The sequence below is a fragment of the Enhydra lutris genome, unplaced genomic scaffold (assembly GCF_002288905.1).
Source record: "Enhydra lutris kenyoni isolate GAN:26980312 unplaced genomic scaffold, ASM228890v2 scaffoldscaffold3, whole genome shotgun sequence".
Taxonomy (NCBI): Eukaryota; Metazoa; Chordata; class Mammalia; order Carnivora; family Mustelidae; genus Enhydra; species Enhydra lutris.
Genome location: NW_019154087.1, coordinates 24,504,875 through 24,649,053, shown reverse-complemented (window position 1 = coordinate 24,649,053; position 144,179 = coordinate 24,504,875). Strand labels below are relative to the sequence as shown.

Below are 144,179 nucleotides of genomic sequence, written 5' to 3'. Positions count from 1 at the left end.
CAGCCCTGGTGCTTCCCCATGTGGCCCTGTGTGGCATGGCATGCCCTCTCCTTTGGGAATTGTTGGGAAAAAAACTATCTTTTCAATGGCAAACATCTCCTGATCCGTTAGCCTCACCATACCTAAATAGTAGTAAAACCTACATTTTAAAACCCCTGGATCTGTGTGCACCCATGTGGGGAAGAGGAAAAAAAATGGTTGTGCATCTCTAATAGTGTAAACAATCTTTGAAAAATTTTTCAAAATTAATAGCATATTGAGAGTATGTTTTTTACTTTTTACAGAGACATTTAAAACTGGCATAGCTTTTAGTTTAAGATAACGTTATATACTCCTCAGATAAAATACCTACTTTTGTTTATAGTTGCTTCTGTATTTCTATAATATCATAGAAATAGAGTATTTCTGCTCCTAATCTTTGTTATCTGGATTCCTAATCTTTGGTGTTTAAAATAACTTTTTTTCTTTTCTATTTCAGTGAACAATTCAAGAAAACTTTATCATATAAGGTAAACTTAAAAAATTCTAGACATATTTCTGATATACTTTTTATTCCTTCTTTGTATTTTTCCCCTCCCAAATTTCTAATGGGATATATAATCTACAGTTATCTTGGAATTACTCATCAACATGTAATATTGGGAGTGGGTTTTTTTATGTTTTGTTTTGTTTTGTAAATCGAGATTCAAGTCCAAGTAGGTGGCAAGATTTGTGAAGGGTCTGAGAGTTTAGCCTGTAAGCTCACATGCTAGCCTCCCACCATTTCATGGATGCCGGCAGATGGGAGACTTCTGAGTCAGACACCTGGCAGGAGCACCCCGGCTATCTTCATTTTTGTCCTGACTTCCTGAGACCCAGTTCCCACAGGGCAGCACAAAAAGGGCCACACGACAGCTACATGCACAGTGAATTGCATTACAGGAGAGGGAAACTGAGCTTAGGAAACCCAGATGTCTTAAGATTTAATCTTTAAGCAAGCATTCCTGCCCTTTGCTCCAGAGCGAGACAGTATGTATTTTCCAAAGTTCCTCACTATATAAACATCTTTGAGAAGATACTCTAGAACACAGGCCCACTTGTCTGTAAAAGGTCAGACAGTAAACATTTTAGGTTTTGTCAGGCACTTAAAAACCTCCCCACTATTCTACTTTGTCCTTGCCATTCTTGTTGCTTTTGGTGGTGGTGGTGTACAATCCTTTAAAAATGTAAAGACTGTTTTTAACTTCAGAGTCATAGAGAAAGAGGTCGTAGACTGGATTTGGCTTATAGGCTGGAGTTTGCCAAACCCTGGTCTGGTACAAAAGCAGCCTCTACTCATAAGGCATGAAGAAACACAAGAACTGTTTCTCAGCAGTAGTCAGAACATTACATAGTTTTGAGGCATCAATCTGAGCAAACTAGTTTCCAGCTTTCCGAATATCACCAACTAATTCGTCAATAACATGACATAATGCAGTCTAGAAAATGGTAATGATATTTGCCAGAAATATATGAATAATTCCATTAAAACTTGACAAATCAGATTCTTAGTTCACTTCTTGCACAGACACACTAAAAATATATAGTCTCATTTTACATGCCAGCCCCACCTTTCAAGATTTTTCCTTTCTCCATCCAACAGTTAAGTAGTGGGGGACAGTGACCTAAAAATGTTCATTTCTACCACCTTAGCACATATATCTTCTTCACCTCTACTTTATAACCCTTAAACAGGTACCTCCAACTCTGTCTCCCACCCTCCCTTCCCCTCTCCTTACTCCTCCCCCTGCTCTGAACATACACAGAAACCGACAGAGGAAGAGTGCTGATGCTCATCCAGAACCAGACCTTCCTGGTCTTTGCCTACTGGATTTTAAAGTTTGTATGTCTTAGGGAACTCTAAGGATTTTTGGAAAACATCAGGAGCCAGGGAACTTTATCTTCTAAGATTCAAAACACCTTACCTTTCTTTTATAAGACCCTGCCAATAAAGTAGACAATGAGTTGGAAAATAAACAAAAACTGGGCCCCTGTTTTTAATGCCTCTTTGAGTGATGCTAGCTAAAAACAAACTGAGAGGATGCATGGTAAAAACCTAGGTCACTGAAGAGGTCAGGTGCCACAGTCTCACGGGCTAGAAAAGAAATATAACATTTCTAAAGAGTATAACATTTCTAAAGAGTAGCAACAGGGCACCCAGGCTCTTCCAGAGAGCAGAAAACTCACTGGTACCTAGTTCACCTTTGTCTACACCTTCTCCCACACCCCCAAAAGCTGCTTGGCCATCAACCCTTTTGAGGGTCATAGGTATTAAGGCACCAGAGAGAGGTCTGAACTTCCTGGATACTGTGGCAAGATATTTCTTAACTGAACCATGATAGGTGGGCTGCCAGGCAGAACTAAACGGAGGCAGTGCCCAAATATCTTGAGAGTTACGTTGGAAGTGTTTTTCTCCACAGTTCAGTTTAGCCAGAAAACCTTGAACTGACTTGTTGCTCTGCGCCTTCCCTTTCCAGAATTTAACTTCTAGTGGGGAGAACACATCTGCAAATAATTCCAGTAAAATATGGTGAAGACACCAAAGGTGATTGCCTCAACGTTAAGAGATCTTGACTTTCACACACGATGAAGACAAAGGGCATGCTTTTTCTGGCCTTTTCTTCAAATTCTATAATTCTAAATCCTTCCTTTGCCCTTTTGTTGATGCCAGTTCATGGCTGCTTAATACAAGTTACTCATTTGAACCATTTTATTTATTTTTTTTTTTAAAGATTTTATTTATTTATTTGTCAGAGAGAGAGAGGGAGAGAGAGCGAGCACAGGCAGACAGAATGGCAGGCAGAGGCAGAGGGAGAAGCAGGCTCCCTGACGAGCAAGGAGCCCGATGTGGGACTCGATCCCAGGACGCTGGGATCATGACCTGAGCCGAAGGCAGCTGCTTAACCAACTGAGCCACCCAGGCGTCCCCATTTGAACCATTTTATTAGTGTCCTATCCATTGGCCACTAAATTTTATAGTGAGCATTACAATATTGTTGTTTTAATGCATAAAAGTTGAGACAGAAGTAACCCTTCAAAAAAGAACCAAGATCACACATATTTTAAAAAATGGAAGCCTCAAAGTGAATGTACAAAAGACTAAAGGGGACAAATGGGCAATCAGAGTTCAAGCCTTTGGCTAAGCTGCCAGGTGAGATCATTTACACACAGGGACCCTGCATCTGTTCCGAGTGAACAGCTGTCATGGGAGTTCTGCAGTATCCCCACTCTGCCCGAGCACTCACCTTTGGCTGCTCACAGATTTCAGAGCCCTGTGTGGACTCATCAGCTCTCTGCCCCTATGAAGGCTTGTTCTTTTTGCATGAAAGCAGTCTTTCCTAAAATGGTCAAGCTGAACAATAATTTTCCTCCCACTCGCTCAGGTTATTCTTATGGTTGCCCTTAAAGTAGAAGTAGATGCTCCTCCAGCTCTTTCGAGTGAGAGGAGAGTGAGTGAGCCAGCTTCCTCTCCGCTAGAGGGACAAGGGAAGAGGCCAGAAAAGTGTCCGAGCAGCCAGCACTCTGCTGGGTATCCCAGAGAACCACAACTACAGAACCCACATGTAGTGATAATCTTCCCCAGTACTTCCTTTTCCCCTGGCAGGAGGAAGAAAAGCCACTTCGACTGTCTTCTTGGAACCACGTTCCTGAGATTCAAATTTTATTAAAGGAAAAATAGAAGTGACTTTTTGGTCTTTTCATTTAACACGTGACAATCACACACTGTAACCTTATTTTTGCTCAAAGAAACTGGCTGGCCAGAGGCTTTTCCTGGCATCCATTCTTAAGAACTGGGTCAGGAGAACATTCACCTTGAAAGGGGGAAAAGTTACTGAGTACCACTTCCTGAAAATGCGGTTCTTTCAGACCTATTACTTGTGCAGTACTTTATTCAGTTAAACTGTAGAACTCCAGAAAAGTGAGGTAGTTTTAATAATTTTTACAGTTTTGAAACAGAAGATTAAAATAGACCCACGTTCTATTGCTTTTTCTTTTAGGAACACATGATTCTGTGCAGATTTGCGGATCAGACAGCTGTGCAGCTTCCGCCCCAACGAAGACTCATAGGTATGTGTTTTCACGGAGCAGCTGGTGAGTAGATTACATACACTATGCCTAGGAGTGAATGGACTGGCTGCATATGGGGAAAACTGGTCCATTTATCAACAAGACACTCGAGTCTGTTTTTCCCAGAAAAGGCAATCCATGTTGAAAAGGGCTTTGTAGGTATAAGAGTATTTTATCCCATTTTTGTTAACGTTAATACTTTTACATTCATCTTCAGTATTTGTACGTTGAGCAGAATTATGTGAAATCTCTTTCTCACTGTTATGAACAAACCGAGGGATCTGTCAAAAGCCACAGAAGAAAATATAAAGATGGAAAAATCAACTTTGCATGCCAACATTAATTTGTTAAAATATGTATAAGCATTTTTTTCTTGGAAAAAAGCATACTTGTATATAATTAATCATAGACCAATTTATTCAACATCTGTAATAGTAAATATTACCTTAATTGGAAGACCTGCAGTAGCATTTTAAGTCTAAGTAATGCATTTATCCAAGACTTTGCTTCAGAAAAAGAAATAACATTTCGAAGGACAATAGCAGCTAAAAGTTAGTGCACATTTAAGTGCTGAGCTAAATGCCCTTACCATTATCTCAGTAAATTCTGATGAAAATATTATTTAGGAGTGGGACAAAAGCTTCTCCAGGATCTTTTACCTGGTAGATGATGGAGCCATGCTATGAACCCATATGAAGGCTAGGTTCCAAAATTAGGGCTTGTGAAGATTGAGTGGAGTCAAAAATAATCTTAAAAATTATTTAGAAAAGCCCCACATTGGAGGCCACCAGAGTATATCGGAAAACAGATTGCCGTTTCTTTGGGTGAGCACCAGATGTGTTAATTAGCTTGAATCCAGGGACTGTGTTGTATGAGAAGTAGTTATCTTCAAACCCTAAAGTCAAAGCCAGCATAGCAAGATACACACAGAGTCACATCTGAGACCTGAGGCTAAACAAAGAAGTGATTTCCTCCTCTTTCTCACACTCCAGAGTATAACATATGAAGCTCTTCCTCTCTCTCTCTTAAATGCAACCTTTCTCTCTTTCCCGCTCTTTTTCTCTTCCTCCTCCCTTCCCCATTCCCAACACTCTGAGCTAGTTGTCTGCACATTTGAATGTTCAGGGAGTGCTAGAAGGGAAGTTGCTGGAGTTGAAGAGGAGAGGGAACATTTGGCATGATCACTGCCATGAGGGGAGGGAAGGTCATGTTCCAAGTCATAGACCCCATCAAACGTCAATGTCTGTACTTTGCATGGGTCATACTTTTTTCCTGTGAACATTTTAGGAAGCTTCCGAGGGCCCAGAAGGTAGTAGACTTACTAACAACTGAGTTTCAGCTGTAAAGATACTTCTTCAACATGTGAAAACATGAGATTCTTTTACGTAATAGAAAAGGAGAAATTAATTGGACTGGGATCGAAGCCAAGGGTAAATGAGCTTCAATGTAAACCCAGGGTGGGTACTGAAGGAATGCAGGGCGTCTATTTTGACAGAGAATGTTTCATTTTAAACTGAGGAGGGGGTTGGGGTGGGGGGAGCCTTTACAGTTGTCTTAAAAGATGAACAGTACTTTAAGGGAGAAAAAGAAGGTCAGCTGCACAACTGTAGGTGAACGGGGAGGGGCTGGTTGGGTGGGGGGCGGTGATCTCACCTAAGTGGAATTCGAGACATCTCTTTTTATATCTTTTCTAACACAGTTCATTCTTTTGGGCATAGAGACTTTTAAGGAAAAAGTATAAAGTAAACATTTTAAATCTGAATGTCTCATTGCCAATTCTTACCTACCGATTTCACCTTTCACAGTCTTTCTGTGAGTGTTCTTCTGCCTTCCACAGAACTCTGTTTCAGTTATCTGCCTTCACTTCTATGGCTGTTCAATTTTAGCAGCTTCTGTGGGCATTCAAATAAATTACTGAAAAATACTGTTTAGTCATTATTCTAATTAGGGAAGATGGAATGAAGTTCTGCATAGTCAGTAGCCTTTTGGAGAATGAAGTTTGTATACTGAATTTAAAGAAACTGAACGTATAAAAATGAACCATAGCTTTGAATATACTCAACCCCAAATCATTTTTATTTCTAGAGCTACCTTTAACATAGAAATCTGTATTTGCCAAAGGAACACAAATTAGCTGCTTTGCTTGCCAGTCAGGTCTTCTCTTTTGTTTTCCAAAGATTACAAGGAAAATTGAGTATCACTATTTTATAGGCATGCAGGAGTTCTGAAAATTGATTATATTACACTCAGTGTACACATCCACCTGAAATAACCAAAGCACAATTAAGAATTCTCTCAAATATCTTCCATTTCTCATTTTTCCTTGTCCCAAAAATTCCGGGTTCAAATGTAGCACGTCTTTCAGATGTCTCTTTGTTAGCATGATACTTTAAATATTATGAAAGATAGATGTTATTTTTTTCACAATATGACAGGTAATACATTTATTAGAGAATGCAGGCACAAGGTCTTTAAATGTATTTTTAACCAACTGGGAAATAGGATCTGTAGTCTGTATTTGAGATCTACTTGTAAATACATTTTTTTAAAGTTAACATTCTTAAATTGTCAGCAGAAGCAAATCTGTGAAATGTTGTATGTGATTGTCTTTTGTCCATGCTGATCAAGAAATAGGTAGACAGACGAAACAGGACTTGGGGGCAAACAACATGCTCCATATACTTGTAGATTTTGTCACCGTGTAGAGTCCCTTAGACAACTGGAAATTGCACTGTTCCTTGCAGGGTGTCTCACGGTACGGTTTTACTGTATTTCAGGAAAACAGTGCATGTGCCTAGTGGATCTGGATCGAGCAAGGGCTGCAGAAGAACGTGGTTACTGCGTTCAAGTAATATCCATGGAGCCGGAGAGCTGCTCTCCCAAAAATAATATGATCGTGGGAGTCCCCATTTAGAAGGAGATATTCACTTTTGATGGTTTTGCCATCCATCTTCATGATGAAAGCCCAGTGGCATTTAGGAAGTTCTTGGCATAACCAGACAACAGCATTAGCCATCTTGAACTTATTGTGCTCAGGAAGGAAAGCAGCAGGAAAATCGCGGGAACAAAGGCTGCCTGCAAAGCATCACAAATACTCTTATAATGTATGATTAAAGGACCGCTGGTTTTCATAGTGAGAATTCCCCGAAGTCTCAGCTGCCAACAGAATAATTCTCACCAGTGGAGCGTCCATCACTGGAATAACAATTTCCTTCTCAGTTCACAGCTTTTCTGCTCTTGCCAATTTGATGTTCAATTCCAAACAGTGAATTGAAGCCTTAGTAATCATTGCAGCCTATATGATCATTTAGATATTCATATGGAGACCAAAACTAGACTCAGTGGGGTTGGTTGGTGGGTTGGTTATATTTTTAACAATTGTGCTTTTTCTATAATTTTTTAAAAATATCTAGTCAGGCAACCCCTATATGGTTAAATTTTTAAGCAGGGATGAGTTGGACTTGTATTTCATTTCATATACTTCTTTTAATTATGTTTCCCATAAATTACCAAATGAGATCATCACTGGTTCAGACATTTTATATGAAGACATAAAATAATTGTAGAAAATTCCCCATTGTGGGGATATGTAATTTGGACATAAATTCCAACTAATCAGTATATACATTGATTAATTAATTCCAGTTTATAAATAATTATTGAGGATCCATTATTTTCAAGACCCTGGCCTAGAATCTTCTAAGGATACAAAGATGAGTTGCAAGAGACATGATGCCTTGCCTATGGAATAAATCATGTAAAAGAAAAATTGATGAATTAGTTTTTTGTCATAATATAATGTATGGTCACTGGATTTATTTTCCAGATACCAATCATATTTTTTAGTTACATTACTTTGGTAAAAATTATTGAATGTAGATTGGAGTTAGGAGAAGTACAGAGTTTGGAATATTTGAATATTTCTCCCTTCTCACACTTCTCCTCAGCCCAGCAGCCAGACTTTTTAAACACAGATGACATGCCTTTCCCACGTGCTGCTAATTATTTAACTTCTATGTGCCCTAGGTTATATCATTTAAGATGAGACTTATTTCATTGATTTTGATGTTTTCAACCCATATATGACGCATGTCATGAGGAAAAAGGACTTTAATATAAACAACTCTTCCATCATCATGACTTAAAATGCAGGAATAATTTATTCAGGGGAGGGGGGCTTGAATTCTTGTTTTCTGAAGAAAATTTAAGAAAAGAATTAATCATCAGCCCTGAGTTTTTTAGTCATTTTTACCTATAGATATACCATGCTCTTTTATCCTGGGCTTTCTTTTTTAAATAGAGGTATAATCTACAGATAATAAATTTTAAGTGTTTTTAAGTGTTAAGTTTGAAAAGTTTTGAATATATATATATATCCATACAACTGCCACCAGAAATAAGATATAGAATATTTCTACCAGCACAGAAAGTTCTCTTATGTCCCTTTCTGTTCAACTTCACCTACCCCAAAGGCAGAAGTCTCTGATTTCTACCACCCTCCATTTTTTCTGCCTATTTTTGTCCTTCATATAAATGAAGTCATTTAGTATATAGTCTTTTGTCTCTTGCTTCTTTTGCCCGAGATAGTATTTTTTGAGAAATATCCACATTGTTATACGTATCAATAGTTTATTCTTATTCTTAAGTAACATTCTACTATATAAATTTATCAAAATATATTTATTCACTCTCCAATTGGTATTTATTTGGATTATTTCAACTTTAAGGATATTACAAATAAGGCCTATAAATATTCTTGTACAAGTCTTTCTTGGACATATATTTTCATTTCTCTTAGATAAATACCTAGCAGTAGAATTGCTGGGTCATCGAATAAATGAATGTCAATTGCCAAACAGTTTTTCCAAAGTGGTTGTACCATTTTATAGCCCACCAGCAATGTATAAAAGTTCTAGTTCTCCATGCTACCCTCACAACATTTGATATTGTCAGTCTTTTTTATTTTAACCATTCTGGTAGACGTGAAATGGTACCTCACTGGGATTTTCATTTTCATTTCTCAGATGACTGGTGATACTCAGCATCATTTGTAAAGTCAATGTTCAAGTCTTTTACTCATTTTTAAAATTAGGTTGTTTGTAGTTTTTTTTATTGTTGGTTTATGAGAGTTCTTTATATATTTTGGTTAAGAGTTCTTTGTCAGATATATGTATTGAGAATATTTTTCCTAGTCTGTGGCTTACCTACTCATTTTCATAATGAATGCTTTAATTTTCAGGAAGCCTAATTTATCTGTTTTTGCTGGCTAATATTTTCTGTGTCCTCTATAATAAATCTTTCCCCTCCCTGACGTTGTGAAGATTTTTCTTATGTTTTCCTATAGAAACTTTATGGTTTTAGCTTTTTATATTTTAGGTCTGTGATCCATCTCAAATCAATATTCACATAAGATAGGTAGCTTTTGAAAAATATATGTTTGTTTTGGCATCATTTATTTAAAAACCTTTTCTCTTCCCATTGAATTGACTTGGCACCTCAGTTGAAAACTAACTGATATATGTGTATGAGTCTATGAGGTCTCTAGTCTGTTCCATTAATTTGTTTGATTACTGTAGCTTTATAGTAAGTCTTAAAATTAGGTGATCTTTCAATTTTATTTCTCACTTTCCAGATTGTTTTAACGGTTCTAAATCCATTGTATTTCCATATAAATTTTTTAATTAGCTTATCAATTTTTAAAAAAATAGCCTGCTGGGATATTTGGTATTGTCTGGAATCTTTAGATCAACTTAGGGAAATGAACATATTAGCAATATTGAGTCTTATAATCAATAAATATAATATATCTTTCTACATATTTAGGTCTTCTTTAATTACTCTCAGTAGTATTTTCTGATTTCCAATATAGATATTTTGTTTTATCTATTATTTGATAGGTTTGCTGCTGTTACCTTGAGTTTTTTACATGTTGTTCCCACTACCCAGAATAGCCTCCTTTTACTCTCCCATTCACTTAAAGTTAAGGTCATTCATCCTTCTGCTCTTAGACCTGACTGCCTGAGGAAAGCCTTTCCTAACTTCCCTGGAGTTAGGTACATGTTATAGAGTGTGCACCATCAGAGGAGTATTCTCCATCCACCCCTGGACTCAAAGCACCCCACCACAATAGCCCCTATGATAAGTATCCAGAATACAAAAGGAAGTGACTCCACTGTTTTCCCCATGGAATCCTCCAGCTGTGATGGCTGTGGCTAGTCATAGATAATGGGTGTTAATCATTGCCCCCAGGATACTAGATTTTTCTTTGTAAATCCTTTCCAAGGCTCCTTCTCAGCTAGGGCAAATAAAAGAGGTTGGATGCTGGCAGCAGGAAGGTTGTTACAATGACAACAATCCCAGCAAGTGCCCAGGTTTCACCTCCTCTACTTGTCCATCAAAAGCAAAGCTGCTCCTCAGGGATCTCTCTCCCCCACAGTTGTAAGATTAGAAGCCAGAGATCATCTTTCATTAATTTGCAAGCCTGGCTCAGAGATAGGTATAATTATTAATGACTAAACAATTTTATCTTATTTAGGGAGACATTTCAGTCATATTAGAAATCAAAATATTTTCAGAGCACACACGTGATGTACTATGTGAATAACAGTAATTAAACATTTACTCATTCTCAAGATGTTGGCTACAGGTGTTATCCACTCCATGGTTCAAGAAAATTGCCATTAATAGAACTTCCACATATACCTGTTTTTCTATATGCTTTCATAATAAAATCAGAGGTACATTCCTGGGGAAGTGATATAAGTAAATCAATAAGAGAGCAATACTTTTTTAAGTTACAATTTTTAAAAAACAGGTTCTCAATGCAAAGTAGTTGGGCATTTCAATAGATGTTTTTTTTACACGCCAAAAATACATGTCTGTTGAAGAAAAACTAGAAGATGTGGCTAAATAAAAAGGAAAAAAAATTTAAATAACTATTAATACTTTGTTTTATATCTTCCTAGACTTTGTTCTATGCACACACAGGCACACACAGAGAGAGATTTATTTAACAAACACTAATACTGTATTTAATATTTGCTAGGCACTCTTCTAAGTCCTTTGTAAATAAGAACTCATTTTCAGTCCTCATAATGACCCTAAGAGCTAGATCCCATTAGCCATCTCATTTTATAGAAACTAGGGCCAATGTTTCATAGTAAGAGCAGACCCAGATCTGAACTCAGCTGGTAGTTGGCAGAGCTTATATTCTATTTCAGGCTCCCTAGTAATCCTATCGGGATTGGCTGAGATTTGCTATAGTAACAAAATCTCTCTGCCTTTTGAAGTTCTACACAAGAAAGATGTATTTTTCACTCATACTACATACCCATCCAAGTCAGCTATGACTCTACACCACATTATCTTCACACCTGACCAAGAAGCTTCTTCTAGGAACACAGCTGGTCTCATAGAAAAGGAAAGATGCATGGTAAACCCTCAGCCAGCTCCTGAAGATTCTGCTCAGATGTGATATACTTCACGTCCCTCATTTTGTTGACTAAAGCAAACCACGTAGCCTGTCCTGAGTTTAACAGAGTGGGGATGTACAACCTTGGTGGAGGGAGGCTGCAGATAATTGCAAACAGCGATGTCCTGTTCCACCAACAATGTAGTTGAAAGAGGAAGAGAAGAGGAGGAGGGGAAAAGAAGGGAGAAGAGCACAGAAAGAAAAGGTCATTGCATCTTCCAGTATTAAAATGGAGATTCTGAATGCAATCGACTTGGAGTAGGGAATTATACTGTATCAATCAAAGAGGGAAAGCATGTGCCATAAGCATTTCCTGTCATTGCTCTCTGGACCTTTCACACTTACTATTGGAAAGGAATTTTCCAGAAAAAAAAAACTGAAAGGAGTTGTTTTTTATTATTATATAAGACTGGGGAAACTTCTATTAACTGGAGTTTCAGACCTGTAAATTCTGCCTCATATATTAAAGTGCTTGATCTCTAAATGCCAAATATTCCTTTAGGAAGGTATGAGTTTTTACTCCTAGGAATATATAATTATTCATTTTCTTATACCCTTAACCAACACAGGCATTATCAATTGTTTTAAATCTTGGACAATTTGATGGGCAAAATTGCTATTTTGTTTTTGTATTTTGTTTTGATATTCATTCTTGAAATTATTCATGTGATTACCTACTTTTCACATGGTTATTGACCATTTATATTTTGTGAATTGCCTACTCATCCATTTATTAATTTAAATCAACACATGTATTGAGCTCTTGCTTTGAGGTCAAGTATTATTTCCAAATTTCTTACTCATTTTTCAGTACTTTCATCTTTACTATAAAGATTAGGAAAGGTTTATTACATTACAATTTTTTAACTTGGCTTTTATGGAGGAAAGTGTTTTTGTTTTGCTATTATAAAGTTAAAAATACACAACTGGTCACATATGTCACTCTTTTCCTTGTGATTGCTTACAAAGATTTTTCCCACCCAATGATAAAAAAAAAAAAAAATCCACCTATATTTTTAACATTCTAATTCTTTAGTAGTTTTTATACTGAAATCTGTAACCCAGCAAGTGTTTCTTTTTGTGGGTGGTTTGAGGTAGAAATCTAGTATGTATTTTCACATTAGTTACTTTCACATACCATTATACAAATCCAACTTTTCCATTGATTTGCGATGCCTTTAGTAAACTAAGTATATTTGGGACTTATTTCACTTGTATTACTTTCTATTGAATTCTTGTACCAGAATCATACTCACTAAATTATTACAGCTTTATAATACATTTTAACATGTAACAGGGTAAATTTTGTTTTGGGTGGCCATGGAAAGGGTTTGCGATCTGAGACAGAGAAGGTTGTGAACTTCTAAAATTATGCCCTGTAGTTCAAAACAGACAAATATTTTCTTAAAGAGGGGTGTTATGCCCCAATAATGGGTCCGTGATTAAAGGAGTGAGACTGATACAAAGCGAAGGTCAAGCAAAGCTTTATTTCACGCCAAGCATCAAGAATCAGACTGACCATCAAACAGACCGGTCAGGGCTGCCCCTTACAGAGAGGACGACCCCTCCCTGCTTTCCAGACTAACTTTTATAGAGCAAAGGACATGTGGTTGGGCCTGGCCATGCACAGGTGGCCAATGAGATTGTAACACACACAGGAAACTTCACAGTGATGCTAGGTGACCAATTGAATTACAATTTACCCTAGTAGACATTTGAACCAGCCTATTACACCTTCATTAGGATTGGCGCCAAAAAGGCTCCCAAAAGGCAGGGGCCCATACTCCTTGGTAGCTAGGGAGATAGTATGCAACCCCCCACTGATCGGATGTCTCCACCTGGCCTGACCCACCCTTGTATCTGGGCTTTGTTACCTGGAGATGGTTTCTGGGACTTGTTTTTAAGTAAGTCCCCTGGGGGAAGGGGAACAGGGACAGTTTAAGGGTTAAACAACAAAGTTATTGTTTAACCTCAATGGAAGCCTCTGGCTAAAATAAAAATATAAAATAGGTCTTTACAAGGGGAACCATAGATTTCATTAGATTCTCAAATGACTACAAATAACATCAGATATCACTGATCTAAAGGACATGAAAATGTAACAGAATTCAATGTTCTGCCAAACATTAGAATCTTTTTTTTCCACAATAATTACAATAAAAGAATCACTATTTGCTTTTTCATAGTTCTCTAAAGAAGCCAGGTTTTGGTCATTTGTGTTTGTTTGCTTTTAGGTCTAGTTTATATGACCCAAGTAAGAACAGTTTATAGTCAAGAAAATGCAAAATTCAGCAACAAACAGAGGAGACTATTTACTGGATGTCTGATCCAAAGGGTCCTGAGAATTTATACAACGTGAGTCGGATATTGTGTCAGCTGATGGCACTTCCTAGAAGAAGGCTTTCTGCCCAACTAATCTGAATTGGCCTCTTCCAGTTCGTTCCTCTGTCTCCCCATGATACATTTGTGGGTGTTAATTATGTGTTCCTTAGTAGAATCTAAGCCCCAAGCAGGCTTTTGTCTCCAGTTATCCTTTCAGTACTAATCCAGCATCAGGCACATAGTAAGAACTCAGTAAATATTTATAGAATGAATATATTTTAACCCCTTCCACATGGGGTAAAAATACATATGAGGTTTCCCTTTCCCCTCTGAAGACACATGTCTGGGCATCAGGCATGTGGGACTTCTGTATTGTTTTGCTTTGTATTGTCTTTGTGTTGTTTATTATTTTAAGCTATGTTTGGCAAACCCAGTGCTATGGAAGACCAAGAAGTGACAGTTACTGCCTATGTCATCTGAATAGTTTTTTTTTTTTTAAAGATTTATTTATTTACTTATTTATTTACAGACAGAGAGCACAAGTAGGCAGAGAGGCAGGCTGGGTGGGGGGGGGGGGGAGCAGGCTCCCCACTGAGCAGAGAGCCCGCCATAGGGCTCGATCCCAGGACCCGGAGATCATGACCCAAGACGAAGGCAGAGACTTTAACCCACTGAGCCACCCAGGCGCCCCCATCTGAATAGTTTTTATGAAGAAGATCCTGGTAAGTTATTTCCTGTCCATGGCGCAAATGGCAAAAGGGAATATCCTGAAGGAGATAAAGTGCTCAACAAATGTTAGTTTGATATTGTCCATGACAGACCTGTCCCAGCATAGAGCATGACTCAAACGAGGTGCGTAGTAAGTTTCTGTAAGTGATACTGAGTGACTGTAAAGAACTAAAACAGTGGAATGTACGGTCTATAGGGAGATGTCATTTCTCTGTCACTAGGGCTGTTTCAATGAGAAAAGAGAAGCTTGCTCCTCACACATCTGACAACTGGGCTCAGTCACAAATCATTTCTCACCATCTGCTTATATTTCAGTGAAAATGGGAGTGTATGCAAAGCCTTAGAGTCCCACAGATGATTTTTCCTCTATGATGCTTACTGCTTTGTATAGAATAGCTCACTCAATTATTTGAGAATAATAGATACAGCCCGGTATAATTTTGGAATGCAGCACATATCTTGTTGAGAACAACAACCATATCCCATAAGAAGTTCTCAGTAATTAGGAAAAGGAAGCCAGATCTTCTTGGCTAGGAAAGGAAATCCAGCATAGGGATAAAAATGTACCATGGATAGTTAAAACTATGGTTTATGTACTTAATCAACTAGGAGCTGAATAAGGTGAATTTTATACATAATCGAATTTATTCCACTGCATATTTTAAAGTCGTCTTGTTTATTTCTTTGATTTAATCCTATCTACTATTCATACTCAATCGTTCATAAATCATCTAGAGTTTACTTCAAATTTAATAAGAGTAAAAATACATAGTACATTCCTGGCTACAAGGCAACTGTTCTTCCCTTGTTACATTTTGAGTGTAGAACAGCCTCAATGCAGAGGGATGACAATGAGACTCTGAGTAGATGTCTAACTGACTACTGGAAGGTGTGTTTGCTGCTGAATTAAGAGCAGTTACTTTGGGAAAGCATCTGTGTGTATTTGGAGAAGTGAAAGGAGGTTGTGGGGAGAGAGGAAACAATGCATGTAAATTAAGATAGCTCGATGTCCCCCCAGTCTCACCGTAAGAGAGTATCTGCACCTTATTTCTAGAATCGTACTAGAAATAATTGATGTAGCCAAATTATGAATTTCAAAATCTTTAATAAATTAAACTCCCAAATTTCCTGACAGATTAAAGTCAATCTGATTTTGTTTTTTAAAGATGTCCAGAACAAGAGATCTTACCTTCTCTTTCAGTAAATCTTTAGTATATTTTCCCTATCTCATCTCAAGGAAACTCCATTTTAGCCAAACTCTTCATGCTACATTTAAAATGCATCTTGGGTGCTTATGTAAGTGGAAAAGAATAACAACAATAAACTAACTTTCCTTGTTTTAAATTTGAATATACTTCAAAAGTATGACTTTTAACCGACATTTTCTTTATTATTGTTTGTATAACATTACCAGAATTAGCATCAGACTGAGCAGTCCTAATTTTAACTTTTGAGTCTTATTTCTTAACCCTTTCAATATTTCTAAGGCTCCCTTCCAAACCTAGTCCAATTTCCACCTCCTCCACTGGTATAAATCTTGGATGCATTATAGAAAGAAGTAGGTGATCGGAAGAGTAATGCATGCCAATTACTACTCCCTCAATTACCTAAAGCTTTCTAAGTCTTGATGTCTGACGGAGGAAGGCCTTGCTTTGTTCTTCTTCCTTAAAATAGTCCTGGCTGTCCTGCCCTTTTACACTAGTATCTAAAATTTAAGATCTGCTTGTCGAGGTCGATGAAAAAGCCTTTTTGGAACTGCACTGAATTTCGAGATTGCTTAGGGAATAATTAACATCTTAACAACATCTAGTTTCTTATTCCTGAACATAGTGTTGCACATGAACAAGGTAGTTACCTTCAATTCATATACAGCTTTATCTATCATATACAGATTGCTGATTTTAGCAAATGCTTTTTCTCTTAACTACTGAGGTAACCATCTGGTTTTTTTTCCTCATATGTTAATGGGGCTAATCCATTAATATATTTTCTAATGTTAAAGGGAAAAATTTTAATTGCTCAAGATAAGTATCTTTCCAGTCACTAAGGTTTTATTTTTAATTTTATCATCTTTTTTCGTAAGTGCTATTGTCATTTTCTGATGTTATCCTGGTCTGGTTTGGGTAGGAAGATCAAGACTTCTCTAACACCACTGACTGATTATGAAAAATATTTTTTATGTTCTCTAGAACTATTTTTATAAAATTGGGATTGTCCTTCTTGAATGCTTGGCTCATTGACTTATAACCATATAGTCTATTTGGGGACAGAACAAAAGGAGGAGGTGCTCATTACATTTCTTTGATAATTAGTGATATATTCATATTTTCCATTTCTTCTTGAACTGCTTTTCCAAGATGTATTTTTTGAAGACATTGTCTGGGTTGGTTCCTTCATTTCTTTAGCTAGGCTGGTGATGAAAACTTAAAAAAAAAAAAAATCTAGGCTCCTAACTGACTTTGAAAAACACCTTGTATTATTTTTTGACCCTCTAGCAATTTGTATTCTCACCTAACAGTTATGCTGTCCAGACCATGTTTTCTAAATTTATTGCCTCATGCAACTGAATCACGTAACCTTCCTTGAGCCAAGATAAATTAGAATTCTCTCTCTCTCTCTCTCTCTCTCTTTTTTTATCTACCTGGGACTTTTATCCTAATAGATCAGGTTAGTCTGACAGTATTTATTCTTCATGATGACTTGCTGGCAGCTATCAGCAAGGTGACGGCAAGTTTTTTCTTTCAGTAATTTTTAAATGTGTGCTTACTGTGTAGAATTTATACTCACATTGTTAAAGTTTGGGGAGGTCTTTACTGTGAATATCAAGAGTGCTTTTCAAGAACAAATTTTAGAAACACAGTAATAAAAAAATAGACCATAGGATGGAATCTTGAACAGGTTCTTTAAAGAGGCCTGTTGTCAGGATGCCTGGGTCGGTCAGTCATTAAGTGTCTGCCTTTGGCTGGGGTCATGATCCCAGGATCCTGGGATCAAACCCCACATTAGGCTCCCTGCCCGGTGGGAAGCCTGCTTCTCCCTCTCCCATTCCCCCTGTTTGTGTTCCCTCTCTCATTGTGTCTCTCTCTGTCAAAAAAAATAAATAAAATCTTAAAAAAAAAAAAAAAAAAAAGGCCTGTTGTCCTTAAGAAGACATGTGACATGTAGGTAGAGAGAAATGCAGATAAAATCCTGAGTGTGTTCCTATCTCCCCAATCATAAATGAAAGCATACTATAAATTTATGTCACTGGTAAGAAGCACTAATGGATGGCTCTGATGTTGTTCTAAAACAACTGAAAGAAGACACCAGTTGCCATCAGAAGCAAATGAAAAGATTATTATCAAAAATGACAAGAGAGAAGGATCATCTCCGGTTTTTAATCCTATCCTAGGCATTGCAGAGGAAGGGAGATAGAACAGCTGCTGCTCTTTTACAGTGGGTTTGTATGGCTTTTTTAGCGTGTGGGAGTGTGTTCAAAAGTTTCCCAATTCACAACTACTGTAATCCACCCAATTTTTTTTGAAAGAATTAATTCATGGATTGCCATTCACGGCCCTGTATCCAAGGGCCAAAACCAGGCCTTTGCCTGTTGTTATGAATAAAGTTTTATTGGAACACAGACTTGTTTATGTATTTTCTCAAAGACTTTATTTATTCATTTATGAGAGAGACACAAAGAATGGGATGAGGGGCAAAGGGAGAGAGAGAATCTCAAGCAGACTCCCTGCTGAGCACGGAGGCTAACACGGAGCTTGATCTCACGACCCTGAGATTATGACTCGAACTGAAACCAAGAGTAGGACACAACCAGCTGAGCCTCCCAGGCGGCCCATTTTTGTATTTTCTATAGCTGTTTTTGTACTACAAATCCTGAGTTGAATAGTTTCAAATGAGACTGGCCCCCAAAGTCAAAAACATGTACTCTTTAACTCTTTAAAGGAAAAACTTGCCGATCACTGAATTAAATCTTTAGATTTCGAGAAAGTCAGAGAATAGCTTAATCTAGGGAAAGTGATCTTAAACTGGAGTTTATAAAGAGGCATCAGGGGTCCATCATTCCAAGAAACAATTTGTGTTATTTATTGTATGTGTGCATTCTACTGGCTAGAGGGTCCCAAGTCTTTCATCAGATTCTCCAAGGGGTCTTGTGACCCAAAATGTATTAAGAATGAATATTTTAGGTGAATATTGTTTATTTGTTCTTTGGAAGCCTTGTGGAATGGGCTAGAAGAGAAAGCAGTTCATAAAACTGGCCCAACATAGGGAGATACCACTTTGCCCCTGTTAGGATGGCCAGCATCAAAAAAGTAAAGGAGAAGGATGGTGAGGATGTGGAGAAATTGGAACACCTGTATCCTACTGGTGGGAATATGAAACGATTCAACCCCTATGGAAAACAGGATGGAGGTTCCTCAAAAAATTAAAATAGAGCCCTCATATGATCCAACAATCTCACTTCTGGGTATATACCTGAAGGAAACTAAATCAGAGTCTCAGAGAAATGTTTGAGCATCCACATTCATTGTAGCAATAATCTCAGCAGCCCAGATGTGTAAACAACCTAGATGTTCATCAGCGGATGAATGGATAAAGAAAATGTGCTATATATGTATACTGTGGAGTATTATTTCTCCTTAAAATGAAGGAAAACTTGTGCTATGTGATGACATGGAGGGACCTGAGCATGCTGGAATTAAGTGGAAACAAGCCAGTCACAAGAGGACAAACACTGAATGAACCCACACAGATGAGTTATCCAAAATAGTCACACCCACAGAAAAAGAACGGAATGGTGGTGGTTAGGGGCTGCGGGGGCGGAGAGGGAAATGCGGCGTCAATGTTCAACAGGTACAGAGTTTCAGTTATGCCAGATGAATGAGTTCTAGAGATCTGCTCTACAATATATGTCTATAGCTAACAATACTGTGTCACGCACTAAAAATTCATTAAAGGATAGATTTTATAACAAGCATTCTTATCACAAGAAAAAACCTGACCGGTTTTTTTTTGTTTTTTTGTTTTTTTGAAAGGATGGGAAAGTAAATAATGTTAGCTCAGGGAATTTTGTGTGTGCATGTGAAAAAAATTTTATAACTCTCTAGAGTTACCTCTAAGTCATTTATTTTTATTGACTGCATGCCACCTATCGTTCATCATGTCTTATTTTCACAACCTTTCCGGAGAGGTATTCATCTCTTGTTTTACAGATGCATGAACTCGAGCTCTTTGAGAATACATAATTTATTTTAAACAGCAGCTAGTAATGGTAAAGATGTGAAATGGAGTATGATTCTCAGCACTGTTCATCACACACCCTGTCCACCAAAGATTCATATATTATCAGAATTGTCTATGACATGTAATTAAGGAATTTGATGCCAGTTTTAAATGGAGAAAAATCTTCAATTGTTGCTCCCCTGGGAGCCCCAGGGCTTGAGGTCCATTCCCACTGGACACGTTACACAGCTCTTCCCCCTGAACTCAGATCAAAGAACTCACTGACTTTCCACAGTCTGGGAAAATTTTTCTCTTGCCTGTGGTCTTCCTCGGAGTCATCCTTTTCTCTCCTCTCTTTGTCCTTGATACATAGTTTTGCCTTAGCAATGAATACAGACTTGCGAAAATGATAGTTTTTTTCAAGTTGCTTCTGGTTTAGACACTGAACAGACCCTTGTATAAAGAACAAAAAATACAATCTTGCTCATTCTGTGTGTGGGGGGTGGGGTGAAGAGAATCAAACCACAAATGAATTTTTAAACACATTTTCTTATGATAGTCTTATTGGCAGTGAGAAGCCATTCAGTTCTTTGTGGAGGGAAGTGATGGGTGGACGCACTGCTTTAAGAAATAGGAAACTTACACATTTGCTGTAAACTTAGAATCAAGGTTTGGCCTTCTCACAACATAATATAAACTACCTCACAAGAAGCAGGTCCTGGTGCTTCCAGAGATCTCGCTACTATTAGCTGGAATAGATGGGCTAAAACAGATAAACAATGACTGGTAAAACGGATTAGGTAATGAATATCCAGATTTAGAGTCGTTGGGGATTTTATTGGGCACCAGGGATTATAAAGGCAAAGGAGGAACCTAACAGGGAAAGCATATTTTTCACTCCGTTTCAATCAACAGTTTCTTCTAAATCTTCAAAGTACCCAAATTTTATATCTATGGTGAAAGCTGAAATGATGAAATCAAGTTTACTTAGGTAACTTGAAAATAATTGCAAATACATAAATAGCCACCATTTATCTTACATTGTAACTTGCAAATAGAATGGAATTGAATGGGCTTTCCTACTGCCCATCCCCTGCCTTACACCTTTGGTGACTTTTTGCACATGAAAAGAATAAATGAAAATTGGAAAACACTTTTGCACTATAAATCCCTACTGCATTAAATCACCCTTTGAAAACTAATAACTAGTCTTTGTGATACTAGTGTTCCAATGCTACCTTTTTCAAGTTATTTCCTGGGAAAGGCATTCTGCTTCCTGGATGTACAAATCATTCATATGATGTTCAATCTATCATTCTGGATTAAATTGCCTTTGGTCTTTTTCTATCACTGTGCTTGGAGAACGTAAGGTCCTGGCAACGACATTTGTGCTTCCTGAAGTGGGTTACATCCCTTCTGCGTAACCTTTTGTGAAATCACATGAACGGCAGCTGGCCTAACACTGGTTGTCCTCCTTTAGGCAATGACATTTGAGCTGCTGCTGTTTCATCGCACAATCTCAAAGCCAATTACTCATCCAGGTTTTCAGCAGCATTAACGATATGACTCTTTTCTTGCTGAATTTATAAAATGTGTCTTGGCATTTTCAATTACCCAAGTATTCAAGAAGACAAGCTTTTGTGGGAGTGTTGACTCAGGCCTACACCCACACTGATGATGGAGGTCCTGTAAGGATGCAGCCAACTCCCCATAATAAGGGAATGTTCAGCACATACCCTGAAATGGTTTTTAATCCTATTATTTTAATCACCAAAGTAAAATTCTGGATTATTCTTACTAAATCAGAGGAGCAATTTACAGCTAATCTAAAATATATGTGTGTGTGTGTGTGTGTGTGTGTGTGTACACACGTATATACATACATATATACAATTTATATGTGTATGTATATATAAAATTTATATTTATATTTGTATTTTATTTCATATTTATTTATATATAAATATATATAATCTAATACCTATATTTATATATATCATATTAGACAATTATATCTCATGAGATTATATTATATACATTATTATATATGAGATAACTATGAGATAATTATATCTCTATATGAGATAATTAATTATATATCTATTATATGAGATATAATTATTTCATATAATAGATATATTATCTATATATAGCCAGAAGAGAGCTTACTGGCCAGGTGGATGTGATATATATATATATATATATATATATATATATATATATTTATATATATTTAACAAATATATATAAATATATATATGCTTTGGTATTAGATTTGGCTCCTTGCTTACAATTTACTACTACTAATATAACAACTGATTAGAGGAGGTAACACAAAAGCATGTTAATTCTTGCAGCTAGAACTCATTTAAGACCTAGAAAATAAAAACTCGTTTGCAACCCAAAACAGGGTTTAGATTTGAAAAAAGTCATGGATCCACAATGAGATTAGTCGGTGTATAAAAGATAGGACCCCTGGGTGGTTCAGTCCGTGAAGCATCTATGTCCTAATCTCAGCTCAGGTGATTTCAGGGTTGTGAGTTGAAGCCCTGTGTTGGGATCCAGGCTGCGGGGGAGCCTACAAAAAAACAAAACAAAACAAAACTACAACAATATAGTTTTAAACGCCTACTATAAATAGTGTTTTTGGAGAGTCTGCCAGTTTAGAGAGTCTGTGGGGTTTTCCTTAAACTGTTCACACATCCATCCCCAGTCACCTTTCCACCCGGCCAGTGCCTGCAGGAAACGGACACTGGGGAAGCATGCGCAGAAAAGCGGAAGGTGGAAGGTAATGGTATTACTCTCTACCCTCTGCTTCAGAGAAAGGGTCTCTGGTACTCCCTGCGCCTTAAGGTCTATATAGCTCCTTCCCAGGGACCTTTGCCCTTCCTCATGGTTTCAGTCTGGGCTTCGGTTTCCCGCTCTTGTCCCTTTCACTCGAAACTGTTTATCTGCTTCTCACTTTTTCCTGTTCTCTTAGAATCTTGTGCTCCTTCTTTTTTTCCCTTCACCCAGCCTACACCTGTCGTGGTTCCTGCAGTCAAATCTCTTCATTTGAATCACCTGTGGGACCTCTCCGTGACACCGAGACTAGAAATGAATAGAGGCGGACTGCTTTGATTGGTATCTTTTTATTTTTCATTGGAAAGTTACACATTGGGATGTAGGTGTTGACAGGGGAGAAACTTGTGATAAAGGGTCTGATTTATAAATTTTAACAATTATGGGTTAGCTATTCATAGCCCTTCGGTTAACCTTTATCCTCATGGTCTGTATTTATAATTTGGTGGCATGGAAGCAGGGACTCTTTCATTTATTTTGTTTTGGTAAATTCTCTGTCTGGTACTATTTAAAGGAAAATGGAGTTGTATAATCTTAGCAAGCATAGAATGTCTGCTTGTAAATCTCAGCATTCATAGGTCATAAAGTCAAACACTTCAAGTTTCAAACTGTTACACACTGAAGTTGGTGAGGTTTAAAAATTCTTCAAAGAGCATATCAAAGTAAATAAAAGAATTCAAAATAAATAACTCGCATATTTGCATAAGCAATCTGAACTTGGACTCTCAACTTTTCAACTCAAATACTATTTTCTTTTCACTTGTCCAGATGTCTATAGTTAATGTATCAAGCACCAATGTTAATTTATTATATCCACACCTAATATCAGCATACTGGTAACTACATCTTCTTGTTAACATTTACATTTCAATCTATGTTCATATACATATGTGTGTGTGTGTGTGTGTGTGTGTGTGTGTTTTAGAGAAGGTATTTAAATTTTTAAAGTTTTAAATGGAAATATTTCTCAGAGTTTAAAGTTGAGTGCATCCCAAATAAAATGGTCCCTCAGAAATGTCTCTTCTTTGCATCTGGTCTCAAATATTGCTTCTCTAAACAGTCTAGTTATCAGAATTGCCTGGAGAGCATTTTTTTTTTTAGATTTTATTTATTTATTAATTTGACAGAGACACAGTGAGAGAGGGAACACAAGCAAGGGGAGTGGGAGAGGGAGAAACAGGCTTCCTGCATGGCAGGGAGCCCGATGTGGGGCTTGATCCCAGGACCCTGGGATCATGACCTGAGCCGAAGGCAGAGGGTTAACCCACTGAGCCACCCAGGCACCCCCTGGAGAGCCTTTTTTTTTTTAAGATCTTATTTATTTGACAGAGAGAGCAGAAATAGGCAGAGCAGCAGGCAGAGAGAGGGGGAAGCAGGCTCCCTGCTGAGCAGAGAGCCTGATGTGGGGCTCAATCCCAGAACCCTGGGATCATGACCTGAGCCGAAGGCAGAGGCTTTAACCCACTGAGCCACCCGGGTACCCCCGGAGAGCATTTTTTTTTTAAGATTTTATTTATTTATTTGACATAGAGAGAGAGATCACAAGTAGGCAGAGGCAGGCAGAGAGAGAGGGGGAAGCAGGCTCCCCACCGAGCAGAGAGCCCGATGCAGGGCTTGATCCCAGGACCCTGAGATCATGACCTGCGCCAAAGGCAGAGGGTTAACCCACTGAGCCACCCAGGCACCCCCTGGAGAGCCTTTTTAAAACACAGATTAGTGGGTTGAATCTCAGTTTCTGTAGCAACTAGGGCATAATGGTAATATGTCTGTTGTATTTGTCATTGTGTACCTTAGAATGTAACACAAAACTTCCATAATCATGTGTGGAATGAATGAACCAGAATGTCTGAAGATAGGGTTTAGGAATCTGTACTTTGAGAACTGCCCCAGGTGATTCTGATGATCAATTGCTTCCAAAAACACTGATTTTTACCTTAGAATTCCAGACCTGAAGGAGGTCTTAGCCATCATCTGATTTAACTCACTTGTTCTGGAAATGGAAGAACATGAAGTCTGAGAGATCATATAACTTGTCATATGGAATCATAATATTTTCATACTTATCCACACATTTTAGGAAAAATGATGAAACAAGAGAAAGTGGGACTTACCGATAGTTTTTACCTTAAATACAAGTCATTTTGCAAGTTGGTCTTAAGGATTACAAGAGGTCAGCTTCTATGGGCTGAAGGGCATCCTGAAGCTGGACTTACTATGGCGCATGCTTACCTTAGATCCTTGGTCAGGACGCTCTGTCAGGGATAACTCGGGAGATTTCCCTGCTCTGTTCCCCTTCTCTCCACAGGCTTCCAACCAGTTATGTCAAATACTTATGCTATCTATGTTGGCTTCCTCCATAAGAATTTCTCAAATAACTCTCATCTTCATGCATCATGAATTAGGCAAATAGTAGTGAAGTCACTCTTCCTTCCAGAAAATCTGTCAATAATGTAAAATTCACTTGCTAACATGATATTTTGTGCAAATACAGAAAAAATGTTTAATACCCAACCTTTTTACTTTTGCCTGCATATTAACATGATTAGAAAATATTTGTGGTTAGATAGTCATCGGAAAGTCAACATTTAGTCACCTAGCTGTTATTCACAAAATTATTTCACTATGTTTAAATGGAATTCATGGCTAACCACAGTAATTCTTATCTCTCTTTAAAGGAGCTATGCGCTAATATCTTAGGAGTATTCAATATCCCAAAATAAAAATGCTGGCCAAAAAAAATAAGGAAAGTAAATTTTAGTATCTGCTAGAAAATGACCCTCATTCTTTTTTTAAAAGGGTGTATATTGTCTCAAAGACTATAAGTAATAATGATAAAGTAATAATGGTCATCAGCCCTGATAAAGGCACTTACTGTGTACTAGTTAGGTGTTAAGCACCACGCATAGAGTACTTCATTAATCTAAAAAAAAAGTGTAAGATACTTAGGGAAGTATAATGTTTGAATATTTGTATATATATGCATATATACATATACATGAGCATAGATATATGGCATATCTACCTTTTTTTAAAGAAAGAACTTGAAGTTCTCTCAGTTTATTTATATATATATTTTAAGATTTTTTTTTATTGGGCAGAGAGAGAGACAGCAAGAGAGGGAACACAAGCAGGGGGAGTGGGAGAGGGAGAAGCAGGCTTTCCACTGAACAGGGAGCCTGATGCAGGGCTTGATCCCAGGACCCTGGGATCATGACCTGAGCCAAACACAGATGCTCAATGACTAGGCCACCCAGGCGCCCTAGCACATCTACTTAAAAAAAAATTTACTTACAGGCACCTGGGTGGCTCAGTCAGTTAAGCTTCTGCTTTCCACACAGGTCATGATCCCAGGACCTTGGGACTGAGCCTCACATAGGGCTCCTGTTCAGTGGGGGAGAAGCTCCCCTCTCCCTTCTGCTTTTGCTCTCTCTTGCCCTCTCTCTCTCTCTCAAATAAATAAAAAAAAAAAATTTACTTAAACATATATACTTACATATATGCTTATATACTTATAACTTTACTTAAATATAAATAGTTATACTTAAACATATATACTTAAACATATAGAGAAGCAATATTTCTGGGGAGATATTAAGATAGTTAAGCATTTTCATTTTTGTGGTCACAAGTGGGAGCCTACCCAGTACCCAGTCCTCATTTCTTCTCTTTCTTACCAACAGAAAGCCTTGTGCCTAGTCCCAGGGGGTGAGTCCTGACTGACCTAAACCAGCCACGGCAATCTCATTTTCTTTTGCTTCTGGTGGCGTGGGGATAAGCAAGTGACTCAGGTCTTCCCTGGAAAAGGAGAGAGAAGTGCAAGTCTACTTAGGACTTTTGGAAGAATTTTCCTCCTTAGAAAACAAAGATGTGCATGAGGAGAAAGGTCTTTCTGCTTGTACCCCTTTCCTTCCTGCTTAGGAGGCTTTCTTTTGACAAGGTGCAGCCTCGAGCTGTGGCAATGAGGTCTGATACTGTGAATGAAGGGTTGCTCCTTGATTGTGTCAGGTATTACAGAGCCCACCCTGAGACACCTACCTCTGAACTTCCTGTACCTTAGCCAGGGTTAGCAGGGGATTTTGTGACTCACAGTCCAAGCATCTGTGGTGTATTTACTGATAGAGCTGCTCCTGGGAAGTGGGATAAGGAAAGCAGAGGCTTACTGTTTATTGCATACCTTATGTTGCTTTAATTTGTTTTACCATGTGTGGACAATACTTTCATTTTAATTTCTGTCAAGATGTATTTATTAATTTGAGAGAGAGAGAGAGAGAGCAGGTGGAAGAGTGGAGGGAGAGGGAAAATGAGAATCTCATGCAGACTCCCTGCTGAGCACTAAGCCCAACATGGGTCTGGATCCCAGGACACTGGGATTGTGACCTGAGCTGAAATCAAGAGTTGACCACTTAACTGACTGAGCCACCCAGGCAATACTTTGAAAACTATAAAGCAACCAAGTAAATATTTTTCATTTGCATTTCTGAATGACTGGTACATTAATCTAGGGAAAACTGAGAGTCATAATGTTCCACACAGCGCCTTTACTCCTTAGCCCACAGTTTATGCTCGGGCACTCTCTGCACCAACATTAAGCATGTATATCCTCACTTGGAATATTTGAGCTAATCTGAATTTTACCATCAAATTTTTCCTCTCCCCAAATGCTTTGTAAGCCTTTGTATATCTCGCAAATGCAGTGTAAGAGGAATCTCACTAGCGTAAGTTTGTGTGCCTCTTGTGATTTACCTCAGGCCCCAGTGGTATCTTTCTGAGGTAAGAGTGTGAATGAAGAGTGACATCCGCTAGCTGGGGCCCAAACAAGCCAGCTGATATTTATGCCAGGTGGAGAGATACGTTGACCCAGTTGAGGAAGAAGGGCTGAAGCGTCAGGGAAGATCAGCCAACACGCTCACCAGAGTTTCTCCAAGAAAGGACCTTTGTTTTTGTCCAACCTAATCGATGTTCCCATCAATTTAACCACTATTGGTCTATGAGAAAGGTTATACTCCCCCTCTGGAATGTGCTTGTGCAGGATTTCTGGGACTGACTTTTCCAGGGACTCCATTACTTCCTTTCCATGTCTTCTCAAGGCTCTCACACCTCAGGCTTCTCATGTCAGCAAAGTGAGCTTACAGGAATGGGACAGAAGTTGAAACTCGAACACGATTGCTTGGAGCAATGACAAACTACTGTATCACAAAAAGCTGGCATCCCTGACCTCATCAGCAATGCTCAGGTGGATACAGGGTGAAGAATCGGGATCAAGAGAAGTAGAGCGAAGGCTTAATACTGCCACTACTATGAACTTTCCCACGTAACGGTCCTTCAATTCAGGATCAAATTTACCTCATGTATTTATAATGCCAAGACCTATTGAATTTTCTTTGAAGTTCTTGAAAATCTCAATTCTTTGTCACTTCCTTATACTCTCATAACTACAATATCCTCCTTTCTGGATCTTTACTTCTCCAGGGCATGCCTATAGAGCTGTTAGATTAATCTTTCTCGAAGACCCTTGTCATATTACCCTATTTCAGATTTACTGAGAAATAGAAACAAACATTTGGACAAATGGAGAGATCCAAAAATCAATCATTTGGTGACAAACGATGGGATCTCCATTTTTGCCATGAGATATTCCTTCTCTCACCTTTTTGTCCCAATTGTACATATTGACTTCTGGGTTATAGATAGAATAACCATGACTCTATTTACAACATTTGCTTCATTAATTCACTTAGATACCCACAGGACTGAAAATCACAAATATAAAATTACAGATAAACTTAAAATACTTTTTCAACATGGAAGGCAAAAAATGATTTGAACTTCACGTGACTTCTACATCAGCGTCGGTGTTGTCTCTACCTTTTGTCGTCTAATAAAGGCAAATATGCTCATGCTCTCCCTCTGGGGGATTCACTTTAGAGGAGGAGGAGAACCGAAGATCTGAGAGCTAAGCCTGACAGGAGATCTGGAAGAAGAACCCGAGTCGCTAGAGTGAGACCCTCTGTAGGCAGTATTCTGAGTAAAGCCTTTCCTGGAACCAGCCCCTGGGGCTGATAAATTGTCACGTCTGTTTCATTTTGTTTGAGAGGTAATAACGATGTCCTCATTCTAACTAGTTCCATCCATGACCCTTTAACTTCCAGAAGATGCTGGAACCTGCCTATTTCTCTTAGCCCTTAGTCTTTATCCACTCGGCTAACGGGAAATAACTATGAGGTCTTTTCCTGGTAGGATAATCTTCAGAATCCCAAAATGTAAAACAATGTTCCTTTAACTGTAACTTTAACACCATCAACCTTAGAACACTCAGCAGTAGAATAGCTTTTCTGATGCTATTTTCATGTAATCGCGCTACAGTGTCTGTGGGTCTACTTTAGCTGTAATTCAAACCTAATGAGAGTTTCCTGCACTAGGCTCTATAGCCAATATATTATCAGCTACTTTCTTCTCTTTTATGGGGGAAGGCAGGGTTGTCATAAGGTCACAGAGTGTAATTCTGTAGTGATGAGGTGAGATAATCACTTTCTTACCATCCCAGCATGCCGCCACATGCACAAACTCTCAAAATGAAATTTTTAAACCTAATTGCGCTATAACTAATTTAAACATACATTACTTCCACCCTAACAGTACGTGCTGTGAATCCACAGTCTTGTGAAACCATAGGGTCCAAGAATGCAACAGACAGAACACGGTTTGGGAATCAGACATCCCTGAATTAGAAACCAGACTCTGCCACTTACTAGCTGTGTGACCTTCGGTGAGGTACTTAACCTCTCTAGCTCTCAGATTTCTTATCTGAAAACCAGGAATAATCCTGACCTACCAGAGCTGTTGTTTTTCCTGGAAAAGCAACTGAAAAATTCTGCTTAGCTGTCCATCTTCCTTTACCTCTCTGCAAATAAAGGCCAAGGATTAAGTGTCCGCCAAGTGTTAATGTCTAATCAATTACACATGCATTTACTTTCTCCTCTGGGAAAATACTAGAAACTGTAGTTGGATTTAAAATAAAGAGTTCTTGAAGTGTTAAAACCATAGAAAAGATTGGACTTTTTTTTTTTTTAGCTTTAGGCTGAAAATGATAACCATCAGTTATACACAAAAGTTTAATACTAGAAGACTCGAACTTAAAACAATGCAGTGACCAAGTAACACATAAACTGGATTTCAAAAGAAAAATAATCAATAATGCATGCTTCAAACAGAATACAAAGTCAAAATGATAGAAAAAAATTAAGTTTTCATTTTTAATATCTGAAAAATTGAGAAAAAAATCCAAATTTTGAAACCCTCCAAAAATGTTTGCAACTATAGTGTCAGACAAATGATTATTTTGCTTGAATAAAATAAACCACCATTTATTTTTAAAACAGAGGTAAACATTTTAATTTTTTTTTTTAAAGATTTTATTTATTTATTTGACAGACAGAGATCACAAGCAGGCAGAGAGGCAGGCAGAGAGAGAGGAGGAAGCAGGCTCCCCGCTGAGCAGAGAGCCCGAAGCGGGGCTCGATCCCAGGACCCTGAGATCATGACCCGAGCTGAAGGCAGCGGCTTAACCCACTGAGCCACCCAGGCGCCCCAACATTTTAATTTTTAAAAGGTTGCATATTCTACATTTTCATTGAAAAATTAACTGTTAAGAATAATTCAGTATTTTAGGGGCATCTGGATGGCTCAGTCGTTAAATGTCTGCCTTTGGCTCAGGTCATGATTCCAGGGTCGTGGGATCAGGCCCACATCGGGCTTCCTGCTCGGCAGGAAGCCTGCTTCTTTCTCTCCCACTCCCCTTGCTTGTGTTCCCTCTCTCGCCGTGTCTATCTTGGTCAAATAAATAAATAAAATCTTAAAAAAAAAAAAAAGGAATAATTCAGTATTTTATAAATATAAGAATGTTGTGCCATTAAACTATTCCACTGCCAGAGATAAATTCTCATCCTGAAAAGATGAAAAGTTGAAAGTCAAACCAGGCAATTACATCCCTTAAGGTTCCTGATGTCTGGCCCCCAAGGCTGGGTAGGGCTAGACTTTGACTCTGAGCTTTGATCCTGTTTGAGGAGATGGTGGCAACAGAAGCCATCTCTCCAGGAATGTCTTGATCTGGGCCCTGCTCTGATTTAGAAGCTAACTGTAACTGGTTAGGTGAAGGCGTCAGACGACAGCTGGAAGTAGTACTCTCTACTGACTTTCCTGAAATTTTTCCCATTGTACCAGTCAAGCACAAGAAAGAGGAAGTTTGCTTCCAGATTGTGTATTGATAATTATTGTCTGCACCTGAATTGAATATGTCTGCCTAATGTATCTACAGTATGTTGATCTTTGATATACAGCTTCATTGGTGTTTGCCCTAAAAACTGCTTAATGTTCAAATATATCACTAAATTTTTTATTTCAATTTTAGAACATTTCATGGATGGAGAGGGCACTTAAACCTCATTCAGTGGAGTATAATTGACATATATACTAAATGTCCATTCTTCCCTCCTAATGACGTTGTCCCAAAGCCTTGTCCCCATATTTGGACTTACTCTTTTTTTTTTTTTTTTTTTTTTTTTTAGGTTTTATTTATTTATTTGACAGCCAGAGATCACAAGTAGGCAGAGAGGCAGGCAGAGACAGAGGGGGAAGCAGGCTCCCTGCTGAGCAGAAAGCCCAACTCGGGGCTCGATCCCAGGACCCTGAGATCATGACCTGAGCCGAAGGCAGAGGCTTTAACCCACTGAGCCACCCAGGCGCCCCTGGACTTATTCTTGGTGATTATCTCAGACACTGTGAAGATTCCAGGACACTGAAGCACTGGATCTAATCACAGAGATTGGAGACCCCTTTTGAGATTTCATCAGCCCACTCTCTTCTTTAAGAAAAACCCTTTCCCTCGTCCCGCTGGAGCACCAGTTGGAAGCCTGTCTTCCCATGTTTATACCAAAGAAACCCAACCCTCCTAGAAAAAAGGTGACACCTGACTCATGAACCGGACCAGTCTGATGAATTTTCTCTTGACAATTTGAACTGAGACACAGGCCGAGAGTCAGTGCTGCTGCCCCTCGGAACAATTTGTTACTTAAACTGTAACCCCTGGAGGATTTCACTAGTTGCCAAGCACATTTAGATATGGCCTTAAGAAATACATATACTGGCAACAGGTCTTTGGGGAGAAGGACGATATACGACCGTGAAGCTGGGCAGCTGGGGATGCCCGGCTCGCTCAGGGCGGGAGGCCGTCCCTTCACAGAAGCCGGGCAGCCCGGAACGCCCGGCCCGCCCAGGGCGGAACCCCGCCTGCTTCAGGGAAGCTGAGCACCCGGGAAAGCCGGGTCAGCTCAGGGTGGAACGAAAACCGCCTGCTTCCCTTTTCGGTTATCGCTCCTTTCTCTTCCCAGAAGTGCCCGTTGTTAGTTAGATGAGTCCTTTGAATATGCTTGGTTAACTATAAACTTTACTCTCCTCCTGGCTTGCCTGCGAGACGTGACTGACGTTTGACCTTCATGGGTCCTTCTGTTGGCTATTGTTTCTATCCCATAAAAGTGAGACTGTGGAGTTGCTCGTGGCCGCAGTCCTTTTCGACTGTTGTCGTCTGCTCCCAATCTCTTGCAGCTGACCTGTTTGTGCCTGATTCTTCTCCCGTCGCCGACTGGAAGCGTCAGTCAGGTGGTGATGGTCACAGGAGCTGCAGGGTCCTGTCAAATGAGAGACGAAGGCCACGACTGAGGGCCAAGCCAGGCATGTGAGGAGATCGCCCAGAGCCAGTCTGCGGGGCAGGGCTGGACAGTCCAGGGAAACGGGAAAGCCTGGGGGCGAGAGAGGAAAAGCTGCATGGCTCCTGAAGACGTTCCAGTGTCCAAGTCTAACTCCCACCGGGGCTCGGCTGTCCTTCCTCCTCTGAATTCCATGAGGAGCTGCCGGATAATAAAGCCTCTTTCCTTGAAGTCGCTAGACTGCGTTTCTGTTCCCTGCAACCAAATGAGCCCTAAGGCAGAATGAGGAATTTCGTGTAGGAATTCTCCACGTCTCACTCCATTCACAGCAAGGGAGTATTTGACAATGACCTCTTCCTTGAAATACTTCTTCCCAAGATCCGTGGATTCATTCCTCTGAAATAACCGACATTCACACTCAATGTTAATTCCACTACTGAATCAGAAAAAAACGGCCTCAAAGCAAGTCAGACCGTCCTATTTCATCATTCAATTCCTTTGTAAAGAGTGAGTTGTAAAATTTATGACGCACTTTCCTTTTGCTCCTATTCTTTTCAACGTGAAGGTGCTTCATCTTCCTGGATAAAAAAGGGTAGCCATTGAACAGCTCTGCCTTCTTCCTGACATCTGTTAACATTCACTGTCTTCCCCAAACAGTCGGTCTAGTCTCTCCTCCGTGATTTTCAGTTTTTAAACATTGCTAAACAAGCTCTGGGTGACTTTAGCATTTGTGTTGAGCCTCAAATTATTGGGGACCCAGCAAAAAAATTTCTGATAGGAAGTCAGTTCATTTACTCTTTAACTAAGGGATAGGGTCAAAGTAAAATGAAGTTGGGAAGATTGAAAAAAAAAATAGAATAAAAAATATGTAATAAAAATAATTGTGGTAAGGAGATGAGTTAAGAGTTCACTCTGGGGGGGGGGGCACCTGGGTGGCTCAGATAAGCCTCTGACTCTGGATTTTGACTGAGGTCAGGGCCTTAAGATCTAGCCCTGCCTTGGGCTCTGTGCTCAGGTGGAGTCTGCTTGAGATTCTCTCTCTCACTCTCCCTCTGCCCTCCCCCAGCTCATGCACACACTCTCTCAAATAAATACATAAAATATTACAAGAAAAAAAGGAATTCGCCCTGTGGGGAAAATGCACATGACTGCACAGGTTCTGAAGACTGTCCTTCAGCCAAGCAGGTAGCTCAAAATTTCCTATGGATCATTTGCCTTTTCTTGGCATCTTTTACAAATATAGTCTTTCAAGAACAAAATGTGTGCTGTTTTGACAGTCATAATTAGGATGCTTCCAGTCTTGTCCTGGTGGGTGCAGATCTCTCTCTCTCCCTCTGCTGCTCTTGTCAATGAATGGTAGTATAGCAAGAGTGATAAGCGTGATGATTACAAAATCACCCTGAAGCCAGACTGTCTAGTTTTAGATTCCAGCTGTGCTGCTTAATCGCTGTGTGACCTTGTAAGTTACTTAACTTCTCTGGCCTTGGTGTTTTAATATGTAAAACGCGATAATACTAGTACCTACCTAGTATTAGGAGAAGGATGTGAGAAGTAAATGAGTCCTGGTATAATGTATGTGCTCAATAAAGGCCATTGTTATTGTTAGCTTTGTTGTTATTAGTGTTTTTGAGCAAGGCATTGACTCTGAGGCCTTTAAGGCAAGGCAGTGGGAGGGATAACAGGAACTTGAGCCATGACTCTCCCATGGCGGAGTTTACTATTTCCACGGGGTGACATAAGCCAGGGGGTTGGGAGGAAGGACCATAAAGTTAGGTTTTACTTCTTACTAACCTCATGACCTTAGCAAAATTACTTAACTTCTGTAGGCCATGGTTTGCTTATCTAAAATTGGGTCTAATAATAGGGCTTACCACATCATAAATGCTCCAAGTTTCTTATATATATAATACAGAGCAGGCTTTAAGTACCAATGACTATGTACCGTCATCAAGTAAATGCTATAAGGATTTTGAAAATGATGACTGCTGCCTCCATTTCCCCAAAGTAACTGACAATAGACAGAAACACAGAGTACAGCAAACTCAAGTGCACTTGCCTATGTCTCACACAGGCTCTCACACAAAGCTGTTCTCTGAAAGCACACCTAGGAAAGGAAATAGTCAATGAATTTTTTGTCTTTTTTTTTTTTTCTTTTGCCTGCCTTAAGATTTCTGTCTTTGGTTTTTCCAGTATTGTCTGGGTATGGTTTTCTGTATTTATGTCCTGCTTGGGGTTCATGATGCTGTTTAAATCTGTGGCTTGACACTTTTCAAGAATTTTGGAAAATTCTCAGCCATTATCTGTTCATATGTTTATTCTGTCCTGTTCTCTCTGTCCTAATCTTTCTTCTTCTAGAATTACAATTACATATATATTTGATGTTTTCCCCTATCCCATATACCTCTTACTCTTTTGTATGTTTTTCACCCTTGATCTGTGAGTCAATCTAAATATTTTCTTCTGACTTACCGGATTCTTTTCCAGTTGAGCCAAATCTGTTATTAACCCATTCATTCAATTCTTAACATCAGTTATTGTGTTTTCAGAATTCCAGAAATTCCTAAAATTTCTTTTTTATTTCTTTTTATTTTTTAATTTTTTTGTTTTTTTCTTAAGGATTTTATTTATTTGAGAGAGAGCACAGCCAGGGGGAGGGGCAAATGGAAAGAGAGAAGCAGACTCCCCGCTAAAGAGAGCACCCAATGTGGGACTCAATCCCAGGACCTGGGGATCATGACCTGAGCTGAAGGCAGATACTTAACTGACTGAGCCACCCAGGCACCCCTATTTTTGTAATTATATTTTCATTTCCTCTTCTTTGCCAAAATTCTCAATCTCTTTTTTAAAATTTCTTATATGTATTCATCATAATTTTTAAAAATTTTATTGAATAATAACAAAATCTCTATATTTCCCTATGAATCTGTTTCTATCGTCCTCTGTTTTTCTTTCTGTCTCATCTTATGTGCTTGATACTTTTTAATTGATTGCCAGACATTGATATAGAACATTCAGCGATAATTTGTGGCCATAGGTGATGTTATCTTCCTCCGGAGAGGGTTTGTTTGGCCTCTGGCAAGCAGCCAGGTTGGGACACTAGCTGACTTAGATCATCTAATCAATGCGACTCTGCTCTTTGACAGCACTACTGTGTGTCCCCTGTCCTCGTATTCCTGGGGTACACCCCTTCAGGATTCCAGCTGAACACCCAGGTAGTTAAACAGGTCCGAGCCCTCTTGGAAAGCTCTGAATTCTAATTTTTCTTCCCCTCCGCTGACCAGGCATCCATTGAAATTCTGCTCAGTATCTCACCTTCAGCTCCCACTTTTAGAACTGGCTGTCACCTGAGGAAGAAGAGCAGTGCAAGTTCAGGCTCATGTCGTTGGGCTTCCCTGTGTTCGCATATCCAGACCCCACAAACTCAGTTCCTAACAACCTAGATAGCTTTTCTAGTTCTCAAAGAGAAGGTTGGTTCAAAACATCCTAGTCCACTATCGCTAGGAACAGAACTTTTTTTTTTTTAATTTTATTTACTGATATGACAGAAAGAGATCACAAGGAGGTAGAGGCAGGCAGAGAGAGGGAGGAGGAAACAGGCTCCCTGCCAAGCAGAGAGCCCGATGTGGGGCTTGCTCCTGGGACCCTGAGATCATGACCTGAGCTGAAGGCAGAGGCTTAACCCACTGAGCCACCCAGGAGCCCTGGAACAGAACTCTTGCCTATGTTTTTATTATATATCAGATGACTTCACTCTTCAGATTTTAAGCAGCAGGTAGATTTCTTAGAAAACAAGTGCTAGAGTTCCAAACAACCTGCCCAAACAGAGCTTAATGGAGAAGATGGGTTTTAAAGACATGGGTAGGTCAATGGGAAAAACTGGAAACATCCTTAAGGAGATCCAGATCTTCACCACAGGTGGTAAATTCAACGATGATTATATATGTTATTTTATGTTATAAATCACATCACCAATACCTTGAGGAATGCTCTCTGGGATCTCCTTCAGTTTCCAGGATGTTCCTCAAGTTCTTGGGACCCCTTATTCCTGACCTTCTAGTTTTTAATGTCCTTTCTTCTAGCCCATAATCCCAGGGTTACTCTTGATGAGTTAAAAAAAAATTATTCACTACCATAAATATGGCAACTACCTGGTGACAATAACCAATCTTATCTGTTGCTGATGTTGTTTTTAGGAAAACAAAACCAAAATAATGACCACAAGGATGAAGCTGGCAAGGTTGGATAGGACTTAGGTGTAATACAGCGCAATACACATAAGAGTTGTGCAATAGATAACCTGTTAAATTATTTATTGGACAAAATAAAGCTCTCTTCTTGTCTATAAAGAAATTTGAGCTGATTGCACCAAGGGTTGACATGAGGTGAGAGGACATCTCCTGCCTGGCAGGGAGGGTTTGGCACAACTCCGAGAAACTGAACCTGGATATAAAGTCTGGTCAGGGCTTTCTGTTCCTTCTTCTGAGTTGGTATGTGTCACTTTCATCTTTATTCCATTAAAAATAACAAATTCTTTATGTCTCTAGTCCAGGTGAATCCCTCCCTCTCTGGAGGCTTAAATTGGCTATTCTGTTGGCAGAATTCATACCTGTTGTTGAAAGACAGGAGCCTCTGCTTCCCACCTCGATCACAGTAAGAAACAGGAAATCCCTGTGGGGGGAAAAAAACAAAAACTAACTCATAAAAATGCAGAAATGGTCCAGCATTCCTTTCTATGTAGATACTGTGGAAGGAGACAGAGGTGCAGACACTAATGATATACTATACAGTGGTTAATGGAACCTAATAAAAATATAATAATACAAAAAGAGGTACAGACACTCCACAGCTTTATATTCTGATACACCAGAGCATGGAGTGTGAGCGGAGCATCGATGTCGGGGTTACGCATCTTATGTTAGACTTACTCTTTCTAACAACTATCATTACTTGAATGTTTTATCTGTAGCAAGAACTGTAATGATGGCATTGTATTTTCACAGTAACTGCAAGACACATGTTGGCTGATTTATATTCTTTATGAGAAGGACAGTCCAGTATGGCCACAAGAGGATACAGAAGAGAGGGTCAGGCAAAAACAGAAGTTTACTCAAGAGTTTAAAGATTTTCTAGAGAACAGAACTCTAGTGTCCTAGAGACAGGAGGATGCAATATGGGGCCACATGGAAAACACCGGGGAGGTCAGGAGGCAGAGGATAGGAGTAGGAAGGAACACCCGTCACTGGGATTTCTGTGGAAAAGGCAAGGAAGGACAAGGTAATGAATTTAGGATTAACTAGTTTGAATAATTTTGGTGGGTTTTGGTCTATAGGGCTGGTCCCTGGTCCCCTGGCACCTGGTCCTGAGATAAGGCAGAGTAATACTAGTTCTGGGATGCATAGGCCAGTAGCAGAGGGGTGCTTCTAGATGGGTTAGTTTGCATATCAAAGTCATGCTGGGGTGGGGGGCGGGGAGAGGAAGGGGAAAAGGGGAGGAACTGGGGGGGGCCTTTGGCCATCTGTGAGAATTAGCCAGGGGAAGAGTAGTTTCTTTTCAGCCCGAATGGTTTCCCATGATGTCAAATATAATAATATAATATACAGAAAATTATGTATACCCAATACATTAGTATTCCTACATAATAGAAAGAAACTGAGGTTCAGGAGTTTCAGTCAGAGCTCAACTAGTAGTTGTCAGAGTGGAATTAAATCTGAAGACTGACCCTAAGTGTTATCTTGCATTAATTTTTCCTTAATTAAAGTTTTTCCAACTCATAACATTATTTAGGATAGAATTCTAGGGACATGCATTAAGAAAAATGAGACAATACCACTAAAATGCTTTGATTTCTTTGGTGGATAATTTTGCAGATTAATTGAAGTTAACATGCACATTTAACGGAGTTGGAGACACTCTAATTAAAAACATTCATCTACCAGTATCCTCCAACTATTTGATTTGAGTGAATTTTACATTTCAGCTTATTTGGGCTGGAGAGTAAGGCCTTGCTCACTCAGTAAACCATATAGCTTGAGATGTATATGGTATGTTTCCTTTTTTCTACCTGGAACAGAAAAAGTAAAAAATTACACATAAGGGGCTTTCCAACCAAGAGTTGTGAGGTCTTGGAACTGCATTTTGCATCTCCATTTAGGAAAAAAAAAATCTCTTCTATGGGAGACAGATTTTATTATTTAAACAGAGGGGGAATATAAAGAAAGTGAACGACCCCTTTGTAGGGAAGATAGTACAATTAGAAATTTTAAACGTTTTCTAGAGAGCAGAACTCAGTGTCAGAAGCAGAAAAAAAAAAAAAACTTTTATGGGAAATACTAGAACAACAAACAAATAACTAAGCAACAGCTTTTAGATCAAGCCTAAATGTTAATAGTTGGGAGACTATATTTTTATCTTTTTATTTATTAAAATTTTAATCCTGCTTCTTTCCAAAATGGACTTAGAGAAAAGTCTCAAGAAATCACAGCATAAAATAAGGATAATAAAAGAAAATTCTGTTTCTTCCTTCTTATAACACTTCTGATACCAAATGTGTGGGTTTTCCATATCAAGTAATTCTCTAATTCTCTGTAGACACCTGCTGGGTATCCTACAATTTAATTATGACAGCAGCTACCCGGAATGAGAGTAGACCGCACAGGCTAAGTGCTCAGTCACAAGACCACTCCCCCTCCAGACACCAGTCAGGTTGCAGGTTGTCACTGGTACCTGTGACTGACCAGCCATAAATCAGGGGTTCCCATAACTCTCTTCTCGGGTTCAATGCTTCGCTAGAATGGCTCACAGGACTCAGGGAAACATTCTTACCAGTTTATTATGAGGGATACAACTCAGGAAAGACCAGATGGCTGCGTTGCAATCGGAAACATGTGGGAAGGGGCGCCCTCTCCAGGCTGCCACCCACCTGGCACGAGGATCGGCTCACCAACCGGGACTCATCGGGATCCAGTCCTTTAGGGTTTTCATGGAGGCAGCCTCACGTGGACATGATTAATCAGATGGATCACTGGTGCGTGTACTCAATCTCCTATCCTCGACCCTTCCTCAGATGTCTAGGATTGGGCCTGAAAGTTTCTGGGCAACAGCAGAATCAGCTTTTTTTTTTTTTTTTTTTAAAGATGTTATTTATTTATTTGACAGACAGAGATCACAAGCTGGCAGAGAGGCAGGCAGAGAGAGAGGGGGAAGTAGGCTCCCTGCTGAGCAGAGAGCCCGATGCGGGGCTCAATCCCAGGACCCTGAGATCATGACCTGAGCTGAAGGCAGAGGCTTAGCCCACTGAGCCGCCCAGGCACCCCAAGAGTCAGCTTTTTTTTTTTTTTAATTTTTTTTTTCTTAAAGATTTTATTTATTTATTTGACAGACAAAGATCACAAGCAGGCAAAGAGAGAGAGAAAGGAGGAGGAGGCAGGCTTCCCACTGAGCAGAGAGCCCGACATGGGGCTCGATTCTGGGACCCCGGGATCATGACCCGAGCCGAAGGCAGAGGCTTTAACCCACCGAGCCACCCAGGCGCCCCCAAGAGTCAGCTTTTAACTTTAACTCAGCTATGGTCGAAAGGGGGCTTATTAGGAATAACAAAAGAAGATCCTCTCACCCTTGTCATTCAGGAAAGCCCAGGGGTTTTTAGGAGCTCTGTGCCAGAAACCGGGATGAAGACCACATACTTAGTTCTTCTGTCTTGACGGCTCAGATGATAAAACAGAAAGGGAAAATGACAGTCAGTGAAAGCAGAAGACCATATGGGCTAACCCAACTTAAGAGTTAAAATGACTCTTGTAGTAGAATTTTAACTCTGGGCTTCCTGGGAGGTGATAATATATATCTATGTCCCAAGACTTCTCCCTTTCAGACACCAGCTACAAGTTTGTATGTGTATATATATATTTGATTATATATACACAGTATATATTTTAGAGTAGACCCCCACAGATATGTGTGTGTGTATACACACACACTAAATATATATATTTAATTAGTTTTTGTATGTGTTCTTCCAAGTTTATGTGAGAATTTTAATTGTTGCCTACAATTTTAAGTAAAAACATGAAACACAACTATCATATAAACTATAAATTACTGGGGAAAATTTATGGCAAAATGTATATACTTTCTTCTTTAAAAATGTTAATAGACTTTATTTTTTAGAGTAGTTTTAGGTTTACAGCAAAACTGAGTGGAAGTTACAAAGATTTCTCATATACTACCTGCCGTCACACACAAAGAGGTTCTCCCAATTACCAACATCCCCCACCAGAGTGGTTCATTTGTTACAACTAATGCACATATGTTGACATACTGTAATCACCCAGGGACTATAGTCTAACACCAGGGTTCACTCTTAGCCTTGTATATTCTATAGGTTTTTACAACATATAATGACATGCACCTACCTTTATAGTATCCTACAGAATAGTTCCCTTACCCTAAAAATCTGTGCTCTGCCCATTCGTGTATATCTTCTCACTAATCCCTGGCAATGACTGATTTTTTTTTTTTTTTTACAGTCTCCATAGTTTTCTGGCAACCATTTTTTAAAAGGGAAACCTGATATAGTAAGTTTTCATCTGAAGATAAAAGACATAACATTTTCTTAGAAGAGACAACATTTTTTCTTGGCTCTAAATTCTGTAAGAAACTAGTTACCTTATGGGATCGAGATATCCACAACAGTCTTCCAGAAAGTATAGGTGCAGATCTTATTTAATTATATTTTGAAATAAACACCTAAAAGCTGAAAGTCCAACCAACTCAGTAAGAGCAAAGTCTTCCAGTTTCTAAGTTAAGTTCCAAGAGTCTAACTTGATCCAAGGTTGCTATTTGGGAAATGCACAGTTGTGTATAGCACGTCCCCTATCTAGACTGCCTTCCAGAAATATCATTTATTTTAACAAGGACTTTTATAAGCACGAAAATTTTACCTACAGAACTAGCCTCCTGTATTGTTCCAGAACAAACAGATCCATGTTTAGAAACCAGAAGATTGATCATTTACTAATGAAAGATGAAAAACTTAACTAGTACTTCCCCCATGTGGCAGTGGGATGCAAGAGGATTTGGCAACTTTGAATTTGCTCAAATACTTTGATAAAAGCTCAGTTGGGATGAGGTAGTCACAATACAGCATGTCAGAGTTGGTTTAGGCATGGAAAATGTTAATGTGAATGTCTCCAGTTGCCTGCCTTGGACATAGAAAAGTCTTAGAGCGAAGCTTTTCACTGCCAGCCGTAAGACATTTCTTAGAGGTAATCAACCCCTGTCGAGCTTGTACTATGTACACCATGTGCTGGATGGAGTACTTTATACAATTTACCTAGTTAAATCGGGTGAATTATACGTTCAGGATCCCAAATACAGTGACTTGTTGTATGATGAGAATCATTGATTAAATGAATTTCAGAGAAGGATTTTCAAAGACAACGATTTTTTTTTTTTTGTATTTTTATAATTAACGTTAAGCTTTCTTTGTGGCAGCAATTAAATACCCAGTTCACCAGCTTCTTGAGGCCAGGACAAAGACAAGGGTAGGTATTCAATTTAAAATTTTCATTTTCCTCCTTGGCATACTGGAAAAACACATTTTCCAATTTTTCTTGCAGCTACGTTGGAGCCGTGTGATGAGGTAATGGCCAACGGAATGCCGCGTGTCCCCAGATATGTTTGCTTGCACTCTTTCCCCATTATCTGTGTGGCTAGGTGAGGAGAACTCTAGGAAGACCACAGGAAGAAAGGAGCTCTGATCCCTGAATAGCCACTTGTAAAGGAATGCTTAGGAGACTGTCCAACCTGCATTAAATAGTACAGTGATGAGAGGAACAATTACTGTATCAAGCCGAAGATACTGGAGGTGTTATGCTAGAGAAGTGTTACCATTCCTGGTTAACGGATCCTAAAAATTCATTGTCAACATAAAAGAACCTTTCTATTTTTTAAATATATTCATTTATCTTAGAGGGAGAGAGCGAGCAGAGATGGGGAGGGGTAGAGGATGAGAGAATCTTAAGCAGACAGCGCTGATCGCAGAGCCCCACATGGGACTCGATCTCATGACCCTGAGCTCATGACCTTACATGACACTAACCCATTGCACCACCCAGGTGCCCCAACCTATCCATTTTTCTATATGAAAATATAAATCCTGGGGTACCTGGGTGGCTCAGTGGGTTAAGCCTCTGCCTTTGGCCCAGGTCCTGAGATTGAGCCTCGCATCGGGCTCTCTGCTCAGCCGGGAACCTGTTTCCCCCTCTCTCTCTGCCTGCCTCTCTGCCTACTTGTGATCTCTCTCTCTTTGTCAAATAAATAAATAAAATCTTTTTAAAAAACCCGTGAATCCAAATTGTTTTACCACTTGCATCAGATCACTAAGATATAATTCCAAAAGGGCTGAAAAGTAGAAGACTAAAGCATGACTCTAACTATTAGAACCGCTTTCTAGGGGCTCCTGGGTGGCTCAGTGGGTTGATCCTCTGCCTTTGGCTTGGGTGGTGATCTCAGTGTCCTGGAATCAAGCCCCACATTGCGTTTGCTGCTCAGCAGGGAGCCTGCTTCCCTCTCTCTCTGCCTGCTGCTCTGCCTACTTGTGATCTCTCTGTCAAATAAATAAATAAAATCTTTAAAAAACAACAACAATACTGCTTTCTAATTTTGTCAGCCATTTGTGTCCATTTCAGTTCTTCCAGTGATATTAAAATAGAATGAAAGGCCTATCAAGTAAAATCTTCTATTGTCTTTGGCAGAATTATTTGAAGGTAGATGAGAAACACTGACAGTAATAGTTGTGCCTGATGCTTGTTGGTTGCTCATGTGTGTTATGTTAGATGAAACACCAGTGCCTTCAGTTTGTAAAAAGAAGGCTGGCATAAAATTTTGGGGTTTAATCTTTTAAGTTGATATTTTTTAAATTACATATCAGCTTTTCACATAGGTGTGTATTTATATTTTTAAATCACCATCTTACCAAATAGTCTTATTTTTTTCCAATAAAATTTCTTAAGACTATTTGGCTATTCAAATTGCCTAATCATATCATCTGAATGAGAACTTCATTTCTTCCTTTCAATAATTCACCTTTTTCCTTGTCTGACTGCATCAAATCCTATTTCTGGGACATTATGAAAGTGGTGATATGGGCATTTGCATCTCATTCCTGACATGAATAAGAATTTTCCAAGTATGGGGCACCTGGGTGGCTCAGTGGGTTAAAGCCTCTGCCTTCGGCTCAGGTCATGATCCCAGGGTCCTGGAATCGAGCCCCACGTCGGGCTCTCTGCTCAGCGGGGAGCCTGCTTCCCCTTCTCTCTCTGCCTGCCTCTCTGCCTACTTGTGATCTCTGTCTGTCAAATAAATAAAATCTTTAAAAAAAGAATTTTCCAAATATTCACATTTTACATTATTTAGTTATTATTAGTAGTTTATTTATTTTTTAAAATCAGGAATCAATAGCGCTGATCATGGAGTCTGCAGCCACCTCAGGTCTTCTTAGGTTTAAGAAAAGATTCTGAACATTTAGGATCCCAAGACTGTAATGGTCCCATTGGGGCATTTACATATTCAGGGTAAGGGACAGGGACCAGGATTTGCCTGCACAGCGGCATCCAGGGCTTCTCTTCAGTGTAGCTCCTCACACAGTGGAACAGCCCAGGGGCATGATGACAAACACTTTATCCAGATGGGAAACTGCTGGGGCTCCACAGACTCATGCCCCTCTGGAGCCAGTCTCTCCTCCGCATAGTGTCCAAGTGCTCTGCAAGGGACATATCCAGTTAGGACACATCCACACACATGAACTCAGGTTCATCCAGTGCTGTGGTTTGCTACCGGGTATATTTTGTTCTGTCTACATGCAGTTGATCAATCAGGGGTCCATTTTTACCAGCAACAGAGCAACATCCTTCACAAACCACCTTATCAGGTTGCCAGGGGAACGGAGCTAGAAAGTTAACATAAGGTCAAATTCTCATACAGAAGGGGCTAGGATTTTGTTAACCCTTTACCCACATAGACATTTTCTGTGAACTTGATTATAATGGATTTTTTTGTATATTAACAGACTATACTTGTAATCCTTTATTTAGGGCCTTTTGCATTTATATCAGAGATGAGCTGTATATTTGTGTGAGAAAGCTATTTTTTCCCCAGAATTAAATATCAATGACTCCTTAGGAATAATTATAAGCACTCCTCTTTAGATATTTAAAAGAGTTTAAGGAGTATTGGAATTATTTACTCTTTAAAGGGTGATGTGCTCTGTGGTATAACTAGAACTGCCCTGTGTGGGCTGGAAAGGCCCTATTTCATAAAATCATTACCGATGATCACGTGAAGGACACAACATTAGGGAATATCTTTGTAAAAAATGAAAATGTTAGTGTATTTCACTGCTCCTTGTTGCTCTGACAAGGCACTTTAAGAAAGAGATGAGCTCGGCCAAAAACTGGTTACTCTGCGAGCAGGAATGCAAAGAAATGAGAATGTCCAGAAATTAAGGGCCTCCTAGGATTGAAAAAGACAACAGCTTTGATGCCCCAAACATTAATATCAAATAGGGATGTAAGCTTTATGGCAAGGATCACAGTCAGGGTGTTGCCCTTCCAAACAACCCTCTTATTTCAGCTCGCTTCAAGGTGGCCTCCATTAAGATGAGAGAGTAAGGTACGGACACAGGGAAGCAAAGAAACAAAGCGGGTTTCAGAACTAGGAGTCGAAAAGATTTTGGTTATGGGTATTGGTACAAGGAACTGACTGGAAACGATTAGATCAGATGCCTATTGGGGTTTTAAAGAAATCTGGTAGCCAAGGAAACCAGGAGTCTGGTCTGCAAATATCTCTGTTAGCCCCTCAAAGCAACACTCAGACCCTTAAGTTTGTACCAGTAGACAAAGAACTGTGAATGATGGATAGCCTAGAAAGAAGACACATGTTCCAACAGTCCCTCCTGGTGTGGCCATGGAAGACGAATGAACACAGTTGGAGAAACAGAGGTGACCCAACTGTCTGACGAAGGCATTTCTTCTGCTGTTGGAGCAGAGAATCACCATAATTCTTGCTCAGCTTGGGGTCAAAACTGCAGTGAACAGGCAGTTGCGTGCTCCTCATTCTTCCCTTTTCTTAATAGGAGTACTTAAAGCAGGTATTCTGTCCTTATGCCACCACTGTATGTGGGATAGGGGGAGAAAGAGCTTGCTGAGAGCCACTATGACAACTTGATAGAAGACACACATTTTCTCTGCCTCCTGCCCGGACACCATCTCACAACACACCATCACCTTATTCAGTCTCTCTTTAAATGTCACCTCTCCAGAGGGGACCAAATCACTCTACCTAAAATCCCACCCCATCTCCTATCAGCTTATCCTTCTTCTACCCTCTCTTCATACCTTTATCCTCTCTTCACAGCACTTATTCCTCGACACCCCCACCCCACTCCAGTGTAAACGCTCTCAGGGCACAACCTTGTCTTTTTCCCAGCGGAAGTCCCAGTACCAAGAAATGGCCAATACATTGTATGCTCTCAATAAATATTTGTTGAAAAAAAAATAAAGACAAAACAGTGGAGAGCCTCTAAATGTCCAAGTGTCTGAAGTTGTGCTTGGGTGATCCTATTTTGTTATTTATCTGTATCACATTGTGATTAGTGATAGTTATCTGTGAGTGAGAACACTGCAATTAGTACTTGCAAGGTGGCATTATCCAGTGGGAAACCTAACCCAAAAGTTGTCCTATTGGAAAAGTACAGATATGGTGAAAGGCAAACTGTTTTGAGCTGGTTGTGTTCAAGACTGAAGCAGTAAAATGTCACTCCCATGGGAACTCCACCTTGTTTCAGGAATGGGGGTCAGAGCTACAGCATACTAACCAGGTAGACCTTGGAAATCCTTTAGCATCTCCTCATTCCATGATTCAACAGAGACTGGTCTAATCAGCTTCTGCTGACTCAGGGGAGAAGTTAAAGTTCACCAAGAAGAATTAATTCAATCCAATCCAACATTTAATATTTACTGAATTTAAACCTTGTGCCAGGACTTGAGCCTTCCTATTGGTCACTGTCTCAGAGAACTCAGAGTGGTAGAGGAGCAATGCATGAAACACACACTGCTTTCAAAGTGACAGTATGGGATACATAGTGTTGTAATTATACCACAAGAGTCTCAGCCTAGCAAAAGACTCAGAAAAGGCTTCCTGGATAAATGTCAGCTAAACTTGGATCCAAAGGGCAAGTGGATCGTCTAAATGAAGAAGGCAGATGAATGGAGTGTTTTCTAAGCCAAAGAAAAAGATATGGGAAAAAATGTTAAAAGGCCTGATGAGGCAGGCACTTTTGTTTCAGATATCGTCCTGTTTTCACCTATCACCCATCCTCCTTTCCTTCTATCTCCAGCTTGTAGCCTATAGGTTGGCCCCTTCTTGATACTCATCCATTGCTCTGCTAGAGCTTCTTTGCAAATCCAATCCAGGAATCAATAAACAAAGAAAATGGCTAAGGAGTAGCCGCTGGAGCCTGGAACCAAGCCTACATTACACTTACAAAAATTTGATTTTCTGCAGAAAAAATATTTTGACTCCTACATTTTTGGACTTCATTAGAAAGATCTGAAATAGATGACACCAAGCTGTTTGCCTAAAATAATGTCCCAAGCCTGAATTGGCATGGATATTTCCTGAGATTAAAATAGAAACTTGTTTTGCTAACAGAAAACAACTTGGAAATCAAAGAGTCGTTTAAGTTGAAACCATTATTTTTCCTTTTCTTGCATAAAATTCCTGTTTTTATACACACCAAGAAATCTGGATAGTGAGATCACCCTGCCACAGAACTTTCCATTAAAAATTTGAAGTTGGAGAACTCCCAAAAAGTAAATAAAGATAGAAAAAAAGTTTGTAATGTAACAAACTCATTCAACAAATATTTATGAGCACCTACTACGTGCTAGGCACTGTTCTAGGCACTAACTGCCCCTTGAAGAGTTTGCATTCTAGCAGAAAGAAGACATACAAACAGGAAATATATAGGATGCTGGAAGACCAGGGGTATGAAGCAAAGACAAAGAAGACCAAATCATGGGGCATCCTGAGGGGACAACTTTAAATTTGGGTGGTCATGGTTGGATTCCTCAAAGAGGTGACATCTGAGCAAAACCTTAAGAAGTGAGAATGTGAACCAACATCTGGGCCCAGGCAGAAGTATCAGCCAGTCAATGGTGCAAAGGCAGGGGCATGCATGCCTGGAGGCTGTGAGAAAGGCAAGGAGGTCATGGGCTAGGGGAAGCGTGAGAACAGGAGACAAGGTCTGAGAGATATGAGTGATGGCACAGCTCTGCACCAGGAAGTCACTGGGACAGGGTATGAGAAGAGGGGTGACTCAATGGATAATATTTTAACATGCATTTTAGGATGATCGTTGCGTGTTTTCATTTGAACAGTCTTAGTACAGTGTTATTATTATTAATTTATTTTTTACTCTGCAATAACAGAATGATTGTTTAAAATGGTTTCTAAATGTTCTCCCCAAGATCAGACACCACAGACTGCTAAGTAGTTACAGCCCGCCCTCTCTGGCCTGCACGTGCCCCTGGAGGGGCAGCCGTTGCTATCCTTCTAAATGCTCGAAGTTGAGCTGGCAGAGATAGAAACAGTCTGCACGTTCCTTGTACAAAACTCGACTGGAGAGCCAAACATTTCTTTCGGTTGGTTACAAAATAAAAAACAAGCCTTTGCCAACTCTGCGGGAGAAGCAAACTCCCGGAGTTTGCCTCCGCTAATTTGTCCAAGTCGTCAGTCGTGCTGTGGTTTCACTCCGTGTAGACACTGCTCAGCTCCTGCCCCAGAAACGTCTCCCGTCTCCGGCTTCTCCGCCCTCCGGTGGAAGCCACGGCTCGCCCCTGCGGTCACCACCTGTTCGGGCGGAACCCGCGGAGCGCGCACCTACTCCCCGGGCCCCATCCCTACTCGGCTCACCCTTTCCTGCTGAGCGCCCTGCGTTCCCTCGCCCAGGCCGGGCTTGCAACTTTCCTCGCAGCCTGGCGCTCGCCCCACTTGGCTGGCCCTCAAGAGACGCCGCTTTCCTCGGCGATCCGGCTCCCGAGATCCCCGCCGAGGGGCCAAGCGGCCTCACCCGCGGCCCTGCGCTGCGAGGGCGGCAAAGCAGGCGCACGCGCGCCCCCCGCCCCCCTCCCCGCGGGCGGTGCAGCTCCCCCTGCAGCACCTCCCCTCGAGGGGAGGGAGCCAGAGGGGGCTCCCGGCGTCGCGCCGCAGACCTGCCCCGGCTGCGCGCCGCGCCGCTCTCTTCCGACAGCAGCTGCAGTCGCGGCGGCGCCCGCACTCCTCCCGGAGCCAAGGAGACGAGCGCCTCTCTCCTCCGCGCCCAGCACCCCCAACCTGTTCCCCGCGCTCAGTGGCGCTGCCGCCCGCGATTCGCCGCCTGACATGGATTTCCTTCTGGCGCTGGTGCTCGGCTCCTCGCTCTACCTGCAGGCGGCCGCCGAGTTCGACGTGAGGTGAGTTGGGCCACGGGGCGCCCTCTTCTAGCGCTAATTTCGCGCTCGCGGTGCTGGGATCCCGCCTCTCCGCCGGGTTGCGCGGCCAGAAGTTCGGCGTCGGCGGGAGGAGAGTCGTCGAACCGCTCTCGCAACCTGTGGCCGTCCGAGGCTGGGGAGGGCGCCCCCTGAGAGTCTGGGAGCCCAGCCGCGGCTCCGGCTCGGGGACTGGGGCCAGCGGAGGAGTAGGAAGGCTCCTGGAGCCCCGCACCTCGGCTGGGAGGGCGCGGGCTAGCCTCGTAAGCCCAGGTGATGCCCCGGACCCCGCCGGCCAGGAAGCTCTCGGGTGTGAGTTAGACGGCTCTTTGAGCGGCGCAACTTCAGGTGGCGGGGCCAAAGCCGGGCTGGACGCTGTCGGGGCCGCTCACACAAAGGGCGGGGGCGTAGGAGCGATGGGGCTTCCCGGGAGGACCCGTTTGCCTCCACACTTGGTTTTCTTGAGGGAGGAGGACTTAAAATAAGGACTGGGGCGGGGTGAGGAGCGCTCCGTGTGTGTTTGTGTACGGCTACGCACGCACACACAGCTCCGGGACCTGGGGCGAGCCTGGCTGCAGCGTGCTCTGACAGGTTCCAACAACCCGGGCTCCGTCGCCGCTGTCACTCAGCCGCTCCTCTGGCGGCGGCGCGCGGCGCTCTGTGGCCCGCCGCGGGATCTGCTCGGGCGAGAGAGAGAGAGAGAGAGAGAGAGAGGGAGAGAGAGAGAGAGAGAGAGAGTGTGTGCGTGTGTGTGTGTGTGTGTGTGTGTGTGTGTCAGGAGGGCGTGCTCGCTTACCCCACCTCCGTGCAATGAGAGACCAGACCCGCCCCGAGCGCCGATCTCTGCTGCTCGCGCAGGAACCAGGCTGGAGCAGCCGGCGGAGATTTTAACCTGGGTCTCGCCGCCATCCAGCCTTCCTCTTTCAGAGAACCCCCCACCCCGGCTCTGACCCCGTCACGTATCCCTCTGCGCCTCCCTAAAGACAGCCGCACCTGTTTCACTTGTAATCTTGGAACGAATCAGTTCCGCGATTGATTAGCTTTCTTGTACCTGGAGGGGAACGGGAACCGGGGGAGCCAGCGGAGCGTTGAGGAGGAAAAGCGCAATCGCTTGTTTACCACCTGGTCGGAGGAAATCGAGAGTTCGGGGTTATTTTGTACTTTGGGCTTGAGGGCATAGGAGGAGAGAAAAGAACCGGGAATTGGAAAGATTAGGAGTGTTTTGAGAAAATGTGGGGAGCGGCCAGAGGCTGGTTTATTTTATTAAAGCAATTCTTTGCTCACATTCGGGTATGTTGTGCATTTCTGGCACACACATTTGCAATAGGAAATATGTCACATGGTTATGCACAAGATGTTAAGGTAGCTTTAATTTTAAAACAGCCAATTAAAACATTGACCCTCTGGGGGCAGAAATCAGGTGTGAATATAAACAAAGAAAAGATTCACCAAATAAGGTGTGAAAGTGGAATCTGGTGGATAAATTGGTATACTGAAATTGAATACTTTTAGCCCTTATTTACATGAGTGAGGAAGATAACATGAATTGTTGATGCAGAAAAGTTTCAAACCCCAAGGACATTTGAGATGTTAGCTACCCTTTAAACTCTTCTTGGTTTTATTTATACTGTTTTATTTTTTCTGGGAACATTTTCTGCCAAAGAGTCTTGCAAAGAGGTCTGATTCATTTGATTTTGAGGACGCTCCCATCTTTCTGCCCTTTTCTAAGGCAGAAATAAAAGGCAGAATTTTTTTTCTTTTGGCTTTGACATGTCCTATTATTTAATACTTTTCAGTTTATGATAAATCAGTCAGAACTGGTTTTCCCCCAAGTAACAGGTGTGGGTCTTTGAGGAATCTGTTTTATTTCAAGCTTCAGAAACCACCCTGTGAGTGTCAGCCTCGAGAATTCTTGGTTTTAGCTGGTGCTTTTTCCATTTAAGAAAGGGTCTTCCCCTCCCTTTCCCCCTACTCCTGTGTGTAGTGTGTAGAGTGTGTGTGTTTAACTTTCTGAAATTTGGAATTAGATCACAGCAGAACTATTTTCCTGAATATGTTTTATCCTTAAATTTCTGCAGGCATGAAGGAGTTCATCAAAAATTGTTGGGTGTGACTTAAATTTAAAAAAATAATAACAGGAAACTATTTTTAATTTCAAAAGTGTCTTTATTTATTTTGAATCTTTTTGTTTGGTAGGTGGCCCAGGCAAATAGTGTCTTCGATTGGCCTGTGTCGTTATGGTGGGAGAATTGACTGCTGCTGGGGCTGGGCCCGCCGGTCCTGGGGACAGTGTCAGCGTGAGTATCATCCCCCAGGGACTTTCCACCTGAGAGGTGCAGCTTTCCACCATCATACATGGCTTCACTCTGCACATCATTGGGCTCATTACTGAGCAAGACTTGGTGGTGTGGTTCCAACATTCCTTGCCCCTTCTCAACCTGAGGCAACAGTCCTAAGGTGCCTGCTTTGTTATTCAGAGAACCACCTATGATGCTTATTGTAGCATTTGTCCCCAGTACTTCCAGCTCCTCTTTTCTCATCAGACCTTTTCTGTGCTCCAGACTCTGAGATGGGGGTGAGATAATTAGTCTAGACTGTATTTACACTAAACAGACTCTGAACCTTATAGCACTAATAAAATCCTTACCATACCTGTTGTGGAAAGTGGCCTATTTGTAAACCTTTTTATTTTTTTTTTTTGAAGTGAGATTGTATTGACTGTGTTCTAAATGGACCACCCACCATAATAAGTAACACCTGTGAAAAAGCATTATTTTTAAGTTCTAGAAGTAATCATGTAATAAGAGCCAAATCAGAACACTGATATTTACCTTTTCCGTGGATATATTAATGGTAGAAATCAGAGCCACAACATGGAAGTTTTAGAAATTTGTTCTTTGCAACTTTATCTGGGTCTCAAAATTGTATTCCACTTCCCCTATGAGAAAATCTGCAATTATCAAGTGAATTTCTGGGGCATTGTGCTAGGTTGGTGTGTTTGGTGAGATGATGGGAACGAAGTTGGATTCCTTATATCCCAGTGTTTTATTGTTCATGAGAAAGGAGCTTAGGGTAATAGAAAGGTGGGTTGAAGGAGGCTGGAGCTGGACAGGGCAGAGCTTGCCTTAGAGGTATGTTAAAGGTGGGAGCAACTGGGTAGATTTAAGTTTAGGAAAGCTAAGAATACCCACAGCTGTTTTCATCTTTGAGAATTGTGCGTATCTGCCCTTAACCTTGAGGAGGAGGGAGAGTAATGGTCATGGGTTGACATCCCTGGTTGGATACGGAACGGGAAAGCGGATTAACGTTTGTCTGTTAACCTGCAAGCCACTGGGCCAGACTTTTGCACGGTTGGGCCATTGACCCTTTTTATAAGGGGAGATGATGGTAACTCTAGTTTCCAGTAAACAAAAGATTAGGCAAAGCTGCTGTGCCCTACTGGTTAATTGTTTTTAAGGGAAGATGGTCCAAAAGAAGAACGGTACCTGGTGGAGTTGTCTTCTGCCCATTATACCAGGGTGTCCGAAGTATTCGCCCAGCTGGAGACCACCAGGGTAGGGAGGGGTATTTGAAGAGCAATCAGGCTTTGATAATCAAAGGGTGAAGAGAGGACCCTTCTCTTGGCCCAACACGCACACGCTGTTCCCAAATTTAAACAAATGAGTAGTTTCTTTGCAGGAATGGAGATAATTTCCTCTTTTGCTGCCTTAATTGTCAGGGCACTCCCAAAATGAAGGTTGGAGTGCTTTGGGGTGTGCACAGTACCCCAGGCCTACCTAGGACAAAGCTGTTTTGGCAGAAGGCCCTGAGCACAGTGGAGCACACCTTCTCCGGAGGCAGAGTGCCAGAGCATTCAGCAGGGGCAGGGGTGCAGGGGTGTAGGAGTACGTACGCACTCTGCCAGATGCACTCTAAGAATGCCAAGGAGAAAATTCCTCTGTCTCTGAGAGGTTCATCAACTGTGGAATTCCCCAGAAAGAACCTCTCTGAGCTGTTCTGTCTTTTTACATGTAATTAAATTTTCTCTGGTATACAGCAGCTGGGTGATTCTGAATTTGAGCGCAAAGACCTTTCCAAGTTACAGTGGCTTACTGAATTGAAATATCCAAGTAAGTTCCTAGCAAACTAGCTTTCCCAGCAGAGATGAGACACTGTTTTATTATTTTCTATACCTTTGTTTTGCTTCTAACAGAACGCAAAGTGGTGAAGTGTAATAATTGATAGTATTCATCTTTTCTTTGTATTCCTTGAGAATCTGAGGAAGCTGTAACAATGACAAGTTAGTTATTGAATGGTGATGTTATAAAAACGTCTAAGATGATCTTGCACAAATCACAGTTTATCTCAACTTAGATTTGGTGAAAAGTTTGAGAGGCAACGTAATGGAGGGGAATGTGGACTTGAGCTAGACTGCCTGGGTTTAAATTTCAGTTCCACCCCCTTATTAGCTGTGTGACCTTGAGCAAGTCATTCAACTTCTCTGTGCTTTATTTTCCTCATCTCTGAAATGGATATAAAATAGTATAATACCTCACAGGACCATAAATGAGGTGTAAATGAGTTATTCATAAAGCACTTAATGCTGTTCCTGGCACAGAGTAAATGCTATGTATATGTTTGATGAAAGTAAAGAAATATGAAGAAATACTGCTTTTGAAAGTGCTCTGGAATGGGACATACCCATGCTATCAGGTTCTTTGTTTTCTAGGCATGATAAATGTATTTTTGCATTTTACTGCCAAAATAAAAACAATGATTCCAAGGCTCTCCGTGTACAATAAAATAAAATGCTTTTAAATTAAAAAAAGCCAGGTGGATCATTACCATTAATATTATAAATGGCAGAGTTGTAAAAACAAGTTCAAAGATGGATGTTTACTTGTGTTTTTTTGTTTTTGTTTTTTCCAGAATCTCAGATGGTCCAAATGTCTCCTGGCAGCTTAGAGCTCCCCTGTCTTTGTTTTGCTATAAACAGGTAGAGGAATGTAGGGGCCAGAGGTCAGCTCAAAGTAGGAAGAACACCAAACAGAGGCTTGCTGGGGACAAACAGAAAGCTCCTGATTAGTTTTTAAAGGAAGCTTTTATGCAATTGAAACTTTTGTCCCTCCATTTATTCAAGGAAAAAATGCCTCGCTGTTCATTAACTCTTATACCTGGTAATGGACTATCTACAAAGATTCCAAAGAGCTTCTGGGAAATTTAATGTGAAAATTGTTTTTGTCTTTCTGACCCTCAGATCATTTCAGAGTTCTTACCCATGAGGAGCATTCTCCTTTCCTCAGCAAAGGTTTGGTTCTTGTTTTTCCCAACGATTCACTTAGGAATTTTCCTTCAGACTAGCTCAGCAAAGCAAAAGTAAGCTATCTCCACCTAGACACAGAAGCTCCCACTTTATCCCTTAGAAGATGTGCAAGTGGGGGAGGCCATACCCTCATTATATATATATTTTTATTATATCTCATGTCCTAGTGCCATGACCCTTTGGTGTTTAATCCATTTGGTCGAGCATATATAAGATGTTTTGACTCTCTTGCTATGAGACAAGCAGATGTATTGGCATAGAACATGCTTGCTACTCCCCTTTCCATGGCCTTGTTTGGGGTCAGTTGACTTTGCATACAGCTTGTATTGCTCAGCCCCCACTCCTGGTCACGGTGTCCAGCCACGAGCCGCATTCAGCTGGACTTCTCATCCTTCCCTCAGACACTGAGGAAGGAAGGATGCTACCCAGACATGCATAGGAGCTATCTTCTGCTTCCTGCCCGTGCCACCTGACATTCTATCCCAACGTTCCTCCCCGGTTGCGGAAAGCAGGACCTAGTCCAGAAACAGTCAGGTTGTGTTTTCATAGTTCTTTTAGAGGTCATACCCTTACCTTCTTTCTATCCTTTGATTCTTTGTTTTATATTCTTTTTTTTTTTAAGTTTTTATTTAGATTCTGGTTAGTTAACATACAGTGTAATGTTAGTTTCAGGTGTACAGTATAATGATTCAGCACTTACATACATCACCTGGTACTTTTCACAAGTGTCCTCCTTAATCCCCATTCCCTATTTCACCCATCCCCCCACCCACCTCCATTCTGACCCATAAATAGGTCCCTATGCATTGAGAATTCAGAACTTGATTTTCCAGTTGTCTTGAGCTTTATCTTTATCAACTATTGATGTGGCTTTTTGTGGTAAAGTGAGATTTTCTTAAGCACAAACATTGATAGTTACAGATTTACAACACACCACATCTTAATTACTCAGATTGTCACAAAATACTCGTTTCTTGTTCTGTAATTATTCTATTCCTTCACTTTCCCATCATATTAATGGTACATTTCACTTTAATGATTTTAACAATTTCTCCTACCAAGTGGAGATCTCTGTAAAAGATGATTTCTCAAGGTTTGTGTATTTTATTTTAAAAAACAACTGTGTATGCTGTGGAACTCTTAACTAAAAGCATTAGGTAGTTTGGGACACATGAGTGTCATTAATGTTTATACCTGGTTAGCTATTTAAAGAGCTTCCCTAATATAGAAGGAGTATAGAGGATCTAAATATTGTATTTCTATATGGTGGTTTTTCTATTTACTTGACTTACAGATTTGGCTGTGTATGTGGCTATGACAGTAGTGTTTCTGTGGAAGGCACTTTTTAGAGGTGTGAAGAAAAATTCAAAATACAACAAGTTCCAGGTTTTAACAAAGCTATTTTCTGAGTTCTTTGACTATCACTGAGCAATTTATGGTTTCTGAAGGATATATGTGAATTAGGGTGATTTTGTATCATTTTTCCTTAAAACCAGGCAAAATGCAGATGTTCTGGTATATTTTTCTGAAAAATTTGGAAAGATGTAAAACCTGTATCTGGAGTTTGTCTTTGCTTTATTAGTTCTAAACCTCATTTCTTCTTATCCCATCTCTGAGGTTAGTAAAGGCTTCAACTGTACAACTGTCAGGGAAAGTGAAATTTTTGAATTCTTATCAAAGTTAAATAAATGTATAGGTTAGTGCGACAGGGGACAGAGAAGCAGTAATTTATTCTGAAACTATTTTGAAGTTGTTAAATAATTTTGCCGGATAATATATAATACTGGCTCAGGAATGAGGACCTTTGAAAGACAGAGCAAATTATTAAATTTCTGTATTTCAAATGAAAAGATTATTAGTTTAAGCAGAGATTTTGATTTTGTAAATGAAACATTTAAATTTCATGTTTTATTCATTACTTGTATCTGGGTTCAAAAAATTGTGAAAATGGAATGTGATTTATTAATTTTTGCTCCCTATACTGGTTTCCTGTCCCTGGTCACAAAATTGTATAAATTATACCTTTCTTCAATTATTTAAATTTTGAACACTTTTCTTTAAAATAATCTAGAGTAAATGAGAAATACTGGAATTGGCTTTGAAGACCATACATAGGGTTTCCCTCACAGATTATTCCTAGTAAATGCCTTTCCATTTTGAGGCAGCAACTATGATAACCTCCGTTGAATGTGGTTTTGCATTTTATAATTAACCTTCCTTAGACCCATACAGTCATACCTAGTCCAGGAATAACTGGGGGTCTCAGGTAGGCTCTACTGCCCAGAGCCCTGTTGCAGAAGGCCATCAGGTCCTGGGGCCACCTTAATGGGGCTGAGCACACTTCACTGCCTTAATGTCATTTTAGCTTCCTTCTCTATTTTGAGGGGTGGTAATGCAGATTCTGGTTTTTTGTTTTTTTTTTTTTTTTTCCCTTTGTTTTTTCCCCAGGTAGGAATAAAAGCAAGGCAGTGGGCACTCCTATAACTACTTTTAGCACTAAACCTGCTCCAAATCCTGAGGAAGTGAAGTTTTTGATTAAGATTATTCAACTACCTCTTTCTGTGAAAAGCTTATTTAAGAACACCATGTACTTTCGGTAACTTCAAGTGGTCTTGGAATGTAGATTCCAAACTAAAATCGGTGTCAAAGAAGTTTGACCTTTTCAAACAAGTAGTTTTGAGTATGCATAGTGTTGAAAGTTAAATTTCACAGAAATTACTTTGTTCCTTCATCTTTTCTCCTATTGGAATTGATCTTTATATAATGCTCTTAAGATATACTCCTTTTCTACCATCGTCTCTTAATGTTAATCTGGGAGGGTCTTAGCCCTTATGGATTAGAAACGTTGGTACTTCCTAAACTGGGAGGTTAGGTCACAGAAAGGGAAACAACTCGAGTTGCTGCAAGGTCTGCTGCTAGATCTGACTTCAGATCCCGGCCTCAGAGATGTCTGTCATAGAAAGTGAAGGAATACACGAGTACTCATTGCTATCAAGCAGGCACTTCTGGCCCCAGAAGCAACATTGTATTTCTACTTGAAAACTTTCCCATAAGCTTCAAAACACATGGGTGTGTTTTTCCTCCTTTAGTCTCTGTTATAGCGAGCGTAATAGACAGCATTTTTGAAGAGTGCTTTTTATCTGTAGAGTTCAGGTTATATGCATTTTGAGTCCATTTTACTCAACTGCATGCTTTTAAAGCAATCGTCCAGTGATGCTGAATGATTGCATGCGGCATCTCTTAGTGAGTAATGGAAGATACTCATCATGTGGGAGATGAAAGGGAAGGAGAGGAGGGTTCTTATGGCCTCATCCTTGGTGCTCCCCCTCCTTCCTCACCACCACACACATAGTTTCAGCCCTTTCCCACCAACTTGATGCAGGTTTAAAAATTTTTCCCATCAATCTTTTAAAAATACTTACTTTGTAAGAAAAAATGCATTTATTTCCTCAAGTATCCCTCTTCAGCGCAATGAACATTATCAGCTTTTTTTGTACCTTTCAGAAAGGTTTTATATATTTATGGGCAAATTTCTCTCTCTTCTCTACCCATTTCTTTTACAAAAATGAAAGTATACATTGTTCTGCAATTGCTCCTTTTCCTTAACAGTGTGTCTTGGAAAGCTTTATTTATCATCAGTACATGAGGAGCCTGCTTTTTTAATGGATGTATAGTATTCCACTGCATGGCTATATCATAATTTATTAATCAGTTTCTTATTGATGGACATTTGTGTTGATCCTAATCTTTTACTAATATAAACAATTCTAAAATAAGTAACCTTGAAATATACAATGGAGAAATATTGTTTTGGATGTGTGCTAGTATTTCTACAAGGTAACTTTTTATGTGTGATCAAATGGCATATACGTTTGTGGTTTTGACCAACTGGCCAAGTGGTTTCTTACTTGGTAGTAAATAGTTATGGAGAAGACTGGGTTAGAGTGCTGACTTAAAGCTCTGGCAGTTCCATATCCAGAATCTGATCTGTTGCTTAATTCTAGGACACTCTGATCCCTCCTGTTTCTCCCAAAAGCCCCTCTGGTAGGTCAGTGAAGGACCTTTGTCCCCCTTTTTCTTCTGTTTCCTCTTGGAACAGAGGCAACTGGCTCATACTGGGAAGATGGAATGTGGTTTGTCCATTTGCCAGGATTTCTACCTGGCATCCTGACAATTGGCTGTGTATTTTTTTATGGATGTGAGGTCCTTTTTACTTGTAAGAAGGATTTACAGATTCTTTAAAGAATTGCTTAATTCATTGACCTTTTATTTATAGGTCAGTCATAATTTTTATCACTTTGTATAGAGGATTTTTTTTTTTATTATTAGGGAGGATTATGTAGAATTTTGGTATCTGAATAAAGTTTTTTGGGAGACCTGTTATGATAAAAAGATTTTCAGGAAACATTAAAATATTGTTGTGTCAAAATACTTTAATAAAATGACTTTAAGACCATCAAGGCATAACTTTTCCATTAGTGATTCTAATCTTTATTTTAATTATGTTTTAAAATCATTTTGCTTAACAAAATAAATGCATGCCTAAGTGCAAAATTAAAAGACTCAAAGAGAAAGAGAGAAGGTAGTGAAGGTAACTCTTTTTAACTTCCGTGTTTCCCTGACACCTAATTCCAGTCCCAGGCACTGTTTCTTCCTGCTTTTTGCGGAGATTTGTAAGCATTTGCAACTTATTCTTGTTTATAAATTGATAGCATAAAGTAAGAACTATTTTGTGTTTTCTTTTTTCATGTATCACATTTTAGGGATCAGTCCTTATCAGTTCATGTAAACCTGACTCATTCTTTTATTTTTTTTTTTTTAAGATTTTATTTATTTATTTGACAGAGAGAGATCACAAGCAGGCAGAATGTCAGGCAGAGAGAGAGGGAGGGAAGCAGGCTCCTTGCTGAGCAGAGAGCCTGATGCGGGACTCAATCCCAACACCCTGAGACCAGGGACTGAGCCAAAGGCCGAGGCTTAACCCACTGAGCCACCCAGGTGCCCCTGACTCATTCTTTTAAATGGCTGTATAATACCTCACCAGATGTAAATACTTAATTAATTTTAAAATTCTTATTTGTGCATATTTAGGTGATTTTCAGTATTTTGGTTTTATGAAATGTGCTGTAGTCAATACCTTTGCATATTCATCATCACTGTTATATACATTTGGATGTGGGAGAGTTAGAGGGACATTCTATTTTTATGGAAGTACAGTAATTGAAGAACTCATTTTATTTTTATAAACCATCTTCTATAAAATATGTCACTTAAAGGGGATTAAATCATGGATAATATTATGCAGTGGAAACCTTCTGATCAGCCACATTTTATTTTTGATTCCCTGAGAAGATAGTTTAAAAGAGAAATAGAATTTGTTCCTTTGTTTCTTTTTGTTTATATTTTACTTTGTTTGGGGGAGGATATGAAGTGGCTGTCAGGAATGCATGCAATAAAATAGGAAAACAGAATTAACGAGGGCTGGGGGAGGGAAAAAAAGGAGAGAATAAAAGGTAAGCTGGCAGGAGGAGAGTTATTGACATGTAGATATGTCAGGCATGGGATCCTAACTATGTCTTATAATGTGGCTGTTAGCTTCTGGTAGCCAACAGAAAAAGAAAAGTGTTACTGCTCATATAATTCATGATGTTTGTTAGGGGAAAATCAGACCAGTTATTTGGGGGAAATTATGGCTTTTCCCACATGTAGTTCTGAAAGAAGACTTTCATGTGGTCCTTAATGGAGTGGGAGTGAATGGTGGAGAGGAAGGGCCCACAGCAACATTTGTCATGAAGCCAGTGGTGGTTGTACAAAGCTGTTTCCTAGAAGATGCTCTGATCTAAGATGAGGCCCCCCTACTCTAACAGTGCAGTTCATGGGAAGTTTAAGAAGCATTATCTACACACTTAGCTTTCTGATATCTCTGCTCAATCCATCTCAGAATAGCTGTGATTTATGAACTCTTTAGGGCTTAATGGACAATTCCAGGTTAGAAAAGGCAGTTTTAAGTTAGGATCCCTAACAACATCCTGAAGTTTGCTGTATTATTAAAGTCTAGCCCATACCTCTCTCTCTCTCCCCCTCTCTTTATATTTCTTTCCTTCCTTTCATGTATTTTAAACATCAGTCAACACTTGGTACAGTGTGTATCCAGAGTCGCTGTGATTGGAGTGTAGATAGATGTCTCCTGTGATCCAGTATAAGGAGGTTCTGTCAATAAATCAGTGGGAGAATTTTTTTATATCGATCTTGTATGAGTTACTTTTGTATTCATTGGATATCAGTATAAAAGTTCATCACCATTTTGCTATGGTCTTATTCATCTCTAAGCAAATTGTGGCTTGGAATAAGAGATGAGGCATAAACATTGCCTCTAGGCATCATTTATCCTACTTGAGCTGTTCCATGAAATAGGGCCAGTGAACTCAGAAACAACAAACTCCTTGACCATTGCTCATTTCCCCCCAAAGCTCTGGATTGTTACAGATATGCAGAGGAGCCCAAATGACCCTTAGTTGTTATTCCAGTTTCCCTGGATCTCATGAAGGGCTGCTTTAAATAAGCCTCTTAGGCCTGAATAGACTCAAAGCAGAATCCATGGTAGGTATTCTTCATGTTCCTAACCTGCCTCAAATTTAGCTCCTTTTCGCTGGGGTGTGAGGAAGCACTGATTCTCCTGCAGTCATGAAGCTCCAGGGTCAATGGAACCTGAAACACTGATAGACACATGTCCTCAGAGAGCCTGTCTCTTAAAGAAAGATAGCTCAGTGTGTGTCTTGAGAGGGCAGTAATCCAGGAAGTACCCCATTTCCTTGGGAGAAGCAGACAAAGAAAGCAGAGGCTTTAAATGCCTATTCACAGAGATCTGTACCAACCAGGAATCGAACCAGTCTGAGAACTGTTACCCTGTGTCAGTCAACCTGGAAGGGAACTAAGGAGCTGACATTTTAGAGCCCAAACCTTCTATTCTGTCATGGGAACAAATACATAATCCGTTATCAAAGATAATAGAATGCAGCCAAAATAATCTGGCTTGAAAAAGTTTCGAAATGATGTCAGTCATTACAACCATAGAAAAACGTTAGTGGCATAACCTATTGTGATTCACAGTGCATCCTTGGGAATCTACCAGGGCAAATTAGTTGCAGAATGTACACCCACTTACTAAAAATTGTTGTGTTACAAAGTATAGAGTTTAGTTAAATAATATCAAATTAAATAAATTTTATGTTTTAATGCTGTAAAAGTTTTCAGCTTTCTCATTTCATCATTTAATTAATAGTAGTGCATAATTAAAGAGATAATTGTGGTCATAATAGAATTTTTTTTTTTAAAGATTTTTATTTATTTGACAGATCACAAGTAGGCAGAGAGGCAGGCAGAGAGAGAGAGGAGGAGGAGGCAGGCTCCCTGCTGAGCAGAGAGCCCAATGTGAGGCTCGATCCCAGGACCCTGGGATCATGACCTGAGCCGAAGGCAGAGGCTTTAGCCACTGAGCCACCCAGGCGCCCCATAATAGAATTTCTAATAAAATTACTAATAAAGCCAGTATAAAAGAGTACATTAAAGCCTTAATCAGATAAAATGTTATTATGTGTGGTAAAATAGTGCCAGATATCTATGTGTTCATTCCATATTCTTTCATAGATTTTCTCAACAATTTTACTTCTAACTTAGTCTAATAATAAATAATATGAAGTGAACTTGTTATTGTCATTATGGAAGGAAAAAGATATGAATAGGCAAAGCAATTTCTTTGCTTTAGAATATAGTAGACTTTGAAGAAAAAAACCCTTTTTTATTTATATATTCATTATAAATTTAAAAACTTATAATTTATTAGAGACCCTCATTTTCCACCATACACTGACTAAAGGCTGGAGAGACATCCTTACTTATGTACTAGATGTACGGGGAGAGGCAGTTTGAGACTGAGGATTTGCCATCAGTTATTGGCACGTGGATAACCTAGAGTCAATTAAATTTTAAAATGGAACACTTCATTTGGTCAGTATCTTTTTAACCATTCTGTAGATTAGTGATATAAATTCTCCAGAGCTGACACCTTTTCCTATTGTAACATCATCCTATCACAAGCTTAGGGTTGCCTTTTATAGATAGTACTGATTTATGGTGAGATTTTAGGAAATACGTCATCATGGATTAAATTTACACTGGTATACACAAAGGAAGAAACAATTGGAAATTTCTGGATTTATGCTTACCTTGTCAAAAATAATGTTGTTTTTCAAAAATATTTGCCTTATTTTCATACATTAGGGTTCTCAAACTCAGTTTCTAGGAGAGATCCCTAAATGGTCAAAGGTATGTGTTGCGACATTTACAGAAACTAGTTCCACAGATAGACTATCCAAATATAAGCTTCCTGCCACCCAAAATATTTTTCTAAAGCCTTTGGTACTATTTTATTTCAATGTTAAGATTTGTAGGTGCTTAATAATTACCTGCCAAATATTTGCATGCCAACAAATAGCAAATAGAAGAAACACAAATTGCAGCTCACACTTAGCTGTATATATATATTTTTTAACATGCATGGGTATTTCTAGCTGATTTTATATCCTACACATTTACTATGGTAATAGTTTCTATTGGATAAATTGTCCCATATTCATATGATTGCATAAATACTTCATGGTGTTTCACATAGATAATGGTGGTTCAAAGTCCTTTGTCCATTGGATTTTTATTTTTATTTATTTATTTCTGGATTGAGTTTTAAAATCATCAGTGAATTAAAAGGTTCATCATATCTTGGTTACTATGGCCAAGAATTAAGACATTCCCATATATAAACATTCCCAACTAATGCAGAATTATTTTTTGGGGAAACTATTTGGGGAATTGGGGGAAAACTATAAAGAAATTATTTGTAGATATGTTCGGTTCTCTAATCTTCTGTTGGATTCTGATGAATTCTATAGCTCTAATACTTAAAAAGTAGTGGTCTGAAAGTTGGGATTATCCAAAATACTTAAAATGCTATTCATGGGATCTCTTGTCCTGGATCTTGGTGTCTTAAATATCTGGCATTGGATAGTTGTCTATGGATAGAGTTTCCTGGGCTAATATAAATTTTTTGACAATGAGAAATACAGCGTGAAATTTAAGGTTGGGTGTAGAGAAATTTTTAGAGCTACTACTTTTCCTAGCTGCAGATTATGGTTGGGAGGTAGGAGGACAGGGTCAGGCAGGACCTTTCCCTTTCATGCATGTACCTGGCATTTGTGACATGTGAAAATGTGCGTATGTCATGCTGTGCTCTTTGCTTAAGAGGCATGTGTGACTCCTATCTTGGGCATGTGGTAATTTTATCTGTCCTATTAGTCTGGGGTATTTCATTATTTCCTTTTCAAAGGTTATGCTTGGCCTAACATTTGGGCATTTTATAATTAAATTTACAGTAAACTGTATTCTAGCAGATAGGCATACGTTTGGATAATAGATGGGGCCAGTTCCTTAGGGCTTTCTTAGCCCTCATTTTTTTTAAACGTCCAATTTCAATTCTGAAAACCTGTGTTTTTTTTTTTTTTTAAAGATTTTATTTATTTATTTGACAGAGAGATCACAAGCAGGCAGAGAGGCAGGCAGAGAGAGAGGAGGAAGCAGGCTCCCTGCTGAGCAGAGAGCCCCATGCGGGGCTCAATCCCAGGACTCTGAGATCATGACCTGAGCCGAAGGCAGTGGTTTAACCCACTGAGCCACCCAGGCGCCCCTGAAAACCTGTGTTTTGCAGGCTAGGAAAACTAATCTCCAAATGGTTTAGTTTCACCAGATTTAGTTAGATAGATTTAATTTAACTAATAGATGTAGTTTCTCATAATTTCATAAAAGCATCAGAGTGCTTGTTATTTTATTTTTTTTTCTTTATTTGACATACAGAGATCACAAGTAGAGAGAGAGAGGCAGGCAGAGAGAGAGAGAGAAGAGGAAGCAGGCTCCCCGCTGAGCAGAGAGCCCGATGCAGGGCTCGATCCCAGGACCCTGAGACCATGACCTGAGCCGAAGGCAGAGGCTTTAACCCACTGAGGCACCCAGGCACCCCAGAGAGCTTGTTATTTTTAACCATGCCTGTTACCAGTGAGAACCCTCAGCAAAGTGCATGGTATCAGCATTCAGATGAACTGAAGCAGTGGTTCGGGGCAAGTCGCAGGAGAGAGGTCTAGACTCCTAAACTATGAGTGGCTTTGCTGTCAAAGTCGCATGTGTTTACTACTGTGGCTGTTTACAGTGGCTGTGAGAAACAGTATCAGGAGATGATGGGACAGATTTTTCTATATTATTTGCTACTAATGAATCCTATTTTAGCACTTCTTGCAATGGAGTTTATACCATAAAAAATACATGTAGGGTATTTATTTGGGGCAGCTTTCACAAAAATTATGGTGACCGCTGCCTGTGAAAATTTCCTTATGCATCAATAGAAAATAGACCTCAGAAACTTCTTGGAAATAATCAACTCTGGGTTTAACATTGCTTTGATTTAAAATGCAGTTTTGTATAGTTTTAAAATGCAAATTTAAAAATAGGCGACATGGGCTAAAATTTCATGCTAGAAATCTTATTTAATGGACACACATATTGATACCATAAAATTTACTAAATCTGTGTGTGTCAAGGCTGATTTATATTAAGTATGAGACATGCGACCCAACTTTAAGATATTATAAGACAAAAATAAACTATACAGAACTGTTTGGCTGCTTAGTATTAATGTAACTAGTTAGAAAATAATGATGTTTGCTATTCTTTATTGTTTACCTTTATTTAAAACCATTTAATGTATTTTTCTTGATAAATTAGATTATTCAAAATTGGCAACTAAAGAGTATTAAAGAAACGGTATCCTTTTATATTTTCCCTTTTAATACCTAACCATAACCAGTTTTCCTTAATATGTGATCCAGAATGTAATTTGCAATTTATGCTTTGATTTACTTTCCGCTTTTTGCTAAGATTGTACTTGATATATTTCATTATTCTATTTTAAGAAATGTGTTAACATCAAGATATGGTGAGTTCTTTTAAAATTAACAACATAAACAACAATAGATACAAAACACTACTTAGTTATGAACCTAATCAATGTGGGAAAAAAACCTCTAACAAGCAGATATATATATATATATATATATGTACATATAACAATATGTGGGCCTTGAAAAATACAGAACAATCATTCTGGATCAATAGTTAAATTATTACTTTAATTGAATCAATTTGGTCTTGGACTATTTCTCTTCTGCTATTATCCCAAAAAAGGCTTCATTCACCTAATTTTGATTTACGCAAATAAAAGCACAAATCAAAAATAAAAGTGAATATTTTATGCTTTAAAGAGGGAAGGTGTTAATTCACAGAGAAGTAATAAATCATCTCTTCCCTTACCTCTAGGACCTCTAAGCTGGTCAAACCCTAGCCACGATTAGTATTGTTTCAAGATTCTTCCATTTACTTTCGTTAAACTGGGTTATTTATGTATCTTCAAGTGAAATGGCTGAGCTTTCACGGTAATTCTTGTTGCTGTTGACAACCAAAGCAGCCATGCAAGAAGAAAATGCCGTGGAAGGAAAGAAAAAACAAATCTTAACATTTCCTCCCCAAAGTTGGAGAGAAAAGGGAACACAAAGTATGTAAGAAACAGGTAAGTAAAGATCTATCAATTAAAAAACTACCAGCCTTGGTTACTAATTGATCCGAAGTTTTAATTTTTTTCAGATATTTTGTCCAACACTCATTTAAATAAAAGGATACTGTCTCTTGGAACCAAAATTAATATTCTGAAAATGAAAAATTGGATTGGAAGGTACAGTGCCGCAAGAGGTCTGAAATACTCTGATTTAGAATTTGGACTATGAAAGAATAGCACAACTTCAATTTTTGGTTAATATTTTTGTTACAGAATGTTTTTGAATGACAAAATGGTGACTAAAATATTACTATTTTAAACATGTCCTAGATTTTTTTTTATTTCAGAAAAGCACTGAGCGTTGAATATGTGTAAGTCTCCGGGAATGTAACAAGTTGCTAAATACCCAAGTCCAGCCTCCTTACAGAGAAAAGATCTGGAATTTCTTTTTTTGGACATTTGTTTTGCAGCTTTCTACGTCTTAAGACAGAGACTAGCCAGGATAAGGTGCCAGCTCAAAGGTTAGATGAACATATTTCTTGAAATAATTTTGGCTAATCTATGTCTTGAAAGGCATAACCTCTAGATAATAACTTTACAGAGCTATCAATAAAACTTAATATTAGTTGTGTTTTTGAGTTGCCAATTTTGGGGAAAACTATGTTTTTTGGAGATGTGTTTATTCTGTTCATAATTATACAACTTCATTTCATTTCAGTTATTACATTAAACTTTTCCCTTTCAGTTTATAATTCCTTTCTCCTGTCTTATGAATTTAATAAATTGACCTCCATTCTAACCTAAAGGACAGTTTATATTTTTAATACTTAAGGAAGGAAATTTAAAAAAAGTCCACCAAATGAAATTACTAACACCAACCAGCCTATCATTAACCTGAGGGAATTGTATCTCATATTCACTAATTCTTCTTGGAAAAATTCAGGTAAGAAATATTTTTATTGTATGAAGTATATAAGATGTTATAGTCAGACCTATGAGTATTTATGTTATATTGTCTTGGTACATAGAAGGTTCCTTTTAAAAAATATTTTTGGAAGTGAATAATGTCACTTAATGAGTCACCCTTATGGCACTTTAGTGGAAAATTTTGGTGAAATACGTGAAATTCTTTTTGATGGTTTGGGGGCCAAGAAGACAATGTACTTTAAACTGATAGGTGAAAGATAATATCAAATGTTTTTAAGAGAGGATTTCAATAAAAACATTTGGGGAAAAAAATTGATAGTGCTAGAAATAAAAGTTAAGGAATTTCTTTGTTTAGGGACACCTAAAAAATTCACAGTGTATGTATCTCATAAACTGTTAAGAGTCATAGGATTAACTAGCAGAGATAGGGCTGAGGTTAAGGAGGCAATGCCAAAGAAAGTACAATGGACTCGAACAGGAGAGGTTTGCATGAGTACTCTTACGCATGGATTAAAAAAAGAATACAGTATAGTACTATAAATGTATTTCTCTTCCTTATAATTTTCCTAATAACATTTTCTCTAACTTGTTTTATTGTAAGAAAACCGTATATAGTGTATAACATATAATATATAATACATATAGCATATGCACATATACATATAATACACAGTATATAACACATATAGCATAAAACTGTTTATGTTATCAGTAAGGCTTTCAATCAACAATAGGCTATTCGTAGTTAAGTTTTGGGGGAATCAAGAGTTACACACAGATTTTTGACTGTAGGTGGGTTGGCACCCCTAATCCCCATGTTGTTCAAGAGTCAGCTGTAGAATGTGGGCTTTGTCACCAACAGATCCAGGTTCAGAACCTCTTCCTGGGACTTACCAACTGGCCATGAGTGCCTCACGCAGAACAGTTCTTGATAAACGTTTGCTATTATTAGCATGTGGTCAATATATAGAATATATAGAGAGAACAATATATAAAAATATATAGAATACTTTGAATACCACCCTAGTGTTTAATTAGATTCCATCCTAATACTCACGGTATAGCATGTTTTTAAATACATTTGTTTATATACCCATCTTTTTTTCTTTCTTTCTTCTTTTTTTTTTTAAATATTTTATTTATTTATTTGACAGAGGGGTCACAAGTAGGCAGAGAGGCAGGCAGAGAGAGGGGGAAGCAGGCTCTCCACTGAGCAGAGAGCCCGATGCAGGGCTCGATCCCAGGACCCCGAGATCATGACCTGAGCTGAAGGCAGAGGTTTAACCCACTGAGCCACCCAGGCGCCCCCCCCATCTTTTTTTCTAAAAAAAATATTTATTTTTTTTAGATTTTAGTGGAAGAGTGTGGGGTGGGGGTGTGCAGAGGGAGAAGAAGAGAGAATCTCAAGCATGCTCTGCTCTGAGCATGAAGCCCAACTTTGGGCTCGATCCCACAACCCTGAGATCATGACCTGAGCCAAAGTCAAGAGTTGGACACCTACACGACTGCACCACCCAGGAGCCCCTATATGCCCATCTTTTGAAAGTAATCAGTTGGAAGTAGGAGATTTCCCACATATCATTTCTAAAATTAAACTTTCATTGAATAGCTGTCTGTGTTTCTGAACCATTCCTTTCTCACTTCTCTAATAATATCCATTTGCAAACCTCAGAGTAGAGTCTGGTTTTGATTAGCTAACCAAAGGAAAAGGAACTGGAAGGAAGTAGAACATTTAGAGTTTCTGTGGTTTATTCCACAAACATTTCAGAGCTTACTAGAAGCAAAGAGCTAAGTTAGGTGCTGGGAGAGGTGCTGGGAGAGGTACAAAGAGATCCATAGACTCTTGTCCGTGAGGAGCTAATTTGGTAAGATGATTGTCTCTTATTCCTTCCAGGATTCTAAAGTAGGAAAAGGTGGCAAAGAGTTGAGGTTGCTCAGAGGAAAAGACCCTTCTTGCTGGAGAGGATCAAAGATTTTATGGACTTGGTGGTGTTCAGTTGAGTCCTTCATTGAACAGTCATATATATATATGTGTATATATATATATATATATATATATATATATATATATACACACTGAGTGCTATTACCTTCATGGTATCTCTGAACTACAGATAACCACTTGCAGATATCCACTAACCACTTGCAGATATCATCTTTATAAGATGAAGCTCTAGGTATCCATGTTGTTCACTGTCAGTGTTGAAGGCCCACATATTAGGACAATACTGGGTGAGAGGTGTGTTTTGATCTAGGATACTGTAAAAACATATCTTAGGGGGCAGGATCCCAGCCCAGGTGTGATGGAGTAGTGGCCCAACTAAATCCTGAGGGATAATTAAGTCAGGTGAAGGGCACCCTGGCCAGACAGAAAAGTGCATTGAAATGTTAGAAGCCAGAGTGAGGGGGTACATTCTAGGAAGTGTAAGCACCCTACTCTGGCATGGGGTATGTGTTTGAAGGGCATCAGATAAGAGATGCAGTGGGAGAAGTAGCAATGGGCTGACTCATGGAAGACCTTTGATGTCATCTTAACTAGATCAGCCTTTGTCCCAAAGTTGCAGAGGAACATTGTAATGATGTTAAACAAGGAAATTACATAATCAAATTTATATTTCAGAGGTTGTAAGTTGGGCTAATAGGTCATATCTAGTATACAGGTGAATTTAGTCTCATTCACAGAGTATTTTAACATTTCTTGAAATAGTTGCCAATATTTCACAGGAAACATGGATATCAGGGTTTGCTGAAAAATCAGTAATCCTGCATTACTGCAAGGAATCAGTGGACTGGAGGGGCTTAGCAGCTGTCTCATTTGGAAAAAGCATGTAGGTCATTGCCATGGGGCTCACTTCTTCAGGGCAAATGCCTGGGACCTGTAGGTACTGAAGGTTGTGGGGCTAATTTCTGAAAGTTTTCCTGATTGGCAATTTAGAGAATAGCTTTTTGAGGCTTGAGACTTGAGGCTATTACAATAAACCTGACAAGTTAGGTTTTATCGTAAGTAGTAGAGGTAAGAACGGAGAAAAGGATAGGGATTCAAAGATACTTTTAAAAAGAGAGGTAGGGCACCTGGGTGGCTCAGTCCTTAAGCTTCTGTCTTCAGCTCAGGTCATGATCCCAGGGTTTTGGGATAGAACCCCACATCAGGCTTCCTGCTCAGTGGGAAGCTTGCTTCTCCCTCTCCCACTCCCCCTGCTTGTGTTCTGTCTCTTGCTGTGTCTCTCTCTCTGTCAAATAAATAAATAATATATATATAAAAAAAAAATTAAAAAGGAGGGAGAGAGAAGCAGGCAGCATCAGGACAGTGGTGGGGAGCTTGGGCTTTGCAGACAGCCACTGCTGGTGTGGCAGCCGCTGCCACTCAGAACTGTGTTTTTGAGAAACTGACTTCACCTTTCTGAACAAGAGCTTCTTTTTGGGAAAATACAGCTGAGAGCCCTCCCTATGAGGTTTTTATGAGGATCAGATGAGAGAGCACTTGGCTCAGTAACTGGCTCCATGTTAATTCACATTCAGTAAAATGGTGGCTTTTGGTGATGATGGTGGTTGTGGGAAATGATGAAGGTAGAATCGAGGTTGATGTCCAGGTTCCTTCTGTGTTACTCAGTGACCTAGAGAACATTGAAGAAACTGCAGATGATGACTTCCACATTGGATGTGGTATGTTCTGAGGGCTTGTGAGACTTTGCAGTGGAGGGTGTGGTCGTGGTTGGATTCTGGGTCTGGAGCTTGGGGGTGAAATCTGAGCGGGGCTGAGGCTGTGATTTGATGATCTCTCCAGCACTGTCCTCCTACACAAGGGTTCCCTCCCCAGCTTCTTCAATCATCATTGATAAGCATCGCTGCTGTGTTCATAGAGGATCAACTTTAGATGTGTATGTAGACTGGGGGAGAGGTAAAAATACTGTGTTACATATCGGCTGAAGTGGTACCTACTCATTTTAAGTTTTTGAAAAAAAAAAAAAAAAAATCCTTTCCAGTTTACCATTTTGCCTGGGAGAAAATCACCCTGTATGAATGATACGCCCTGTTTCCCTCCTTTTGGTTGGATCACTATGACTCCTAATTCTAAGCAAATATTCAACTAAAAGTGAATCATTGTCAGGAATAAGTGACTACACTTATTTTGGAAGTTTGTGTTCTTTCTTAACTGAATATACTGAACACCAGCCCTGCCTCAAGTCCTGGCTTAGATGCTACCTTCTCTTCTCTGCCTTCCTTACTTCAGCAGGGAGAGGTTTCCTTTCCTTGCTCTACACTGAGTTATAACATTTGCATAGAGCCTGTCTCGTGCCTGCCTATGCTGTGGTGACTTGTGGATCTATGTCTTTGGTTTTCTCCCAGACTGGTCGTTCCATGAAGCTGTTCACTGTGTCTTCTGCATCTTTCTACCCAGGGCAGTAGCTTCCTCTGCACCCTGTCCAGTTCAGCTCAGCTCAGCACACTTTTGAAGATGTAAGGATTAGACACTTCTGTATACAAGGGACAAAAAAGATAAATAGGATGTAATCTTAATAACCAGATTGTGGTTTTCAGAAAGGACAATTTACTGGGAAAATGAATATATTTAATTTGCCTATCTTATGACCTATGTTATAGATCATAGATCTTAACTCTTGATTCAGGTTCCCAAAAGAAGCCAATTTACATGCTTGAAAATGCATGAAATATAATCTGTGGAATCTGCTACCAACAGTCCATTGATTATTCACAATGATGGATAGACTCCTGATTCTTTGAGGCCAAGGACCTCCAGGCTGACACTGCCTTCACTATGAAGGACTATTTTCTGCTATCTAGACCCTGTCACAGTGGACTTCCCTTGTATTTCTAGACCTTCTGCTGCTTCATGTGTCTCTGGATTTGCCTATGTCGCTGGTTCTTGAATGGAAGGCACTTCACCCATCCATGTGGTGAATTCCTCCTCATCCATTAAGATTCAGTTCACATTTCCTCCTGTAAGCCTTTCCTGACATTTTTTCCCTATCCTTACATCTTTGCAGAGAAATTCCTTCTTCTATATTCTCTTAATACTTTGTACGCCTGTCATGTCTATCTTTGCCAAGAGACTGTATGCTGTTTCAGAGCAGGTACAGTGTTTTAAAGAGCTCAAAGTTGGGGCGCCTGGGTGGCTCAGTCGATTGAGCATCTGACTCCTGATTTCAGTTCAAGTCATGATCTGGGTGTCCTGAGATCGAGCCCTGCACTGGGCTCTGAGCTCAGCGGGAAGTCTGCTTGAGATTCTCTCCTTCTCCCTCTGCTACCCCCGGTTCTCTAAAATAAATAAATCTTAAAAGATAAATAAAGAGCTCAAAGTGTAATGGAACTAGATAAAGAAAATAACTATGTAATAATGATCATATAGCATGATGTGTATATATTTATATACATATATATGTATATAAACATATATAAATAATTTATGATAGAAGTATGCTTATAAAAGCACTGAGAGGCTTATAGAAAGCACTAAGAAGGGCTTCAAACTCAGAATGAGGGTCTAAAGCAAATCTCCGAGATGGTAACATTTAATCTGAGTACTACTGAAGCCTGAATGAGTATTAGTCCAGCCGACAATGGAAGGAAGGACATTTCCATGGAAAAGCATGGAAGTATCGGAATACGTTGTTTTCTGGGAACTGCAATTTGTTGGTATATATGTGGGTGTGATTGCAGAGGAGGTTGGTGGGATAAGCAGGCGTCAAGTCAGAGCTGTGGTTTCGGTGTTTGAGTCACTAGGATGAGCTAAGTAAACATGCCCATGCGAGGAGTCAGTGACTGAGTGAAAGTAAGGAGGAGAGTGCAAAGTCAAATCACGGGTTTGTGAGGTCCCTCTAATTGTAGGTCAGGACTGGTTGAAGTCCACAGTACTGAAGGCCGGGAGGCCACCGTGCCATCACTTAACTTAGCCAATCCTTGATTGATGGTCATTTAGGTGGTTACTCAATTTTTGCTTACGCTTCTTCATTAATAAATTTAGAACAATTAATGAACTAATGTTTTCTTAAAAAACAAAATGAAAACCCAGGAGGCCAAACTGACAAATGCCTCATATCCTATAAATCTCTGCATAGTCACAAAAGTGATTCCATTTTTTTAATAGTAAATACATGGCTCAACTCATTATATATCAGTGGCTCTTTTTTAAACATAGGGATTTTGATTGCTGGTGAGAATAGTTACATTAAATTTTGCTGGCCTTTTGTGATGATTGCTCAGTAAGCCTCAACATTACTGCATCATCTCCTCCGCTGAAATAAATAAAATAATTTTTAACAAAAACAAATATTCTTCATTATATTCTAATGAACTCTTACATTACAATGTCAGATGTCTTGTAGATTTCTTTTTGCTCCTTTCTGAAACCTTTTCTGAGTCTCTTAAACTATGTAATTGATCATTTCCTCTTCTGTATCCTTTACATGCGTCTGTTAGGAAGACATCTTTGCTTACTTCTGTTTCCTTACTAGACTTACCCTCTTGAGGATGAGGACTTGGCATCTTACTAATTTGTATTCCCTCAGTTCTTAAAACAGTGTCTTAGACACTGCTACTTTTTCCTCTTTGCCGTCCTTATAATACTCATTATAGCTAGCATTGTATTGAGCCCTTACTGTGAGGTGGGTACTGTCCTAAGTACGTTATTTGGACTTTTCTCTGTTGACTCTCCCAACAACTCTATGGCTAAGTTCTATATGCACCCTGTGGGTTTACTATTTCTTTAGTAAAAAATGGGAATTCTGGCTACTTTCTCTGGTTTAACCTATGGTATGCATTTTAGAGCAGAGAGAAGCTGGGTAATCTGCATAGGTCATATGTTTCCTAAGTAGTAGAGCTGCGACCCCATGGGTCTCAGCACCTGTATTCTTAAACCCCTCTCAAGAGTGCATTGATAAGTGAACAGTGGCTCTCAAGTTAAGTAATAATATTTGTCAAGGTGTGCATATTATTCTACTGGTGTTTTTATAACTTTTTCCCATTTTTGTATTTGAAAATTTTCAAATCCACAGAAAAGTCGAAACTATAGGAACAATAAACACCCATGTACTCTCCATGTACGACTATTAATATATTGTACATTTTTTTCTCTCTCTTTCACTGAACCACTTGAAAGTAACTTAGAGACATAATGGCACATAATGCTAAGTATTTCAGCATGCATCTCCTGAGAGCAAGGACATTTACCTACAAACCACAATATAATTATCATACATAAAAATTTGAACATAGATACAATGATATCATGTAATAAACAATCTATATTTACATTTCCCAACTATCTCAATAATAATTTTTATGGATTTTTTTCTTTTGTATCCAGAGCCAATCAAAGATCACTTAGTACATCTAGTTGTCATTCCTTCTTGGTCTCCTTTGATTTGGAACAATTCTGCCACCTCCCTTTACTTTCTCTCTCTCTTTCTTTTTTTTTTTTTTTTTTTTTTTTTTTTTTTGCGCTTCTCGACAATGACATTTTTTGAAGAGTCTACGTCAGTTGCTTGGTAGAATGTTTCACAGTTGATTCAGGCTAAATTTTTTTTGAAGAATATTACAAAGGTGATCATGTATTATGATACTCCCTTTCCACATGATGTAGTTCTGTTTTTGGTGATGCTAAATTTGATCACTTGATTAAGGTTCTGTCCCTTAGATTTTTCCACTGAAAGTCACCTTCTTTTTATAATGAGGAAGCTGTCAGATGATACATTGAAGCTGTTTGAATATCCTGTTTCCCAACAAACTTCTAACCAGTGAAAGTTTTAACATCTGTGGATAATTTTTGCTCAAACTAATTAATTCAATGGTGGTTGTAAAGTCACCTTTTTCAAGTTCTGTCATTCCTTCTACATGTTAGGTGGCATTCTTTTGTAAAGAGGAACTCTGTCCTGTTTTAGAATCACTTTGGACGTATGGATTCTTTTGTTATTTTATCATTACCAAATACTGTCCTTATTTTCCCTGGTGCTCAAATTATCCCAAATTTGGCCAGTGGGAACATCCCAACCAAGCTCCTATATCCTTTTCATACGTTTCCATCACTCTTTGAATTCATCCCTGCTTTTTATCACAGTAAAATATTCTAGCCTCCCTGACTCAGCCCTGATTCCTTTTATTGTAGTAGGTATTTAGAGAAAAAAAAATCTGGGGCTAGGTATGCTTATTTTTGCTCTTAACCTACTTAAAAAACAAAACAAAACCTACTTCACACTTCTAAATAAATAGTAACCATTTCTTACATGTTCATAAAGTCTCATTTGGCATTAATCTAAATTCTACCTTTGTATCACATTAGAAGCAGAAACATTAAAATTGCAAGTAAACTCAAAATGATAGCACTTTTTAGAAGATTTTCTAAGTGGAAAGAGATAGTGCTTAATTATGTTAAACAGAAGTTGGTATGAAATACAAAGGTGCAGATGCAGGCACTTATATTCTTTGGTCAACTTCAAGAATTAATAGTAAAGTAGTGAGGGGTGTCTGGGTGGCTCAGTTGGTTAAGTGTCTGCCTTCGGCTCAGGTCATGATCCCAGGGTCCTAGGATGGAGCCCCACATCTGTTTCCCTGCCCTGGCCTTCTCTCTCCCTCTCATCCTGTCTTGCTTAGGGTTTTTCCTCTCCTGTCACCTCCAGAGCCAATCAAAATGCTAAGCTTTCTGGCCTTGTTCCTAACACAAGAAGAACTAGGAGACTGACCATGAGATGGGGATATGAATTTTTTTTCTGAAATTGAGCAAGTCAGTTAACTTTCTGTGCTTTCATTTCTCTGCCGGTTAACTGAGTATAAGGTCTGTCTCTCTCTTGCCTTTTATGGATATTGTGGGAATGAAACCAGTCACAGAAAATGTGTTCTGTATCACTGAGAGCATTTAATACATAGTATTTTGTCATGATAACAATCAGAGGCACTTTTATTTCAGTTTTTACCACAGCAGGAATTCAGATTTGAAAATAGGATAATGGACACCAGAGTACAGAATATTGCGAGGGCTGCAGAGTTGTTTTCCTCTGGAGATCTTAAAATCCACAGGATTTTTTCCTCTGGATTTGGTTGTACCGATGCCATGGAGTAGGTGAAGGCCCTTTCCATTGGAGCACCATGGAATTCTCTATCCTGTCCTTCGGCCCCATGAGTACAGCGCTGAGCTGTTTCCTGTTTCTTTCAACAACTGTGTCTCTTCCAAGACCAGATGCCCCGTGAAAAAGCTATTCCTCCTCATATGTTCCTATTTCCTCACAATGAGTTCTTCCATAGCTGGGTTTTCTGAAGCTTGTGAGATGTGATGAGAGCTCTCTGAACTCTCCCAGTTTTGTATCTGTTCGTTTTCCTGCCTGTCCTTGCCTACTTCTGTATCCCCTTTGTTTCTAAATCACTCACCCTGGAGGACAAGGATCCTTGTTCTGCTGTATCTGACAAGCAGCTTGATGTAGATGGCAAAAATCACAAGTGATGCTTGAGACTCTAAAGACAATCTTATTTACATTAGAAAACCCTTCTGAAGTTCCTAACGACACCTGTGGTTGAATTGACTTTTCTCTTGTCACTCTCCAGAGCCACCGCCTGCTTGGGCATCTCAACATGTCCTGATTTCTTCAAATGTTGGTACTTGACACCCACCATAATTGGTTTACGTGAGAAACATTATATAGAACTGAGGTGGGAGTTCTACTGTCCCCTGACTTATTTGAAAACTCATTTCATGGGTCTCTCAGAACCCCCGTTACATCAGGATGAATTTTCGAGGGTAAGATTGTGGATTGCAGTCCCACAGAAGAGATGTGGAAGAGCTATGTCTGCTTTGCCAGTTGAGATGTGTTTCTTTTTCTAGTTCAAAAAGTGACAGAGAGATTATTTTAAGGATGCTTTGGAGATGATGCTGTAAGAATGTTAGAGAGTAAATTTTGAGTGTGGTTTACCCATTTGGGCCCATGGGACCCATCCTGCCCCTCTCCCCTTTCTTCTTTCATCTCCTTTCTCTGAGTTCTTGGTAAGTTTGGGCCAATGCATTCTAGCTGCACAGCTAATGTTTCATATCCTCAGTGACTCTCTCATCCCCACTCCCCGACACTCGCCTAATGTAATACATATATGTAACAAATGTTCAACGTATGTTTCTTGAATCCATCGCAGACCCAATGCCAGCAAGATAATAGGAAGAAGTTTTTTTATGCAACATTTTTCTGAATGTTTTCTTTTTGTAAGAAAAAAAAAATTGGTGATACCAACATTTTGAATATCCTATCCCATTAGTAGCTGTTGGCTAATATATAGGTCCTTGGTCACTTCAGTGAACAGTCTTTTGGGTAGAAGTGCAGATAGCAGTTTGTTTGAGAATTACACCCTAAGCATGTAAGAAACATTAACTGTCTTGGCCTCTTGGAATGTGTGCATTTGATGTGCCCAAGATTAGGGCGCTGAAAACAAACAACAAGAAAGGGAGGGTGCAATAAAAACTTTGTTCCTCTACAGCACCTGGAAGGATGATAAATGGATGGTCATCAAGCTAGTCAAGGGGTCAGAAGGCAAAACAGCCTACACCTGGAGTTTGTTTCATAACCTGTCCTCTTCTCAATAAACTTTTCATGTTCTTTTTTTTTTTTTTTTTAAGATTTTATTTATTTATTTGACAGACAGAGATCACAAGTAGGCAGAGAGGCAGGCAGAGAGAGGAGGAAGCAGGCTCCCTACCAAGCAGAGAGCCTGATGCGGGACTTGATCCCAGGGCTCTGGGATCATGACCTGAGCCGAAGGCAGAGGCTTCAACCCACTGAGCCACCCAGGCGCCCCAACTTTTCATGTTCTTAAGTGGTACTTCCTAAACTACTTTTTCATGTTTTTAGAGATATTTTCAAATTCCAGCTATGTGGGGGGATTATTAATTCAACTCACACTTACTGATTTTGAGATTTTATTTTTGTTAAATTATGACACTCTGGGTGCTTCAGTGATAATTGATTCATTCAGGTTGTGTTCATATATAAATGTTAAAAATTATGGCAAATCTTTTTTTAAGATTTAAAAAACTTTAACTTGCATTTCTTGGTTATGGGGCCTGGAAATTACATAAAGACTGGTTTGTTTCTGGGACTTATTTTAAAAACTGCATCTCAACCATCTACTCGTGTACAGTTGGCTGAAGAATAATTTTGGAAGGCCCTTCTAGATAGATTGTCTTCTCACAGATCTGAACAAAATTGCTTTCTTTTTAATTTCATGGCAGATCTAAAATGAGATTTTAAGAGTTTTCCAAGGGAAATTTGCATTTCTCTTAACATTTGCACCTTCTACTCTGCTCATCCCTTCTTTCTGCAAGCTTTTTAATACTTCTGAGCAGCACTGTCTAAGGGTTAGTAGTGATACAGGGTCCAGGTGGGCTGACAAACAAGCAGGAAACAGGCTTGGAGTAAGATTGGCAAATAAGCCCCATAGAGTGCCAGGTGAGGGAAAGGTCAGCGAGGGGTAAGTGAGGAAATGTAGAAAACACCAGAAATAACTTGCCCCTCAGTTTTACAGGAGTATTTGAGTTTTGAAGGAAACGAAGCTTGAGAATTGTGATAGAGGAAACTAGAAGCACATCCCAGAATGAAGACAGCCTTGGCTGATACGGGAAGTAAAGTCCGGGACCTTAGAACTCAGGGTCATTGTCAACTCCACTCCCTTTGGGCTTCAAGATGTGTCGACTCTCACTCAGTGCTTCCTGAAGCCCATCTTTTCTGTAGCAAACAGATCATGCCTTTCTCATGTCACCTAGACTTTTTCTAGTCTATCCCTCATACCACCACCAGGTTAATATCCCTAGACTTTTATTTTTGTTGGGTCATTCTCCTGATGATGATAATAAACTTCCAGAAACTTCCCATTTCCTATAAAGTATATATTCCTCAGCCTGAAATTTAGGGAACATCATCATTTGATACCACTCACCTATGATTGTCTACGTCTCATTTTTCCACTGACATTAAGCTATCTATTTCACTTGATTCTGCCTCGGTGCCCTGTGAGTAAATGATAGTGTTTTGCTATATAACTCTCCTTACCTTGGAGAATCTTCCCCTTCTCTGTCTTCCCATGTGTGAAGAACCAACTCAAGTCTTTCCTGAGGCTTTCTCTACAAATTTCTGTGAATATGCTTATGGGATGATGGCTTCACAAATTTCATATGTGCCACGTATTTTGCTCGTTAACATATGTTGTGTTAAATGAAAAATGATTGTTTTGTCTCTTCATCTACGTCGTAAGCTCTTTGAGACTAGTGACAATGCTATACAATGAATTTTCTTCTATTTTCACATCTGGCATAGCACCATGCACCCATTCAGTGTACAGCAAGCTTTCTCAATCTGGCACCATCACACTTTGGCTGGGTAATCTGTTTTGTAGGACGTTTAGAGCATCCCTGTATTCTGCCTGCCAGATGCCAGTAGTACCCTCTCCCCTGTGTGACAACCAAAAATGTCTTTGTTTATATCAAATGTTCCATAGGGAACAAAGATGGCCTCAGTGGAGAACCACTGGTATAGAGTAAACAAAAAATTCTGACCAGTGTCTTGGCAGGAATGGAAGACTGAAAGCTTTGAGTGATGTTTTATAGCATTTTGCCATCCTGAGGAAAGACAAACTTGGTTGGTAGAAGATAATAAACGTAAAATAGAACTTCCTGTTTGCTGTGATAGGTCATGGCAAGGGTTACGGCAATTATACCACGCCAGGGTTAAGAAAGATCAGAATGACAGAAGTATTCTTAAGTGGAAGTTCCAAAAATACTGAGTTTTGGGTTTTATTTCATTTAGAACCATTTCATACTAGAAGTAGCATTTCTAGTAAAATAAGTATTATTTAGTGGGAAATTTATCTGAAGTTCATATATGCCCACATCTTTGGACTGAGAACTACTTTTGAAGCATATTTGGGGGACACATTTGAAATCTGTGATACAGATTATTATAAAGTTGTAACTATTGACAGACATCAGTTGTGTTTATTCATAGTTTACCTATTTTTTTTTTTCACTATTTTAACACTGCACTTAGGCTTAGCCAATTTTCCAGACCCAAGTGATTGACACACATGAACACACACACACACACACACCTCACATGTATGTGAGACTATTAAGTCTAAAGAGTCCTTACCACTCCAAGACATAGTGATTTTCATATTTCTGCTACTCTGATGTAAGTTCCTAGTCTTCTCTTTGATTATCAAACTACTACATGACATAGATGCTGTCTGGTTGATGTCCTGCTGACCTAGAAATAACGCATGATGTCCTCTTTTCACAGCTGTCTGCCAGCCACAGTGCAAACATGGTGAATGTATTGGACCCGACAAGTGCAAATGTCATCCCGGATATGCTGGAAAGACCTGCAATCAAGGTGGGAAACCAGTTTGACACAGATTAACAATCAGAAGCCCCCTCTGTTTCTGCCTCATGTAAAAGTTTTAGGTTCTCAGGCCAAACCATTTTTCCATGGCTGTTGTTTCTAAAACATGTGAACTGCCATTTTCTGAAAGATAAAAATATAATGGTAAACCTTAAAATATATTTCATCAGATTTCATCCTCTTATTCCTATTCACAGATTCTAATTAAAATGTATTTTAAATAAGAGAATCACAGCATCAGTCATGTAGAAACCTAATATTCTGCTAGTCCTCGTTCTCCCAGGAGCTTAGTGGAAAAGCCCTGGAAAATTGTGGGCCTCCTTGGACCCACCCCAGTGAGATGGAACCCCTTCAGTGCTCAAGTCAGGTCGGAAGTCTGACTCAAAATTTTGAGGTCCCTTCATTTATCCCATTCATCAATTCATTTATCCCATTCATTAATTTAATCTTTGAGATTAAATTCCCTTCAGCTATTACCAGTTTACAAAGTTACTCTGAGAAATAAAGATTTTAACAGACTTATTTTTGTTTAAAGTTGCTTATAAAAGCAGATATTCACTTAGCACAGTGCCCCAGGTATTTTATATATATTGTTTATTTTCATTATTACAGTGTCAGGAGGTAGAATGTTATTCATGATAATTAAGTGATAAATAATTTTTACTTCTCATTGGAAAAGATATCAGGGATATTAAGTGTCTGGTCAAAGTTCATAGAATTAGTTGGTAAAAGACCTAGTATGTCTACTTAGAACTGTTGTCCATATAATTCATATTTTCTCTGTCAGTTTTGTTTCAGATGAGAAAATATTATTGCAAATGTGATCTTCTGACTTGGGCTAACCAATCTGACAAAGCTTGTCTTTTTAGTTAATTTCTACCCCAAATGTTCTACTATTAGGAGTAAAAAACCCCATAAATAAAAGCTGGGGTTAGATTTCACCAGAAAGATACAAGGATTAAAGAGTCCATTTTTCATTTATTTCTTAAATTGAAGTGACCCTTTCTGTCCTTTCCAGTGTTGAATGAAACAGTTACATGGTTTGTAAACTGTAAACAGTTACATGGTTTTTGAATGCAGTGTCCCATAGGTAATTATTTGACCTCATCAGATATGAAGGTGATATTGTTGAAACACTCCTGTTCTTCAATATCTGATACTCCTTGATATGTCTCGTGTAAACTCAGGATTTATGGGCATAATTTCAAGAATCAGAACACTGGTGTTTGAAAAAGTATAAGGAATTGTTCCTGAACTATAAGGTGACATCTATACTAATGAAATGTGACATGTCCAATGGTAGGAGAAACTGTCATTCTCAAGTGTGTTCTGTATTATCTGTTATTTGATTAACTGATTTTTTTTCCAATGCTTTTTTTATAATATTTTTAAACTTGGAAGTTACCAAACATACTGGGAAAGTCTTTTTGAAGTAAGTAGAGTTTTTGTTATCTCAGTTTACTCCTTTTAAAAATCTTTTTGACTTTCCTTCCCCTGTCTCAGTTTACAAGTAGTGACATGTCCGGTTCTGATTATTGAGTTATCGGTGTGCATCTGAGACTTCTAGCATGCTTCCCTTTTTAAAGTGGAGAAAATAAAGCATCAGAGGTTTCATTAATACGTCAGTACCATAAAACTTTGTTGTCCCGATGCCAGGAGTTTATACAAAGAGGGTTATTATAAGAGCCACTGTTGAGATTGCAGAGAAACCCATTTAAATTTATTTGCAGGAGCTACATTAACTTTAATATGCTTCAAGGACACTGAAACTATTATTGTAACAAGGATCTATCTCTGGGTATCTCCTGTTTTCAGAAAACCAGTTTATCATGTACTTTTTACTGTAATACATACCTGTTTCTCTGAAGAAAAATGGAGATGTACTGAGTTTATGTCTTGCCTCCTAAAACTATATTCCTTAGGGGAAAGAGGATTTCATTAGTAGCAAAATGGGATTTTACACCTGCAAAAACTAGTGCTGACACTGAAAATGTAATTTCAAGCCCAATCTTGAATATAAGACTACAGCTTACAGTAGAACTATGTGTTTTGATCATCTCTTTTTCTGTCTTCCATAACAAAAAAGCAATGTGGTTGAGTTCCCGATGGCATGTGGTTTATGCTCTTTTAGACCCTTTATGGTCTCTGATTTCTGGGTCCCTGAAAACTGTTACTAAAATGACTTGCACATGGTAAGGGCACATAAACTATTTGCTCAGTGAATGATAGTTTCATGTAATGGTTCTTGGTCCTGAACACTTGTAAAGGGTTCCCCAGAGCTGTCCGGCTCAGCACCTTAGGCAGCCTCTGAATCTGTGGCCTGAGAACACTGGTCAGGGTGAGAGGCGGCTGCGAAGGCCTGAGTGAAGGCGACAACTGTTGAGAGACACCAAGAAATGTGACTAGAGCAAGTAGTCTATATCAGTTACACGCAAATCAATGGAGACTGTTTTTTATCTGGACCATACATCTTAAGAATCTGGCAAATATGTCTCAGAAATATGAGAACTCAAACAGGTTTCTTTTTTCTTGAGAGAAACGTTAAGAAGAGGTATAGTTAAACTATACCTATACAGTTCTATACAGAACTATACAGTTCTTTCGCAGAACTGGCAATTAGCTTCTGAGTAAAAGTAGGTTTCTATATGCTGGCTAATTGAACAGAATGATAAATGAAAATAAAAGAGCAAAAAAAAAAAGTAGGTTTCTGAGTAAGGCAAATATTTGCTAAAAAAATTGTTGCAAGTGGTGTGAAATAATGAGTGGTGAGAAATAATCTCCTGGAAACGATTGGTGGAGTAAATAGCTTGTGTAAATGGCCTCATTTAACCAGTGCCCTCTCAGAGCTGCCTGGGGAGCAGCCCAGAGAGCAGGGCGAGCCCACGTGCTGAATTTAACAGCCTTGTCTCAAGATTAGGGTGAGTCTGCTGTTGTGGGCTTTCTTTTCCCTTGGAGTCATTTCTGGATTTGCCGTAGCTAGATCGCATATAAAATCATAGGCTTGGGCTGATCATTAGCCTGTCCTCTACAGCATATGGCACCTTTCACAATAATGAAACTCTAACTCAGACTCTGGCAAGATTTACTTTTTTTTCCCCACCTCATTTCTCTGGGAATTTTTTTCCTTCAGAGTCTCTCCTCTTTGAGTCTCTGTACCCACACAAATTCTCTTTCCCTTCAGCCAAAAAGGGATACTGTTATAGATAATAACATTTTTATAACTTTCCCATTAGGGAATGATTTTTATCATATAAAATGTCCTATCATTGCATATTTTCAGAAATGAAAGACTTAGGTTTTTGAATGCACGATGTGCTTTATAATGATTTCGGAAGAAACAATTTATAAATATCAGATCCTAATGTTTTGACAAAGTTTATATTTCATATGTTGAATTCCTCACCCCAAGAAAAGAACCAGTAACTTGTAGCCCAGAACTATACAGTAAACTTTAGTGGCTTATGTAAATCTGAAAGTTGATTGCCTTTATTACTCCTAATATTAAGATAATTTCTGACAGCCTTACTTTTTGAAAGATGGATAGTTTCAACCCAGAAACCAATGTTCATTTAATTTGAAAGTTTAACTGACTGTTAATACTATGAAAGTCTTAAAACAGAAGGTGATTGCCTTTTTGAGTCTACTTGTGAGTCTTACCCATCTTATATTATTTTGGTAAGTTAATAATGGCAATAGTTAACCTTTGTAGGAAGTTTGTTGTATATTCCTACTAAATGGGACCTAAACATAACATAAGTTCTTACATTTGAATGAAAACATTGATGAAGTACCATGCTATTTATTTAAAAAAGCTCTTTACACAAATCATAAATTTGCACATAATTTGGGGGTATTTTAAATTATTGGACAACATAATAGAGGAAAAAGTCTTAAGTTGGACTTTTATGACCTTAGTGTCACTAAACAGAGCAGGTTGATTGTAATTAATATTTGTGTAATCTGCTTTCTGTTTTCTCTCTTTGTTGATGACTAAAATAATGCTTTAAAAAATGACCATCTCTTCTTTGGTGGTTTCTATAAAGAGTGGTGTGAGAATGATGTATGTGGATGTGCATGTGTGCAAAACGTACGTGTGATTTTTGGGAGGCAAGATGGGAGGGATAAATTTTAAGGAAAACAAAAATTCAAATTTTAAAAAGAGAAACTGGACAAACTAGAAACCTGTTTTACAAAGCATGTACAACGTTCTTTGCGAACTCCACCAACTTGATGTAATTGTTTAATATATACTTATAAAGATTTTTAGGGCTAAAAATGACATCAGTTCAAAGTTGACTCTTATTACCTTCTTCCTGGTGTGAAGATGAACACTTCTACCCAACTCCTCTTGACCAAGGCAGTGAACAGCCTCTTTTCCAACCCCTGGATCATCAAGCCACAAGTTTGCCTTCAAGGGGTGAGCGTGCCTTCTCTCAGGTGGGCTGCACTCCCACCCGCACAGCTTTCTGCAGTTTTGTCACTTCTTGCAAATGTTCTCAAGACCCGCCCGGGAGTACCCAGTCTTCAGCATCCTGAGCATGTAAAGCCAGCGGCAGGAGTACCCCCTGCTGAGCCTCCCCTGTCCTTTCACTGCCTCAAATATTGCTTCTCTTTTCCTTTTCTGGGTTTCAGAATGTTTTCTAAAAGCCAGATGGCAAAATAACTTTGATTTTCATAGGTGAAGTCAGGAATTCCAAAGCAAAGGAGATGGGGGATTTGATGGCTCTTGCTACCTGGATTTCAGAAGTGATGAAGTCCTCTTCCCCACTGCCACATTTGGAGAGTTTTAGGTTACCTGGAAATCAAACCATACATTAACTTCCTTCTTTTGGTGTGCATTTTGTAACATTAGAAAGCCTAAGTTCTGGTTAAGTATAGCCTTTAAGTAGCTCTGTGATTATGAGCAAATCATTTAATGGGTCTGAGTCTTAGCAAACCAGTTAGTTACAGGGGGAGAATAATTCCTGCCCTGTTCACCTGCAGGGCTGGTGTGGGAACAAGAACACCAAAAAATATCTGTGTTTTCATTGCGATGGAAAGTCTCGTACAAAAGTTAGATGGCAGCATGATTTTACAGTTTTTGTTCTAAAAAGACTGTATCCTTCATCCACTCATAGGTTTGGTAATTTAGAAGGACTGAATTGAGACCATTTAAATTATTAATTATTGTCTCTCCACTGATAGGAAACTTAATGCAACTTGCGTATCTTCTGCATAAAGAATTAGGGCAATAGGATGAATTTCAACAGTGATAGTTTAAAGAATAAAGGTTATGGCAGTCGACATACTGACATCTGTTTGCCTATGACCTCCACTTTAGTCATATAAAGTGTAAAAGGTTAAATTTGAGACATTGCCCAGTTTAAGGATCAAAAGAGAAAAAAGTCCAAATGCGTTAAATGAATGAAAGATTATTTTCCTTAAAAATCCATTGGATTAACTTATTGAAGGAGTCTATTCTAGATTTTTCAAGCTACTTTTCAGTGTCTGCATGCTAATAAAATTTCTGATCCTTTTTTTCCTAAAATATAATTATAATGCTGTGCAGCTTGCATTTTTGTTCTGAACTAGCTCTCTTCTTACTCCCCTCACCCCACCCTCCATCCCACCTCCCCAAGCTCCTGAATCCATCAGCCTGCTTAAATATACTCCTCACTATAATAAATGTTCTTAAAGAATGTATACTTGGTAATTAAAGCATTTGAAATGTAAGTGGTTTAATTGTAAAGTGATGTCTTTTGATGTGATAAGATGGACACATGACGAAATTCATCATTTTTTATTCTAGATTTTCCTTTTAATTTATGTTAAAGAGCAAGATTAAAGTGAATTTAAGTAAATGCCTAAAGTTTTCTTTCCTGGGTTCTTTTTGTCAGCTTTTAAGATTGGTTTGAGAAAGTGTGGTCAAGTAGCTTGTTCTTTATATTGTTCTGCATGTTATTCTAGGAGAATGTACTACAAATTGGAAGTGTTTTTGAATTTCTGACTTGATAGTAACACAAGCATTACTAGGTCAGTTAGTCTACGAGATTTTGGAAGCAGTACATATTAAGTCAATTTTATAAAGCATTAGGTCAATAAGAAAATGAAGTTATGACAATAATAGACTAGAAGCCCTGAAGAAAATTGAGAAAAAGAAGTTCATCACCAGGACACCAGATGCTTTTAATCTTTTGAAGCTCCCTGCTTTAGCAGAAGTCTGATATTTGGTAAATATTGATAACGTGGATTATTGTGGAATCCTATTTCATAATTTCTGCAGTGGTTTTTGTAAGTGTCAGTGTGGAATTTTTAGGACACGCATGCCTGTAGCAGATGGGCAGTGATGACCGTCGCTGGAGACAGCTGTCCGGGAGTGTCAGCCACCCCGTCACCAGCTGTTAAGAGTACGGCTCTGTCTCATGGCTTTCAATGTCTTTGGATATTTATGTGTCAAATTAGTAACAGTAAAATAGGCAACAAGTGTCTCTACATTTACCCATCGAAGGTTTCCTGTTATTTCCTCTTCCATATTATTTCATAGAGTGATTCCCGGATGGGGGGTTGTTTTTGTTTGTTTGTTTTTGAATTACGACATTGTTTTTCACTTCCTTTCAGTTTCATGATTCTTAGCCCCAAAGTGCTTTTTCTCATGGGAAGGGAAGGATAAATCTGGACTGAAGACCACCGGCAGCCCCAGTCTGGATCATGAAAACTCTTCTCCTGACAACCTTGAGGAGTTCTTTATTGGTCAAGACTAGAGCTGCCTCAGCTTGACTTCAGCTCTAATTCATGGACAGGATGAATAAAGAAATTTCAGTTAGCATAAGTATCCCTTACATATGAGCTGCTTAGAGCTACAAACCTCTGACCAGTTTCTGTGGCTCTTTATAAAGAAGCCTAACGGTTCTTAATTGACACATTTTCTGTCCATTAGTATCCTTCCCTTGAGATAGAGAATTCAGTCTCACTCTATGGCTTTGTTGTATGTTCTGTTTTATGCAAAAAATATTTAAAACAAAGCCTTTCTCTAATAATGTACTCAGATTTAAATACCATTTAATATCAGTCAGGGACTTACCAAAGCCAGGTGTGAATCTGCAGGGGTCTATGCATGTATTAGGAATGATAATTAACTTCTCTTACAACATGAGAAAAGATTCTCTGACTCTAATTTTTAGTAAATATTGAAATACAAGGTAGAAGAATAGGAGACGTAGAGTGAATTTCTCTTCCTTGATTTAAAATTTTTACTTCATTTAACAGAGGGAGAAGTCAAATTTGTGTTGATAACATAATCTGCAAAGTATTTTCTTGGAGAAAATTTTTTAAAAATATATTTTAAAATGTGATTCTGTTTTGAATACCCATGACTGGGCACTAGACAATAAAGTAGAAACTGAAGAAAGCAAATGAGGTGAAGGTTTCTGGTTTACTTAGTTAACCTTCCTAGGCTTCACCCAACTGGGGACCTGCTCACTGTTCTGTTAAGGTTAGAAAAAAGGCCAAGTTGGAAAGTCAGTAAAATATGAAAACATTTATAAACATAGTTATTATTAGGTAGTTTTAAAACAGTATAGTCTGTTGGTTTAATTAAGTGAAATATATAGATTTCCAATAAGTGGGCAGGTCAGATTTAAATTTGATTAGATGAAAACATCTTTGCCACTAGATATATCTATATATCTGATTTGGTGACATGGATTAATAATTTAATCAGGTGCTTACGCTGGCAGTTCCAGATGAAATAAACATGTGGTCATATTTCTTTTTAATGAAATCTGTATTTTGGGCCTTACTATTTTAGTGTTTTCCATTATGAGTTTTATGTTCACTTGAAGCAGTATTCAACTTGGGTTAGGAAATTTTTATGTGGAGTTGATTAATTTATGTTGATATTTAAACCAACAAACTTAAAATACATAATAATAGTCTGTCATGTATCATCCCTTAGTATTTCCATATGCCTTTCTTAACTGCCAAATGAATGAAAGTATGTTGGAGGGTAGGTTTTAGGGTTTTGTTTTTTTTTTTTTTTTTTGTAACTTGAATACATCAGGAAAGCAGGAAACTGAAATTTTTCTTTTAATCTAAGATCAGTATAGAATCTGTAAGATTGAACAAGAGAAACCACAGTAGTGATCACTGTAATTCATGTAGCTCTTACCTCTGAAAATAAAGCTCTCCTTTGGAAAGGTCAGAGCAGTCGAATGTTTTAAAATACTTCCTGTAAACTAAGATAGGCTCACAGAGAATCTTCCTAAAACAGAGACAGAAGGAAATTGAAAGAGGAAGATCGCATAGTCAGGAGTGAAGCCAGTAGTCATCTCCAACATTTGGAGGATATTGGAGTCAGTCAGGTAAATAACTGAGGACCTCCACCCGTGAGGAGGAGGGTAGGGATGGTAAGGGAGAGTGTGTCTGTGAGGAGACTTTCCAACTTTCCTTTGCAGATAGAGACCACAGGTACTATGTAATCTGAGCTCCAGAAATTCACACAGCCCTCTCATTGTTAGGAGGCATTTGGTCATTTTTGATAGAAGAAGGCTCTTGGTCACCCCTCATGTAACCAGCATGGAGTTGAGATGGTATAAACAGGCTCTGTCTCTTCTGTTACCGACTGGTTGCCGCAGCTCCTCCTGCTCTTCTCGTTCATTCTTCAATATAGAGAAGTATTTTAAATGGTCTTACATCAGTGTTGAAGATTTCTCATTTTGCTGCATCAACCCCTGCTCTTTGCAGATCTAAATGAGTGTGGCCTGAAGCCGCGGCCGTGCAAGCACAGGTGCATGAACACTTACGGCAGCTACAAGTGCTACTGTCTCAACGGATACATGCTCATGCCGGATGGGTCCTGCTCAAGTATGTCAAGAATCTTGACTGTTTGATAAGCGCTCACGTCGCGCTCTGATATGGTGTGTGAAAATAGCCTTCCAGCCCTCCGAACCAGGACGTGAGCCCGTATTTATGTGTGCCTCAGGAATGGAAAATCAAAATACAGGCTGCCCGTTGGACATGTCTAGCATTATTTTACCACGGGCGCCGGTGTTAAATGGATTTGGAAGTGGTATTTAAGCATCGTAAAACTAAGTGTATTTTCTAGTGTTTTTCCCCAACACATTTTTGTCTATCTTCTATCTGGGCAAAGTACTGTGCCAGCTAGAAGGAGGAGGTTAGTGCCTATGTGAGGACTGTTGCTGTTCATGAGCATGGACACTACACTGGTAGCCAGTGGGGAATCCATCCAGTCTGCTGACTGAGCGTAAACCATTCATAAGCGCCTTCTCACTTCGCTTTTACAGCTCTTTCTAATGGACTAAGATAGTACTTTTCTAAAAAAACAATTTACATCAAATGAAAAATGATTCCAATAACATTAGATTTCATGTGTCTTTGTGAGAAAGAAATGTATTGTTTTCCTGTTATTGTTTGGATGTGTTTATTAGATAGCCAATGCCCTGAAATTTTCTGTAGGCTGAACATTGAATTGAGTTTGTGTTTCTATGATCTCTGACAATCGAGGACTTGATTTTTTTTTTCACTGAGTTATCTGTTAATTGAGTTATTAATTAGTTAATTTTCAGTTATCTCTCTCTAACTGGGTTATATTTTATTGGTAAGTTCAGTTAATCTTACTTAGCATTGCATATTTAACATGGAACCTTTAGAATTAGGTGAATGCATGTTTAAGACCATTTAGTAGTGATGTTAGAATCCTCTAATGTTGTATGATCTGGTAGGGAGTCAACTATTGGCCCTAGAAAAATGTAGTGGGAGATTGAGAAAATTAATTGGATGTTTAGGTGAAGACCAGCATTTAGCATGAGTAATCTGGAAAATTACCTCAATCCTTCACTTTCCTTAGCTCCTAGAAAAATTTCTAGATAATCTATAAGAGATAAAGTTTTATATTTGTCTTTTCATCTTTTAAATGCATTAAAGATCTTCCCCAGATGAAGAATAGCGACTGTTGGATAATTGAGGCCTTTTTGTCTTCATTGTTTGAAAAAAAAAAAAAAAAAAAGACCCGTTATTTCGGTTATAGAATTTGTCCACTGCCTCTCTGTGTCAGCCAGTTACGCTCTTTCCAGGTGCCCTGACGTGCTCCATGGCAAACTGTCAATATGGCTGTGATGTTGTCAAAGGACAGATACGGTGCCAGTGCCCCTCTCCCGGCCTACAGCTGGCTCCTGATGGGAGGACCTGTGTGGGTGAGTTGTAAACTCAAGCATCTCTGTCAGCAGCCCCTGCAGGATAAGAAGAGAAAGTGAAAGGTGATGGGAGTAAGGAAGAGATGCAGTTACCTACCTCAGGCAGTTGGCTGTCCTTAGGAGACAGCACATGTCTCAGGAGAGGACCTCTCTCTGAATGGATAATGAGAACCTTGTTTCCCTAAAAATGAGGGACAGGAAGAAGCTTCAGTCAGAGGAAACCTCGTGTGCAAAGGCTCTGAAGTTTAAAAGAGCACAGTATTGAGGGAAAGTGGAAGAGCTCTGTAGTTCTAGAATGTTAGGAAGCAGTGAGTGATGAAGCTGAATAGGTTGGCCTAGATGGTACGTACTGCACAAAAGAGTTAGGTTTGTTTTCCTCTAGTTTAGGGAGACGGTATAGGATTGTGATTAAATCCGGGCTTTGATTTCAAACCTAGTGGGGCCAAGTCCTTGATAGGTAACCTTAAGCAAAAGATTTCTTTCTTTGAGCTTGAGTCTCTTCATCTTTAGTGGAAGTAATGCGGGGTGCCTCGGTGGCTTAGTCGGTTAAATGTCTGCCTTTGGCTCAGGTCATGATCCTAGGATCCTGGGATGGAGCCCCGCACCAGATTCCCTGCTCAGCGGAGAGCCTGCTTCTCCCTCTCCCTCTGCTGCTCCCCCTGCTTGTGCTCTGTCTCTCTCCCTGGCAAATAAATAAATAAAATCTTTTAAAAAATGGAAGTAATGCCACATACAACCATTGTATGCATTATGTCTGCAAAGAGCTGAGCAGAGTACCTAGCATGTAGTACATACTCAATGAATAGAGGCAGTCAGTGATTCAAGAGAGACTTATTTAGTACTTTCTGTATTTCAGGCACTGTGACAACTGCTAGGATATATAGTAGTGGATGAGGCAGACAGGATTTTGATTCTCACAAAGCTGTTGCTCTAATAGGGAAGAGGGAAAAGAAATATCCAATAAAATTACAAACAATACTCAATGTTAATATGAGGTACCAAGAGGGAAACACAAAGGGTGTTTTTTAGAAAGTAATGGTCAAGGAAAGTCCTGCAGTAAACCTGGACCACTGGCTGTGTGAAGAATCACCAAGCAGGTGGAAACAGTGTGGGAACCTCAGTAAGAGAGACCAGGGGCTGGTCTGTGTGAGGGTAGGAAGAAAAGCAGGCCCATGTGGCTTCGTGCATACTGAGTAGGAGGGGCGGGGCCTTGACATATAACTGGTAGGTTAAGTAAGGATGACATAGTGCAGGGTGTTCATGGACATCCTGAGGAATGGGGATTTAATTTAAAAAGCAAGTAGAACAGTTGAGGAGTTTTAATATTCCAATCTTAGGTTGCAATAAATCATTTTGACAGTTGATTGGAAATCCTCTGGAGGTGGTGAGATTGGTGGGGAAGAGACCAGTTCAGAGGCCCTAGTCACAGTCTAATGTGGAAGATGGCAGGTAGGGTTAGTGGCAGTGGGTGAAGAGAAGATGAGACCTGATTAACTGGGCCCGATGATTTGGGGTTATGGGAATTGTTAAGGATGTTCAGGCTATTGTTAAGGATGCCTCATGTTTCCAGTCAGAGCAACCAGTGCATACAGGTGTGGTCTGGGCAGAGAGGTGGTGTGGGAACACGATAGCTCTGGTTAGGAGGATGCTTTGAAATTTGGAGATGGGGAATTTACGTAGCCCCTCGGGGCTACCAGCCGGATAACATTTAGGATGAGCCACTCTGTGCCAGGCAGCTGTTTCTCAACGTTTGTTTTAAAATCCTTTCCACCTGAACATGCTGCTGTTCTTTCTAAGACGCAGCTGACTTCTGCTTCTAGATGTTGATGAATGTGTTACCGGAAGAGCCTCCTGCCCTCGTTTTAGGCAGTGTGTCAACACTTTTGGGAGCTACGTCTGCAAGTGTCATAAAGGCTTCGACCTCATGTACATTGGAGGCAAATACCAATGTCACGGTAACGAACCTTAGGCATCACTTTGTTTTGTTTCTTCCTGGGGTGCGGGAAGCTCTGTTACTGGGGTGGTGACTGGGACGTCGGTGGTGGGGAGGCTGCTGGCCATGCATTGAACAGAAACCCATGCAACCATTTTTGGTAGTTCTGGATGCACGTGTACTTTGTTTCTTCCGTTCATCTGCTGGTTTTACGTGGACCTTCCAAAAAAAATTTTTTTTTAAATTCTGTATATCTTTGATGTCATCATACTGCTCTCACACATAAACTTCTTTTCCTGTTTCCTGATGCAGATATAGATGAATGCTCCCTTGGTCAGTATCAGTGCAGCCGCTTTGCTCGATGTTACAACGTACACGGGTCCTACAAGTGTAAATGTAAAGATGGATACGAGGGTGATGGACTGAATTGTGTGTGTGAGTAATGGTTTTCTCCTGGCTCTGATTTCTAGCAGGAAATACAGGATTACAGGAAGGCCATTACAGGGAAAGATGAAGAATGAGATTAATTATCCAAAAAGTACTTTTTATAGCTAATAATGTTAGTCTTTATTTTCTGCAAACAGGCAAATCACTTGCTCAGGTATTTTAAAAAAGTTAAAGACTCAGTAATACATTGAATCTTAAAAGCGTTCAGTTCCTTTGCTGAAACCTCTCAATATGGCTGGCAAGAAATGGAGCTCTTCCTGAGAATTTGATTTTGTTATGATCAGAAGTAAATGTTTGTCATTAGCATTACATTAAGACAGAGGGGAAAATTTGGATATATACCAGTTTTTTGTTCCTCTGTTTTGTGTGTCCTAGTTTTATTAAAAAATCATTCTGATATTTATTTTCTCTAAATTTAGGACAGTTTTGCTTTTTAAATCCTTACCAGCCCTGTTTGGAATATGGCTCTGTTAGTAGATAAACATGAAAAAAATAACCTCCAAGATGAAAGTTGTACAGATTAAAGGCCATAATTTAGCATGCATTTCATATGACAATAGATAATTTTTAAAGTTTTGGAGTAAAATATTTACTGAAAATCATGAGCCTTAGAATCCTAGGATTTAAAGGATTTTTGAAGGGTCATGTAGTCATACTCCAGGCCTGGAGTATATCATTCCAGGAAATTAAATGTTAATTCCTTTTGGTGAAGATAACCACAGAAAAAGGCTCCACAGAAAATCATGATGACCTCTGAAGATTTTTTTAAGCAGTTGTATAAATTAATAAGGGGGAAAGTAAACAAACTTAAAAAATATACAGAGCAGTTAGGGTACCTGGGTGGCACAGTCGGTTAAGTGTCTGACTCTTGGTTTCTGCTCATGTCATGATCCTGGGGTCATGAGATCAAGCCCTTTGTCTGGCTCCACGGTCAGCATCGAGTTTGCTTGGGATTCTTCTCCCTCTCCCTTTGCCCCTCCTGCTCGTGCTCTCTTACTCTCTCTCTCAAATAAATAAATAAAATCTTAAAAAATACGGGGGCTCCAGGGTGGCCCAGTCGGTTAATGGTCTGCCTTCATTTCAGGTCATGATCCCAGGGTCCTGGGATTGAGTCCCTCATTGGACTCCCTGCGGGGAGCCTGTTTCTCCCTCTGCCACCCCGCCCCCAACGCATGCTCTCTTTTTCTTGCTCACCCTCTCTTTCTCTATCTCAGATAAACAAAATCTAAAAAAAAAAAAACATTTTGGGCGCCTGGGTCGCTCAGTGGGTTAAGCCTCTGCCTTTGGCTCAGGTTATGATCTCAGGGTCATGGGATGGAGGCCCACATCAGGCTCTTTGCTCAGTGGGGAGCCTCCTTCCCCCCCCACACCTGCCTGCCTCTCTGCCTAAATAAATAAAATCTTTTAAAAAAATCTTAAAAAATATATATGGAATACTTAATGAACATATTTTGCATGAGTTGAATTTATATAGAGTATGGAAGAGAAAAGTATTAGTCTTTAGATTATTCAAAACATGATTTTATAATATATGTGTGTCCTAGGGACACTTAACAAAGATTCTGAACAAACATTTCTCATATTTTAAAAACCGTAGAATGTTTCTACATTTTAAAAATCTCAAGGATTGTTGTCTTTTTTCATATTACACTTGAAATTCTTTGTGTTGTAAATAATACATATCCACTATAGAAATACCAACATAATTTTTGCATATATCCGCAGGATGGATATGTGTGTATATGAGTATATATATATACCATACATACACACACATAGTTGTTATTTGGAAAAGAGCATGACTTACGGTAGAGGAATATTCTAAATGTGAAAAGTAAGCCTAGTTGGCATGAGATATTCTAATGTGTTTTTCACAATTTGATGCCACAGACTTTTAGAGAGAGATGGTTATACACTAATTTAAATCTTTTGACTCTTTCAGATATTCCAAAAGTCATGATTGAACCTTCAGGTCCAATTCATGTACCAAAGGGAAACGGTACCATTTCAAAGGGTGATGGAGGACATAGTAACTGGATTCCTGATGTTGGAGGTACTAGGTGGCCTCTGAAGACACCATATATTCCTCCTGTTATTACCAACAAGCCCACTTCAAAGCCAACAACAAGACCTGCACCCAGGCCAACGCCAGAGCCGACCCCACCCCCATTCACAGAACTCAGAACTTCACCACCTGCCACAAGCCCGGAAAGCACAGGCACCCTGCTGACACCAGTAGTGCCCGTTGTCACCACCTCTCCGCGATGGATCACAATTGACAACAGGATACAGACAGATCCTCAGAAACCCAGAGGAGACGTGTTCAGTAAGTCCTAGAAAAGTTAGCACCACCCTTGGTAATCACAACTCTGACCATTTTCTGTAAGTTTTTTTTTTTTTAATTTTACATATAATATGTGAGATCATATAGTATTTGTCTTTCTCTGACTTACTCCACTTAGCATCATGCCTCAGGTGTATCCACATTGTCTCAGATAGCAGGATTTTCTTTTTTAAGGCTGAATTGCATATATATCCCTTTGGGTATTTATACCAGACCTTCTTTATCCACTCATCCATTGGTGGACACTTAGGTTGTTTCCATGTTACAGCTTTTGTAAATAATACTGCAGTGACCATGGGACTATCTCTTTGACATATTTTCATTTCTTTTGGATAAATACCTAGAAGTGGAATTGCTGGATCATGTGGTAGTTGCAGTTTTAATTTTTTGAGGAACCTCCAATTTTCCATGGTGGCTGCACTAATTTACATTCCTACGGACAGGGCACGAAGTTTCTCTTTTCTCCACCTCCTTGATGGCATTTGTTATCTCTTGTCTTTTTGATCATGGCCATTCTAACAGGCACAAAGTGGTATCTCATTGTGGCCTTATTTCCTTATTTGTGATGTTGAGCCTCTTTCATGCGTCTGTTGCCCATCTGTGTCCTCTTTGGAAAATGGTCCTCTGCCCATTTATAATCAAATTAGTTGAGGTTTTTTGCTATTGAGTTGTATGAATTCCCTCTGTATTTTAGATATTAGCTGCATGTCAGATATATTGTCTTTAAATATTTTTTTCCATTCCACAGGTTGTCCTCTCATTTTGTTGATGGTTTCTTTTGCCATGCAGAAGCTTTTCTGTTTGTTGCAGTTCCACTTGTTTGTTTGTTTTTTATTTTATTGCATGTGCTTTAGGTATCATATCCAAAAATTCATTGCAAGTCCCACAGCAAGGAGTTTTTTCCTATATTTTCTTCTAGGAGTTTCATGGTTTGAGGTCTTATGGTCAAGTCTTTAATCAATTTTGAGTTAATATATTTATGTTATATAAAATAAGGGTCTACTTTCATTCTTTAGCATGTGACTATCCAATTGTCCCAGAACCATTTAAATGTCTTTTCTCCATTGAGTATTCTTGGCTCCCATGTCAAATATTAGTTGACCTTAACATGCTTGGGTTTACTTCTGTACTGTTGATTTTGTTCCACTGGTTTGCGCACCTTTTTTTATGTGAATATCATACTGTTTTGATGACTATAGCTTTATAGTATAGCTTGAAATCAGGAAGCATGGTGCTTCTTGCTTTGTTCTTTTTCTCAGGATTGCTTTGGCTACTGAAGGTCTTATGTGTTGTTATGTTTTTAATAAGCTCTTTACAATGGCATTTCCATCATGGGCCATGCCTGGAATAAGAATGAAACACAAAAAGAATTAGCTGTACAAAGTGTAAGTCCTATGTCTTTATTGTTAAATATTATAAAGAACTGTATAAAAGGAAGCAAACTGGGCAAATCACAGTGTATGTAGAAATGGAAGGAATATCATGAAGTCATATGGTAGATCTCATTTCCTATCCAGTGTGAGACTTCTCCTAACATATTTAGATTTATTCAGAAACTCTCAGAGATGGGAAACCTAACTATATTGCATCCCATTTAACTTTTAATTTAATTTAACTAAATTTAATCATTAAATACTTTTGAATGTGTTTTAGAATTCTAGGCCTTGTATTAGGCATTGGATTTACAAAGATAAAACAGGTAAAGTATAATCTGGTAGGAAAGAGAGTCATCCAGAAGATAACTGGGATACTGTGTTAATGAGAGAGATTAGAGCACCCAGTCAGGCTTGGGGAAGGAATTTTGGGGTGGGTGGGGTCAAAGAGCTTGAGGATAACTAGGTACTAGAGTTCATAGGGACACCAAAGGCACAGATGGAGGAAGCAGGCTCACATAGGCAGTAACCTGCTAGTAAACCTGTCCCTTGTGTATGCTGTGTCCAGTGGTTGGATCTAGAGGACTAGAGCTAGATCACATCAGAGACCCCCAGATTTTCAGTGGGTGAGTGGGTAAAGGATGGTATCACCCATAGAAATAGAGGCTAGAGGTAAAGCAACAAGTTTTGAAGGAGGAAGAGGTCGTTCCCTTATTAGCGGACCAAAATGTGTAATTTTACAATTTGCAAACTCTCCCTGTATTTACCTGTCACATGTCACCATGCTTGCTGTTAGCCACCTTTGCGTTCACTCCTCCTGTCTCCTCTTCTTCTTTGCCCATGGCTCCCTGATGGAAACAAACTTCACTCTTTTATATTGAATTCTTGTGCAAATTTTTTTTTAACAGGCGAAAAGAACACTGACATTGTGAATTTTTAAAAGACAAGAAGCTTCTCTTTGCTTGTATGTGACTCTCAAATTTCTCTTCTAGGTCCTTGTCCATTTAAAGAGAGAGTGAAATTCTGTAATTCTGATGTAGTTGTAATTGTTTATGTTTTAGGCAATAAATGTAATTTTTAGAGGATTCCAGTGGTAGATCCAGTAGTATGTTTCACATGCACATATTTTTTTTTTAAGATTTTATTTATTTATTTGACAGAGATCACAAGTAGGCAGAGAGGCAGGCAGAGAGAGAGGAGGAAGCAGGCTCCCTACTGAGCAGAGAGCCCGACGCAGGGCTAGATCCCAGGACCCTGGGATCATGACCTGAGCTGAAGGCAGAGGCTTTAACCCGCTGAGCCACCCGGGCACCCCACATACACATATGTTTTATTTGAAAATGTATTTTTTCAAGATTTTATTTATTTATTTGAATGAGAGCGAGCGAGTGAGCACAAGCAGGGGGAGTGGCAGGCAAAGGGATAGAGAGAAGCAGGCTCTCCACTGAGCAGGGAGACTGAAGCAGGGCTCAACCCAAGGACCCTGGGATCATGACCTGAGCCGAAAGCAGATGCTTACCAATTGAGCCACCCAGGCGCCCTGAAAATGATATTTTTAAATCTTTCTCCTCTTTGCCTTTCCCCCACCCTCCCTTCTTTTCCTTTGCTGTCTCTGCAGTGCCTCTTTCTTTCTTACTCCTCTGCTTTGTTTTGTTTTCATCTCTTTATCATGTCTGTTCCTGGGTGAAAAGTATGGCAAATAATTATATTATTCTGTTGCCTTAAGGTAGGGTCATAAAAACTTGGCCACTTACTATAAAAACACACTGTGACAGAGATAACATGTTTCTGAGTCTTTTAATATTTTCTCTTTTTGTAAAAAGTATGTCCTTCTTGGGGCACCTGGGTGGCTCAGTAGGTTAAGCATCCCACTCCTGATTTTGGCTCAGGTCATGATCTCAGGGTTGTGAGATGGAGCTCCGGGTCAGACTCTGTGTTGGGCATGGAGTTTGCTTGGGATTCTCTCTCCCTCTCTCTCTGCCCCTCCCCACTTGGCTGGCATTCGTTATCTCTCTTTAAAAAAAAAAAAGTATGTCTTTCTTTCCATCATTCCTCTTCATATCAACACATGTGAATTAAAAGTCACATTAAAGTTTAACAATAGAATTGAGCAGGATAAGACTGGGGAAACATGGAGTTCCCACGATGTTTGAGAGCTCTCATTCTAAGAGAGTGTGATCTTAAAGACATGCCCTGGGAAAGAATTCTCTTGATCAGATGCCAAGGTGGCCACATGTCACAGATAGCTTTGCTGCCTCCAGACACTACTGCCCCATATCGATTCCGTTCGTGTTCATCTTTAGCTGGAGCCCTGCTTAGTGTTTGCATGGATGAGGGTATTTGGGACACTTCTTAATTTACTGTCTTGTGATTATAGCATATTTTATGAATACGGGAGGGCTCTAAGTTTTGAATTCAGGCCAAACTGTGCTGAGCAAATTCAGGACAAACTGTGAGAGCAGAAAGGAACCTTAGAACTATTTTCATTCAACACCATCTCTTCATTGATATTTTCCTCGCTTCTGGCAAAATAATTTTTTAAGCCATCCTTATTCTCCATGGGTCTGAGAATAGAATTTGGCTCTCCTCGTTTCATTTAAACGTTCAGGTGATGTTAATGACGGCCACTGTTGGGCAGTCTCCAAACAGCCTCTACTTCAGTTGTATTTTTCTTTACATTGAAAGATATATATTTGTTTAATGGAAGAGGTTGTGAAATAGAGCTTTTCTTTATAATGTGTGTGTTATGTGTGTAATTATGTATTGTCCCCCTGAGGAAGGACTAAAGGTATTTTAGGAAATCAGGAAAATCAAGGAAAAGGAAATCAAGAAAAAAAATTATAACACAAATACATCTCTAACCCAGACTTCTCCCCAAACTCTAGACTTAGGTATCCCCCTGCCTGTTTCCAGTGAGATGCAAATATATGTATCAGACTCCGCATTTCTGATAGACTCTGATTGTCAGCCCAAACACGTTCTACCTGCAGCTTTTCCCATCCCGGGAGATGTCACCTCTGTTCTACCAGTTGCTAAGGCCAAAGAACTTGGAGTCCTCTCTAACTACTCTTAGTGTAATCTGTATGGAAATGGTGTTAGCCTTACCTTCAAGTTCTGTCTCGAGTGGGAGCACCTCTCACCATCTCCTGTGCTGCCTCCCTGACCTAAGCCATTCTTCCTGGGGAGGACAGGTCCAAATTCCTTTATCCACATGAGTTGTGGGATATGGAATTTTTCAGAGTTTAGAAAAGTAGTAAGGTACATACGTATACTGAAACAGATTCATGTTTCTACAGTGAAACATAGGACTATTTATGCTCATCTGGCTACCAAAAACCATTTGGTTGAGTTACAGAACGAGCTTTTGGGTTTCGGCATTACAAGGGAGGAACCATGGACCTGCAGCACAGGAGCCTTCAGCCGGTCTCCCTGCTTCCACTCTGGACCCTCCATGGTCCCCTCTCAATCCAGTGACTTGAGGGATCTTTTAAGATCTTTTAAAACAGAAATGAGATGTCAGCATTCACAGCTGTGCCTCAGCATGAGCTTGGTTCCATATGGATGTAAGTCCACCCGGTGTCTCACAGAGTCCTACGGGATCTCATCTCACACTGTGCCCTTGGTGAATCTACTCCAGCCTCCTCACTCATCCTCACTGCTCCTGTCTTAGGACTCTTGCTCCAACCATTTCCTCTCCTGGGGACACTCTTCCCCAGGCTTTCAGCTTGGCTCACTCTCTCACCTCTTTACACAAATGTCAGCTTACCAGGGAGACCACCCTGATGCCCGTATTCCATACTGTGACCCTACCAGCCACCACCAGTATACCTCTCCACTGCTTTTCTCTTTTTGATACCATTTATCACCTTCTAATGTATTGTGTTATTTACTTACTTATTGTATTCCACTACTGGAATACAATATTTTGAGTACAGGGATCTTTGTTTTGTTCATTGGTGTGTCTCAAGGACCTAGAGTAATGCCTGGCACATAATTGGCACTTGAACATCATTTGTGGAACAAAAGAATGAATAAATCACTCATAGCATTTGAAAATAAATTATCATGTAATCAGATTTTCCATACAAAAGCTAGTTTAATATAACACATTTAATCTATATTTAAGAATTAAAAAATATTCTTTTCTGATTGTTTCTTATTTTTTTTTACTGTGGTGCTTCGACCATTTTCCCCTCTCTTTCTTCTCTCTCTTCCTCTTTCTTTTTAGAGATTGGCATTCTATTCAGTGGATTATTAAATTTGAAAATTTGATGATAATGAGAAGGCAAATGATGTCAGTGTGATATAATGTCTCAAAAAACATATTTCCTAACTCCTGAGACTAGCTCAAATAATTCTTGCTCTATACTTTTTTTATTTGAAAGTCGGCCTGTATGAAGTTATGCACCTTTCATTTTTTAATGTGGAAAGATTTAAGAAACAGCCCCTTAAAACAACATTTCTTGTAGGTATAAACAAAATACCACTGAAGCTGGAATTTTTGTCCTTTTGCTAATACAAAAGAAAGGGTTTCAAAACACCAAAAAAAAATCAAACTTCAAATAAGCAATCCAGATGGAATGATTATAATGCAGCCTTTTTACATTTTAATTTGGGGCTAAAAACTTTGATCTAAACCAACATCAGTTAATAACCCAGTGTGATGTCCGTGTGAGGTTGTTTTTTTTGTTTTTTAATATTTTACTTATTTATTTGACAGAGATCACAAGTAGGCAGAGAGGCAGGCAGAGAGAGAGAGAGAGAGAGAGAGAGAGGAAAGCAGGCCCTCTGCTGAGCAGAGAGCCCGATGCGGGGCTCAGTCCCAGGACTGTGAGATCATGACCTGAGCTAAAGGCAGAGGCTTAACCCACTGAGATACCCAGGCATCCAAGGTTTTAAAGAAATCATTCCAGTTATATCTCAAATCACTATGGGAGACTAAAGTCCCTCATAATAATACATCTTACTGTTGAGATATTCTTTCTTGTATTTAATCTAAATTCTTGAAAAGATAGTTTATACCAGTGCAGTACTGTCAGGTAATTGTGGCTGATGGACACAGCTGCTCAGTGTTTCCAGACCCTATCTATACTCCATGTATTCAAAGAACACTCTCTAGAAATTACTTAACTGTCTTTTATTTGGGCTCAGTAATTTCTGTTTCCTAAACCTTTTCTTAGAAAGACTGTTTTTCAAACACTTAGCAATCATTTTGGGTTGCCTTTGAACATCATTCATTTTTCAAATCTGTCTCAAATGATAGGGTCCAAAGATAGGTAACAGTCACATCTGACCCAATATTGACTGTAAGTGGAATTTCTTTAAATATGTTTTTCTAATCTAAATCATTTCCCTCTGTTGCCAACTATATTATAGTGCAGATTTGTGGGCAGCCATTAATTCCCCAGATATTTTTCCCCTGAAATAGTCACATAGTGGCTGGTACAGGGATGTCAGTTAAGCGTCTGCCTTCATTCAGCTCAGGTCATGATCCCAGGGTCCTGGGATGGAGTCCCACATTGGGCTCCCTGCTCAGCAGGGAGCCTGCTTCTCCTTCTGCCTTACCACCCCCCCTGCTTGTGCCCTCTCTGTCTCTCTGACAAATAAATAAAACCTTTAAAAAATAAACAAACAATGGCTGGCACATAGTAGGCACTCAAAAATATTTATTGAATAGAATGAAATAAAATTTTATGTTGGAATCAACTTTTTCCTCAATCTAAGTTATTCTTCGAATGCTTGAACTAGCTATATTTAACTTGTTGATTCTGATAGTTTGTCCCCAAATGATCAAAGTTATTTTAGCTTTTTCTTACCCCAGTACAGCTTAGTATAGTCATTGAAAACAAAGTTTCTCTAGAAAACTCTCATATACCTCTAAATTTTGAGCATGATTTAGGGAAATAGGGTTGAGGCATGTGAAACTGAGGAGTTTTTAACTCCTGCTAAGGAGAGAAAACATTGAACCAGAAGATCCAGTTTTGATCCTCCCCTCTATTATTTATGCGATACATGACTTTGGACATATTCTGTGCATTAGCTCTCATCTGCATGGTTTCTGAGACCAGAGAGCTGATCTTGGACTCTGGAAGAACCTGGTGGGGGGTGCTCAGAGCAGAAAGACGCTGGGCAGACTTAGGGCAAGAAAAGCAGATTTAATTGGTAGGATGCCTATTTGTACACCAGAGATAGGCTGCAGGGAATTGCTAAAAAGTCAGAGATTGAGCACCAAAGACAAAAATCTGGGATCAGAGCATGTAGGAGCTATCCCAAAGCAAAGAACATAAGAAAAGCTTTATGTAGAACCCGAAGTAAAGGAACTTAGGGGGAAATGCGTTTCTAGTCTAGCAATACGATGAAATATTATGCAGCAGTGTTTTCTGAAAAATATTTAATGTCTTGGGAAAACACTGATGTTATAAAAAGGGTAAGTTAAAAGAAAGCAGAGAACTGTATATACCATTTGGTCCCAAGCAGGTGCAAAATACATGTCTCCGTATGTCTGGGTGAATATGGATGTTTGGAAGAAAAAAAGAGCAGATTATTGCTTGTGAATCTATATCCAGTTGATGGTATTTGGGGTGATTTTCCTTGTCCTTTCATTGTCCTCACTCAGTGAGGTTTACTATTCTCATTCCCACTGCTGTTGGCCACTGTAATTCATTCTAGGAGTGATTCCTTAGGAGAGACCGCTCATAGAATCCCACTCTCCCCTGGAAGAGAGTGAGCTGTGTGTTTTGAAAAAGTACCTCATGGAATTGTGATTCTCAATCGCATTAATTTTAATAGAATATACTGGCTTTTAAAAATGCATTAAAGATTTTATTAACTTCCATTTTTAGCTTTTCAAAATGGTCTTTACAATCGAGTGTCAGACATGTCCAGTTTGAGCTAGGAAGCTCAGATTACTGCAAGGACTGTAATACCACTTGGACGAGGAAGCAGATTTTTTTCCAACTTGTCAGCAGTTCAACTTGTTTGAACCAGCATAACCTCGGGTGCTTATTTAAGATGTAGATTCCTAATCCGCACGGCACATTTACTAAATCAGACCTGCTAAGGAAGTACTTCTTTGTCTTGGTGTGTATACAGGTCACATGGAAATGTGTTAAAGTGAAAATTCTGACTCAGTGGGTCTAGGATAGGACCTGAGATTCTGCGTTTCTGACAAGCTCACGGGTAGTGCCGTTGATCTGCGGACTGCGCTGAGTAGCAGGCTTACTCCACACTAAGCCCTAATGGTAGTTCCAGCCAGTAGAACAGTGTCTCCAATGGAGACAGAACTGGCCAGCTGTGGAGTGTTTCAGATGTAGCAGTTGTACCTAAAATGTGGTATGAAGCATCTGGGTCACATAAGGAAGGGAAGTGTTGCCAGATAAAGATTACAGAATATAATGTAACGTCTGTCAGGTGCTCTTAGGAGTGGCCTTATCAGAGAACCAGACTCCCTACTCCTTTGTTATTCTAGATCCTGAGAATGTGTTGAAATTCCAAGTACCAGGCAGTCAAAAGAAAACTTTCCATTTTATTGATCGCTGCACCGCTGGGCTGTGTATGTTTTCCATCTCTTGTCTTCCTTCTGTGGAGTTTATAGTCTGTGGCTGGTGTGATCACATTGTTCTTACTCATGAAAACAGGACCTCTTTTCTGTTGCTGTGTGGTAATGAGTAAAAAGATTATTTCTGCTGAGGGGTGAAAAGGTCTTCAAACTAGTTTGCTTTCTCGTAAACAGCAAGGCCTAGAGGGACCCTGAGAAGATGCCCAACATCTCCCTGTAGATTACATTTCTGCTAGCATTTTGAAGGAGTGAGTTGTCACTGCTTACAGGTCAGGATCTGGCGCAGTGAATGCTGAAAGCTTTCAAGATTTCAGATTTATATTTAATTTGATTTGATGGCGGCTGGTAAGAGAAAAAATAGCTCTCTCCGGAAGGTACAAATTGAATTCTTGGTGAACGTGACAAAGTCAGAAATCAAAAATTTTTTAAGTTGAATGCACATTTGTTGATAATGTTGTAAGGAAAAATATCGCGCTTGTAGCCACACTGTGACTTGGGGCCTGTTACGGAATCTTCCTATACCTTTGGTTCCTCATCTGTAAGTGGGGATAATAACAGTATCTACTTCACTGAGCTGTTGTGGTTGCACATGAAACTCTTACCATGTAGGAAGAACTCAGTACACGGTAGCCGTTACCACTTCTGTTGCTGTTGTTGAATTCATATAGAGTAATGACACCATTCCCTACTTATAAAAATACAGCCCCATTTTATGTTCGGTTCCAAGTCTATGTTTTTATGGTGTTTTTTATTGTGGTTCATTATATTTTAATGTTATTATTGGCTAAACAGATCCTTTTGGACCCAATCGATTTACTAGTGTGAGCTGTTGGGTGAACAGAGAAAATACAAATGGAAACCTAGCTACTTCACATGCCCTTTAATTTTTACCAAATAACTGGAATATCATGCTTCATTTAGGTGTTCATGGTAACTAGGTGAACAGTTGTGGTTTTAAAAGAGATAGGATCCCATCAACTTCTTTGCTATGCACATGGTGACAACAGCCTTTTGAGAGATTGAGTCTATCTAGGTGGGAAACATGTTACAGGCTGTGTCTGATAAATACCAAAAATAATAGCTATTTTTCCTTTAAAGTGATTTCTTTGGTCTTAGGGCATTGACAGTGTCCTGCACAGCAGGTGGGTTTCCTCGCCCCTCCCCACCTCACCTGCTCTGGAGTGCTCCTGGCAGGGCTACCCTCCAGTTTCCTTGGCTTTGGAAGAGGGAAAGAGAATAGAACTTGTCTGGTGTTCTTTGGCTCTGGAAAAGTTGTGTTCTCTTTTAGATAGTCTCTTCTCTTGGGATTGCCCTAGGCAGTGAGTTGTTCTGAAATTTTATTAAAGGAGAAATAGGTGAGCCATGTAAATTGGGCTCCTTACTGAATGCTGAAGCAGTTCCACCTTTCACCAGAGATTTAATTTTTTCCAGCTCTGCTCTTTACTCTCAGCCAAAAGGGCTATCTTTTGAACATTTTAGATTCTTCCTATGGGATGAAAGCTTTGGCAGACAAGGGCTTATATCTGTGGAGCCCAGAAACCCTTTTCTTTTTACTAGTAATCAGTATATGGCTAAGAATTTTCTCTAATGTGGTTAAGGAAATTTCAGAAACTCCTTTCCAATCCTTTTATTTGCTTTTCTCTGGTCATTTAAAGCTATAAGGCGTATGTTCTTCATCTGGAGAGGGAAAGAGAGGGCTGGGGGTGGAGAGAGAGAGGCAGGAAACTGTCTCATAAAACCCCAGTGATTCATCCCCCCTCTGTAAGTCTTTAAAAATCCCCTAGGTTTTGCTTTCAGAAAGAGCCTTCAGACTATTGAGAGTTACATATGCACCATTCTCTTCCACTGAACTGAAGCCCTAACCATAGAAACGACTTAGGACAGTGTTATCTTTAATCTTTTAGTCTCACAACAAATGCCAGAACTAGCCTGGGTAATGTCAAGGTAGCCACCCTGGAACAGAAACAGAATTTGCAAAGCTACCTTTAATAAACAATGCTTACATTTTGCTACGGTTAACTCTTCGGAAGAAATCTGGCGATGGGAGGGGTGTATGATAATATTTACTTTTACTTCACTGTGCTTACTCTTAATGCTTTTTGGGTAAAAGTATTGTTGACTATTTGGGAAACCTCATTTATGAACACAAGCTATATATTAATATGTTCCTGGGGAAAATATATTTAATAGAAAATGCTGAGTCAAAGGGTCTTTTTCAAGAGATTTCCTGCTTATTCATGTGGCCAATTCTTCTCATGGGCTCCAGGGCCCTCCAGCCACAGGGGAAAAGTACCAGGTCCCTAAGCATAGTCCAGTCCCATTTTTATCCAGCTGTCTGTGCGCTTCATGCCTACACCTTTCCTTTGTTTTAGTTTATGCGGAAGGCCTTAAGCAGCACTGGGCAAGTGATATGTTTTGGTGGGTAAAACATTGGCCAATGGAAGGAAAAAATGTAGGAAATGAATCTTCTAAGACTATATGACCATTCTTTAGTTTATGCTCATTTGGTCATAATGGCTCTCTGACCTCCACTATCACCTCCCTCCTGTTCATTCTCCACGCTACAGCCAGAATGTTGCACCTGACCTGAGATCTTGTAAAGGCTTCCAGCTTCTACCAGAATAAAGCCCCAAATCTCTACAGGGCTTTAATCTGTTCACATCTGTCTCTGGCTTCACTTGGTGCCCTTCCTCCTGCACCCTTTCTCCCCTGCTGTGAGCTCTAGAGCTAGAAGGATCTTTGAGTTCCACACCCTTTCATTCTCCAGGGCACTAGCTCACATTAACGCATCCTTCCTGTGGTGCTGTGAGCACCACATCTCAGAGATCTTCATGCATCTGTCCTCCCCAGGCTAGCTTAGTCAGCCCCCAGGCCCCACCCCCATGCTCACACAGCCTCCTCTACTTGTCTTTAAAACATTCATTACCTGGAGAAATTGTTAGAAGTCTGTCTTTGCCTCTGGAAACTAGACCCCATGAGGCAAGAGTAATCACATTTCTTCATAAGTTCTTAGCCCAGTGCCTTCTACCCAGTGGATTCTGTTTCTTGACTGCATTAAAAAGTGGATAGAATAGAGGGAGAATAGATAGACAATAGAGGAATTCTATTGGTAGCATTTCTCCTATCCTTTTTTTTTTTTTTTTAAGATTTTATTTATTCATTTGACAGACAGAGGTCACAAGTAAGCAGAGAAGCAGGCAGAGAGAGGAGGAAACGGGCTCCCTGACGAGCAGAGAGTCTGATGTGAGGCTCGATCCTAGGACCCTGGGATCATGACCTGAGCCGAAGGTAGAGGCTTTAACCCACTGAGCCACCCAGGTGCCCCTCTCCTATCCTTTTTTAAATCACTATACCATTCTAAGAATTAATGGTCCAATTACTACACAGTATCAGATATGTTTGTTTTTATAAAATATACATATTGCATATTTAAAGTGACTATTAGCTAAAATACAAAGCAGGGAAAATAATGACAAAAATCATGTACAAGTGTTTATCTTGGTTATTTAGGCAAGACTCGTATTTTATTTTATTTCATTATTATTTCTAAAAGATTTTTATTTATTTATGTGTCAGAGAGAGAGCACAAGCAGGGAGAGTGACAGGCAGAGGGAGAAGCAGGCTCCCCTCTGAGCCGGGAGCCCAGTGTGGGACTCCATCCCAGGAACCTGAGATCATGACCTGAGCCAAAGTCAGATGATTAACGAGTGAGCCACCCAGGTGTCCCTACTAGTCATTTATTTTAATTACATTTTCTACATTGATTAAAATAGTTCTCTTGAACCAAAGAATATGTCCAAATTCACTAATATATTTCAATTTTATAGCCTCACATTTAACAACAGGTATCAAGACTCTATTCAGAGTTTTCCTTGAGGGGCCTGAATGGCTCAGTTGGTTGGGCATCTACCATAGGCTCAGGTCATAGGCCCGGGGTCCTGGGATCAAGCCCCACGTTGGGCTCCCTGCTCAGCAAGGAATCTGCTTCTCCCTCTCCCTCTATCCCACTTTCCAATTCATCCTCTCTCTCTCTCTCTCTGTCTCTCAAAAAAAAAAAAAAAAAAAAAGTTCTCTATGAGCAATCGAAATACAATTAACAGATATATAGTTGCTATGGGGTAGGGAGTCTATGTGTTCTCACAGAACTCTTTTCTTTCGATTTTTCAGGTAATTTTTTTTCCACAACAGAAATTTTTTTTTTTATAAAGACAAGGCAAACCAAACGAATGGGACAATATCACTTTCATTTCTAATACTCAGACCACCATTAGTACCATAGTGGTATATATATATATTTTTAACTGAGTAGTTATTGACCTACTACCTTGTATTAGTTTCAGTGATTTCAGATGTGTGTACAAACACAATGATTTCATGTTTGTACATGTTGAAATGATAACTACCATAACTCCAGTTAACATCTATCATACTTTGTTACAAAATCGTCTCTTGTGTTGAGAACTTTTAAGGTTTATCCTGTTAGCAACTTTCAAATATGCAGTGAAATATTACTAGCTATAGTCACGATGCTCTACATTATATCCCTCTAACTTACTTATTTGATAACTGAGAGTTTGTAACTTCAGAGTCCCACTTGCCCACCCTTCACCCCCTGCCTCTGGCAACCACCAGTCTGTTCTCTGTATCTATGAGCTTGTTTCCGTTTTTAAGATTCCACATGTGAGCCAGATCTTGTGGTATTTTACTCTGACTCATTTCACTTACCATAATACCTTCAAGGTCCTTCCACTGTTGTCACAAGAGGTGAGATTTCATTTCTTTTTATAGAGGAATGATATTCCTCTGTGCATATACAATCACATCTTTTTTTTTTTATTTTTTAAAATAAACATATAACGTATTTTTATCCCCAGGGGTATAGGTCTGTGAATCGCCAGGTTTACACATTTTACAGCACTCTCATAGCACATACCCTCCCCAATGTCCATATCCCCACCACCCTCAGACCACATCTTCTTTATCCATTCATTTGTCAGTGGACACTTAGGCTGTTTCCAGGTCTGGGCTGTGGGGAAAATGCCGCCATGAATATGAGAGTGCTGATATCTTTTTGAATTCCTGTTTTTATTTTCTTCAGATAATACCCAGGAGTGGAATTGCTGGATGATGTGGCAGTTCTAGTTTTAATTTTTTTGAGGAACTTCCATACTGTTTTCTATAGCGACTGTACCAATTTGCATTCACCTTAACAATTCACCAGGGTTTCTCCACATCCTTGCCAACGCTTGTTATTGGTCTTTTTGATTGCAGCTGTCCTAACAGGTGTGAGGTGATACTTCATCAGGGTTTTGATTTCCCTGATGGCTGGTGATCTTGAGCACCTTTTCATGTACCCGTTGGCCTCTGTATGTCTTCTTTGGAAATATGTTGATTTGGTCTGCTCATTTTTTTTTTTTTTTTTTTTTTTTTTTGCTATTGAATAGTAGGAGTTCTTTATATATTTTGGATAGTAACCTCTTATCAGTTATGATTTGCAATTATTTTCTAGTTAGTAGCTGGCCTTTTCATTTTGGTGATGGTTTCCTTTGCTGTGCTTTTTAGTTTGATATTATCCTACTTGTTTATTTTTGCTTTTGTTGCCTTTGCTTTTGGAATCAGATCCAAAAAAATGACTGTCAAGACCAATGTGAAGGAGCTTACTGCCTGTATTTTATCCTAGCGGTTTTATGGTTTCAGATCTTACATTCAAGTCTTTAATCCATTTTGAGTTCATTTTTGTGTGTTATGTAAGATAGTGGTCGAGTTTCTTTTTTTTTTGCTGGTGGCCATCCAGTTTCCTCAACAACATTTCTTTTTTTTTAAATTAATTATTTTTTTAATTTAATTTTATTTTTTATAAACATATAATACATTTTTATCCCCAGGGGTACAGGTCTGTGAATTGCCAGGTTTACACACTTCACAGCACTCACCATAGCACATACCCTCCCCAATGTCCGTAACCCCACCCCCCTCTTCCAACCCCCCTCCCCCAGCAACCCTCAGATTGTTTGTGAAATTAAGAGTCACTTATAGTTTGTCTCCCTCCCACTCCCATCTTGTTTCATTTGTTCTTCTCCTACCCCCTTAACCCCCCATCTCAACAACATTTCTTGAAGAGACTGCCATTTCCCCATTGCATGTTCTTGGCTTTTTTGTTGTAAGTTAATTGACCGTATATGCTTGGGGGGTCGTGTTGTTTTTGCTACTCTTGTTTCTAGTCCGTTGTTTTGTTTGCTTTTCTTGTACATAGTTGAGATCATACTGCTTGAATGACTTTTTCCCACTACTTATTTCACTTAGTATTTTCACATAAAACATAAAATATACCAGAGAGTGAGGTGGTGAACCTTCTCTTGACACTGAGGTGGGACAGTCTTAGCAATCCATAGTGGTATGTGTGAGAAAGGAGAAATAGTTGAACAATCTGGCAGGGTTACAGAGTAGAGGCCACAGAATTTTAAGCACTAATAACTGCTGAGCAGGTCAGGTCTCTAAATTCCTTGGAATGTTTCCCAGTGAGCTGCAGTGAAGGTGTGCTTGATCAGCTCCTGCTGAAGTTAGTGTTTTAGTCACTTGCTTTCCAAGAACAATTAATGAAACATCTGGCACTTTGCGAGTTGTTAGATGACACATTCTTTGAATTGCTGTTTTCCAAACGTGTGATCTCCTCCCTTCCTTTTTCTTTAACCTCATCCCATATCACTTTCCCCATTTCTCAGCATCCTTCCTCCATGCTTCATGCAAGCCTTTCTCTAAATGTTCTGAGCACCTTCTTTGTAATGGCTGCCTGAAACACTCCTTCTTCCCCCTCCCCCAACATCTTTTTTTTTTTTTTTGCTTGGAAGTTTTCACATTCTTTCCCTCTTGGTCTACATGGTGCTTCTGTAGAGAGGTTCCCCTTGATCTCCCTTTATGACCAGTTTATTATCGTGAGCGGAAGTCACCCTCATTGTATAATGCATGCAATGAAGTTTTTGAAGTACACTTATGTTCCTTAAGAAGGATCTTTGCAAGCTGTGTTCACACAGTGTTATGTTGGTGATGGAAGTGATACCCCCTAAATAAGCATGAAGTGTTTAAGTGTATTTGTAGTACAGAGGTTTCTAAGAATACGTCTTACAAGTTCCATAAGGAACAGTGTTATGTGCATGCAAGCTGCACTGACTGCATGTGACTCCCATTCTAGAAAGAATGAGGTGATGAGTTCACTTGTACCATAGATGTTTCCAAGACAGCTACTTACAAACTTTCTGTGACAAGTATTATTTCAGTGACTGGAAGTTAACCCCATGTTGTAATATCTGTATTACAGTGTTAAGATCCCCGGTAATAAGGATGCTTCTAAGAACAACAACAAACAAAACACAGGCCCTTTGTGCCAGGAGACCTTTGTACAGTCCTCCTCCTCTACAGCAGGAACCTGTTTACCATTTAACAGTCAGCTAGAGAAAAGGGGGCTGACCAGCTGCCGTAAGGTAGCGCCACCGTATGGTACCGTAAGATTTGAGCCATATTCCAATCGAGAGAGAATTTGTATAAGTTACAAGAGAACAAAAAATGATTGTTCTATAGAATTTTTTGAACTTTCTCTGTATCATGAGAAACGAAGCATGTTTGCCTACAACTTTATAATATTTCTAGCAAATAAGAGGCAGACTCCCTCTTAGAGTCCTATAGGAAGCCAGGAAAGCTATAAATGGATGTCATTCCTGTCAGTCATTTGGGTATACAAGAAGGTGGCCAGTTACCTCACCCCAGGACACTTGTGTCGGCAGTGTGTCCCCAGAACTTATCTGTTGACCAGCTTCTCTTCTCCTGTCCCTTTCAGGCCGGGTATATGTGAGTGTCTGTGTGGGGAGGGGATGGGTCTTCACTGTTTGGACTTTGGAAACATAAGAAAAATTTTTAAAAGCGGGAAGCTAGAAAAAAAAATCAGTGCAAATATTATGGGATTGTTAATTTTAAAAAATTCTTGCAAAAATAATAGAAATAGTATTGAAAAAGAACCCTTCTGACTGATATCTGTTCCTTGGCATTTGACATCTTTTACTCCCTGCCTTATAAAAAAATACAGTTAATGAGGTTCTGGCAAAGAAAAGGGAGTAGCCCTGGTGTTTGGCCAGGAATTCCCCTTCACTGACATTCCCCATACCCCCAGCCTCCAACCCAGTTACTCTTCAGGACATCCTCTGGTGTTTTTTCTTCTCAGCCCTCATCAACATTTAGAGTTGTAGTGTGGATTTATGTTTAGCATGGTCTAATGTTTGCCTTTCTGATTAGAATGCAAGCTCTGGAGGGTCGGGTCCTTCTTGGTCTTGTTCACCCCTTTAGCTGTCTCCCTCAACTGCCATGGTACTTGGCATGGGAGGGGGGGCAAATATACATTGAATAACTAATGTTTTAAGGGACTCCATTTTTTAAAAAGTAGATTCTTAAGCTCTGTTCCAGTTGGCTCATGTGAGGAAAAGGGTTGACAAAATAAGATTTTCACCTCTGTGCAGTAAACACATTGAGGGCCTGTCACCAGGTCAAACGTTGGAAATGCCACATGAATAAGGCATGGCTGATGCCCTCCAGGACCTCAGAAGCTAGCAGAGGGACACACACATATGTATGTGAATAACTGCAGTTCTCCGTAGAAGAGTGTAAGAGATGTGTGCCCATGAGCCTTTGGAGAGTGCAAGGGGGAAGGATTTAATTCACCTTGACACCTACAAGGGGTGTCAAAGTTTTCAGCCAGGCATGATATTTACCTTGGGGTCTTGCATGAAGAGGGGAAGTTTGGCAAGTTAATTAGTAGGAACAAGAGGATCCCAAGCTAGGGATGGGGTCAGACAAAATGAATGGCATGGTGTGGGGAGGGAGAGAGAGAGAGAGAGAGAGAGAGAGAGAGCGAGCGTGCGCGTGTGTGTGTGTGTGTGTGTGTAGGTGTGTAGGTGTAGCCGGGGAGCCCTGCTGAGGTAAGATTTATAGATGGAGTGTAGCAGTGGCAGCCTTCATTGTGTGGGGAGTTGATGCTGTGGTTAGAAAGCCAAACCATTCACTGCAGCTGCAGGCATTTTCTGTTAAACCACTTTCATTTAGAGGTCATAGTGTATCTTTCAGAGAAACAAATTCTAGATTTTGACAAAGGTGAACATTTTGCTAGAAATTGGTAGCTCTTTTAAGATGTATTTTCCTGGTAAAGACCTATTAATATATTTTTATATTGAATTTTAGAAACCTTTGGAAAACATGTTTAAAATTTGTACTCAGATAGTATAAGTACCTATAGAACAAACATCATGAATCTTAATGTGACATGTAATGAAATATTTTGGATTTTTCCAGATGTGTGAAATACATAGGTGTTCTCCCACGATGCCCTGGTTAAGGCAGGTGTCTGTCAATACTCACCCGAACCAAACCTCCCTCTCTTGCAGTTCCACGGCAGCCTTCAAACGACTTGTTTGAAATATTTGAAATTGAAAGGGGAGTCAGTGCAGATGATGAAGCAAAGGATGATCCAGGTAGATACTTACATTTTTACTATGTGATGATGACATTTTATTGTTTCCTTCCACTTCCTGAAAATGAATTTTAAACTGTAGATTGTTTGGTTACATCTGGGAAAAGTGTACTTTTTTTTTTTTTTAAACAACTTGGTTTCCTCTGTAGTAATATAGTTGTTGATTGAAAATAATTATATATCATCATTATCTTTTTTAAAAAAATAATAAAGCACCCTTAACTTGTGAAGAGGAAATCCTGTTTTGTAAGTGATGGTGTAACAAGGTCATAATTTGGCAACATTTTTGTGTTCTATTTTTATAGCTGAACACACATACACAATTGTTCTAAGAAAGGATTCATGTGATCTTCCTTTGATCTCATGGAGAGAAGTTCTGGTCAGATAGTTAAGTGTGGCTAGAAGAGAATGCTTATGCAGATCGATAATCCTAGTTCACAAGTTTGTTTTTACAAATTGTGCCATTGTGGTCTACTCATTGTTCTGGTTATTTTCTTGTAGGTGTTCTGATACACAGTTGTAACTTTGACCATGGGCTTTGTGGATGGATCCGGGAAAAAGACAGTGACTTGCACTGGGAACCAGTGAGAGATCCAACAGGTAAAAGCAGTTAATCTGTATCTGTTTGATCCTATCTGGGGACCCTGGTTCTAACAATCAAGAATACTGTTACATATCTCTGTTTACCCTCTTTATTCAGTAAAGAAAGATCTCTTCCAACATTTCATATTTCATTTTTTAAGTGAACTAGTTAGCAATAAACTAGAATTATATTATAGGAAGACAAGTAGTACATTAAAGGGCCAACTAGTTTCTCTCAAAGAGCTTGGTAAGCAAAACCTTTAGATTCATCCTAACATAAAATTTTCAAATTACTTGTAGTGCCCCATTCCTAGGCATGAGAGAAATAATGTAACAGTACATCAGTCATGGTGGTCATCCACAGCTGTTTTCTTAATTATGTCCTTTTTTAAAAAGATGTGACACATAGTAAAAAGACACTAGAAGATTCTGTGAAGTTGTGATTATTTCTCTGGAAAAAATTTCAGTCTAATTTAGATGCTGGAGAAATTAGTTACAAATTACCACCATTTATTCCACAAAAGAATGTTACTAGAGAGATAGATTTAGATGTAGTTCCTTGGAAAACTAACAAACTTTTAAATTGCATGCTTCCTACTGATACAACGTTTCAGTGCTTACAAGACATTTTGTCTTCTTGTTTCAGAAAGCAAAGTTACTTACATATTTTTGTTGGTTTTTTTCCCTCCCCTCAGTAATTAAATCTTTTGTGGGTGGGGCCAATTTAATGGAAGGGTGAGGAGTTAAATTTCTTTTCTTCCCTTTATACTCCTGTTCTAGACTTAGGAATGAAAGTTTTTGTCTTAAAAGCCTAGTTCTTGAATAGCATTGCAGGTACATAGGTAGAGCACAAAACACATAAAAGTTAACTTGAGAGAAGATACGCTGTGTTAAACCAGTTCTTAAACTTCAATGTGCCTATAGATCAGCTAGGGGCCTTGTTAAAATGTAGATTTTGTTGCATTTCTAACATGCTCCTTGTGGATATCTATGGTATTACTCCTTGTTGTAGATCGTGAGTAGAAAGTTTTAAAAAAAATTAGCTCAAAATATATTCATTAGATTCCCCCTAAGGTGGAAATAGAATAGATTTTTTAAAAATGAAAAATTTGAGGGCTCCTGGGTAGCTCAACTGGTTCAGTGACTGACTCTGGATTTTGGCTCATTTGTGGTCTCAGGTTCCTGGGATCGAGCCCCAAGCTGGACTCCCCACTCAGAGGGGAGTCTGCTTATCTCCCTCTCCCTCTGCTCGTTCCCCCACTCATGCCCGTGCATGTGCTCTCTTGCTCTTGCTCTCTCTCTCTCTCTCTCTGAAATAAATCTTTTAAAAAAAGTAAAATGAAGTTTTGAGGTAAGCTTTTAAAAATATGAATATTCAGTAAGTTCACATAGGGTTTTAGATTTCTCTTAGCTATAAAACAGATTTTAGTGTCCCCCCCCCCCCCCACATACAGTGACGTTCCTCTCATTTAAGGTTGACTCTGAGCAGGACATTATTATTACAGTCACAGATATCTGTGGGTAAGAGAGAAACCATTTATTTAATATCTGCTGTAGTCCCAGCTCCATCATCTCATTGGTTCAGTTTAATCCTCTCACCTGCCCTTTGAGGCAGGTAATTCTGCTTATGTTTCACAAAGGAAACACTGAGACCCAGAGGTTTTACACATTTCCTAAGGCCACAGAACTGAAGAGTGGACTTCATATCGAGGCCTCCTTGTACTTCATGTGGTTTCCCTCCTTCAGTAGTGGACACTATATGCTTAGCAGATCTCAGGCCTATAGATTTGACTGACCCCTGATCTGGGGTCGTTTGCTACAGAATGGAGCATCTTTGACAGTCACGTTGAATAGAATGGTGAACGTTGCTCATGGTTATGGTGAATAACCCCTTCGAGTAAGGTACCCTGGTGAGTTACTCATGCTAAACTCAGAGGAATTCATTATACTTACATGGAAGCATCCAGTGTAGAAAACCCATGTGAAGTTCTTGATTTTTACAATTTCTATACTCTATTTTAGAACAAGTTTTGCATTTTAACATTTTTTATTATTCATTATATATGTAAATATTTAAATTTGTGGTGACCCAAATTCCACTTGCCTTCTGCTAAAAAGAGAGGGTTAGAAATAGAATGGTAGACCAAAAAAAAAAAAAAAAAAAAAAAAAATGGAAGCAGTCATTTGGCAATGATAGCAGAGAATGCATTGAAAGGAAGCGGTGGCCATTTTTGTGACTGCGTAGCTCTTGGTTATTGTCTCTGGCCCCTGGAAGGGGGCCATTCTTTCTGTTTCGTCCCTTCCCCTCTTCCCTTCTGCTGATAGCTAAGATACAAGGGGAAGTTACTCAAATAAGAAAGCCTTTAGTGTTTTAGCAAGTAATTATTAAAACAGTATGAGTGAAAACTCTGTCATCACTACTAAAGAGTTGGGTCATTTCCATAGAAATAGAATGTTTTTCCCAGAATGACAAATCTACTTGGTGGGTTCTTTCTATCTGAGAAGAACAGAGATAATTGTAGGTCACTTCTAAGAACACGACCTAGTTGGAAAGGTATCCCAAAGCCTGTGGGAGAACAAGTGAAGAAACCAGAATGTTCAGCTTGGAGAAGAAATAATGGAGCAGGACTGATTTCCAAATATTTGACCAACAACATCTTTCACAGTTATTCTGGAACCACAAGGAGATGAGAAGTCAGATCAGCAGGTAAAAGCTAAAGGGAGATCCGTTCTGGTTCACTCCCAGAAAGAACTTGCCAGTCATCAGAGCTGTCTAAAAAGAGAACAGGATGACAGGGAAATAGGGAGCTCTCCCTTGGTGGAGAGGTTTTTGGGTGACTTGTAGCAAGATGTTGTTTTGATCACTGGATAAGTGTTGGATTAGAAAATCTGCTACACCACCTTTGAGAGCCTGAGTAAAAATGGAATGCCCCTAGGTCTTCCCAAAGAGATTGCTGAGCAGCCAGGCTCTAGCTTGGGGAAGGGATGGGAGGACAAAAGGATGGCAGAGGGGAAGACAGGGTAGGAGTACATGGCATGCATCAGGCTGGAACTGGGAAGGAGCTTTTTAGAATGTGTTGGGGAAATCTAACCAGATACTGATGGAAAAGTACTAATAAGGCTTATCCTGAAAAATGCCAGTTTTTCTTCTAGGAAGTTTTGGGATCTGAGTGTGTGTATATCACATGCTAAGACCAGAGAAGACTATAACCAATTCAATAAATTATTTCTGTGTATTATCTAATTACCAAGCTAACTTTTTTTCTATCTAGACTGTGCCATTTGTAAGGGAACATATGTTTGGATTTTCACAATTGTGACTGATTTTTAATGTGCATGTCTTATACAACATCCAGATTTGTGGATATTCTCATACTAATATCTCTAAGAAAACCCTCAAACAAACTTTGAGAAACAGCTGCAAAGTACATTCATTTGCTAGCTGCTCTTCCTGGTGCTCATTAGGTTTTATCACATTTGGTCTTGAACTTCATGGTGAGATAGTGAAATTAATACGTGCCTCTAAGGGGTAGCAGATTGCACTGCTGACAGATGTGGTGACGCCCTGAAGACACACCCTTCTGTAAATGTCAAGGCTGGACCCTGGGGGCCCTTTTCCTGAAACCCTGATCTCGGAGGATCAGGGTTAAAGGAAACTGACTCAGTGCTGTGTCTGCTACTGATAGCTACAAGGTATTCGCTTTAGAATATATAGCAAGCAGGCTGGCTTGTACATGCAAGTATGTCTGTTGCAGCATTAAACATTATTTTGAAATACACATAAATGGAAAAGTAAACCAACTGTGAAAAAGTAAAAGCTTCAGCCCCCAGCCCTGGCTCCCCGTCACCCTCCCCAGATACAACCACTTTCTTGGTTATCTTTCCAGAGATATATTTTTCTGCCCCCTGCTCTGTACCTTGCTTTTGTCACTTAAAGATCATATCTTATAAGAGTTAACACATGTGGACTTTGCAGCCAGAAGGCTTGGGCTGGAAGCTAGTGCCAGCACACAGTAGCTTTGACCTTGAGCAAGTTATTGAAATGGAGATAATAGTGTCTATGAAACGTATGGGAGGCATTTAAAGCAATGCCTGGCCCACAGTTAGCACTAAAATAGTATTAGCCATTGTTGCTGGAGATTGTCCTGTGTCAGTACTTAAGAGCACCCTCATTCTTCTTTATGGTTGTTACTCCGTTCCTTCTCAGATGTACCACCCTGTATTTGACCCATCATCCACCGAGGCGCATTTCAGGAGAACAGTGCTGCAGTGAATAGCCTTGTACATGTCTCATTTCCTATATGCTTGAATCTGTCTGTAGGATACTCCTAAATATGGAATTGCTAGGTTAAACGGAATTTGTGTTTTGAATTTTGATAGTTTTCTCAGTTGTCCTTCCTAACAGTTAACAGCAATTTATGCTCCCACCAGTAATATTTAAGAACCATCTCCAATAGATCTTATTAAACTGTTTTTTATCCTTGCCAAGCTTATAGGTGAAAAGGCGTCTCCTTTTGATTTTAGTTTGATTTTCTCTTACTGTGAGAAGTTGACCATCCTTTCATATAATTAATCTTTTCCTGTGATGCCCCTTATTTTGTGTGTTCTTATTATTGATTTGTTCTTTATATAAAAAGAGAACTTAGTCCCCTTCATGTTTTGCAATTTTTTTTTTTTTTTTGCTTTTCTTACTGTTTTATGGTACTTTTATCTTAAAGTGAAAATTTGGAGGGCACTTGGGATGAGCACTGGGTGTTACATGTAAGTGATGAATCGCTAAACTCTACTCCTGGAAGTAATACTACACTATATGTTACCTAACTGGAATTTAAATAAAAACTTGAAGTTACAAAAGAAAAATAAAATTAAAAAGTAACAATTTGGAAACTTCAATAAGAAATTGGCTAAATTATTAATGGCATACTTGGAGCTATGAAAAATGTCTGACATCGAAAAATGACAGATATATTTAATGAAAACAAGTTATTACACTGCAAAAAATGTTTATACTAGCGTGTTTATATTCACAGATATAGATAGAAGTTCAAATGTTAAAATTAGTAATTATCTCTGGCTTTTGGGATCATGCATATTTAAATTTTCTTTATGCTTTTCTATTTATCTCTTTTCCTGCAGTGGGCATTGCTGTATTATATCTCTTATTTTTTTGTCTTTTATAAGCTCTTTGAGATATAAATACCAGCAAACCATAATGATCTTAGTTCTACCTGGGCTGGTTTCTCAGCTGGGCCAAAAATATAAGAAAAAAATCACTGCAAAACTCCCCCTCCTTTTTATGACCACACAGTTAACATGTAAAGTAATAGACATTATGTTGTTCTCTTTGTAAATTGAAATTGTAAAGGCACCAGCCAGTACAGAGTTAAAAATAAGGACATTTAAATTTTATCACCTAACTTTCTGGCAAGTCTTTTTTTGTTTCGTTTTGTTTTGTTTTGTTAAATAATAAATGCTACAAAAACAAACTTCAGCTATTGCGATGCTTTAAACTAAAACCATGAAAATAGTTAATATAATTCTATATTTAAACCAGTATTTTGGAACAGAAGTTAAATTTTTTATTTAATAGGTAAATTATTTGGGGTGCTAGGTCAGTTTTTCCCTTAGCTACTATTCCATCCTTGTAACATTTCCTTTTATTCCAAAGGGAAAGATTTCTTTATGGTAAGACAAAAACCTGGTGCCCACAGAGAAAGAGCTGTTATAGCCTCATTTATCATGATTTACATTTTAGTTTTAAATATCTATACAAAAGGACTATGTGGCTATTAGGATGCCTTGGTCTATTAGGCTGTTTGCAGGCATGTCTGGCATAATGATATGAGTGTACATTCCGCAGGGTCTTAAGGTAATCCTTGTCTTCTTAAAACTTTCAGGTTAACTGTAATACCTTATATCTTAGTCTTAACCTAAGTACCTGTGATGATTCAAAGCTGACTTATAGGGAGACCTTTAAGCCCCATCTAAAGGTTTTGGCCCAAAATATTGTTTGGATTAGTTCGATGGGGCACAGGGTAGGGGAGGAGGATAAGAAATTCTTTGTGTTTTCGGTGAGTCAAGTACGTGCCTCAAAGACCTATTGCCCTGCAGTTTTTTTCTATATTCTTAGAACCTTATTTATTCAGCAAATGACATCAAAGCCCTACCATGTGCTAGGATATAAAATGGGGTGGTTTGGGGGGAAAGCTGAGGGTTTTTTGGGTTTTTTTTTATGTTACATTAGTCACCGGTACAGTACACCATTAGTTTTTGATGTACTCTTCCATTCTGACCTCAACGAGTTCATGGTCTCCTGGGGGACAGAAACCTGTAAACCAGTGATTCCAGTCTGAGAGCAACAAGGGCTGAATTAGGGGGTCAGGCAGTTCTGAGCTCAAACCATGACCCTGCCCCTCACTGGCAGGGTGACACCTTGGGTGTCTTCACCTCCCCAAGCCTTAGCTTCTGCAGCGGCAAAACAAGCCAAATGAGTGTTCCCCTCAAAGACCTGTTAGCAGGGCCAACAATGCTCACGGTAGAGAGGCTAACGAGCCTGGTGCAGGCAGAGTACACACAGATTACCTCTTTAGTCCTTTGAAACCTCTTTGGTCCTTTGAATCCTCAAAGGGGACTCATTAGAGAAGTCACTTGAAGAATAAGACCTCCTCCAAATTATCATGTTTTATACAAAGCCTAAGAAAGAAAGGATGGTGTATCTTTTAACTGAGAAATAAGTAGCGATTCTACCAAAACAGGTACAGGTGTTTAACCTTCCAACCACATATTTCTTAGGGATAACTCAGTGCTAGAACAGTGTTTTCCAGTTAGCTCTAATAAAATAGCTGGGGGGAAGGTCATTTACACATGGACTGAGTTTCAAAATACCACTCCCAACTTTCCTTCTCTTGAGAAGCAGCATCCCCCACTTCACTGCTGCTTAAACTACCCCCTGCCCCCTCTCCCAGACTGCAGTGGCGGTTAATCGAACAATAGGGGGACACAAACTCTGCAGCCATAGGGATCTGAGGACATCGTCCAAGTGACTTGTCCAAAGTGAAAGTTGTTCTTCATATTTTGGGTACATGTATATGTAATAAAAAATTAATATTATATGTAATGTTATAAATTTGTTTTGATGTAAAAGTGTCTGAAACTAGTTACAATAAAAGTAATGCTCCAGGAAGATGTAGAGGTTTCCAGAACACCTCTGCATCTTCTTGGGGCTAGGTGTACTCCAGTGTGAGAAGCATAGCAAATAGACCTTTTCAAAGGAGAACTTCTTGCTTTAGAGATTTTAAAAAAGAGAGAAAGAGAAGAAGAAAGAACAAACATATCTAGTGTCCCTTTAGATTACTGTCTGCTCTACTGCCTAGAGGTTAATTATCCCCATAGAAAATTCTCCCTGGTAACCTAGAGTCAACCGGCCAGCCAGCTTGACGGCAGAAGCCTACTTTGGTGAGGATCGAGAGATGGTGAGCTTGTGTCTGCCTTTGTATGTCTGCTCATATCCAACAGGAAATAGTCCTCGCATTAGGATTCCTGATCATGGCGTCCTGGGCATAATTTGCACTCTCCATGAGCCAAATATTTTCTCTAAACACAATCCATAGAGTTTGAGGGAGGCCTAGACATAAATCCCAACTTTTCTTAAAAAATCTGGAATTCTTACAAATGACGATCTCAGTTTGCAGTTTATTCCAAGTAAACCTGCCTTGATGCTGTCGGTGCTGGAAAGGGATGTCGGCACGTAAACACACAGCCCTGCTTTTCCCATTCCAGGTGGACAGTATCTGACAGTGTCGGGAGCCAAAGGCCCAGGGGGAAAAGCCGCTCGCTTGGTGCTACCTCTTGGCCACCTCATGCATTCAGGGGACCTGTGCCTGTCGTTCAGGCACAAGGTGACGGGGCTGCACTCCGGCGCGCTCCAGGTGTTTGCGAGAAAACACGGTGCCCATGGAGCAGCCCTGTGGGGCAGGAATGGTGGCCGTGGCTGGAGGCACACACACATCACCTTGCGAGGGGCTGACGTCAAAAGCGTAAGTAGAACCGAAAAGGAGACAGAGCCTGGGAGGTTTTCCTTTCACAGAACTCTAGGATCTGCATCTGAGGAAGCCTGGTTCTCCTCATTCATTGGGGCACAAAGGTTTGTGTTTTTCTGGGAAGGAGAACTCCATTCCCCTCCTCTTCTTATAATCCCTCCTTGCCACTGCTTCCCTTCTTCATTGCCGCCTACGATACCACCACCACTCCCCCCACTCTGGTGAAAAGCCCCATTTTTCATGAAAAAAAAAAATTCAGGAATTAAAAAGTTAACTTGAAAGGGCAGAGGTGGTGAGCTTAACTGTACCTGCTTTTCCTTTTTCTGCAATGCCTTTACTTTTCAGAGTCACCCTAAAGTGTTCCGTCTTTTTTTGGTTGTTTGTTTTTTTGAAATATTTCTTTAAAGTCTAATTTTGCCTCAGAGATCATAGTTAAGCAGCCTTGGGTGGAAACCGAGAACAATAGGCTTGGGAAGTTCTATTCTATTCAGACAGGATGTGGGAAAAGCTTTGATTGCATATATAAATTTGATCTTAAGTAATCAAGTCACAGGTAGCAATAAAATGGTCAGTAGCATCCCACTGAAATAATGTATTTAGAAAAGCATCTTTATGCTCATATTCATAAAACTTGCTATTAGGAGATTCTGCATCTATGACTATAGGTATGGTTTCTAGAAACTGCATTAAAGGGGATAGACTCCAACAATACAGCTTTTATCTGTCTTGGATTTGTTTTGCTCTTTGAAAAAAAAATACTGTTTGGAAAAATAAAGCCATTTCAAATTACAGCATAGAAAGGTTTCTGTTTTTAAAAGAGCAAAGATGCTCTAAAGAAAATAAAATACAGAAAACGTTTGTGGTTTATATAAGTAAAACAGCGCTTTGATTGGATTGTGGCGTTCAGTTCGACTCCATTTTAGGCAACAAAGCTGGCTCAAGCCACGGAGGGAAGAGCGGACGCCTAGGATAGGCTGCGCGATTACGATCTCCCAGGTCTGCGGCTCTGATTCCTACACCTCTATATTCCATCTCATTTTTTTACTCCTAACCTTGCTCATCTTTGGCATGATGTGCACTTCGTAAGCATTCCTAAATGGAAGCAGCCTGTCGCCCAGGATGGCTTTTTTAAAAGAGTAACCGTTTCTGAATGATGTGGTCTGATGACCAGTTGACTGATGATTGGAGTTTCTACCAAAAGGCAAGCCTCAGGTGACACGGGTTATGTTCTAGTCTTTTCCTTCTGTTGAGTAAGTGCACTCCTCGTTTTGGGGGAATGGTTGCCTTTATTCTGTGAAACGAGCGTTGGGTGGGAAGCGGCAGAGGAAGCTTGACTGGTGTGTGCGTTCTCTCCCCAGGTCATCTTCAGAGGTGAGAAAAGGCGTGGCCACACGGGGGAGATCGGATTGGATGATGTGAGCCTGAGAAAAGGCCACTGCTCTGAAGAACACAAGCGGCTTCTGAACTAGCAATGAATCCCCTGTTGCTCTTTTCTGTTTCCAGTCTTCACCTCCTGTCCTCTCCTCCCTCTTATCAGGCCTGGGAGAAGAACGGGTCAGTGGGTCAGGAGAAAGTCTGATGGGGGACCCACACCCGTGGCCTGCTTTTGTGCAATTCCAGCGAACGGTGACACCCTCCTTGAAATACGCGGGGCCCCTGCAGACACATCCAAGCCAGCTTGGGTGTTACCTTCCAGCCTGTGGCTCTTTTAGGAAGGCCTTTGGTGCGTGCGCTATCTTCCGTCCTAGTTAGGAGGCGTTTGCAGTAGTAGCAAATGATGGGAGACGTTTTCAAAAGAAATCCGTGCAAATGGCCACTCTGTTAATCTGTTCAGTGTTGTACCATGAGTAGTATTGACTTCCTTTAAGCTATGTTGTACAAAGTGCTTATGAAGTTGGTTTCTCCCCTTCCCTTGTTTGCTCTGGCCTGACCTGGATTCTGACTTCTACTGCCATTCACTTTATAAAAGAAGGTGTGTAACCTATCAAGATGCATTTATTCTTGTTATCTGTATTTTTTTTTTTAAGGACAATTATGTAGAGTGGGCATGTAATCACTCGTTAGTATTGTGTTTTGTGTAAATGTGCTATTGATACTAAGTAGTTATGTGTTCTTAATATTTACAGACTCTAGTTGCAAGGGAAAAGGCAGCTTGTGATCTCTTGAATTAAAAACTACCCAGTGAAATGTCATCCAGTTCCATGACCTTATTTTGGCAGCAAGAGAAAATCAGAAGAGATGACAGGTGTGGTAGTGGAGGGATGAAGTTTTCATGGCCTTGAGTCTAATCACTGTAAAGGATAGTGAACCATTCAGGTAGACAGGAAACTGCAGTTACCATATAAAACCCTCACTGTTTCAGGTTATACTTTAAAACCAACAGTTTCTACAGTAACTTGGCTCTCTTTGGTAATCTGTAAAAAGCTCTGTAAAAGTTCTGGTTGTTTCAGAGAAAAGATTCTGTTTCTGGAAGGCTGAGGGGAAGCATGGGGAAAGCTCTGTTGGAACAGATGTTCATACTAATTTTTAAGTCCATATATATTTAGGTCTTGAATTATGACTTACATGCTGTCTTGTCAGAACGGGATTGGAGGCAAGTCCTGTGCTTGGAGGCATTTTGTTGGGATTCACACACATGTCAGAGCAAGAGAACAAGATTGGAATTCTAGGATCTAGGGACCACTCCCCCCCCCCCCACTACATTTCCTCCCTGGATATTTTACCTTCATGTTAAAAAATATTTTAAAATATACAACCTTTCTAGGGCAACTTACTCCTGAGCCTTTTCTTCATTTCTGACGAAGTAATCAAAATATTTTCTGCTGTTTTTGCCAGGAATCACAAAGATGATTAAAGGGTTGGAAAAAAAAAAATCTATGATGAAAAATTAAAGGAACTGGGATTATCCAGCATGGAGAAGAGAAGACTGAAGGGCAAACCATTGCTGGTTTTCCAGTGTATGAATGGTTGGTACAGAGAGGATGGTGACCAGCTGTTCTCCATATGTGCTAAGAATAGAACGAGAGGAAACAGGCCTAGACTGGAGTGCGAGGGGGCATTTCCTGGCAGGGACAATTGTTAAATGAGAATCCTTTGTTTAAGAAAAAAAAAAAGTGACTGTCTCTCTCTCTCTCCCTCTTTCTCTTCTCTTTCTCTTTTTGAGGCTTTTTAAAAAGATAAGAATCTATTTAAGAAGGTTAAAGATGTTCTTCTGTCAAGGCAGAGTAACAGATTACAGAATCTTCCAAAGGATGTTTTGATCCTATTACCCTGTAATGAAAATCTTCTGAGTTATTTGGGCGAGGCCAGGGTCTAATATAGGCATTTACCTCTTGACCCCTAATGGAGGAGAACCAAAAGGGGAAAAGCCCACCAAGTGCAGAGCTCACTAAAGATCTCACTATGACAAACCTAGCAGGATCCAAACAGGAAAAACAAAAACACAACAAACTTGTATTCTTAATAGAGTATGATGGACATTATTTTAGTATCTTAATAATATCCTCATGTGGTAGGATTCTTTTTTTTTTTTTTGATCATGGTAAAGGTATAACCCTTTCACTTGCTCAGTGGAGGATATTTCAAGTTTTCAAAAAGACCATAGTGAAGAACAGAGATTTAGAGGTTTTTATCTGGTGCATTCTCTCTGCAGTGTGTGTGACAACTTAACCTGGCCCCTGGGAAAGAGCCCCCTGCTCGACATTACTGTCCGGATCCTTGTTTCACCGAACCACTGTAATTCACTTTCTCTTGTCAATTGGAATCTCCCAAGTTCCACAAAATGGTTTTTTTGGGTTGGGGGAGGGGGCTTGAGAAGTAGTTATAACAGAATATCTTTTGTCATTTAACGTGGTGGAGGCAGGACTGGAGCAGTATGTAAAGCAGCGAGCCTTCGAGCTTTTGAGTAGGGGCCAGGCTAACAGGGCTTTCGATCCATTTTTAATGATTCATTGCCTTTGTGGTCCTATAACTGCACAACTGAAAAGAAAAGGGGGAAATCATGGAAAATGTCACTTTTAGGTGCCAATACGACATTGCACTAAGTTGACAGAAGTTATCCAAAGTACTGTATAACATCTTGTTTATTATTTAATGTTTTCTAAAGTGAAAAATGTTAGTGGTTTTCCAAACAGCCAAATAAAAATAATTCTTTGTAAATAAAAGCACTGTTAATGATACCCTCTTGTCAGTTATTGTTTAGCATTTTGTTTTGTTTTTGATTGGGAGAATATTAGAGTAGCTTGAAGTTTCACAAACGTCATCTTTTACTTCTTGGAAAACTGGGAGCAAAACTGCTGCCCACACCAGGATGCGTTCTAGGCTATGAAATAGGGGAGACCTTTTTATCAGCACGCCCAGAGAAGGGCTCTAAACATTAGCCTCAAACATTAGCCCTTCATGGGAAGGCAGGATCAGCTGAATAAATATATATGAATGCTAAGCGAAAAGTCTTTTACTAGTGTTGGTTTTGTTAACTTATAGTAGTTCACTCATATTCCAGGAACCTTTCCTGATGGAGAAAACAACTATAAGGAAACGAACCTAATGAAATCGCGCAGGATTAAAAGTGAGTCGTCCTGACAAAATAATGAGAGGAACTCCCCATTCTGGCACTGCAAACTGCAGTGGAGAGGGCTAGAACTAGGGATCCTGAACAAATTTTCCTGTCCCAAGACACAGAAGAAAAACTAGTTTAAAAGAGCAACAGGTAGGGGCACCGGGGTGGCTCAGTCATTAAGTGTCTGCCTTAGCTCAGGTCATGATTCCAGGGTCCTGGGACTGAGCCCTGCATCCGGCTCCCTGCTCGCTGGGAGGCCTGTTTTTCCCTCTCCCACTCCGCCTGCTTGTGTTCCCTCTCTCATTGTGTCTCTGTCAAATAAATAAAATCTTAAAACAACAACAACAACAAAAAAAACAGTATACAAAAGATCCAGCCCTAGCCAAGGATGCAGAGAAGGGGGAACCCTCTTACAGTGTTGGTGCAAATGCAAACTGGTGCAGCCACTCTGTAGAACAGTATGGAAGTCCCTCAAAAAGTTAAAAGTAGGACAATCTTATGATCTAGTAATTCCACTACTAAAGATTTACCCAAAGAATACAAAAATACCAATTTGAAGGGATATATGCACACTGATGTTTACAGCAGCATTATCTACAATAGCCAAGTCATGGAAACAGCCCAAGTGTCCATTGACTAATGAATAAAGAAGAGGTAATACACACACACACACAGGAATATTACTCAGCCATCAAAAAGAATGAAATCTTGCCAGTTGCAATGACAGGGGTGGAGACAAAGAGTATTATGCTTAACGAAATAAGTCAGAAGAAGACAAATACCATATGATTTCACTCATACATGGAATTTAAGAAACATGATCACGGGGGAAGAAAGAGGAAAACTAAAAAACAGACCCTTAACTATAGAGAACAAGCTGATAGTTACCAGAGGGGAGATGGGTGGGAGGATGGGTGAAATAGCTGATGGGGATTAAGGAGTGCACTTGTGATGAGTACCAGGTGTTTCATGTAAGTGTTGAATCCCTAAATTTTGCACCTGAAACTGGTATTATGCTGTATGTTAACTGGAATTTAAATAAAAACAAAACAAAAAGAACAAAAGATCTAGCCTTAGAATGCTGCCAAGTCATAGGAGAGTGGTTGGAACTTTCCACTGATCAGAGGGGCTGGTGAGTGCCATGGCTTACAGTCCCCATCCACCTTGGTAGCATGGATGAAAGGAGTTCAGGTGTGCAAGCCAGCTTCCCACATCAGGAGCCCTGGGCCCCTAGCCTACACCAGCCCCCGAAGCTCCACACCAAGGCAGCCCCAGTGCAGCACAGCATCCAATAGGACATCCCTGGTCAGCATTCACTACAGCTCCAGCTGTCTCACCAAAGTAACAGGTAAAATGTACCCCAGAACACTCCAGGCCTATACCACTTCAGCTCCAGTTAACTTGCTAGGGTGTCCCATGTGTGGAGCATCCCAGGACCCTATGGCCCACACTGCACCTCAGCTTCAGCTGCCATGCAGGGAGCTCTCTCTGCAGAAAGCCTCAAACCACACTGGCTTGCATCCACTTCAGCTTCTGCTGTCCTGCCAACATGCCCTCTGTGTGGAGAACCCTGGGACATCCCCCAACCCATGCCCACTTCAGCTCTGGCCATTCCCTTTGGGGAGCTCCAGCACAGAGTGCCCTGGGACCTCCCAGCCCATGCCAGCCACTGTTCTAGCAAACCTAACTTATCAAGCATACATAGTCTACATAGGGGATGACAATACACAAATCAATCCTTCAAGTTTAGAAGTAGCTGTTCTGCCCTATTTATAGAAATAAACACAGAAAGTCAAGCAAAATGTGGAGAGAGAGGAATACGGTCCAAATGAAAAAACAAGACAACCCCCACCCAAAGTAAATGAAATGGAGATAAGCCATATACCAGATAAAGAGTATAAAGTAATGATCATAAAGATGCTCACTGGACTAAAGAGTGGAAGAACTCAGAATTTCAACAAAGATACAAAATGTAAAAAACTGAAGTTGAACAATACAATAATTGAATGAAAAATACACTAGAGGGAATCAACAGTAGATTAGCAAATGCAGAAGAGTGTTCTGGAATACAGGGTAATGGAAAGCAAGCAAGCTGAACAGCAAAAAGAAAAAAGAATTTTTTTTTTTTTTTGAAAAATGAATTTTTAAAATAAGGATAAGGTTAAGGGATCTCCTGGACCATATCAGAAGAATGAACATTTGCACTGGAGGGGTCCCAGAAGAAGAGACAGACGAGAAGGGCCAGAAACTTATTTGAAGAAATAACAGCTGAAAACTTCCTTAACCTGGGGAAGGAAATGGACATCCGGTTTCAGGAAGCACAGAGTTCCAACCAAGATGAACCTAAAGAGGTCCACACCACAATACATAATAATTAAAATATCCAAGATAATAGAGTTTCAAAAGTAGCAAGAGAGAAGCAAAAAGTTACAAGGGAAATGCCATGAGGCTATCAGCTGATTTTTCAGCAGAAACTTTGTGGGCCAAAAGAAAGTGGCATGATATACTCAAACGCTGAGAGGAAAAAACCTATAACCAAGAATATTCTTGGTTACCATAAAGAATTGAAGGAGAGAGAAAGAGTTTGCTAGAAAAATAAAAGTTAAAGAAGTTCATCACCACTAAGCTGACCTTACAAGAAATAAAGGGAGATCTTTAAGTGGAAAAGGCCATAAATAGATGTAAGAAAATTATGAATAAAAAGATATAAAATATAACATGCATATAAAACATGGAGGAGGGAATAGAAAAAATTTTTGGAATGTGTTTGAATTTAAGTGACCAACTGAATATAGACTGCAATATACTTGGGATGCTATTTATCTATATATGAACAGCATGGTAACCACAAACCCAACACCTATCATAGATACACAAAAGTAGAAAAAAAGCCAAGCATAACACTACAGAAACTCGATCATGAGAAAGAATAGAGAAGAAAGGAAAAGAGGAGAACTATAGAAACAACCAGAAAACAATGAACAAAATTGTTATAATACCTATAAATAATTACTTTCAATGTAAATGGTCTAAATGCTCCAATAAAAAAGACATAGGGTGGCAGATAAGTGCACCCCTATGTTTATTGCAGCATTATTTATAATAGCCAAGATGTGCAAGTAACCCAGGTGTCCATGGATAGATGAATGGATAAAGATGTGTTGTGTGTATACACATACACACATATGTATAGTGGAATACTGCTGAGCCATAACAAGATCTTGTCATTTAAAACAACATGCATGAACCTAGAGGGTATTATGGTAAGTGAAATAAGAGACAAATACAATGATTTCACTTATATGTGGACTCTGAAAAACAAGTGAATAACCAAAAAGCAGGACCAGACCCATAAATACAGAGAAGTGATGGTTGCCAGAGAAAAGGCAAGGGCAAGGTGGGTGAAGGAGAGTGGGAGACACAGACTTCCAGTTACAGAATGAACAAATCATGAGGGTGAAAGGTATAACATAGGGAATATAGTCAATGGTATTGTAATAATGTTGTATGGTGACAGATGGCAGGTACACTTGTGATGAGCATAGCATAATAGAGAATTGTCAAAAATCACTGTTGTACATCTGAAGCTAATATCACATTGTGTTTCAACTATACTTCTATAAGTAAAAAAAATTGTTCTCCTACAGAATTATAAAAAATATGCTCAGTGGCTTCTTTCTTATAGAGAACACTTATCAGCTGGGAAAGTCAAATTTTAGCTAAATAAATACTTTAAGCAAAAGGTAAAGGAAAACTGGTCTCCTTATCTCAGAGATGTTTCCTAATGATCCTTAGGAAATCCAAGAAAACTCAGGTTTTCTGAGTATGTTAACTAAGAAGATAAACCTCTTTTGAAACCTACTTGAGATTGGGGGTTGGAAGAAGCAGATACGTATGAGATTCCAGGGTCCAGTTCACTGATTTCCTTGACAGATTTTGTAGCACTTAACTATGTGCATGACTCTGGTATACAATGGTAAGCAGAGTTCCCTTTGTGGGGTTGCAATCTAGAGAGGAAGATGGACATTTATCCAGTTATATAAAATAAATGCAAAATTACCACTCTGAAAAATAGTATGTGGTACCTCAAAGGTTCTGAAAGCATGGTGGGTTCCAAGACTTTCAAACTCTGATGTGCACAGGAATCACTTAAAGGTCTTGTTAAAATTCAGCTTCTGATTCAGTGTATCAGGAGTGGGACTTGAGATTCTGTATTTCTAACCAGCTCCCAGGTGATGCCCACCAAGTTCGGGGGCCCACTTTAAGTAAAGGGGCTTAATGCTCTTATATGGAAGAGCACAGGGCCTGTATCTCTGTCAACATTCACCATTAGAAGGACTAAATATTTTTTCTTTCAAAAAATATTTGGGTCTCAAAAATAGAGAATATCAATAAATAGACAAATATTTTAAAAGAACAGAAATTCTGAATATAATAAGTACTATTACTAAAATGAAAAATTCACTAAAATATTCAACAGCAGATCTGAGCTGGTAGGAGAATCAAATTGAAAAGGGGTCAGTTGCAATCATCCAGTCTGAGGAACAGAAGGATAAACCATCAATAAGGATAAAACAGCTAGACTTAAGATCAACAAGGAACTAGAAAATTTGAAAAATTCTATAAACCAACCAGACCTAACATACATCCGTAGAACACTCTGCCCAATAAACACAAGAATATACATTTTTCTCAAGTGCACAGAGATGTTGGCAAACCATAAGTTAGCTATAAAACAATATCAATAAATGTAAAAATAGTGAAGTTATACAAAATATGGTATTCAATGACAATGAAATGAAATTACAAATCAGTAACAAGGAAATTTACAAATATATGGAAATTAAACAACATGATCATAATCAATGGCTGAAAGAAGAAACCATGGAAAAATTAGTATTTTGAGATTGATAAAAATGAAAACAAAATATGCCCAAACTTATGGGTGACAGCTAAAGCACTGCATATAGGGACATTTTTGTTTGTAAATAGAATATTTATTTCATATTCAATATATTAAAAATTTTATTTTTATTATATATTATAACACAATATAAATTTATATAATATATAATATAATTACATATAATATATAATATATTATTATAAAATATTAAATATATTAAATATATTAAAAAGATGATATCAAATCAATAATATAAACTTCAACCTTATAAAATTAGAAGAGCAAATTAAATCACAATAAGCAGAAGAAAGAAAATAAAGATTCGAGTAGACAAAATTGAACAGAAAAATATAGAAAATCAATGGAACTAAAAGTTGGTTCTTTCAAAAGATGAACAGAATTTATGAACATTTACCTAGACTTAACAAGAAAAAAAAAAGACTTAATAGAATCAAAATGAAAGAGGGGACATATCACTGACCTTACAGAAGTACAAAAGATTAGAAGAGAATACTCTGAACTATTTTATACCAACAAATAAGATAACCTAGATCATACACACAGAGTCTTAGATACAAACTACAGAAATTGAATCAAAAAGAAATAGAAAACCAGAATTGCAAGTAAATAGATTGAACTAATTAAAAATTTTCCACAACAGAAAACTCAATGCCCAAATTAGCTTCAGTGGTGAAGTCTACCAAATGTTTAAGAGGAATTAACACCAAATCTTTATAAAGTCTTAATTGGAAAGGGAAGCACTCCTTAACCCATTCTGTAGGAACAGTAAATAGAATAATTTGGAGATTATTGCCATTTTAACAATATTAAGTCTTCCCTTTCATGAACATGGGACACAGCAAAGGCAATGTTCAGAGGGACTTATTGCAGTATACACCAGTAAATACTAAAAGAGAAGATCTCAAATCAATTTACATGAAGAAACTAGAAAAACAAGTGCAAATTAAACTCAAAAACTAGCATAAGGAAAATAAAGATTCAAGCAAAGATAAATGAAATACAAAATAAAAACATGCAGAATCAACAAAAAACATTAAAAAACCCCAAATTTAAGAACAGTTAGCTAGACTAACAAAGAAAAAAAAAAGAAAGAAGACACAACTAAAGTTAGGAATGAAAGTGGGATATTACACCAACCTTACAGAAATAAAAAAGATGATAAGAGAATACTATAAACAATTGTATGACAACAAATTAGATAACCTAGATGAAACGGACCCATTTCTACAAACAAACAAATTACCAAAAAGAATTCAAGAAAAGAAAGAAAATCTCATCAGACTTAGGACAAGAAAACTTTACTTTGCCTCCTAGCAAAGAAAAGTCCAGTAGCAAATGTCTTCACTGGTGAAATCTATCCAAATTTAAATAATTGACATGAAATCTTCTCAAACTCTTCCTAGAAATAGAAAATTAAGGAACACTTCCTAACTCATTCTATAAGGCCAATAACACTCTGATATGAAAACTAGATAAAGATATCACAAGAAAATATCTGTATCCCGTATAGATGCAAGTATTCTCAACAAAATACTAGTAACTCAAATCCAATAACACATTAAAAAGATTATACAATTATACATCATGACGGGGATTTATGTCAGGAATTTTGTCAGGAATGCAAAGGTGATTTAAAATAAGTAAATCAAACATTCAACACTTCCCTGGATGTTCTAGCTAAAGCAAATAGACAAAGAATTGAAATTGAAAAGGAAATGTAATTGAAATGAAAATTGAAAAGGAAGATGTAAAACTACCTGTATTTGTAGAGGATATGATCCTCTAAACAGAAAACCCTATGAATCTGTAGGAAGGCTACTAAAGCTGGCAAACAAATTCAGCAAATTTGCAGGCCACAAGATTAACACTGAAAACTCAGTTGATATTTTAAGCATCAGCTATGAACAAGATGAAAAGAAAACTTTAAAAAAATTTTATTTATAATGGCATCCAAAAGAATAAAATAGCTAAGAATAAATTTAACCAAGGAGGTAAAAGTTGTATATAGGAAATTACAAAACATTGCTGAAAGAATATAAGACCTAAATAAATAAAACGACATCTTATGTTTATGGATTTAAAAACATATTTTTAAGATGGCAGTACTACAAAAAGTGATCTGTATGTTCAGTACAATCCCGGTCACAATTCCAGTGACTTTTTCTGGAGAAATTGGAATACCAATGCTCAAATTGATAAAAAATTTAAAGGAATCCTGAATAGGCAAAATGATCCTGAATATGAAAACAAAGTTGGAAGATTCACACTTCCCATTTTCAAAACTTATTACAAAGCCACAGTAATCAAAACAGCATGGTACTAGCATAAGGACAGACATATGGACTGATGGAACAAAACAGAGTCCAGAAGTGAATCCATAGCTATGGTCAACTACTTTTTGACCAGGGTTCTAAGACCATTCAAAGGGGAAGGAATAGTCTTTTCAATAAATGGTGCTAGGACAACAGGATATAGACATGCGAAAGAATGAAGGTGGATTCATAACTCACACCATTACAAAAATTAACTAAAACATGATCAATTACCTAAATGAGAGAGATAAAACCATAAAACTCAAAATATACAAGTAAATTTTCATGATCTTCATATGAAGCAATAAATTCTTAGCTATGACATCAAAAGCTTGAATAATAAAAGAAAAATGGATTAAATGGACTTCATGATTCTAAAACATTTTATACCTTAAATGATAGAATCAAGAGAGTGAAAAAACAACTCACAGAATGGAAAAAATATTTGCTAATTGTTTAAAGGGTCTAGTATCCTGAATACGTAAAGAAGACAAACAACCCAATTAAGAAATGGGTAATGGATTTTAATAAACATTTCTAAAATGAAACAAAACAAATATCCATATGAATACCAATAAGCACATGAGAAAGTGCTCAGCATATTTAGTCTTTTGGTCTTCTGAGACTTAATTTCCAATGTGTGTGTGGCAGGGGCTGGCGGGGAGGTGTTCCCCACACCAACAAACAATTCTAGGAGACCAGCAGGGTGTCCAAGAATTCAACTTTATTCTGACCCTATCTATCCAGAGAAAACATCGGATTCCACAGGTTAAGTGTTCAGTCTTACAAGACTCCCCTCCCAACCTGTGCCAGACACAAGTTGCAAGCCCAGGCCATTACCTGTGCTTCTGACTAACTGGCTATAAATCAGAAGTCCTCTTAATCCCCTCCTGGGCTTTGATTAATTTTCTGGAGCAACTCAAAAAACTCAAAGAAACATTTTACTTATAGGTTCACCAGTTCATTATAAAAGGACATAACTTAAAAACAACTAGATGGAAGAAATGCATGGGGAGGGTGTGGGGAAAGGATATGAAGCTTCTTTGCCCTCCCTCTCAGGCTTGCCACCCTCCTGACACCTCTATATGGTCACCAAACTGGAAGCTCTCCAGATTCAGTACTCTAGGGTTTTTATGAAGGCTTCATTACATGGGGAACTTGATTAAATCATTGGCCATTGGTGATTGTTTCAACCTCCACCCTTCTCCCCTCCCTGGAGATCAGGGGGATGAGACCTAAGGAATATTCCAACCCTCTAATTACACTGTTGGTTCTCCTGGCAACCAGCCCTTATCCTCAGATGTGATCCAAAAGTCATCTCAGTAACAAAAGATACCTTTATCGCTCTCATTAAGAATTTTCAAGCATTTTAGGAGCTCTGTGCCAGAACAGAAGGAAGACCAAAATATATTATAAATCACAGTATCCCAATTAGTCATTCAGAAAATGCACATTAAAACCACAATGTGGTATCACTTCCCACTCACTAAATAAGGGTAATCAAGAAAATGGAAAGTTAGATGTTGATGAAGATATAGGGAAACTGGTTGTTGCTTGTGTAAATGTAAATGGTACAACCACTGTGGAAAACAGTTTGGCAGGTCCTCAAAAAGTTAAAGACAGAATCACTCTGTGATGCAGAAATTCCACTTCTGCATATATACTCAAAGTATTGAAAACAGATATTTAAGCAAATACTTTACACAAATTTTCATATTCACTAATAGGCAAAAGGTAAAAAGAGCCACAACGTTCAATCACAAAAGATAAGCAAATTAGGGTGCATCCATGTACAGAATATTGTTCAGTCATTAAATGGAATGCTACAGTGTTGATGAAACTCAAAAACATTATGTGAAGTGAAAGGAGTCAGATACAAAAGTTCACATATTCTATTATTCCACTTTATATGTCCAGAATAGGTAAATCAATGGAAACAGACAGTAAATTGGAGGTTGACAGAGGGGAAAGGGAGAATAACTACTTAATGGGTAAAGGATTTATTTGGGATGATTAAAATGTTTTGGAACCACACAGAGGTAGTGACTATAAAACATTGTGTGTGTAGTAAATGCATCTGAATTGCTCACTTCAAAATGGGTAATTTTATACCAGGTATGCTTCTTCTTAATATTTGTTTTAATTTTCAAATACTGTAGCAGAAAAAGGGAGAAAGAACAACAAACAGAAGAGACAAATGGAGAGGAAAGAGCAAGTTGGTAAATTTAACCAACCTCTAACAATAATCTTATTATATATAAATAGTGTAAACACCCCAGTCAAAAGGAAGAGATTGACTGGATAAAAAAGCAAGAATAAATCATATGTTGCCCATATGACACAAATAAGAAACAAAAGAAAACATTTCTGGGCATGGACTATTTAAATTCACTAACCTGGTGCAGAATATTGGTCTGTCGAACAAATGGTAGGGCCTTCAGAATAAGGAAGTCATAACTGAGTGCACTTAAATAAAGTTGAGGCAGGGATCCAGGAAGCCTATATTTTAGAAGACACAGCCACATTCATGAATTGAGGATGATTTACTAGATAGGATTTTCAGGGCTCCAGGAGGCAGAAACCTGACAATAACTTGGAATTATAGTGGAGATTAGTTCCAAGTTGATTTTCTGGGGTTAATTCACCAAAAGCTGATAATTGAGCTCTCACTCATAATCTGGAATTTAATTTCAAAGAGCACAGAGTACTATACCAGAGGCTCTGTTCCATTGTCTCATGCCTATCTTTATTTTTCAGACCAAACTCCCTCAGATATTCTGGATTTACCCACAGACAGTGTCTTTCAGATGTGTTAAATTATCTAAAGCAGTGGTTCCCAACTGGGGGCAATTTTGACCCTTGGGGGATAATTTGGTAGTACCTGGAAACCTTTTTAGTTGTCACAAATTGGGGGTGCTACTTGCATGTAGTGGGTAGAGGCCAGATATGTTGTTAAACACCCTAGAAAGCATATGACAACTCCACACAACAAAGAATTATCTGGCCCTAAAATGTCAACTGCTCAAAGTTGCAAAAGCCTGATCTAAATCAATAATTCTAAATCAATGATTTCCAAACAGCAGTCCCCACGGACCTAGCAGCATCAGTACTGGGAACATATTAGAATCACAGATTCTCAGACTCCACATCTGAACCAAGATTCAGGAGCTCTGGGGGGAGCCCAGCAATCTAAGTTAATAACAAACTCTCCAGGTGATTCTGGTGTGTCGTCTTGAGATTTAACTTCCTTACTCTTTTCCATTTTTGACTCTTCTAGAAAGAGTGCCTTCCAGGAGACCAGTCCTCCAGTGCCTTACTCCCACTACCATCTCACGCCTTAACTCTGACTTTTAACATCACTGTTCTATAGAACATCATTGTGTATATTTCATCACTCAACCCACACATATCATTACACCAGGAAGCACGTGACAATGGTTACTGCTGCACCCACTTCCTTGAAGTCTTCTCCCTTGGCTTCCATGAGCCACGCTTCCATATTTGCAATCTACTACTGGAAAAATCCAAGGAGCCCCAAATTTACCAAGTCCAATCGTATTAGGTATAGTTCATTTATTAATCCTCCCCAAACCTACTCCCCATTGCTAATCACCTTTTCTCTGAATGGAAGCAATATCTTATCAAGGCCATTAATCCTTAAAGTCTGCCATGTCCCTAAAACTTACTTTGATGTACCTACATCATTGACCAACTTTAGTAGCTCTACCCCTGAAATAATTCTTCTGCTTCCATCCCTCACCAATCAAAAATGCAAAATTTGGGGGGACCCCGCCCATGGTGCACGGTCCAGCCTCCCAAAGGCCCACTAGGAATAGGTGAGTGTGACTGGCTTTGAGGGATTCAGCCGGGCTGTGGGGTCGCACAAGGCGAGACCATTTCCATGCTGGAAATAAGAGCTAGTCCCTGGACTGTGCGCAGGCTGAACCAGTTGTACAAGAGAGGCTGAAGCGGGTTTGTGAAGGATGTGTGTTCATTTACTGCGAATGAGGAGAAAAACCTTTTTGGAAAGAGCCACATAATGATTTCAGAAAAAACTTGAAAGTCACTGCATTGCCTCTACTGCATAACTATGGAACACCTAAAAAATGGTGGAATCTGAGTGTCTTCAGACCAACCTCCTGGAGGTATTGTTCTCTGAAGGTTAAGACTTAAGGATGGTGACTGTCTTAAATCCTGACTGGCTGTGGTATAAAGACAACTGCATACTTGTTTGAGTTCATGTTAGCAACCAGTCAATAAGTACATTAAAAAATGGTGTATGCCCAAATAGAAAGTATTATAAAATGTTCATGAACTCTCAAAAAAATGCAAAATTTGAGGGATTACTTTTTTTAAATGTAAAGTTAAGCGAGAGGGTGATGATTTAATTCAGCAGGCATTGTAAATGATGGGCCAATAGTACTCCTCTCGTGAAGGCGTTTTTTTTCCCTTGGGTTGGCAAGAGCCACTAATGCAGAGCAGAAACTTTTCCCTTTTTTGCATCATATGTACTTTTGTAAGCCCATTTAAATCTAATTATCAAGTAATGTAATTAGAACAACTAAACATACCTCGGTTCTTGCAGGGTTGAACTCACCATCCAAGTAAGCTGAACACTGGCCGGAAGCAGGAAGTTTGGGATATTTAGGAATAAATAGGGAACAGCCTTTTTCGTTAGCAGCAATCAAATGCATAGCCATGAGCTGTGCTTGTCAGCCTTGTTTCTCAAAGCTTAGTCAGCAGACCAGCTGCAAAAGCTTCACCTGTGTGCTTTCAGGAACAGAATCATGAGCCCACCCCAAACCTAATGAAGCAAAATCCATGTATCACAAGAATCCCTGAGTGGTTTGAGTATTCATTAAGTGTTTTGAAGCACGACTGGAGAGAATCAAGCTTTTTTATATAGAGTGTTGCTTTCAGCCACATGCAAAGCCCTGGGAACTTACCTGCCCAGTTTTGCCACGCCATTCACAGCCGGGGGTTCTCAAAGTTTCAGGAACCAGCAGCTTCAGCATCACCAGGAAACTTGTTAGGAAGGCAGATTCCCAGGCCCGCTCCGGATCTACTGAGTCAAATGCCAGGGGCGGGGCCCCCGCAGTCTGGGTTTGGATGGCCCCCCAGGGATTCGGATGCCGACTCCTGAGTGAGAACCACTGCTTTGGAGATGGGAGCTCAGGCTGAGGGCGATGCACAGAGGCTCCTGGCCTTCACTAATGGTTTGTTGAGTACCTGCAGACACCTGCTCTGCTGCGGACACCATCAAATCCCTAAAAAGGTTCAATATGGCTTTAGGGCTAATTCCGAATTAGGAGAACCTGAGTTAGTGTTATTCCATTGGTATTGTGAATAATAATATTTGCGCTCACACAGAAAACGTACAGTTTATAAAGCATTTTCCATGCTGTTTAACTGAATCCTCATTGCAACCCAAGGATATAGATACAATTACTGCCTGCAACAGATGAAGACGCGGAGTTTGAGAAAGATTAAGTGACTTTTTTTAGGGTATATTAAGGGGCAGGGCCAGGCTTTGAACCGAAAAGCACCATTTTAAAGAGATCTTCTACCAGCTGTTCGAAAAGTTGAATGAAGAAGTTTCACATGCTGCTGAAAACTCCAAAATGGTTTTTTTTTTTTTTTTAGCCTTTTGGGGAACCAATTTCAGGTTAATGAAGGAGAACTCATAAACAATAAGATTCACAACTTCCGCTCTAATGGTTCAGCCACAGTAAATATATGAAAGCGTAGAGTGAGAAAGCAAATGAGGCCAAATGTTGACATCTGGTGCACCTAGGTGAAGGATGTAGGAGTTTTTATTGCACAATTTCTGTAATTTTTCTTTAAAAAAACATAAAATCCTCAGGGCTGCCAACATTTGTCTGTGTGGTCAAGTAGGTGGACACTATACTTCTTACCTGCCCTTGAACACGTTTTCGGGGCTTCTATCAATAGCTGCCAAGTATAAAAGAACTTGTCTCCGCATCAGGAGAAAGCACGGAACGGACATATGAAAAACAAGCAAGATGCGTCTATGTATTTTTCCCTTTCACAGTGAAGCTTATTCATTTATGTTAATATTCTTTATTGGGGTCACTACTTCACTGTCAAAAGGCAATTCTGGGTTGCAATTTTTATTAATATGGTTGTGTCCTGCCTAACCCCAGGCAGAAGACCAGTTTCACACAGGGCCATCCTGGGGATTTTCAGAGAATCTGGCTTTTGATGAGCGGCTTGGCTCCTGCTGCTGTTATTCTCAATCACTGTAGCCAGTGGCTACATTTGGCTACGTCTCGGATACCTCAGAGACAGTCTTCCCTTTCCGTACCACTTTGCTCATGTTTCACAGATAGTGTTTCTGAAAGCCTTTTTGATTAAATACGGGCTTGGGAAAAAGACGTTGAAGACAACTAGGAGAATTTATTTATTTTTTAAGATTTTTATTTATTTGAGAGAGAGAGTGCACATGAGCTAGGGGATGGGCAGGGGGGAAGGAGAGGGACGAGCAGACTCTGCTGAGCACAGAGCCCATGCAAGGGCTCGATCCCACCACCCCGAGATCACGACCTGAGCCAAACAAAACCAAGAGCCTGAGGCTCAACAGAATGTCCAAATGAATGATTAACACCTCCCCATGCCCTGAACCCACTCGTAAGGATTCTTCCTTACCACATGGCTTGGGTCCTCTTGACTTGTATTCCTGTGAGGACAGCGAGGAGATGAGGGTAAGAGGTCACAACAGGACAACATTGATAGTTGCCACATTCTTTGGCATTTGCTAGCCTACTTGGCCGCCTAGCAGATGATTCCCTCATTTGACCACAGCGCTTGAGCATAAGTAAAATTATAAACAGGGAATCGGAGGGTCCTTGAGTAACCACATTTCTGAAAGTCACTTGGATAATAGGTACCGGCACCATGATTCAACTCCAGGACTTATCTTGAACGTTCTCTTCTCTATAGCAGAGCAGTAGAGCGGCAAGTCACAGAGGCCATGCTGTCTGTCATCCAACCTGGGAGCAGGAAGAGGCTTTCAAGGTCTGAACACCCACTTAGTTGCACCCAGAGAACTCATTGAACATTTTTGACATTGCCAAAAATTGTAACTGCTGATTGTGGAATATTGAGAAAATTCCAAAAGAGAGGGGAAAGAAACGAAGGAGGAAGGGAGGAAGAGAACAGAAGAAGACTCCTATCTCAATCTGGAAATAACCATTGCTACTACTTTGGTATACATCCTCTAGGACTTTCTGTTTTATTTGTACCTTTGCTATCCAAACCTACAGGTAAAGGCTTATAATTAACATCGCTTAATGAATAGCTTTCCCTGAAGTTGAACACGCTCCTACTACCTTCTTCATAATATTCTATGGAAGGGATAAACCAGAAACAGAGTCGTTTCTCTGGGACTTTGGACTGCCTCTCTAGAGAGGCCCTCTGGGGACTCCAGAAGTCTTATTATGCTGCAGGAAATGATTCACGATCCGTTTGTAATTGCTGGCCTCTTTCTTTTCTTTCACTTGCTCCACTGAACCGTGGAAACATTCCCTGGAGGCCTGGGGTGTAATAATGCACGAGGTTGGGTTCTCAGAAAAGCCAGACCTGAGTAGTTGGTAGTCTTTCAGAAATATATAGAGGGAAGCCCAGCCCAATAGGAATCTTTCTTTTTCCATCCCAAACCAGCAACAAAGTTTGCTGCTTCCTCCCGGTTGTTCTGGGACCACCTGAAGGGGAATTAGCAGTGGGCATTAACAGAAGTCATAGATCTGGGGGACTCAGTTCATTTCAGACTCCAGTTCCTCTCTTCTAAGTTTTCAGTAAAGTATTATCACAATGAGGCTAAAGGAGATGTTCAGATGCCCTTGTAGATAAGTCAGCTTTATTCTGGAAGCTTACCTCAGAAGGCAAAATGCCTATGGGCCATATAAGAGGTGGAAAATCAGGTAAATTTGTGGCCAGACCAATGTCAGTGTTGGAAAAACGAACTTGCGACTGTATCTCGAAATGACTGTGTGCAACCCTTCTGATACACAAAGTGCAGTACTTTGGGTTTGCTTTAAAATGGCGTTTCATTCCAACCACTCCTTAAAGCTGCTAAATGTTAGTGAACATTATGTTGTTTAGAATTAAATGCTGAGAGAATTCTTCATAAAATACCAAAAATGTCCGGGACTTCTGGGTAATATGTGAAAACAAAACAAGCAAAACAAACCCCAAAACACCTTGCCTTACTCCTCTTGGAAAGTTGTCACTTTTTAGCCAGGCTGGTGTTCATTGAATAAAAGAAGGGTTTTCAGCAGAGGTTAAAATCATTTGGGAGGCGGTGTGGGCCCTTCCTGGGGCGACTTGAGTGAGCGGTCCTTGTGTGTCCAAGGACACGTAGGATAGCTCTGCACCCCTGGCTCGCAGGGCCCTTGGACTCGAAGCACGGGGTCCACCCTCAACCCCCACCCACAGATCACTCTTCCAACCCAGTGGATTCTGCCTTAGCAGATTCAACTTTACGATGCTTCTCTACTCCCCACTCAAACCATCCTTTCCAGTCAGTTCAAGCTACCATGAAACATGGAGACCTAGAGCGAGAGACTGTACTTTGGTTTCCAAATGAGGCTCCAAACGGTTATGTGCCTCTTCCAAAGAGCTAGCAGGGCTCGTCCCAATCTTCAGCACTGCTTCTGACCGAAGGCGATCTGGGTCAGGTCCCTCGACTCTCCCTCCCATTACATCCAGCTTGATCTTCTCCAAGCAGAGTAGAGGTCTCTTTACAAACCAAAGGTCCAGGTCCTCCTTTGGAAGTTGAATGCCATCAAGCTCTGTAACACATCTTCCCTCGGGCCAGGAGAGAAGCCGGGCTATCTGTTGTATACCCTGGGGGTGTGGGGTGATGCGAGATGAGGGGCTCTCTCGGCCTCCGCCCTCTCTCTCCTTGTTGCTGGTGGCTGTTGAGAGCCCCTTCAAGCTATAATGGGTTGCTCCAAAGGACCCCGTGCTCCTGGCAGTACCACGAACCTAGAGCATTCATGCTCCAGAGGCAGAAAACAAAGTAGGGTGAAAAGAAGTCGCTTTAAGTAATTTTCTCTTCCCTCTTAACTTTCAATTCCCCACATCACGTAATGCCGCTAACAAAGAAAAATAACGACTTTGAACCTCTGTTTTTCCTGTCTGTCCTTTGTTGCAAGGAATGAGAAAGATGTACCAACGCTTTCTACATTTGCATGATGGTTAATTTTTAAAGGTATCTTTTTGGTCTAATAAGAACTATGTGGGAAATGGACTTCTTCCAATGTCGTCTCAAAGCATGCTGAGAACATCCTGCAGAGTATTGTCTGGTCTCTGAGGGCGTGAAAGCTCTGTAGCTCCGGACCTTCCAATGTCTCGCCTTCTCACGGTCTCTGCACTGAATAGGTCCTGGTCTGAGTTAGATCCTCATTCTGCGACTCGAGGTATATATGCTCCTGTCTGCTCATCTGACTTTTCACGGACTTCCTCTGACACCCCTGACTGACAGTTATTCCACCATAAGAAGAAGTAGAATATATCAGTTTTTTGTTGCCATCCAGCAGCATTTCCACAAACTTGGCAGCCCGAAAGAGCTCCCATTTATTGTCACAGTTTCTGTGAGTTGGGAGTAGAGGCATGGAGCAGCTGGCTTCACAAGGTGGCAAACGAGGTGTCAGCCAGAGTTGTGCTCTCACCCTCGACTCAGCTGCGGAAGGAGCTACTTCCAATCCCATGTAGTTGTTGGCAGAACTCAACTCCTTGAATCCGCCTCATTTTCTTGCTGCCTGGATGCGGGCCTCAGCTCTTGGAGGCCTCCCACAGTTCCTCGCTGCAGGGGGCTCCCCCCTCCATGACTGCTCGCTTCCTCAAAGTGGGCGAAGGATAGAGAGAGCCAGCAAGATGAGCACTAAAATAAAATGCAATGTAATCATGGACATGCAATCATCCGGAGGTCCCTTTGAACACATCTACTTTGTAACGCACGCAGAGTCCCCTAAGCACTGTCCTTTTAATGTGCCGAAATGTACTTTGTGCCCGTAGCACCTGAACCGGAATCAAAACCTTGAATTCTACCTCCATCCCAGTACCCTCTAAGATCGTAAGAGAGTCCCCAGGCCTATGACACGTTTTCAAAGTGCTGTGCTAATTCTGGGAGGAAAACTTTGCAAAGAGTTTCTAGTCTGACATGCTAGCTTTTACTCTATATTCAAAAGCAAATGTCTCTCTATTCATATTTTTATGAGATCACTGCGG

The 144,179-nt window shown here is 39.5% G+C and overlaps 2 protein-coding genes across 7 annotated transcripts in view; both read left to right on the top strand.

Moving 5' to 3' along the window:
• Positions 1 to 7,435, top strand: part of LOC111157119 (glutathione S-transferase C-terminal domain containing) — a 133,120-nt gene extending 125,685 nt beyond the window's left edge. The window contains exons 10-12 of the mRNA XM_022518360.1: positions 479 to 509; positions 4,017 to 4,086; positions 6,864 to 7,435. Of these exons, the coding sequence (XP_022374068.1) occupies positions 479 to 509; positions 4,017 to 4,086; positions 6,864 to 7,000 (238 nt within the window). The 3' untranslated portion in view covers positions 7,001 to 7,435. The remainder of the gene's footprint in view (positions 1 to 478; positions 510 to 4,016; positions 4,087 to 6,863) is intronic.
• Positions 7,436 to 48,663: 41,228 nt separating this feature from the next.
• Positions 48,664 to 125,284, top strand: LOC111157263 (nephronectin). Of its 6 annotated transcripts, XM_022518546.1 has the most exons (14): positions 48,664 to 48,875; positions 51,087 to 51,187; positions 66,313 to 66,363; positions 80,053 to 80,145; positions 84,479 to 84,571; positions 88,876 to 88,995; positions 90,225 to 90,344; positions 92,165 to 92,299; positions 92,590 to 92,712; positions 94,667 to 95,050; positions 113,425 to 113,511; positions 114,012 to 114,110; positions 121,872 to 122,128; positions 123,490 to 125,284. In XM_022518546.1, exons 1-14 carry the CDS (start codon positions 48,805 to 48,807, stop codon positions 123,598 to 123,600), a joined length of 1,845 nt encoding a protein of 614 aa, XP_022374254.1. In that variant the 5' UTR covers positions 48,664 to 48,804; the 3' UTR covers positions 123,601 to 125,284. The 6 variants fall into 6 exon arrangements, with proteins under 6 accessions (XP_022374254.1, XP_022374262.1, XP_022374272.1 ...); XM_022518554.1 differs by lacking the exon at positions 66,313 to 66,363; XM_022518564.1 differs by lacking the exon at positions 84,479 to 84,571.
• Positions 125,285 to 144,179: the final 18,895 nt, after the last annotated feature.

Coding starts and splice junctions, on each gene's coding strand:
- LOC111157263 (XM_022518546.1), top strand. CDS start 48,805: ATGGATTTCCTTCTGGCGCTGGTGCTCGGCTCCTCGCTCTACCTGCAG. Junction 90,345..92,164: donor TGATGGGAGGACCTGTGTGG/GTGAGTTGTAAA, acceptor TTCTGCTTCTAG/ATGTTGATGAATGTGTTACC. Junction 92,300..92,589: donor AGGCAAATACCAATGTCACG/GTAACGAACCTT, acceptor TTCCTGATGCAG/ATATAGATGAATGCTCCCTT.